The 121898-nt window shown below is 39.5% G+C and overlaps 3 protein-coding genes and 1 long non-coding RNA gene across 13 annotated transcripts; all 4 read left to right on the top strand.

Annotated features, from left to right (window-relative positions):
• The first annotated feature begins 14339 nt into the window (after positions 1 to 14339).
• ZBTB41 (zinc finger and BTB domain containing 41) lies at positions 14340 to 34976 on the top strand. Of its 2 annotated transcripts, none has more exons than XM_056355853.1 (11): positions 14340 to 14503; positions 15001 to 16233; positions 18228 to 18435; positions 19148 to 19217; positions 21627 to 21774; positions 22474 to 22603; positions 24391 to 24486; positions 25010 to 25116; positions 26565 to 26670; positions 27688 to 27776; positions 28971 to 34976. In XM_056355853.1, exons 2-11 carry the CDS (start codon positions 15114 to 15116, stop codon positions 29612 to 29614), a joined length of 2718 nt encoding a protein of 905 aa, XP_056211828.1. In that variant the 5' UTR covers positions 14340 to 14503; positions 15001 to 15113; the 3' UTR covers positions 29615 to 34976. The 2 variants fall into 2 exon arrangements, with proteins under 2 accessions (XP_056211828.1, XP_056211829.1); XM_056355854.1 differs by lacking the exon at positions 14340 to 14503 and adding an exon at positions 14650 to 14857.
• A 496-nt stretch (positions 34977 to 35472) lies between these two features.
• ASPM (assembly factor for spindle microtubules) lies at positions 35473 to 65934 on the top strand. 7 transcript variants are annotated; one of them, XM_056355296.1, is made up of 29 exons: positions 35473 to 35844; positions 37276 to 37419; positions 37796 to 39104; positions 41019 to 41120; positions 41836 to 41982; positions 42841 to 43086; positions 43244 to 43311; positions 43852 to 43993; positions 44072 to 44202; positions 44886 to 45061; positions 45162 to 45307; positions 45388 to 45473; positions 46692 to 46907; positions 47788 to 48004; positions 48091 to 48236; positions 48347 to 48475; positions 49851 to 50045; positions 50827 to 55452; positions 56883 to 57032; positions 57358 to 57524; positions 58448 to 58607; positions 59129 to 59338; positions 59866 to 60015; positions 61871 to 62062; positions 62500 to 62692; positions 63155 to 63309; positions 64202 to 64378; positions 65352 to 65524; positions 65604 to 65934. In XM_056355296.1, exons 1-29 carry the CDS (start codon positions 35548 to 35550, stop codon positions 65707 to 65709), a joined length of 10356 nt encoding a protein of 3451 aa, XP_056211271.1. In that variant the 5' UTR covers positions 35473 to 35547; the 3' UTR covers positions 65710 to 65934. The 7 variants fall into 7 exon arrangements, with proteins under 7 accessions (XP_056211271.1, XP_056211276.1, XP_056211274.1 ...); XM_056355301.1 differs by having other exon boundaries at positions 37796 to 39107; positions 59129 to 59176; XM_056355299.1 differs by having other exon boundaries at positions 37796 to 39107; positions 59129 to 59212.
• A 135-nt stretch (positions 65935 to 66069) lies between these two features.
• Positions 66070 to 84425, top strand: F13B (coagulation factor XIII B chain). 3 transcript variants are annotated; one of them, XM_056355305.1, is made up of 12 exons: positions 66070 to 67108; positions 68830 to 69030; positions 69545 to 69730; positions 70159 to 70335; positions 70469 to 70645; positions 72325 to 72504; positions 72837 to 72935; positions 74661 to 74843; positions 76681 to 76884; positions 77399 to 77581; positions 78291 to 78532; positions 84219 to 84425. In XM_056355305.1, the coding sequence occupies exons 1-11, from the start codon at positions 67027 to 67029 to the stop codon at positions 78500 to 78502; spliced, it is 1884 nt and encodes a 627-aa protein (XP_056211280.1). In that variant the 5' UTR covers positions 66070 to 67026; the 3' UTR covers positions 78503 to 78532; positions 84219 to 84425. The 3 variants fall into 3 exon arrangements, with proteins under 3 accessions (XP_056211280.1, XP_056211279.1, XP_056211278.1); XM_056355304.1 differs by lacking the exon at positions 84219 to 84425 and adding an exon at positions 79022 to 79504; XM_056355303.1 differs by lacking the exon at positions 84219 to 84425 and having other exon boundaries at positions 78291 to 79504.
• Positions 84426 to 87510: 3085 nt separating this feature from the next.
• LOC130157075 (uncharacterized) lies at positions 87511 to 100985 on the top strand. Its single transcript, XR_008824689.1, has 3 exons — positions 87511 to 87733; positions 97257 to 97349; positions 100811 to 100985. It is a non-coding gene; the product is annotated as an uncharacterized LOC130157075 (long non-coding RNA).
• Positions 100986 to 121898: the final 20913 nt, after the last annotated feature.

The following is a 121898-nucleotide window of genomic DNA, read 5'->3' as shown; positions in this document are numbered from 1 at the left end:
AATTGTTTTTGTAGAAATAGTCTCCATTAACAGGATCTTGATATGTCATCATATGGTGATTATAACTGCTGATTAAATTAACTTCACCTTTATTAGGGAAACACACTGCACTGATCTAGAAGTTTAAGGAAGGCGGCATACTTCCATCAATTGTTAGAACATATTTGGTCTGAAGACCTACAGGTTCAATACACCAGCCAATTTAAAAAAAGAAATCCTTCAACTATTCAGAAATTAAGAGCCAAAATTCTTGATAAGAGAAGATGAAGTTTTCAGTTCTGAGGAATATATGGTAAGTACTGCATGGAAGCAGTTACATCTATTAAATCGGAATATTTTTCTGACAGTTACACAAGCATGTGTAAAATCTGTTCCCTCAACAAAATTACCAGTCCTCAGACATGAAGATATGCCACCACTCTGAGAATATACTGTAGGTAAACATGTGTTGATATTTAAATTGATCTGCCAAGTAACTCTGTAGTTATTACAAGCCAATATAGCAAGTATATTGAAAAATCCTAGGCTTTTGGAAAGTTACTAAAATGTAATTGCTTTCAGGATAGCCAAAAGAGCTGCTTTTTCACTCTGTTTGAAACTGTTCTCTGTATTTCGCAATACCTATTTCAAATGCTTCTTCTTCCTCATGAGCTATTCATATCCCAGAATTAATGGGGAACAAACTAACTTAACACTGCCCCAATTCCTTGAAGTTGCCTACAGGAAAGGGTTCGATTTCTGCAGCACTGGCGCTTCCTGAACATCATTTGTACTCAGTGAAGCGTAACATCTAATGTAATTTTCATATTTCTCAGCACAGCTTAGCTTTGATGAGGTTCTTCAGTCATATATCTCAGAAGCTATGCCATTTTCTCAGGGAGAAAGGGTTCGTGTTGCCATTTTCTTTCACTTAAGTGCTTCCCTTTTCCATTCTGATTGCTTCTTTGCAATAATTACAGTGTGGTATCATATCAGACTATACTCGTCAGTGTCAAGTCCTCTAAAATATTTTACTGCAACTCTGGCCAGAAAACTCCATCATCTAACATCTCCTGTTGCCTAATATAAGCACTGTTTTCAACTTTCAGATGACAGCAGTACTGTGTATCTTCTGCTTCTCACTGCTAGGCCTGTTGTTTTCTGATTGTTCAATGTTGCTCCAATTTAAAGTGCAATTTTTATTGACAGCATCCTGTGCCTTCTAGGTCAAATATGTTTATAGGTGATTTCCTTAACTGGTACTTCTTTTCCAGTATGTAAAATCTTATGGTAGTTTTAATCTGAACTACAAAATGAACAGAAATTAGAGCAGTTAAATAATTCCTATAAAGTGTCAAATTCCCTTGCAAGTATAAGATGGTGGGTTTACAAAATGCTCGTGGCTGACTAACCTAAAGCTTTTATTAAAACCTTTTTGTTCACTGGCAATTAAACCACTGACAATTAGTCAGGAGCAGGTGGGTGATTTCATGGCAGTGGAAGAGTGACTGAGCTAAGGATAATATCGCCTAGAGGTTTTGGATATGCAGAACTCAGCCTGACAAGGTCCTGGGCAACCCGCTCAAACTAGACTTGCTCTGAGCAGGTGCTTTGACTAGAGACCCACATACGATCCTGTGATTCTTTGAATATAGCATTATATTTTCTGCACAAGTGTCAGCCTATATTGGCTCAGTCCCCAGTTTTGTATACCTAATGCAGAAAGCTTCTGCTTTATAAACCAGTGCTTGTATTTTCCTAGGGCCTTTGGCTTTCCTTGCTGGCATTCAGCAGTGCTCCTTGCTTACACCTTCTGTTAAGTTCTTGCTGGATTTCATCACCAGATATGTGCCACTGCTCACTGTTGGGAGAATTTCATTTTACAAAAAACTATGAAGCGTGACAGCATGAAGTCACTGTGGTCTGACATCATGGTTTGGACGCTCAAAATACATTCTGAAATATTTATTGAAAACTCAGGACAATGGAGTTTGCTAGAACAATGGACCTGACTAGATCATCTTCCTGTTTATGGTACTTGTACCCTCTTTATGAAGCAGCTCATAGAGTGTGTATTTTTTTTAGCTTTTTGCTCTTTGAATGGACAAACCAACAGACAATGGACAAACCAATGTGAATAAGGGCTGACTAAAAGGTTTTGTGGATAGAGAGTTGTATTGTAACAGGAAGTTGTTTACCTCGTTAACAAAACTGCTATAGATCTATTTGCATTTTAATTAGGCAACTTGCGACAAGAACAACTATGTGCATTGATTTCCCACACTTGCAAAGCTAACTGCCTACAAGAGACAATTGGAAACTCCCTTGGCCCATGCTTTGCCACAGATAAATATTTTACGACTATATTTAATGCCTTGTATTAGTCTACAAGTATTACTTCTTTTGAGCTTCTTTTTCATTGATTTTAGGATGTACAAATCTTTTTTTTTTAAAAATGAACTCTTGCTTGGCTATTTTTATTCCTTCCTCAGCCTGAGTAGAACTTCAAAGCAGAACATTCTCTTCCAGATGACCCAGCAGAGCATGAGCTTCCAGTTCTGCCAATTTACAAATTATAAATGTTTTTATGAAACTGAGGGGCTTTATCTGAAAACGTAGTTATTTTGCAAGAGTTGACAAGTCTGTTACTCCCTTAAATGTAATTAAATTTTTGAAATTATGATTACTTTTTTGCTTCTCCATGTAGCCATTTTCCTGCTGACTAATGAGGGATTTCTACCCTCATTTCTTTAACCAAAGGTTACAGAAGTGTCAATTGGATTCACTCAGATATATCTGGTTTTGGACATGATAGAAATAGAGGGAGTGATAACCCAGCGTCCACTTCCAACTGTATTTTCAAATACATGAATTTCAAGCAGTGTTTGCTAGCACCTTGCACTTGTTCATGGTCAGGTACTAGTTAAGGTGCATGCTGTTCAAATTATTGCATTTCTGGCAAGGAGTTTAAGCTGTTTGGTTTTTCATATGAAGTCTCTCCTGAGTATTATACACTTAAGTAGGCAAAACAAAGTGACTCTGTAAGGTACAACAAGATTCCCCTGGGACCTGCAGAACTCAATAGCGTGTGATTCACTTACCCTCATCTTTGATGAATTTTTGCAAAATAACATGGTTTTATTGTATTGTGTGTGGCTGATATCACCAGGGAAGCAATTCCACTGTCAGATGAATGCTAGGTCAGGCCTTGTCAATGCAGATGAAAATTTGCAATTAGTATTCTGTACCTTGCTGCTAATGAACCGTCTAATCAGGAAGTTTCTGTCTGTACGAATAATCTTCCTGTTGAGTGTCAAGGTTACAGGAGTGCTTGACAAAATGAGGCAGTGTTTTTACAAAAGCACTGATATATTAAATGCTAAATGGGTTGTAAATGTACTTTTTACTTCTACGTTTTTCACTTCAGCAGAGTAGACGTTAACAGACTTACAAATACTCTTCTAATTCTCTTTTTTTTTCTTTCCTTCAGAGTGAGATAACTCATACAACAAAGCAGAAAGTCCTAAAACTGTAAGTATTGGAATTAATTTGAAAAACTAATCTGTTTCAGAGAAGGTAGTTGTATAGGCAAGCAACAGTTTCAACAGCATTTGGGAAAGATTGAAGTTAGTATGTAGCATCATTTCACCTGATCAATACTAAGTGGTTTCAGAAGGAATTCAGACCCAAAAACTCCAGCAGACAACAGAGCAGAGGAGGAGAAAGAGGAAGAACCAGGAAGGGAGGATTAGTAACCGAGGTTGGTTGAGTTTAACACACACTATATATGTAAACATTTTACTTCTGGTGAATACTGTAATCATCCTAGGGACAGGGAAGAATTATAATTACAGACATACGGACAGACTGGGAAGGAGGAGGTGATTCTGAAACTGTTGTTCAACTTTTGGGCTTCACAAACAGAGAAAGCTGACAACCTGCTTGGTTTCACAGGCCAAGCACAGGGCTGGGGGCCAGGAGACTAATTCTTTCCCCAGTTTTGCCTCACTGTGCTCACAGGTGAGGCGCGACAATTGTTTTCAGTGATAAATCATTCTGAGGTGCTGCAATTTGCAACGGAAATGCAAAACACAGCACTCATTAATAGTATTTGTAACGGCCAAACAGAAAAGCTTCTTAATTTTTCCTGCTCTCTAATATCCCTTATAATTTTTTTCCTTTCCTTTATTCAGTCATTGTATTGATTTTTTGTGACAAGGTTTTGAAAAGCATCTGACGATTTGGAGCATTTTGATTTGCAGGTTTCCAGTTGAAGGTCATGACTTTCACAAAGAGCAAAGCAAAATTTCCCTGCAGGCACCTCTGAAGTGTCTCAGCGTGGGTCCTGGCAAGTACTAAATTCCTCTTGGAAATCTTGGCCTCTGTGTTAAAGTATTAGACAGTATTGTGGGAACAATAGGTAACAGTAAGTGCCCCAAAGAGATATCAAGTTCCTGCTAAGTATTGGTTAAGACAGCATTCATCTTAATGCCAATGCATTCCTCAAAGGCTGCGGTTTTGTACCAAACTAAATCCTGAAAGTTTGTCAGTTTGAATTATATCCTCCACAAGGTACAATGAAATAGTCTGGCTTCCAAATTTGTGTTGATTCAGAATATTTCACACCTATTTCAATCACAGGCACCAATACTGACCTCAGTGAAGATGACATACATGATGTCACTGTGTTCCCATGCCAGTGAAAGGAAAATGTCCCCTGGATGGAGAACGGCACAGCTTGATCTCTAAGCATCATGTTGGATGTGTGAGGGGGAAAGAGTGAAAGTTACTACTGTAATTGGGGGCCCCTTAAATCACCAGGTGGTTTGCTGCTGAATTCAGTTGCTGAACTGCATCTTAAATCTTGTCTGTGGGCATGCTGAGATCTTTGCATACGCTGAATTTCACACAGTGCTTTGTTTTTCTGGGTATCAGAACTTTGTCATTTTTTATTAAAATACAGCATTTTCATAGTAACTTCCTCCAATACAGTGAAAGCCTGGGTGAATATGATTGTTGTGCATAGGCAGCTGATGAAAGGACTTGCCTTAGCACCCACATTTGTACTTTGGCACCAGCATTCACCAAACGTAGTCTTGTGGGACTCAGACTTCTAAATCTGAGACCCTGAGTTTCCGGGGTACAAGAATTTCTAAGCCAGCACTTCTAAGGTAGTTGCCACTACCGGAGAAATACCATTTTGCTACCAGAAACTTCATCTTCAGTACCTTGGCTATAAACAAGCTGTTTTGTCCCATACAGAAGCACCTATGGGAAAAAAACGTGTTTGCAGTAGGAAACACAACATCCTTGCAGCAGCCACCATCTGAAGGCCCTGGTGTGTTGCAGGAGCCCCTCATGCTGGCAGGGTAAGATTTCCTCCCATCTTTCAGCTGCACTCAGAACTGAGGACGTTAACCACTGGTGTGAGAGAGTGAGGAGGAACTCCATTTCCTCACGAGACTTTCAAAAGACCTTTGCTTCAGGTCCTCAGCTGACCTACAGGAACAACTCCACGTGCCTGAAGAACAGCAAAGGCTGAGCCCTTTCAGAAGTGTAGCCCTGAATGTTGCTAAATGGCAGAAATGAACTGATGCCTAAAGACACAGCTCATACTGCTCACTCTTTTCTTAACTAAGATCAATCCAAGTGAATTGAATGGCAGTGTCCGACTGCTGGCGAACAGATAAAACACAAACCACGTTAACATTGACCCCACTCCTGCAGCAGCAAAGTCAGACTTCAGTATTAATTCAATGAAGTAGACAAATTTAACATGTACTTATATAACACTGTTTTTAAGTAAGGTGGGAAACTGGTAACCCAAATCTAAATAAATACACCAAATTTCATTATGATGTGGCAATTGCAATTGGCTAATTAGTCAAGAAATGGTACTAACTTTCTGAAGGCTGGCCACGCAGAACCTACTGTATTTGCTGTTCATTGCATTAGAAGCTATGGAAATAACTAGCCTAGTGGACCACACCATTTGTCGTCACTTAACGTGACTCTAATAATTTGGCATTTCTTCAGGACCATATCCTGCTACATGTCAGAAGTCCCACTGATTCTGAAAATAGGTGTTGCACTTGTAATACAAGACAGGAAGAAAATTTTTGTATCTGGCCAAACTTGATGCAAATCTAACATAGTCTGTAACAAAGATAAGAGACAAATTTATCTATTTATCTACTCACATTTATCATAGGCAAAAACTGTTTTGGACTGTATGCCATTGTAAATGTGAGAACTGTTTTCCAAAAACTGGGCAGGAATATGAAGTTAGATGGTGATTTGTTTTAATCCCCCAATCTCTGAACTGGATCTGGTAAGAAATTTTTGGAGCCTTTTAGATGGAAGAGGGTGGGGTTTTGTGGATGGATTTGAGGTTTTTTGGTGTTTTGTTGTGGTTTTTTTTCTTTTCCTTTTTTTTTTTTTTTTTCCTTTTAACTATCTTGTATTTAAAAATTGCTTGGAAAAAATTGTTTTGACAATTTTAGAAGGTGACCTTCTTGCTATTATTTTTTTCTTTTGGACAAGTGAAATAATTTTAAAGTGTTTTCAAAAGTTTGAAACATAAATTTATTCCTCCAACCAAACCTTTCAACTAATCCAAGGCACTTCTTATATAAAATACATTCAAGGTAAGAAACAAATATTAAAGATTCCAGACTGTGGTTTAGTTTGGCAAAAGGAATATATTTTCCATGAGGAGGAAATCTTTCTCACTCCCAGATTTACTTTGAAGTCTCCTCTCCCTATCTTGAGTCAAATAAAGTACACTAGTGCAAGCAGAATTTAAAAAACACTCCTAAGAGGAAAAGCAATAGTGAATCTGTGGCGTGTAAATGCACCCACGCATCTGTCAGCCCTTTCATCACCAAACCCAACAGCTCTTGGAGCACCCCTGGGCATTGTGGCCAAGACTGGCAAAGATGCTCCAATGTAAGCAAACGGCTGTGTGGCACAAAAATCAACTATAGGAAAGGATATGAGTAAGCGTAACTCCTCCAGAAGTAAAGCCGCTAGCCTTTTGTTTAGAAGTGTTACAGTGCCCTATCAACTTTGCCATATTAAAGGAAAATTAATTTAAGAACTGGTTCTCCTCTTCAGCTATTTTTACTGGAAAAGCATGCTTCTTTCTGAAATGAAATAACGTTAATCTTGGGATAACAAGTAACCTCACCAAGAGAGACATGTACAACTGATCATAATGTTGTACTGAAGTTTACTGAAATGGATTTGGCTTCAGTGATACCCCAGGTAGTAAGTTGGTTTTGTCAATTTGTTTTCATTGGGGAAGGTCATTGTTACAATGTGATTGTTGCAGGATTACTCTGTAGTGTTATATTTTGCAATCACTACAAGAAGACCTTATCCTGCTGTTGCATTTATAGAACATTTTACTAACTCAGTTGTCATTTAATTGTCACTAATTTTGTTTATTTTCTTTAGTAAGATTTTTTTAAATAACTTTCCTGTAAAGATTTCTTGTACAAGACTCTTTGCTGGCTGTTTATGCATATTGAATCACTAACAAATCAGAATTAATTCTGTATTTCCAGGTTTTTTTAGTTAAACATTTTTCTTCTGTGCTGTGTGCCTGCATGGTTCATATTCTAACTACTGCTTTTTTGACTGGAAGCCAGTTTGTCTTGCTCCATGTTTTTAATAGTGGCATCAAAGCATAATTAATTTACTTGTAATCTGCTTCTTGACATCAAAATCTAATTATATTTTCTTGGGAAAATGTTGTAATTACTATTAAAATATAATTAAGAAATCAGATAATAAAATGTCACCTAAAATAAACAGGGTCCTGAAATTCTCACTTACACTGTAGAGATGGTTCAGAAACAGATATAATGCTTTCATTATGTACCTTTTTTTTTTCTTTCTTATAGTGAGCGAAGTAATACACACCATAAGTTTGTAACTGCAGCCTTTCATCCTAAGTAAACTGGCAACGCACCACAGAATATGTAAATTGGGCTCAGACAAACGAACAATGAAAGTTAAAGTGCTCATATAACCCGAAAATATCCTTCAGTTTTCACAGTTCAGTCTCTTTGAGGAAAAATGTATTGTAGATTATACATACCTTTAACTTTATAATTCAAAACTAATAACATGTACAAATTATATGGAGAGTGATTAAGGAGAGTAAAGAATAGCATTTTAATCTCCTCCTACACCTTGCAGCACCCTGCCTTTCTAGCAGAGAGATGAATCTTGATTGCCTGACAACTGTAACCATGTGGAGGTTCATCACAAAGGGAAGGAGGAGAGCTCTGGAAAGCCTCGGTAAACACCGCGCTGGCAGCCCTAGCTGACTGCTTCTAGCTGTCCTTACAACTACATAGCGGGTATTAGCCAAGGACACACAGGCTTAAAAGGTGCTGTTAATTTGTCAGCTTCATGCGCTAACTTTCCAACAAAATACCATCGTTGGCTTTCCACTTTTTTACCCCATTCAGAATCTTTTACGCATTATACTTTATTTCTGAAAATGTCTTCAATAGCAAGTGTTGCTTTCCCTTAAATAAAAATTACTAAGCATGTTGTACACACGTTTCTACATGCATATACAGTTGTATTGTAACCGGTGTGCCAAATTCTGCTTTCTACTGGGCAATGTAAGTGTTCTTGCAGGTGCATGACTATATGGCTCAGACGCGACAGCGTTTGTCTCCTCCAGCCCAAGCAGCTGTCAGTTGGCTCTGGCAGCATGAAGAGAGGTGCTGTAAGTATAGCAGGGGTCTCTTCTGCCTTGGCAAGGGAATTGAGCGTCAATGGGATGGACCAGTGTGCAACCAAGCTGCGTTGTGGAAAGACGCAGGAGATGGCTCTCCCTGGCGATGTAGTTCTGTTTCATGCGTGATTCAAGAAAATGTTTAGGTCCAGGCATAAACAAACCGGTTGCATTGTGCCATAACCTAAACAAGCTAGGCTGGATAACAGATGCACAGCATTTAGCTCATATGGAACTTAATGTAGCTGGACTGCTATAACATCAAAGAAGCTTTTAAACTTGGTAATGTAAGTGAGCTAGCTAGTTCAGTACCTCTTCCTTGTGTCATTGCAAGCAACGCATTCCTTAAGACCTTGGAGGGCCATGACCAAGTGTTAACCTGAACAAGAACAGACCTTGGCATGCTCAGTGTCTCGTTTCTTCAGCTCCAACCAATCCACACAGTAAACCAGGCAGCCCCTCAGTACATCAGTCTAACACTATGTCAAACGTGCCTCAAGTTTCAAAGTAGTATGAGTTGAAAACTTTCTACATCCTTGCAAGGGTGCTAGATAAAAGACCTGGAATCTTAAGTATAAATCAGTGCAAACCCTTCACCTGAGGTATTTCATGGTAGAACTCCTAATTTCATGTTCTCCATAAATCTGAAGACACAGAACGACCTTTGGGTTCCTACTATGACAGAGAATATATATTAAAAGATCAGTATTTTCTATGTAAAACACAACGACTTTTCTCAGGGGTAAAACCCCATGAATGCCTACAGAGAGAGAGAGCAGAATGGCTGTTACTTGTATCCTGTGGCCCAACAAACAGCACCAAGTCTGACTGTAATAAAGCCCCAATTACCTAACTCTAGGGGAGGGTAGCTGGCATTTTCCTATGTCCAATGATTTAATTGGGCCTGCCAGCCAGGGCTAATTGGTTTCTGGTTGACTGAAAAAAGTGACAGTGACATCAGCTCTCTGCTACCCTTCATTATTGAAATTCTTGTTGTCTTTTAACAGGGCCGCAGCACACGGCGCTCCAGCAGCTTTTACAGGTCTCTTGTCATGCAGTGCAATGGAAATGCAGCAACGTAAGACACAGAGAAACCCTTTCAAGCTGTTTATTCCATATGTTTTCGTGATACATTTTTGAGAACCAATATTATTTCTGTGCAGCAAAGTCTGGTTTTGCCTGTTCTATTGGAAATTTGGTAACACTGTTGCAGTCATGATGGTCTGAGTCTATAAACAAGGCAAGGTTTATTGGCAGAGGCAATACCTTTTAGTAATCCAGCTGATATGGCCGGAAAAATAAAGATGATTTTGGGCACATGAAGTATTCTTGCAGTCACGTGCCCAAAGCTGGTCTGGTTTTAGTTCAGGTGGTCATGTGAACCACCTGACCTAACAAAAGATATGACATTTCTACTCAATTCTTGCCTTGCTTATAGGAAAATACCTCTTCGATGCTAGTGGTATTGCAACAGGTTTAATTTGTTCTGTTGAACGCATGGCCCAAAACAACAGAAAAATTATGTAAGTCCTTGTTTCTTCTTTACGCAGCTTCAGGCAGGGAGTACAGCTCTAAATTGCAGTGATTTTGTAACGCTGCTTGAGTCTGAGATCAGAAGAGGGGCAGACCGGGTACCTCCTCCAGTGTTACTTTCATTCAGGTTTCCTCTCGCTCTCCCTCCCTTCTCCTGGGCTGCCGAGCACTGGGGGATCCAGTGGAGTAGGCACGGATGACAGCGCCGCAAGCACTGGGGCAATTTCTCTCTACCCAAGGACTTATCCAGCTGCTCTGTTTTTCAAAGCACAAAGGCAATGCAGTGCACCTACGTATCTACCTGTAGAGCAAGCCTAGGACTGAGTTCCGACGTAACAGACTTAACAAAACTTCTGCATTATTGTGACAGCAGTGAATGTCTTGTTCCTAGCCCCTGCTAATTTCATCATGGGGCTGCGCTGGAATAGCATTCCAGGAGGAAATCTTCTCTGTGGAGTCCTTAGCCTTACAGCTCTCCGCAACTTCCACGCTGCATTAATCCCCCAGGAACAGACGGCAACGGCCATGGTCATTGTTATTCAGCCCATACCCAGAGACAGAAGAGTGGAGAGAACAGCCCCAGCGGAGGTACGGCGCCCACCCTCCCCTGTGTTAAGCTTCTCAGAAGGAGAGAGGCAGGCTGGCACCCGAGCTGACCTGACCTTTCGTACACATTTCGCTTGCTGCACTTTAGAGAGGAGACAAGAGGGAAAGCCTGATCAACAGGATTCACATGTCAAACGTTCATAATAGTATAAGCCTCCAGTTGTTTAGTGCCCCAGAGAGACATGAATTGAGAGACTGGGGTAGTCTTTTCATGGCCTATTTGAAAGAATTTCTTGGCAATGGTTCTAGCAATGGACTTTATTCAGCACTGTTGGCTAGAAAACTTGTTCAAGTCTCCAGACAATCTTATAACCCTTTCACTTCACAGCCTAATCTAAAACACTTGTGCCTATGTGGTGACTGGCAATAAAATACAGAAAAATCCCAGAAGAGAGGAAGCATAGGCTTTGTGGGTTCCTCCCTAGGTCCCACCCATCACTGACACATCTGGGATACAAAAAGGATGAATGGCAGCATGGGTCATTTCAGCAGCATCACGCGCTGTGAACCCATGGCAAATTACCTCTAAAATTCAGAGAGAGAGAGAGAGAGAGAGAGAGAGATTTACTTTAGATAAATGTCACAGCCAAAGTGAAGGCAGCTGTTTAGAAGGGGATGTGAATGTGTACGCTACTAGATTTATAACTGGGTACTCACAGTGAACAGCTGTTAAAGAATACATTGGGAATAAACTGAAATTACTCAGCCAGGTCCTAAAACTTGCATGCTATTTTCATGTAATTTTATTTCTCTTTGGTTGGCAGCTAAGTGTTTAACATCAGAGTCAATCCCCTGTCCACTTATTGTTTACATTGTATTTGATTCAAATATGTCATTTCTAGTTTCACCGTATCTCAGAAGTGAAGATCTTGAGCTGGAGAACAAGTATTTCAAGATGAAACCACCTCCTCCAACACCAAACCCTCTTGCACAAACCTACTTCTGAATTTCCAACAATTCAAGAATATTCATCTGATAAATATACTATTTTCTTGGGCAAACCAAAACTGTTGCATTTGCTAATTATATACAGTCTCACATTGGTGAGCAAGTGATTATTCTTTGATTGATGCTGTCTTTCTTTAATTAAACATAGAAGTCAGCTTTTTTAATCTACGTGAGATATTCTATTAACTGGCAAGAAAATTTAGCATGAATAAACACTGGAACAAAAAGGATTAATATAGCTAAATTTTGCCTGTACCACTTCAACTATAAAAGAATTAATGCTGAAAGAATCATAACAAGCTGAGAGTTCAAGGACATTCTGTTTCCAGAGCATAATTATTGTAGCGATGCCAGTCATGGTAATGGATCACTTAGCATTGCATAATTCTTTGAACTAAATCCTTCATGTAATATAAAACACCAAAAGAGAAAAAGTGTTCCCTAGGCTTGTGCTAAGTCAAAGTGCCTGCTGAGCTTGTAGACTTTGGCAATTAAGACAGATGTAGCTGCTTTGTAGATTGCCAAGAAACCATATAGTACCCAACACAGAGAAAAAAATATCAGGGGGGAAAAAAACTGGGTAGTTATCTAGAGAGAAAAAACCAAAGCAACAACCCCAGAACCCAACAACACAGAAGAAATGAACCACATGGTTGAAGGCATTGAATTTACCTTTTAATGAGCAGTGGGAAGAAAATTATGACCGGGCCAAAGTCCATGCTATAATGCAGAGATGCAACTTCTACTTTTTTTGTGGGAAGACTAGATGCTGATGGAAGTAGTTATGCCCAGAATATTTTTGTTTGGGTATAATTCATCACTTATTTGTATCTAAGGACAGGCACCAAGTTTGTTTTCAAATGGGAATAAATGCCTTCTACTAGCAATTCAACTTTCTGCATTTGAAGCGTCTCCGAAGTAGATGCAGAAATACAAAATCTCAAGAAAAAAATTGAATCTGCGTTAATTTTTCTACGCCAGGGAACAGGTATGGAAATGCTGGTCCATGGCAATCTAGCAGTTACAGACTGAGAAGCACCTGAATCCCACTACAGTGCAGCGACAAGTGACAACAAAGCAAGTCTCAAGCCTGTTCCACAGAACAGTTTCCTAGTTTGGATACACTTGCTGGCAAAATAGTTCTCATCAAGGTTGTGTTTTTCTTGCATATTTCATTCATGAAAACTCATGAAGCACGTAGATTTATACTTCTGAACTGATGATATTTGCTATGGAAACAGTAATACCCAAGAAGCCAGTTACCGGCTAGATGTTTTATGTATGTATTATTCAGATGAGAGTGAAATGTAAGGGTCAGCTTAAAACTTAAGAGTTCCTTGCTCTCAAAACCTCATTTTTTCATGCAAAATCAAAAGAGAAACTTATTTTTACAGTTTACATACAGCTTAACTATCACTGTATGGAAAAGTAAGTCAAGCAGGCACAAACAGCATCCTAAAAGAGCAGATGCCCTGAAGGTAAGCAGATCTTGCCTTCAGTGCAAGAAAAACATAGCAATACGGATTGCTATTGCTGCTGATTGGTGCCATCATTTCGCCTCGGAAGTAAGAAAAGAATGGAGAAACTGACACTAATTAAGGTATTATTTGAAATAGTGGGATATTAAAATATAATTTGATTTTAATGTACTGTTACAGTGAAAAAAATTAAGCCAGTTGTAGGCTTCAATTAAAAAGTGTAAGAGCGCTGCAAGCACAGCCAGTGCAGTCACAACCCTGCAAAAAGGAGGTGACAAATGCTTTGAGACTTTTCAGTATTTTTGTGGGAAAACGCAATGCCTGGAGGTGGGTTGTGCCAAGTGGCTGCCCACGCACAGCTCCCGCTCAGGGACACCGAGCAGCTGCCGCCGCTGCCGCCGGGCGACGCGCAGCCCTGCGCCGGGTGACGGCTCCTCGAGGTGTCCGACACCGGCCCCGGCAGCCGGTACCTTGGGGCGGCCGGTACCTTGGGGCGGCCGGTACCTTGGGGCGGCCGGTACCTTGGGGCGGCCGGTACCTTGGGGCGGCCGCACCCGGCGGAGCGAGGGCGAGCGACTCCCGGCGCGGCCGGGCCACGCGTGGGCCTGCTGCCCTTTCCTCGCCGGGCAGGACGGCAGCTGGGCACTTCCCAAGCTCGTATGTGAAGTGCTTCCAAATACTCAAGCAGAACTCAAACGCGAGGCAGCGCTGCTGAGGAGCACGGCGGGCAGCTTGGCAATTCGGAGCCACGCCTGCCGGGCCGCTGCTCCCGCACAGCGCTCCCGCTGCCACACCGCGCCTCCCCGCGCCGGGAGCGCCCAGCCCGCCCCGGGCAGCCCGGCCCCGCCGCCCGCCTCTCCCGCGCGCAGGCGCCGCCCGCTCGGAAACGCCCCCGCCCCCGGCGGCTGCCGCTGACGGCCACTTGCCGGCGCCACCCCGCAGGCGGCCGCCGCGCCCCCTTCCCCGCCCGCCCGCAGCTGAGGGCCGGAGGGGCACGGGAGGGGCTCTGGGGGCTCTGGGGGCCGGTGGCGGGCGCCCCACCCGCCGCGCCTGCTCAGAAGTGACGCCATCTCCCCTCACGCCGGCGCACGGAGCGCGGCTGCGCGCGGCGCCGGGACCCGGAAGCGGCGGAAGCGGGCGCGGTGCGGGGTGCAGCGGCGATTAGCGGCCGAGCGGGCCCCGGGGAGCGCCCAGCGCCGTGCAGGTGCGTGAGGCCGCCCCGCCGGGGCGGGGAGCGGGGGGGGGGGGGGGGGCGCGGCCATTTTATGTCCCGGGCGGCAGGGGCGGGGGGGCCTCGCGGCCGCCCCCAGCAGGCGGAGGGTCCGCGTCCCGGGCGCCCTCTTTGCCCCCGAGCTCGGTGCCGCGGGGCGCTCTCAGGCCGGCCCTCGGGCCCATCGGCGCCGGGGACAGCGGCGCGGCCGGGCGGGCCGGGGACAAGGCGAGCGCTCTCCGGCGGGGTCGTAGCCGCCGCGTCCGGGCGTCCCGGGTGTTTGACGGGCTGTACGCGGCCGGGGGACGGCACCGCGGCCTGGGCCGCCTCGGGCCTGGGAACGGGCAGGTCGGTTCACACGCCCCCAGCAGCGCCGCGGCCTGCAGCGGGCAGGGGCGAGCTGTTAGTGACCTAATAAAAGCTATAGGTTAATAACAAAGGAAATCACAGTTAAGTGTTAAAGAGTAATTTTTATCATCGTTCTTTTGCAGATTATGAAATTACCGTTGTGCGTTTTCTCATGGTCTGGAGCAGAACCAAGTCTTCGCAAGAATTTTTGGCCAATCACCTATGAAGCTCCTGGTTTTGAAGTTGCACTTCTGCAATGAAGAAAAGGAGACGGCTCGCTGCAAATCTAAACGAAAAGGTTCGTCTTGGCCATGAGAAAGATACTTCAGAACAGATTCTTGTAGTAGACTGTGCGCAAGAGATTGTCTCAAAGTCTGCGGAAATAGCTTCTGCAGATCAGCTTGAAGCTTCCCAAGAACTTTCACCGTCTTCGGAACAAAGAAAGCTTCTAAGCTCATTACAGTATAACAGAAATCTACTTAAATACTTAAATGATGATAGACAGAAACATCCTTCATTTTGTGATTTACTCATAATTGTAGAAGGAAAAGAATTTAGTGCTCACAAGGTTGTAGTGGCTGTTGGGAGTAGTTATTTTCATGCCTGTTTGAGCAAAAATCCAAGCACTGATGTTGTCACGTTAGATCATGTAACTCATTCTGTTTTTCAGCATTTGCTTGAGTTTCTATACACCTCTGAGTTTTTTGTATATAAAAATGAAATTCCGCTGGTGCTGGAAGCGGCAAAATTTTTAGATATCATAGATGCAGTGAAGTTACTAAATAACGAAAGTGTTTCTAACATACAGACCGATGTAACTGATGCACCTACACCGGTAGAAACACTAAATGAACTGACAGGTAAACTATTAAATAGTCATCAGTGCACTTTTTGTGGTCGAAGTTTCTGTTACAAGAAGTCCTTAGAAAATCATTTGGCTAAAGCCCACAGATCCCTTTCACTGGAAAGAAAACATGGGTTAAAAATGGTTGAGAAGGCCAGCTTTTCCACTAGACGTTCTACGAGAAACCGTAAATGTCCAGCTAAATTTGAAAACAGTGACAATGAAAGTGGTGATGCCTCTGACAGCAATTTGGAAAAAGTCAGTTCTGACAAGGAAACATCTGACAGAAGTGAATTTGAGGATAGTGAAAGTGAATGCAACGCTGATGAAGAGGGACAGGAAGAGGAAATGTCAGCTGAAGATTCAGAGTCTGAAGAACAAAGTGAAAAAGAACAGAATGATACTGAAGAGGGTTCTGAGGCAGTTGATTCAGTGGGAAATATTCCTGAAGGCTTAGCTCCAGTCATCATTCAAAGCAGTAGCAAAAAACTACTACAGTGTCCCAAGTGTGACAAAAAATTTGATCGAATAGGTAAGAGCAGTTAGGTTGATCTCTTCCCTTTTTACCATACGGTGGTGCTATTTGTATGGGAAATAAACAGCATTTTCTCTGTCCCAGAGAGTGAAGATCAGGATTTCTGGATTGTCTCATTGATCCAGTGTGCTGCTAATTTTTCTAAGTGTGTGAAGTTATGTCTGTGGTGCTAAACAGTTTCAGTAAATGAACGGAGTATGTTATTTGAAAAATCTGCAAATGCTAAATTTATTTATTTCACTGCTTTGAATTCTGGTTGTTAGAATGGTATGCAAAAGCAGCCTTGAAAAAGGAGGGAAATATATCAAGATACTAAGCCTGTGGAAATATCTTGGATGAAGTCTAAGACCTCTACTGTATTTTCTGCCAAATTAATTTTAAATACAAAGCTGTCACTGCTGTAGTAAAACAGCACCATTGTCAAACAGCCTAAAATTACTCTACTTGATGTGTAGATGCCTAGGACCTAGTCCCTACTGACTGCTAGCTTGATTTTTCTGGTCTGTGAGCAGCACCAAGTAATGCTTTGTCAGCTTAATCTGTTCTGTCAGGATCATTTATGTTACAGCCAAATCTAGGTATCTGGTTACTTGAGGTATCAGAAGAGTAAACATTCCAGTACTGACCCATCCAGTGCCTTCCTGTCCGCCTTTCCCACATTAGAAGTAAATTTCTACTGTACTCCAGAATTTTTGCGTTCTTTCAGCTGGGATAAATATTGAATTATGGTCACTTAAGGTATTCACTGCCTTTCGATCATGGGAGTTAGGAAAGAAACGGTTCCTCATAGTGTTAGGCATTTTTTTTGATGTTCTTACAGGAGATGTGTTGGCTCTGTCTTATTTTGAAATTTTAGGAGTTCATGAAAATGGACTGGGGCTGCTGTGCGTGTTAATTCCTACTCGCACACAGTGTATTTAGCTTGCTGACATGAAATGAGTTTTATGGGGTCACAAGTTGTATCACAGAAGCTAGTTAACATTAAAAATGTGAACTTAACTGTACTTGTAATGCCATGTCTTAAAATTAACGAAGGAAATACTCTGAATTAGGGAGCTTGTTACTAATATTGAAAGGCTACTGTGCAGAAATAAATGGCTTGTGAGTATTTAGGGTTGTAATGGTACATTTTAGTTTTATACACATTAGAAATTTTTCTCTGCACTTTCAGAAAATTCTAGGTTTGTGCTCAAAAAATAAATGAGAAATTGCATTAAAACAAGCGATACATAAGTTATTTCCTTAGAAGCTTCTATTACAGTAGATAATCGATGTGTATTTTAGATTCATCAACTATAGTACTTTTTTTTTTTTTTCTTTATCTGACTCCCAGAAGTATGATGCATATTCTACAGAGAAAAAAAAATTACCTAGTACAAAGCAGAGAGCCTGCTATTGTTGACTTGAGGTAGGTAGGAATTCTGTCCTTGGAAAAAAACTGGCAAACAGGAGAGCGAATACAAGCGGTGTGAAAGAAATGAGACAGTAGTATTTTCGTTTATGGTAATATCTTGGGTCCCAAATGTAGAAAATTTTCAAGGGTCTGTATCATTCATTTAGTGTTTTGTTATTGCAAAGTACCTTGAAAATACCAGTTTGTTGCAAGGCTATTGCCTGTTTTGAAAACATGCTTCACAATCAGTGTAATGAAAAAGTAGTAATGTAAGTTTCAGTACTTAAGAACAGAGTATACTATGGGGTTGAACAAGAGGGATTCGTAACCCTCACACATATTTAATAGTACTACAAAGCCCTTTTACTTTTGCTCTTTATCTTAAAAATAGTTATAATGGAATTGCGTGGAGGACCCGTGGATCGAACGCATGTGATCACTGTACAGTTTTCAGTGGTGTAAACCAGTAGAAATCTTCAAATAAGTGTCGAAGGTACTTAGGTCCTGACCACGTTTGAAAGAGATTGTAGAACAAACCCCAGATATGTATATTGTAGGTGATACCTGTTACAGGGGTTTTTTTGCTGCTGTTTTACAGGCAAATATGAGAGCCATACACGTGTACACACGGGTGAGAAGCCTTTTGAGTGCGATATATGTCACCAGCGCTATTCAACAAAGTCCAACCTGACAGTGCACAGAAAGAAACACTCTAGTGACACTGACTTTCATAAAAAGGAACACAAATGTCCCTACTGCAGTAAGCTGCATGCAAGCAAAAAGACTTTAGCAAAGCATGTGAAGAGGCAAGTATGACAAATTTGTCTCACGTTTCTAAAGAATCATTTTTTATGTTCAAAGCAAAGATAAATGTTTGTATGCACACAGTGTATTCTGCATTTTTTATAGAACTGTTTTTTTCAAATAAGTATCTTTTCAAAGGGCATGGGGATTAGCGGTGTCTACTAACCTGCCATACGGAGTGCATAGGGACTGACTAAATAGCAGTAGTGGTTCTGTAGGAATTCTGCCATACATTTTTACTGTAAATTTTAGAATGTTCAGATCAGCTATCACAGTCGGAACACAACAGTCTTAATAATTATCTGTGTTGCTTTTAATTTGGAGGAAGAATAAAATATCTTCTTTGGTTTTAGATGTTGTTGCTATACTGTTAATAATAGGTGGATAAACCATTTCCATGCAGATTCTTTTAGGTGAATAATTTGTTTATGACAGGTCCAATTATAAGGTATTTTTATTTACACACCACTTTTATTTCTTTGTAAATATCCATAAATCATTATAATTGAAACTGTCCCCTGTCTTACCAATATGTCGTATGAAATTCTACAGCAGTCTGTAGTCAACACTGGTTTCCAGTTACTTTTGCCTTTAGAGTATTCTGGTTTGGTGATCAACTTTCATGATGCATAAAGTTAGGAATGGCTGTTTAGCGTTTGGGTGATCTTCATCTTAGAAAGTTTTAACTGCTTTCAGCTTCTGTCTGTCTTCTAGGTTTCATCCAGAGAACGTACAAGAATTTCTTTCTATCAAGAAGACAAAGAGTGAAGGTTGGAAATGTGATGTAAGTAATACCTCAGTACTTTCCTTTTTTTCATATAGGTACTATGCTTTGTGACTTGAGCACTTAAGTGAAAATATAGTATGCGTTTCTGTGAAATCTCAGTAAGCTTCATAAGCGATGCTATAAATTTCCTCTTTATGTGCTGATTTAAAGACTGACTTTTTTCTGTATGTACAGCTTGTGACCAGGTGGATAATACCAAATTGAATTCTAAAATAGATGAAGGCAGTATTTTTTTAATGTGGTCAGTTATTACTGTTGTTAAAATACATTAATTTACCGATTATTAGACTGGAGTGGTGCAGATACTTTAAAAACAGAGTATTTGCTCTTCCATTGATTATGCACATCAAACACTTGACCATGAAGTATACTACTTTGGCTCTGTCAATAGTGAGGCAAATGTATGTTAAATATGAAACACTTTCTCATTTAAGCTGCATACACTTACCAACAAAGTTGTAAATTTGTATTGAATTTATATCTAGCTGAAAAATCATAGAATTCTTTCCTTGATTTTCCCCAGAAGCGGTATAAAGAGCTGTAAAAAGGAGTTTGTAGAACTTCCATTCTCTATCTATCTGCTGCCAAATAATGCTTTAAAGTTTCAGATGTGGGGTTTTGTTGTTTTTTCTGAAGGGAATCTATTTACTTTTTTTTTCCAGGGCAGCTCTTTATGCAAACTGCTGTATGCTTCTGTATGTCCTAATATTAGGTGCGGTAACATAATTACTAACCTTGCTCTGTTTGTGAACTTTCAATTTTTAACATACAGTAGGAGGTTGGGAGATGCCAGCTGTAGGGATTTGTACTGTTCATTCTGCTGGCGATAGTACCATGGCTGGAGGCATTACATGGTTGACCAAAGGGTCTTATCTTCCAGATAAAGATATATTCTGTGAAGATGTTACAGATTCTGTTTGTTACGAGATAAACATTTCAATAGTGGGGAAACAATCATGCAACATTGTTCATGTTCATTTCTCAGAAAGTACTCTTAACAGATGAATGATTTGGTAAACACCACTTTGTGGTTTGGGTTTTGGTTTGGGTTTTTTTTCTTGAAAATTTTGAATTTATGTTAAGTAGAAATTTTTAAACAGTGAGCTGCTGCTTTTGTACTGCTCGTGATTTTTTTTTAATGACACGAATTGAAAGCAGGGGTAGAATCTTAGCTTTTAATAGCAGCTGGAAAATGAACAGACCCTTAGGAACTGTGACTTTGTTTTCAGGTTGTTTAGTATGTTCTGAGGGCTGAGGTGCCACAGATGTAAGCTGCAGGATTTCTTCAGGTTGTTGGTTTATGCTGTAGTCCGTGTGTGAACACCAGGATTTGGTGACCATACTTTAACCCTTGAGGAATGTGAGCAAATTCACAGAAACAGTAGAGTATAAATAGTAAAGAAAAGCAAGAAGGCTATTATACTTTTTACAGGTATGGGATTTTCTTACACTTATATTTAAAGTTAATGAGTTTTTAAACAAATAAAGCTGTTCAGTCTGATTTCCTGAGGCTAAGAGTGTTATTCATGTGTGCTCTGAGAGAGTGATTGCACGATTTAATGTCTGGGAGTTAGGTAGAACTAGGTTCAGCTAATGTACACAATGGCAACAGTCACGTGAAATCAGTGAGTACTGCATTGATTTAGGTTAAAGTATAGGACCCTGATGTTAAATTGTAATACTTAGTTTAAATGCCTAAATTTGAACTGTGACTTCAATTCTGTAATTGAACTGCATGCTTGCTTTAATGACTACTACTAATTCTTGTACATTTAGGTTTTGATTAATCTGAAAATAATACTAAAAAAACTGCCATAATTTTATTGCAAAAGTTCTGTATCTCTGAAATGTATTTTGAGTTACGTTTATTTGTTGGTATTGGCATTTTCTCTTTAATACATGCTGTCAAGAGAATTTCACAGAGGAAATAAAAGAACAGGTATGACTCTAGTTCTACAGTAGCTTATACAACAACAGCTTTTACCGCAGTCCAACTGAGCTGTTTCAGCATCCCAAACCAAGCCAAAGCTATTTGCTTTTTTTCCATTGGGTTGTTTTCTGCCTGGTTACTATGTTGAAACACCCTAGGAAAAGAGTCTGGTAAGTACTGGAGTCAGTGGAAAGAAGTGGGGTGGAGCACGTAACTGCAGGAGTTGCCAGTAGCTTGATTTAGGCTGCCATGGATCAGCATCCTAATTTACAGAGTGCGATCCACTAGGGGTTCTGTAGAACACAGGGGTTTTGATGTTGACTGCAAGGCTTTCCAAGTTGGGATAGAATATGCTTTGGAAGAATACATGTTTAATCTGCAGAGGGCAGATGAATTAAACTGTCAGAGTGTATGAATAGGAAAAAAAAATCTGGTCATAACTATTGTATCTTTGACTAAGTGTGTTATCTTTTTAGATTTGTAAGAAATCTTTCACTCGAAGACCTCACTTAGAAGAGCATATGATCCTCCACTCTCAGGATAAACCGTTTAAGTGTACATACTGTGAAGAGCATTTTAAATCCCGATTTGCAAGACTGAAACATCAAGAAAAATTCCATCTTGGTATAGAAACCTTCTTCTGGCATGTAAACAATAGATTTAAAGTAAAACCTTCCTCCACCATTGTATGTCCTGATCAGTCTGGTTTCTTTTTGCAGTTGTCTCTTTCCTGTTTAGGGCGGGCAAGTTGATTTTTGGGTTTTTTTGTTGGCTGTTTTTTTAATTTTTTGCTCAGCTGTCTTTTGGAGGCATTGTATTGTACCTAAATAAATGCAAAATTTGGTGAGGGGAGGAAGAGTTAATGTTAGTTTTGGTTTAAAGCTCTTTTGCATTAAATTGATTCTCAACTAAGTCAGATTCATCCTGAAGTTTTCCAAATGCCTTTTTTCTTTCCCTCTGAAGTATTCCAAGGAGTTTTTTATTACTACTGGTTATTTATGCCAGGTAGGAATTAGATTGGTGATAGTAATGGGAATTTTGTTTTTCAGTTTTAACTGGGCTTAATTACTTTTGATGATCAATTCTAAATTTTTGCTTTACAATCATGAAACTTGCCAAAATACAAGGTACTAGAAATAATTTACCTGAGCAGAAAGTGCACAAAGTCTAATTACAGTATGCTGACTGTAGTAAACGTGAATCATTTGTTATACAAAGCTTTTGCTTTGTAAATTGGTGAGGGGTTTCACAAATAACCAGTCTGTGCATCTTGTTTGGTTTAACTGACAGTTAATATTACTGTGTGTGTCTGTCTCCTTGTAGGGCCTTTTCCTTGTGATATTTGTGGCCGCCAGTTTAATGATACAGGAAATCTGAAACGCCATATAGAATGTACTCATGGAGGAAAGAGAAAATGGACATGTTTCATCTGTGGAAAATCTGTGAGGGAACGGTAAGGAGTTGCGTGACTACTTGAACTTCAGCAGAACAGAGGAGTATATACCGTGCTTTGTTCGATTCTGAGTATGTTTTGGCTTTGAGTTTTCAACATAAGTTGAGACCATTTTAGAGGGCTACTGTATTAAGAGGTAGCATCGGAGCCACAGGTAGCATGTGATTTTTTGATGACCTCTAAAATTAAGGTTGACAGCTGTAGGTAATTAGTTGTGAGGTGGAACTGTATTTAGAAAAGTCTTACCTCTAATTCACTTCATTTGGAGTTCCTGTGTTGTGCAAGAACATCTTGCATTTGTTTGGGAAAGCGTTTTCTGCCATAGATGTTTTCTTAGATGAGGACAGGAAGATCAGGAACACTTGCCAACACAGAATGACTAGGAAGAAATTGACTTCTAAAAAGACAGTTTCATGGAAGACTGAATAACACTGTACAACCTTTGCTGCTGCTTCTCTAAACGGAGGAAAAAATGTTATTTTGCTGTTTTGAAAAATGGAAACTATAAAAGTTGGCTCATAAATTCTAGTATATAGAAAAAGAGCATAACAAGGCCGAAGGAATAAGGTATCTGGCCCCCCCCCCCCCCCCCCCATTTCTGTTCATTTCTGTTTACACAGGGGAAAAAATGTGAATTTAAAAAACCTGTCAACATAGCATCAGTGCAGGTGTCTTACTTACACTGCTCTGTAAAGGAGACCTTTTTAAGTTTTCCAAATAGTGATTTATGTTTAGGTTCTGAAAAAATAAGCCTTGTATTTTCTTTTTTTATTTTGACAGAATACAGCTTCATCGCAGTAACTGTAACTAAGATTCTAGTTATGTTCTAATTGGCGAATATGAAAAGATCCGATTTTGTGTACTGCAGTATTCTTGATTTTTAGGTTTTTTTCAATTACTATTAAAAAAACCCCAGAAATATTGTAAGGGGAAGATTTGTCCCTAGTGGGTTTTGGTGGTGGTGTGTATTTTCTAGTAGTTTGGTCAATAGGTATGCATGTGTTAAAAGAAATTGTATTAATGTGGTAGTGAAGTAGTAAACAAGCTATAAAGCACAGATAGTCTTCCAATTCTATAAAGCTCACTTTGAACTGCAAGAGTAATTTCTATTTTAAAAAATGCAATATGTTTACACACTTGAAAAATAATATTTATAATCTGTACTGGGAGGAGATCAAAGGACTTCCTCTTTTTAGTTCACACACTTAACCAGCTCTGTGTACAGTAAATTTTATTGTCTAATTCCTTTGCTTAAGAGGAATTTTCATCTGCATGTAATATTTTTTTTTTTTACACTGGAAAGGCAGTAGTAAATGTAGACACATATGTGTATGTATATGTGTGTGTGTATAAATATATATATTTAAATAAGTTCTGTGTAGAGTTAAGTTAAATTACCTTTTCTAGATTGGTTTCCTTCAAGTCTGATCTAAATTTACTTCACGTCTAACTTTAAAGCTGTAACTTAGATATACATATAGTAACAAGGAAATTATTACATAGAAAATAGTGTTGAAATTGATACTTTCTTTAATGTACATTGTCCAAATATATGTTGGGACAGTATTTTGTTTGCTTTAGATTTGTCGTAGATGCAGCTGGTTGGGTAGGTAGTAGATTGCTGTACTGCCTTTTGATGTATGTGTGTGTGTATCTGAATGAATTGATGCAGTTATCTGGATATATTATGATCCATCAGAGTTAAAGAAATTGAGAAAGTGGTCTGTTTCACTTTAAAGTGGCAGTGACATTGCTTAAAATTAAATTTTACTGACTTGGTTAAACAGAACGACTTTGAAAGAACATCTGAGAATTCACAGTGGAGAGAAGCCTCACCTTTGCAGTATTTGTGGGCAGAGTTTTCGTCATGGAAGCTCTTACAGGTACAGATTTTTATTAAATAAGCTGCTAAACTATCTCACTTATTTGATAATATATGTGCCTTGGTGTTATCAACATAATTCTTCATAATGTATAAGTTTTTATTTATTCCAACTCAGAGCATTAGTAAATGCTTTATACGTGCTTAAATATTGCAAATATATTAATGATCTGTGAGAAGTCATTTATTTAATACATTGGTGGTTTAAACACAGACAGAATCCCATACAAATCTTGTCTCAAAGCTGACTTTCTTGCACATCTAAAACTTCTGCATCTTTGTTATTCAGAGACAAAAGAAGTGGAGGACTAAAATACCCTACTAAATTAGTGTCACATACGAGTTTAGCTCTGTTCTCTTGCTTTCTAAGAGCAGTTTAACCATACCTCAGCTGCAAGTTACTTCCTGGTATTTGTGTGAAGCATTAAAGACTGTGTTTTCTGGTATTTTGCATTGAATTAGCGGTACAGATTATGTTAACAAAATTGCATTTTATGGTTATATTTATGACTATAAATATGCAGACTTCATCTAAGAGTCCACCATGATGACAAGAGGTATGAATGTGAAGAATGCGGAAAAACATTTATTCGGCATGACCATCTGACAAAACATAAAAAAATACACTCAGGTAGGCATTTTCTTTGAAAACTGGCTTTGACGTTACTATTTTGAAATATGATCAAATAAAAAATTAATTATGGAATTTTTTTCCCCCCAGTATTTGCAATATTTTAGGCCTGATAAAAGTTCCTGTCACTGTTTTTAAGGTCCACTAAAGTAGGGTTAATCTTACATGTTGTCAAGGTTTAAAAGCCAAGTGTTTCCACCACGTTAACGTAGAAAGCCAAGGGACAGTCAAAAACATGTAACAATGAATTGCTTTAAAAAGAATTAAAAAAGCAAAAGTGAAAAAGGAGGATTTTTTTTTTGAGTTCAGATTTCTTTTTTTAATAGCAATTGTGTAAAACATTATTACGACAACACAGAAGAAGCTGTCGCAGTCTCTCAGAGTTTTTACACTGATCACTTTAATGTAAGAACCTGAAGTCTCTGTTACGGGGCAGAGGGAAGGAAGGAAGTTGGTGGGAGTCGACCCTGAGAACAGCCAGATGGAGACAATCAGGAGGAAGGAAAAAAAGATCAATTGCACTGAGAGCAGAAAGGTTACCAAATGTATAGGAAGACTGAAGATTCACTAGGGACTTTTCCTTTTTCAGAGCAGGATCCAAAGAGAATGTGGACTTCTAGGAGGCAAAATACTTTCTAGGCAGCATGAAAATATGAAAGTGATCAGTCTCTAAACTTCCTGAGCCTTTATTCTGAAGGACAGCTTCTTTTTTTGGTGTTTGAAATCATGTCTGCTATAAAATAAAGAAATCTTTGAAAACTCAAGTACAAAAAGGAAAAAAAAATCCTCTTTTCTACTCTATTTGCTTTTCCTCCTCTAGAAAGTTACATTCTTTGACTGTCCACACTCCTACTTACATGAGAAGAAATATTCTGCCATTTTGTGGAAGATACCAAGATGACTAAAAAGAATCAAGATACTTTTAAACAGCAGCATAAAAGAAAAAGGTAACTATGTGAATCAGGGTAATGAAAAAGATAAATACTGTGATGTAATTTTAAGTTGTAAATATTGGTAGCTGAAAATAATTGGTATGTTTAAATAAGCTTCTCTTTTAAAGTCCCAGATTATTGAAGATACCACATTTTGGGTCATAATGAAGAGAGCAGATTCTTAGTTATTCCCTTGTACCTCTCATGCAGTGGATGTTTGGGAAGTATCTCAACTCATGAATGTGGATTTCTTTGTAGAAATGACAAATGATCAGTAATAGTCATATATAACAAGTGGTAAAAATCTTTACTCTGATAGAACCAAATGCCTATTATACAATCCTGAATTTTGTTCTTGGATACCAGAGAATCCTTCTCTGACTAAGGTATGGAAGAGCTTGATTGGCTGAACTTTGTGAACATGGGTCTGTACTGTATGTTTTACAATTATAGCTCTTAGACATTTCATAAGTTCCAGAAGATTTAACCAAGATTTATTAAATTTTGCCCTTGTAGGTGAAAAAGCACATCAGTGTGAGGAATGTGGAAAATGTTTTGGCCGCAGAGATCACCTTACTGTTCATTATAAAAGTGTTCATCTGGGAGAAAAAGTGTGGCAGAAGTAAGTGTGGTTTTTTTACAACTGCGTAAATAGTTGTGTACTGTAACTGATTTTGTTGGGACTTGCATGTTTGTGCAGAATTCTAGTAATCTGTGTGTTTGTCATGCCCATTGCCTTAGTTCTTGATAGAAACATTTTTATGAAGTGGATGTCAGAAAATTGCCTTCATAATTTAAGCAAGACGTTTGCTTTGTAGCATAATTGAGTAAATAAAAAAATATGTAAAAAAGGATCAAATTTTGATCTGTCAGCTGTCTTAATGTTGTTCTAAATTGATGGTTTGTTGTGACATTGTCATTGCAGACCAGTTAAAACTGCATTATTAGACATCATGTAAGCACTGTCAGAACTATCCCACACTTGGATATTTTAGAAGCTGGTAGCAGATTAGTGACTCTGAAAGTAGGTAAAAGCTTTGAGATCTGAGTTATGTCTATAAATTGAAAATGCAATAGAATTTTTAAATTCTTGAGTTCAAAAAATAAGCCTTTCAGAGATTTCGAATAAACTGAGACCTAGTTGTTTTTCAAATGATGTGTTCTAACTGCTTGTACTCACTAGCGTTGCGTAGAAGTAGTTATAGACATCTGTGTTGAAACTATAGTATATTGTCTGCTTATTCTGTCAGTTTTTCTCTTGGTAGCCAGTAGCCTAAACCATTCCTAGTACTTTATTTAACGTAACTCTGCCAGAGTGAAAGCCTTTTGTGGATGCCGGGCAAAAACTATTATTTGAGGCTATTTTTGTTGTCAGAAAAGAAGCTGTAGTGGCATTTGCTCTTTAAATACTAAGTGCCGATCCCAGCAGAGAATAAAATTGAATATCAAAAAGAATCGGATGGACCTTATTGGTATGCATATGCCAGGAGAGATGAACAGAAATGAGGAAATTTGGAAGCTTTGATATTCAGCTATTTTGCAGTTGAAGATTTTAGAAAGGACTGTGCACATACTTTTTTTTTCTTAAACCAACTAACAATAAAACTATCTAACATGAAATGTCTTTTCTTCTTTAAAGATATAAAGCAACATTTCACCAGTGTGAAGTCTGTAAGAAAGTTTTTAAAGGGAAATCAAGTTTGGAAATGCATTTTAGGACACATTCAGGTAAAAATAAAATAAACCCCAAAACGTGTAGGAATGCGTTTTTATGTATCAGCATTGATGGAATTATTTAATGCATTAAGGTTGTACAGCATTCAGGGCAAGAGTAGCAGGAAGCAGCAAGACTTTTTATTCTTATATATTGGTCATTCCCAAATGCTACCCTCTGAATGTATCAGTTGAAATATTCATAATCCTCAGCATAGGTTTGTGATAATCTTTTCACCTCTTCCTCTAGGTTACTGGTGTATGTTCTTGCCAAATTTTCCCAGACCTTCTAATCGTTTTTGTGGTGCAGAGAATACTGCATTTCAAGTGGGAATCTAAACAAGGATTTGAAATGTCTTTGGAAAGGGTTATGCCCTTCTCTCCTTGACTTCGTTTTTCCTGCTTTATGTTTAGGAAAATCATTATCCTTTCAAAATACATAGAAGTAAAATTTGAGCTCATTTATTATCAGTATCATAACAGTTTAAAGAATGTTCTTTTTCGAAGAGGGTCCCCTGTGGAGAGTCGGCCAAGTCACAACAGTCACACCAATATGGCTACATGCTGTGCTCACTTTATTAAACAAACAGGTCATATTTATAACTTAAACCAGCCGCTCCCCCGACTTTACACACAGGTGATTGGATAAAGGTCTCTGGTCACGCGGGCATCCATGTCGCTGATCAGTGAGCATGCTGCAGGCGCCGGATCAGAGTGTGCCAATGAGAGTGTGCTGATTTCGTGGTTCCCAGGACTTGCTCCGCACCTGGCTTCTTGTTCCTGCATAGCTTGTTTTCTTTCTCACCCTGCTTGTTCCCAGGACAATTTAAAGCTGCTCTGCAGTTGCAACTAACAGGCCTGGGTTGTCCAACCCTGACAATGGCAACATATGTCCTCGGTCCTTTAAAAATTACACTTTTTTACTTGGTTTATATTCTTATTATCTCTGTGTGTACCTGACAGAGAGCCCAAGTACTGAGAGAATTGTCTGTAAGAAGAGTATGCTAAGATAACTTCTGGAAACATTCAGTGGCTCTCTTGATTCTAAAACTGATGCTGAACATATGCTTTTTCTTTTTAGTAAAATTGTTTTATACATTATATGTTTATATATATATATATATGCCATAATCCATGTACATATTTGCATATTTATGTGTGACATGGTGTTACTCAGAATGTCTAATTCTCACTCCTCTGTCTTTACAGGTGAGAAACCCTACAAATGTCAAATCTGTAATCAGTCTTTTAGAATTAAGAAGACATTAACAAAACACATGGTTATTCATTCAGATGCTCGACCTTTTAATTGCCAACACTGCAATGCAACATTTAAACGAAAAGACAAGCTGAAATACCATATTGATCATGTCCATGGATCAAAGGCTGCAGAAGAGACATTGACATCTTCTTCAGAGGAAAAGCTAGTCTCCTTACCAGTGCAGTACACCTCTGATGACAAAGTTTACCAGACTGAGGCTAAACAATATGTGGAACAGTCCAAAGCGTATCAATCAGAAGCCAAAAGTTTGCTACCGAATGTGTCTACGGAGGTGTGTGTGCCTGTGACTCTGGTGCCCGTTCAGATGTCTGATCCGCAGGCTGAGCTGGTGCAGCATACTGCTCCGTCACATGGCATTCTCCCGCCGCAGCCCGAGCAGGCAGATTATCAGCGAGCCACGGATCTGTCGTTTCTAGAGAAATACACTCTCACTCCACAACCTGCAAATATTGTTCATCCTGTAAGGCCTGAGCAAATGTTGGATCCCAGAGACCAGTCCTATCTTGGAACTTTACTGGGGCTAGATACAGCTCCTACTGTACAGAATATTTCAAACAATGAACATTCATGATCAGACCATAACATTCCACCTAATTTACTAAGCCATTAGCCAACAGAAGGCTGATATGGCAATTGAGATTTATATTTTATATTTTATTTGGACTCATGAGTCTTCTGCATAGTTTTGGAAAACCAGGTTTGTTTACATAATATTTGAACATTTAGGCACATTTTGATGCATACTGAAAGTGTGTTTCTTGTGATTTTAAGAGTTTTTAAAAATCTTATAGATGGTCTTTTAAAAAATTATGCTCTGAAATATCTTTTAAGGATAGTGGCTGAAAAATGTAATTACATATCTGGTTATTAATTTAAAAAAATATTTTGCCTTTCTGCATCTCACTTTGAGTTAATGTTGTAAGTGTAATAGGAAGCATTCTGGAAGAATAAGGACTATATCAAATTCATTAAAAGTTGTAAGAGCAGGCAGGGATATAAAACTCAAACTTCTAATTGTGTTTCGCACAAATTAAAATATAATTTTACTTGAGCCCTCAGGCATTTTTGGAGGGTTTTAAAGTCTGGCAGGCTCTGGAGCCTAGCCAATGGACGCAGGAACTAAATTATTCTGAAAAGTGATTCATATAGTCTATGAAGACACTAAACAGGGTGTTTGGTGATCCCCCTGAGTATAATTAGGCTGCCTAAATTTGGCCTTTTAATTCTTCCTTGATCTCTAATAATGAATAATGTGGGACAATTTAGACAATGGTGTTGTCTAATTTTCTACAGTTAGTCCTATATAATTTTAATATGCTTTTTTCCTTGCTCTTTCAATCTTGTCTTCTAAAGTGTGCCCCACACTCTAACTTTGAAAGAAATGGGAGTATTTGTGACGTCATTTTAATCTATGAATAGTCATAAAGGATTGGCACGGTTTATCCGTGTTAGAGCATAAGTTATACCAGGGCCCCACATAGTATCCCCATTTTCAGGTTACCTGTGATAGAGGAGAAATTTTAAGGCTATTATTTCCAGAACAGTACCCAACTTCTATTTAAAAAAAAAAAAAACAAAAAAATCAGTAATTATAAATCTTTTGTGAGTTGCTAATGGAATTGTTTTGTTTCTCACTTTCTTGTACTATGTTTATAAAACAAAGTCAACCTCTTGAGAGTATTTTATGTCTTTAATTATTTTAGCTTTTTTCTTTATTAGGCTTAAGAGTTTTTTTCCCAAAAGAACCGTTTTGAGCTACAAGTCTAGTGTAACTCACCATGAAATCTAGTGTAACTTAACCTCATCAAGCTTTCTATTTTAAGGCTATTTTAAAAATGACTATTTTGTGTTTGGTGGATATTATGCCAAAGAAAGTACCTGAAGTAATTTTACAATCCAAATGATTCCTCATAAGAGTTACGTATTAAGGCAAAATTGTCCCCAGTTCTCCCTATTCTTAAATTATTATCTTAAAGAAACTTTAAAATGGGAAACTGGATGTATGTGTATTATTGTAACTGTTAAATTTATCCAATGACCTGAGCACAAACGATCTGTGGTGAAAAGCTCTTTTATCATCACAGTTCTGTAAACTCCTATGTGGCACGGATCTTTTTAAATCCTATTCAAATACTTTGGTGTTAGATTCTGTTAATCCCCATGCTACTTCAGCATTGAGCAGTTTGCAGGAGAGGTGCCAGAGCTGCCTGAATGTTCATATTTTGAAGTTTGTACCCTAATGGATTCTTAACATAAACACACCAAAGATTTCTGTTAGCTGTTAAATAGTGGCAGAGTTATAGAATTTTAAGTGTTATCGATATTTAAATAGGACTTAGCCAAAGAAGCACAATAGAAGTCCTAAACTTTAAAAGTTCAGTTTCTAAAACAGGACTGCATATGTTTAACTGTTCTATGTTTGTACTCTAAAGTGAAATTTAGAGCTGTGCTCTGGGAATGTTCAGACTGACATGGTGTAAATAGATCTGGTAAGAAGCTGAATACTAGCAAATCCGCAGCAATAACGAGGCCGTTGAATGCCACCTTCTGAAAGGACACTATCAAGTACTACCCTTCCTGCTTTCTGACTCCACCTTCATCTCCTTTCAAAATAAAACTCTTTGTCATCTTTACACTCCGTGGCTTGAAAACAGCTGGTTTATGTGTAACTTTCAAATCGGCATGCATGTATCATATTCGTATTACCACGTGTGGACGTGAATCATGATTTCCAGCATTTGTAATTGTACTGTCAAAAATACCTGACATTGGTGGTGTCAGTGCAGTTCTCAGACTAAAAAGCCTATTTTTTTTATTTCTTGTCTTTTCTGTCCTACAGTAGAAGAAAGTGTTGTAGGATTTTTACAAAGAAGTGGCTTAAAAATAGTTGGTAACTAAATTTTTCTTTTAAAATCCAGTCTTTTCAGAAGGCACTCTAGGAAAAGAACTAAAATGGAATTTGGAGCATATTTACTTGATAATGTCCTTTTTAAGATTCTTTCATGATTGTGCCTTTTATATATATATTCTGAATAATGGCTTGTTCTATAGTTCAGTTGGTTATTCAAAAAACATTAAGGTCAATTATCATCCAAAGGGCTTCATGGTTTTGGGTGCCCAATAAGAAACAGACTGTAAAAGGACTTGTTTTTCTGAAAAACAAGCGCTATCTTGGCTGTTTGGGTGACCAGAATTGCTAGTCATTCCTGGAAAAAATGACCTACTAGTTCTTTGGCGTTCTTTTGTTTGCAGATAACCCTACTAGTTAGTATTTTTACCTGCTGGTCAGGCTGGATCATTGCCAGTTGACAGTGAAAGAAAATAGGAAAGCTTAAGTGCTAGATACATAGTTTTTATTTTTTTAATATCATAAGCTATAATTCTTACGGCTTTACATCTATTTAAGATTCATATATGAGCAAAGTGAATTTTTGTGGACTGGTACTTCATGTGGTGGTGTTACCGAAATCTCGGAATGAAAAACTCATCAACACCAATGCGATGTAGGTAAGCAGACACTTCTTTATTGACGGCCGGGTGCGAGAGTGAGGCTCCTCACGATCAATGCACACCAGGCTTCAAAATCATACACCTCATATAGAACGTATTCATGCATATTCATTAAGTGTTCATGCATAAACATAGTATTTCCCCAAAATCATTAACATACTCTCGCTTCGTATGTTAATTAGCTTAGCAGTCCTTCGCGCTTCCACAAATTCTTACAAGAATTGTGGGCAGGGGTCTCCGGGACATGGGCAGTGGTCTTTGGGAGGAAGGCCGTAGGTCTTCCTCATGGTGTACTTCTCACCCTTTGCCTGGAATGTGATGGTCTTGCAAGTTTGCAGTGTTCTTATCGGTCTGAACTAATTTATGTCCTTGTCGACCATCTGGTCCTTCTGCTTGTTTCTTTTAGTCGCTCCCTCTAGATAACTTATAAACAGGCCCCTTGTTAGAGAAAGTTGGAGAAACAGACTCCTCCTTTCATTAGTTATTTCATTAATTATTTCTTTCAAACTATGGTTACATGCCCTAATTACTATACCTACATTTTTTGAGTAAATATATTTACACTTAACTTATTGTCCCTATTCCATACAATTTCTTTATATCAATTATTAAAGTTCACAATTTCTTGGCAGGTAACTACGAGTTGTTTCATTCGGTTGCTCTCAGTTCTTGGCCTTGGTACAGGGCTGTACAGAGGATTTCATAGCAGCTTTTGTTGTGCAAATACTAGTTTCATTAAAAATATATTTCTTATTCTTCTATATTTCTATTAAAATGATTTTATAAAATCAAATAAAGTTAATTAATTCTAACCATTAGCAAATCTGTAACAGTGGGGTGGAAGCAGGTGATCTCTGCGTGACGGAGGGCAGCTCCTCCTGAGAGGGCTGGAGTTGGAGGGCAGAGATCTGCACTCACAGCTGCGTGCGTCGAAACTCCTTGGGTGTCTCATGCCTCCATTTTAGTATGTGTACGTGCTCATCCCCAAGTGCACGTCCTGCTGGTCTGGAGGGCGCTTTTACAGTAAAGGCTATGTTTTATCTGGCAGTCGTAGACTTGGGTGACCGTTTCTTGCTAAAGAAGGCAGAAGCAGGTGTCTCGTGAAAATATCTCTAAGGAACAATCAGTGGCGCACTGCAAAAAATTGGTCTTTTCCACATGCTGACCTTTAGGGAGACGAGTGGAGTCCGTGTTGGTACTCTAAACTGCTACGTGGGTCTGAGAACTTACTGCACTCGTTCTGTGTAAACATGGAATTCTGTGGGTTTTGCTAAACAAATTTCTGGTTGCTGACTGGGTTACTGCCCGTAATTCTTTTAAGTGGATTTTATGTTCAGTTTATTTATTTATATTGGTATTTCCTCTTTGAGCACTGACACTTTCCCTACAGAGTATGGCTCTCATGGGTTCTTTTGATGCTGAACATCAGTAATTGTAATGGTGATGATGTATTTCTGTAAGGCTGTGGTTTCCTTAAAAATCTACTGCTATTTTAGTTATTTGATGGGTCATGCCAGAACACAGTGACAAAAGATTTATTTGTTATCATCAAAGAGCCAAGTTTGTTTCCCTAGTAACAAATGTGAACGAGCATCCAGAACTCTGAAGAATACTTCAAAGGAATTGCCTTGTAAGGTGTTTGGTTGAACCTGAAATGTGTTACGTAGTGCTAAGGAATAAATGACCCTCAAGTTTTTAAATTTAAAATAGTTTCTGTGTAGAAGTTCATGAATGTAGAATTATGAATGGATTCTGCGAAGGCAGTTGTGGATGAATAGTTTTTATGCCCCCTGAAAACAGTAAATAGATGTGAGAGTGTTCTGTATTGAGCATCCACGCATAACTGACCCGGATTGCATGTTCTCTGTGTGATGGAAGCGTGAGGGAAATAGAGTGCGTCTACCTGCAAGGCCGTGGGACCGCTGGCACGTGTGGGCGTCTTCTACCGCGTCATCTCACGGTGGTTTCGGTTGTTTCATCGTATGCATTGAAGAGTGACACTGGCAGGATGTAATGCAGGGCAGTCACTTTGCTTAAGCCCAGAAGGATCTTTTTCAGGGTTTGTAAGAAATGTTTTGTTTTACAGGATTTGATGGATTAAGGGTGACAATGGCAAGATTCTTTGAATCCCCCCATATTCTTTTAATCCCATACCCATTTTGATAATGTTTAAATGTTGGTCTTTTATATAAAAGAATAAGGTGAGATAAACTCAGTATTTTGTCACTGGTATATGAGATAATGTGTTTTAAGTGTGATCTGTATAGGTTGGTATTTTAGATGGAGGTCTTTAAGTAAAGTTGTCTTTTTAGTGGAAATCCTTCACTGTAAGGAGAAGTTAGGAAGTATACTGTAAATGTAGAAGTACTCAGTCCTATGTGTAATTTTGTTTGTTATGGAAAAGTAAAGTTCTTTTGTCTTAACATAGCTTGCTTCACAGGATTTTTTGCAGGGATGCTTGCGCCATGATTTGATTTCTGCCCTCCGTTTTTTTGTTTAAACAGCATGGAAACACGGTATGCTGTATGTCTTTCAGTTTTAAAGCTCATGAAAGATAAGCAGAGGCGGCAAATTTTTTCATGAAATCTGTTCATGTCTCATTCTGCTTCTTACTTTAAAATATTTTGTAAATTAAAATTTATTTAGAAAAATATTGGGCTTTGCTCCATTTATTTATTTATAACATGGGAAGAGCTTTATAGCGTGGAGGTTTGCTAAATCCCCCCCCCCCCCTTTTTTTTTCTTTAATTATTCGTGGTTTGTTTTTTTATAATTTCGAAGCGCGACTCGAGCTTGCCGCACTGCGAGCGCCGCTCCCTCCGCCCGTGCCGGGCGCGGCCGGGCCGTTTAAATAAAGCGCCCGGCGCTCATTGGCGGGGCGGCGCGGGGCGGGGCGGGGCCGGGCGCGTTTGAGCGGCCGGGCGGAGGCGCGGCAGTTGGGCGCTGAGCGCAGCGGGGCCGGTCCCGGTCCCCGTCCCCGGTGCTGCCCCGACCATGGCCGATGCCTTCTCCGGCGCGGCGGTGCGGGAGCTGGGCTCCAGCCCCAGCGGGAGGCGGTGCTGGGCCGCGCCGGGGGGCGCCGAGGCCGCGGACGAGGCCCACGCCGTGCTGGTGCTGAGCCACTTCTGCCGGCCGCCCTTCCTCAGCTTCGGCCGCCTGCGAGTGGGCGCCGCCCGCGCGCGTCTCCTGGCCGTCGAGAACCCCAACGCGGAGGACGTCGAGGTGGTCGTCGACCGCTTCCCGCCGTCCGCCAGGGGCTTCGGCATCGAGCGTCGCCGCTTTTTCGTGCCGGTACGGCGGGGAGCGGGGCTGGGCGGGGGCTGCCTGCGAGCGACGGGACCCCGAGCCGTGCGCTGCCGGCGGGGGGGGGGGCGGCGGGGGCCGGGCCGCTGCCCGCCTCGGCTGGGAAAGCCCCGCCGCCGGCCTGGGGGGTGTCGCAGCGGAGCCGGGGGTGGCGGGGTGAGCCTCCCGGCGGCGGGGGCTGCCGAGGCGGGGGGTCCTGGCGCTGCGCGGCGTCCCGAAGGAGGGCGCACAGCACCCACCCAGCCAAGCCGCAGCGCCGTGGGGCTCCAGAGGCAGGGGGGTGGGGGTGGGGGTGGGGTTCGAACAGCGACCTCCGGGCGTGTGTCGGGAAGGGGCCGAGGGAGCTCGTCGTGAGAAGGATGCTAATTCCACTGTTCCGTACGTTAATTAATAACTCAATAGAGAGCAAAGCAGGCTAAATCAAGGGGTAAATGTTTACAGTTCCCAAGGAAATGTAAACTGTGGTTAATCCCAGCAATTCCAATTTTTAAAAGGCCCACTTAGACCAACATATATGTGGTCATGTAGAGTCTCCGGTCGTTGTGAGAGAGGAAGAAACTGGAGATCTCTTGAAACGGTGTGCTTATAAAAATAAGCTGGAGTCTTGCTGTGAAATATTTGAATAACAACTTCCTGCATTAAAGAATACTATTGCCAACGAGCTGTACTGTGTAAGCACCTACTGAATTAGTTAGTGCGTTTCCACTAAATGCACCTGCCCTGGGTGATGGAACTCCTTGCTCAAGTGCTCCAGAGACACTGGTTGTTTTCACACTCTCTGTTTTGATCTTGTCTGAGGTATAGCCGTTTTTTGTTCTGTTAGTATTGGTACCAGCAGAGCACCAAAATGATTTGGTTGAGCATCACTGTGCACAAAAAATCTTCATGTAGGTTGTGCAAAGCTCCTGACTTTCTTACTCATTTGCAGTGTCTTTACTTTCATTCAATGAACTTGCATGTCAAATTTCATCTTTGAAGGTCAATTGACTAAAAAAATGGACACATGTATTTAGATTCAGCTAAAGTCCTAAAAATTAACCTCTGACAACTGTAATTCTCTCAAAATTACTTTAGAGGGCATATCTGGTTAATATGCAAAAATGTGTGTAGTTTCTTCTACTTACCTTTACTCAACTCTTGTCCTTTCTGCTGTTCTGTGTGTTCTTGCTTGTTTTATGTTATTGTTTCATTAAGAGGTATATGCCCTTTTAGTAAGACATTTTTGATAGAGGCTGTTTAAATTCACATCAGAGGGGAAAAAAATGACATTTAAATGTTTAACAGTTGTTTATCATTTAGTGTTGTGGGAATATGTGTTACTTCTGTATACTGCTTCTCATTTGATTTGATTGCTTTATCTGCAATGTTACATAAGCATACCTAAGTGCTAGGTATTAAACGTTTCCTTTTCTCCAATAGTCAGGACAAAGAATCTTTGTTTCTGTAACATGGACACCATTAGAAGAAGGAAAAGTCAGAGAACTGGTAACTTTTGTTATTAATGGCATTGTAAAGCATCAGGCTGTGCTTCTGGGTGTTGCTGAGCAGCCTCTGAAGAAAAAGGTGAGTGTGTGTTTGTTATGTGTCTTAATTCTATTACTTTGGTGTAGCTGACATGTTTTCCTTTATTAGTAGAAGATTCAGTGAAGGCGAACTGAACACTGAGAAATGATACTGTCTATGGGATCACCCAATGTCTTCAAATTTTTTCAGCTGGGTTGGAAAGTAGATACTGGTACATTACAGCTTAGAGAATAAAACTAAAACGTGACCAAAAAAGCTGTTTTCAAGCCTAGAAATAACTTAATGGTGGATTTTGGACTACGTGTTATTTTTACGGTGTTTTTAGACTTTGAATGAATACACTGGTAACGTTCACTTTTGCAGACAACTACTTGGAAAGTCAGCATACTAATTTCTATTTATGGCTCTTTTTCAGAAGAGTCTTTGGGATGCTATAAAAAAGAAAAGGTCTTCAGAAACATCTGCTTCAATAAAAGTTAAAAGAAGTACTTCAGAAGTTAAAAATGTTAATAAAACCTTTCAGGTTTTCCAGAAGGTGGATAGACATAGAAGCCCACTTCAGCCATGTGAAAATCAGAACACAGTGCAAAATAATATATCCCCAGGAAATGACTCTTTTCTTGGCTCAGAAAATAAATTGCCTATATCTCCTATTGCACCAGTGCTAGAAGAACATTGTAGTACTGTTCGCACGCCACTTGAAATGAGAAGATCTACTGCGTTCTCGGATATTGCTACTGCTGTAAATGAGAAGTTACTGCCTGAAATAGACAACTGTAACGAGCACAATGAATTAAAATCTGAAAGTGCCTACAATTCTGCTGGATTAGCACAACTTAACTGTATATCCTCACTGTTTTGCAGTCCAGAACACTCACCATCTGTGCCTGTTGTAAGTACAAGGAGAATTTTAAGTCCAGATTCTTTTTTAAATGGCAGTTTTCAAGCGGATATAGATACAATAGAGCAGCCTGTTCCAATTCTGTCACCTGATCAGTTTGTGAAAGACAGCTTGTCAGATAAGCAGTCAAAGACTCCTGAGATCGAGGGAGCTTTAATATCGTCTACTGCAGAGACTTACATTGTAAAGGAATTCCTGCCCTCAAGATGGAAAGAAGATGGAGATGTAGAGACAAAACCATATGTTCATATAGAACACAACTTAAATGAAGTCTTTGAAGTGCATAATGTAGAATCACAGGTACTTAATTATGAAAAACCCAAAGAAAATCACTTCAATTTTCCTTCTACAGAGGAACTTCAGACTCACAGTTCTCGGAAAGAACAACCAAAAAAGCGTCCAGTTCTTTCTGCCACTGTGATAAAAAAGACTTCTGATGCCGCTGAAGAAAAAAGCATGAAAACTCTCCAGCCAAAATCTAAAAAATGCCTTAGTAAAGTGATAACAGAATGTGCTAATGTGGTGCCTGTACATACAAAAGCAGAAATATCTAAATGCCTTCCAGTTATAGGTCCCGTTTCAGCTGAAAAGAAGTGTCACAATGACAAAGTAAATTCATCTCCTACTGGATCAACTTCTTTGTGTCGTAAGAGGAAGAGTGATTTTTATGCAGAAAATAGTAGACTTACAGCTCCAGTGCACGTGGAAGAAGTGGAAAGAAAAAGAACTCATACATCTAGTGCAGACAATAAAATGCATGTTACTATGAGACCATCAGCGTTCAAACCCACAAACCGAGAGCGAGTAGGGCAGAGGAAGAAAGGTGGTGAGCACCGTTTCCTTCATTTACCACTTACTGAAAGATGCCTTCTGAGATTTGTGTAACAAACTGAACTATCTAGCAGTAGTCAGGTATACTCCATATCTGAAATGTGGGCCTTTGCAGTTTGTTAGACGTTATTTGCATTTTAAAAATTTGTAAACTAGGTCAGAGTTTTGGTTATGTAATTGACTTTAAATTTACTTTATTCTTTTGTGAACCTTGTTAATGACAGTAACATGAAAAGTATCTGACAGTTCTCGAGCAGAGCCCTTGTTATGTAATTTGAATTTATTAGAAACTGCATGAGATTTGTCATATGTATGCTTACCACTGTGAATATTTGACTCCATTGCTGTGGTCACATGTTTTCAAATAGGCAGTTCCCAAACCTGCCTGCTTTTTGCTATCTGTGGGTATCTTGTTGGCAGGTCATGTGTAGATCTTTCTGCCTTTGTAGTTTGCCAGTACTTTGTTGCTTGAAGATCAGAAGCTGACTTCTTCTATTTCAGCGTATTTTGGTTTTTTAAAATGTTCCATTCCCACATATGCTCTGGAATACAAAAAGGATGAGGGTCTGTGCATTTAATTTGCAGAATCTTCATGCAGTCCCTGCAATTTAACAGGAAAAAATCTTCATGGCTTTTAGATGAGAATAACATATGCTGCTTTCTTCAGTTCAGATTCTCTCTTCTGTTACCTAGATTTGATCTGGGGCTTTCAGTAACATGCTTTGGTTTCAGGCTTTTTAAGACAGTCTATGTACAAGCATAACATGCTAACAGTGTTAGTGTGCAGCAGGAAAAGCTGAGTTATCCACCAGGTTATTTCTATTCATCCATTAGGGTAAGGGTATATGGGCCGGACAAGGGAGTGTTCTGTGAGCCCAAAATTACTTAGGTGACTTTTAATCCTAGTTGTGAAATGATGCCAGCTTTGAGTTATGTTCTTGACAATTTTTCTCAAGAAATACAACTTGTTATTGTTTTAATTGCACAGGCATTGTCTCTAGGCTTCACAGAGAAAAATCATATTTCACTACTAGAGGTTAACTTTGAAATGCCAATCATTAATTTAATCCATTTGAGGTCTTTACTGAAATCTTTATTATTAGGATGTATCTAAAATCTATTAGAAGTGCTTGAGAGATTGGAGTGACTTCTTCACTTCTCTAGAAGTGAAAATTCCATGAAAAGCACTGCTTTGGCTAAGCAGGAGGGTGCAGGCTGTAATTTACGATCTTACCTTTTTTCTTTCTGAAGTATCATCTTGTCAGGGGGTATCAGGCAGCCACCGTAGTCCGTCTGCAACAGCACACTATTTTAGTCCTTCATTTGGTGTCAACATAAAAAGTTACTGTGCTAAAAGTGTAAACTTTTACATGTCGAGAGTTCAGACAGCCTGGATCTGCACTTTTTCCTTGTGTTTTAAGTCCTTCTACCAGCATGTAGTGGATAAAACTTAATTAGCTAGTGCCTCGATGCCTAAACTAACGCAAGTCAGGCTGCCCAGAAATGAATATTCATGCAATATGCTATCAAACTGTGGGAGGAGGTGGGTCAAGCCCTAAAATTCATACCTCTTACCCCAGATGTTTATAGAATACACTTTCACATGTTCTAATAAATGTTTTTACCAATTAGCTTAGTGTTTCTAGCCATAGGATAATGAGTTGCAAACAGTACATTTCCATAGTATGGAAGAACTGTGAAATACAGTAGCATTTATTTACTTAACTGGTTTTCACTTTTAATTGTAGTTAGACTGGTTTGCTTAACTTCTTCCATCAAGAGGAGATTGTTGGTATTTTGTGTGGGTTCATGGGGAATTACTCTAGTTCCATGCTTTGTAGGCGAGAGAACCTGAATACACTTACTTTCACTGACACCGTTGATATGTGTGTGTTAATGCTTGTAGGTTCTTCACTTCAGAAAGCATCTAAAACTACCAAAAGAATTAGTAAACCCATCCCTGGATTGGCCCAATCTCACCTGACATTTGTGAAACCACTGAAAACAGGTAGGCAGGCTTCTGGGGGTCAGTAAAACAGCATACACTGAGCTGAAGGTTGCAGTTGTACTACTGGTAGCTGGTAAGACCCAACTGGTTAGAGTTGAGATTTGTACCTACAATGAATCAGTATCTAGTAGAAGAACATATGTAACCTTTTATGTTCCGTTTTGACTGCTCGTAATAAAATTGGTTGCTACGCGTGACCAGCTGAAGGTAAATACCACTTTCCTCCATTTTTACCTGTTAAGCGTAAAAGCTACAGTACAGATGTGTTCCCAGCTGACTGATGGTTATCAGTGAAATGCCTCTTCCATATCTGATACACAGAATATCTAAGAAGAGAAAACTTCTTACCAAAAAGATACTAGTTTTGCAGAGCTAATAATACTAAGTTGATCTGATCAGAAAAATGCATCTATAAAAAGGTTTTTCCTGGATATAATCCAGCTCAACTTGGTTTTACCCTGAGATGTGCAATGCAAATGGCCTGGGTTCTAGAAATCTTGTCTTTGTTCTAGTGCTTTAAAAACTCAATCTATGTTTTGTTGCTGAAATTTATTTAATGGTGGCTGATCTGCAAATCACTGAAGATGCTAATAATCTGCTTTTTTTCTGCTGTAGTGCTATATGGAGTGCCAAATGTTAATCCTTTCCACAATGAAATGTATATTGGTTATCAAACATTTCAAGAACTACAGAGACTTTTTTTTTTTTTTTTCAGCTATTCCTAGGCACCCAATGCCTTTTGCTGCTAAAAACATGTTTTATGATGAACGTTGGAAGGAGAAGCAGCAACGAGGTTTCACCTGGTGGTTAAATTTTGTACTCACTCCTGATGACTTCAGTGTAAAAACAAACACCTCACAAGGTAAGAGTACAAGAATTTTCACTTTGTCTCTTAATGTTCTTAAACATTATATAATGTACTTTATAATATTAGTGAATAGTAGTACTAGCTTAAGACTAGTCCCAGCTTGTTACTTTAGTTTGTGTAACATCAAGCTCTTAGGGAAGACTAGATTTTTAGTGTTTAATTCTTACGTATCACCTGTGTTTCCCTTTTTAGTATTTGACTTAATACTATGGTAATCACAAAACAAATGTTTGGTAATGCTTCAGTAGCAGTTATGCTAGAAAATATGGAATATGGTAAACCAAAAGCTGTTCTTCCATTGGAGAAGGGCAGTCCATCCCAGTAGAGTTTTATAACCCTTTTCAGAGCCCTATATTCCCCTTGTGATAAGTGTGGATGGTGCACTGTTCACGCCAAGCACAGCATCCCACACACCTGAATGGGGAGTGTGCTCTGCAGCAAGAAAATACGCATTGGAGCATGTGGCTGTGGCAATTCTCAGTGGGTGTTGAGTGGGGAATCCCTACTTACTGAGAAACCCTATAGCTGTCACTTTACTAAAATAATGGTAATGTACTTTTTCCTCTGTCTTTTAGTTTCAGTCTAAAAATCTGAAGATGGTACAACTGATCTTAAAACCGAATTCCTTGCACTGCTCACTTATGAAATAAGCATTGTTATATTAAATATTTGACTAATATGTATGTACTTGACAATACATGTTTAGTGCAACAGGTGATAAGCTTCCTGAGGGATAAAATCATTAGTCAGAAGAAAAGAACAAAATGTGAACTTAGAGAGGAAAAAAAATGAGTTGGACAAAGTGACCTTTATTTGGGATGTAAATGTATACTTTTGTGTGTGTTTAAACAGTAAACGCAGCTTCTCTTGTCTTGGGACAAGAGAAACTCCATAAAACCAGTATTCCTAAAGCACCGACAAAGGATGAAGCATCTCTAAGAGCTTATACGGCTCAGCGTAAGCTGAATCAATTGCGACGTGCTGCTTGCCGTTTGTTTACATCTGAAACAATGGCTAAAGCAATCAAGAAACTGGAAATTGAGATTGAAAGTAGACGTTTGCTAGTTCGTAGAGACAGACACCTCTGGAAAGATGTAGGTAAGAATACTAGAACTTTGCATCCTCTCTTTTCTTGTAAGTAGAAAAAGGATTATTCACATGCTAAGTTGATATAATCTAAAGTTGGTTGATAGAAATCTTTGCTATAAATACAAAGTGTTTGCTGAATATAATATTATAAGCTGCTCTCTTGCAGGAGAGAGACAGAAAATCCTTAACTGGCTTTTATCTTACAACCCTTTGTGGCTGCGCATAGGTCTGGAGGTAAGTGCAGAATTTATGGTCTATAATCAAAGTTTAAAGGACATTAGCATATTTTTTTAGTAGGGGATGTTTTATATTTTCTGTGTTACTAATTCAGGTAGGTTCAATTTAGTTGTAGCATGTTTACGTCACTTTTAAATTATTACAAAAGACTTGCTTTACCTTATTAAATAGGAAAATACTTACTAAAGGAAAATGGAAGTTAACTCCCTGAGCAAAAACACAACAGCAGTTTCCTAGTAGTTTCACTTTTCTTTACTAAGCTGGAGAAAAATGCAATTGTTTGAAAGTTCTGCATCTGAAGATGCCATCAATCAGGATGATCATACAGGTTTTGAAATGAGACTTCAGAAATTTGCTTTGGTTTTATCCTTCAATGACTGGTTTGAAAAATGGATGGGTTCTTAGTGATCAGTTACCATTTACTACTTCAGAATTTCAGTAATGTATGGTATTCAAAAAAAACCTCTTAGTATTTAAGGTAATTTTTTAACTGTTCTGCTTTTTTTTTTTTTTTTTTTTTCCCTCCTTTCACATCAGACTGTTTATGGAGAACTGATAGCTTTGGAGAGTAATAGTGATGTTAGGGGTTTAGCAATTTTTATCCTTAATCGCTTGCTTTGGAATCCTGACATTGCAGCTGAATACAGACACCCCACTGTGCCTCACCTTTACCGAGAAGGTAACTACTACTTCCAAAAATAGGTTATTTTTGGCACTTTATTTTTGAACACACTCTTAATGGGTTCTGTTGTTTTAGGTCATGAAGAAGCTCTGTCAGAGTTCACACTGAAAAAATTACTGCTGTTAGTTTGCTTTCTGGATTATGCCAAACGGTCCAGAGTGATTGATCATGACCCTTGCCTGTTCTGTAAGGATGCAGAGTTCAAGGTAAGAGAGCTGTGATTTGATGTCTCCCTCCAATATTGTCCTAAGACTCAAAGTAGAATTTTTATTGTATTTTTTTTATCTGACCATGTACTTTTCTTAAACAAATCTTGGCTGTTCAGCCTTTTACATGAACATTCTCAACACATCTCGCAGTCATGCAAAGGAATTCCCAAGGAAATGCTGAGGTGTTGATCCTGTAGGAAGGACTCCGTTATCTTGTGTTATCTGGCTTCCTTCTCTAAAGCTAAGCTTCTGCGTTATTTTTAAATATTGCTCTAGCGTACTGCAGCTGATCTTAACTGTAAGTTTGGTGTTTTCTGTTATTTTGCTGTGATAAGAAAGATTATGGAATGTTCGTCATACAAAGGCTTCTACGGAGAAATATGCTATGTTCAAATAAAATCATTTTTCTTTGGTTTGTAGTGTGTAGACAGACTGAGAAAAAAGCATTCCTGAATTTGACGGTGATTTCAGTGACACGGTAGTCGGGTATGATGAAAATTAAAGCTGTGTGAACTGGCTAAAAATAAATAAAATTTATCATTTTAAATATTAGGCAAGGAAATGTGGAACGTAGTTTGGAGGACAAGATGAGAATTATATTCTGCTTGACAAATATTGTTAAGATTTATCTCTTTTTTTTTTCTTTTTTTTTCTTTTTTTTTTTTTTTTTCCCCCTTTAGGCTAGCAAAGACCTTCTGCTTGCATTTTCTCGGGACTTCCTGAGTGGCGAAGGTGACCTTTCCCGCCATCTTGGTTTCTTAGGACTACCTGTCAGTCATGTTCAAACTCCACTGGATGAATTTGATTTTGCTGTAACAAATCTGGCTGTGGACTTACAGTGTGGCATTCGTCTTGTGTGCGTTGATACAGAATTACTTTGAACTATTTATTCTCTTTTATATAATACTTCATATGGGCTCAGCCAAGGCATTAACCTGTGAAATTCCCTTTGATAGGAGAACAATGGAACTTCTCACCAAAAACTGGAATCTTTCAAAACAACTGAGAGTTCCTGCAATAAGTCGTCTACAGAAGATGCATAATGTTGACATTGTTCTTAATGTCCTTAAAGAGCGAGGAATTCACTTGAAAGATGAAAGTGGTAAGGCCTAGAAGTCCAGGGTTATTCTAAGTGTGTTGGAGGTCTAGTGCACACTTTAAATTCCTTGTTTTATTTGATAGGTGCTTCAATTGACTCCAGGGATATTGTAGATAGACATAGAGAACGAACATTAGCACTCCTGTGGAAAATTGCCTTTGCCTTCCAGGTACTATTCAATTACTTTGTTTGTTACTAGTTACAAATGAGCGATAATGAAGACACCAGTCTTTCAGGAATGTTTGTTGTCTGTGAAAGCCTCTACTAATCAAATTTTAGACTGAGAGGTGCTCAGCTTTATATGTTCAAAGTGCCATGCAAACTTCACCTGTATGTGCTAACTGTTCTCTAACGATACCGTTTAGATAACGTGCTTTTTCTTATGTAATTTCATAGAAGATTCTGGAAAAAACGTAACTTCTGAGTTTATGCTGTATGCCAACAGAACTGATAATTCAAAGTGAAATAATGTTGGTCTCAGACTGCTGGTGTAAGCCCTTACTAACTGAAAAGACGTTTTGAGGTTGCGCTGACAGACAGTTACAGAGTAAGCTCTGAAGCTATAGCTCTTCTACTTTTTTCCATCTGTCTGAAACAGTCAGTTTGAAGAAACATTCTTGAAATAAGAATGAAGACTTCTTAAGCATTTATGCAATGGCATTTCAAAGCTACTGGAAAAAATTAGTAGAGGAGGCAAAAACAGTTTTCTTAAGACTGTTTTAAGAGTTAACTGAGTCAGGTAGTCTTTTGAAAATAAGTATCCACAGAACTATCAGAGAGCCATAAGAACATAGTAAAAATCAAATGAATTGTTTTCTTTCTTAACTACTGTCACAGTATTGAGTAGTTGCCTTCCTCTGGTTAGTTCTCCTGATGCATGTGTGGGTCACAGTTGCATTATTTTGATTAAAGAAATAATTTCAGTGAGCTTTATCCAAGCCCTGTGGATATGCTAATTGTTCTCCAGATCTTCTTAGACCATCACAGCTCGAGTCCCCTTGAGTCCCTTAAATGAGGAGTGGTGCATGGACTCAGTCAAAATGCAGGCGAGACTCTGAAATTGTTTCTTCTGAAAGTATGGTGAACTTACACAGGCTGTTACAGAGATTTTCTCTGTTTTCCCCAACTATTAACTAATGAACTGTTCTACACAGAACAGCAGGAGTGTTCTTTTATCTGAAGCAGTTGGTAGCAGACACTGCTATCTATGCTGGAAGATCCAGATTATCCACTACTGATTCAATGTGGCCGGTCCTGCTGAGTATTGATAGTAGTTTCTCTTTAAAATGCCATATCTAAAGCCTCAGTGTCCAGCTGCTGTAATGCATGACATGTCAGACTGTTGGTGACATAAATAAAATCTTTTTTTTTTCTTTCTTCCTAATAGGTGGACGTTTTTCTTAATGTGGAACAGTTAAAAGAAGAAATTGAGTTTTTAAAGAATGTACACAAGAAGAAAACAAAACTGGGTGCTCTCAAGACTTTTCCAAATTGCTGTAGAGTACCAGATAATAGTAGTAACTTCTCACCTCAAAGATATAGTGAAAATGTGAAGCTGCTGATGGCATGGGTTAATGCTGTTTGTGGATTTTACAATATCAAGGTAACTAGTTTTGTGTACACTTCAGTAAATGCATCCTTTACTGTCTAAAGAATACTTACTCGTTATAGAGCAGAATTCTTCAAGCTATCAAATATCTAGTAGCAGCCAACGGTAATTTGTTTTAAATATCCTTCTGGACTTTGTTTAATCTGATTTGAAATAACCGTCTTTTTGTGGGTTTAGCTGCAGCTCTCTTTTTAAACAAATTTTAGCGAAAGGATCTCCCCTTGCAGTTAGTCTTACACATAAAAATGCCTTTTTAAAGTGGAACATTTTTTGTGGAATATGAGGTTGTTTGAGTGTTGGGTTTTTTTTAACAAACATTTCTCCTAAAAGTATTTGTACATAAAATTTTCACCATTTATATGATCTGTGAGAGTTAAACTACTATTTCGGATAAGGGGAATTCTTGTCCTCAAGAGAGGTGTTTGGGACATGTTTGTTCCTTCCAAAAAGAGAAGCCCTGTTCAGAGACTTGTCTCTGGTCAGAATACAGTCACACCTGCTAGTTTTTCTGAAGGGTAAAATAAAGCACTTAATTTCTGAACTTGCATCAGTCTTATTATGCACTATCTTCCTACTGTAAAGGTATCTAAAGAAGTTTCTTCTGTAGAAAGATTGCTTTCTTTTTGGTTTCTTAAATGTTTCCCTTGGAGATTCAGTCTTAGTGATTCACACTAATTTCTGGTGATTTCTGGTTTCTCACAGCTATATGTCACTATATAGTGAATGTTCACTAGCTGCATAAATTTTTAATTAAAAAAATTTGCACTTGGTCACTTTCAAAGGTACAAGATAACAAATTCTGTATCCGCTTTCTAGCAATTGACTGGTAACAAAAATTCAAGGAACTTGTATCTTATTGTATTTTATTGAACAGGTGGAAAATTTCACAGTGTCTTTCTCGGATGGTAGAGTATTATGTCATTTGATTCATCATTATCATCCATGTTACGTGCCTTTGGAAGCTGTGTGCCAACGTACAACTCAAACAGTAGAATGCTCCAGAACTGTTACGGTGGGATTAAACTCTTCCTCCTCATCCTCTTCAGAGTCAGATACTTCTGTAAATGTTATGGAAGAAATGTTTGACCAAGGTGAGTTATTTGATGCACAGAAGTTCATGATAAATCTATTTATTTTGGGCACAATCTGATTTGACAAACACTTTCTCTGTACAAAGCTACAACTGCTGCAGTCCTATACAAGGAACTCTTGGACAATGAAAGGAAAAACTTCCAGCTGATCAATGCTGCAGTTTCTGACCTAGGTGGAATACCAGCAATGATTCATCACTCAGACATGTCAAATACAATTCCTGATGAGAAGGTAAGATTTTTTTTCAAGTTGGATGTAAACATCCAACTGTTCTGCTCGCTTGTCAGTGTGGGCTGCTCTTCTGTATAGCCCTTAACTTGTTGTGTTCTGTGTTTATATAGGTTGTTATTACCTACCTATCATTTCTGTGTTCGCGGCTTCTAGATCTTCAGCAAGAAGCTAGAGCTGCACAATTAATTCAGTCTGCTTGGAGGAATTACAGGCTGAAAAGGGAACTGAGACTTTCTCAGGTACTCTTTGTCTGCGCAATGTTTATAGATTCTGGTTTGAGAAATACTAAATAAAGAATATAAATGTATTGTTTGGAGTATACAGGTTTATTAGAATAATATTGGCATTTAAATTAGTAAGTTCCATTTTTAGTACCAAGGACGTATATTTTGATAGTGTAATCTACTAAAACCCACTTTCATTTAAGACTTTTCTGAAGTAACTACATTTGTTTAAAGGCTGCTATTCTTTCTTCTGTGTTCTTAAGGCCTTTTACTAGTATATCAAACATAAAATAGTTGCACTGCTTCCTTAAAAAGGGAGCAGTTAATTTTTAATTCCTATTAATGTCTACAAGATGAAGAGTAATTAAGCTTCTGCATGAATTTACTCTTTTTGTTCAGGAACTAAACTGCACCAGTGTTTTGAGTTGAATCTCTTGAGTTCTGGTGTTTTGTTTCTTGCTTTTCTAGTTACACCAGATCTTGTGATGATTTTAAAACTATGGCACCATTAAGGTTTATAAATGCTACCACTGTGTCTGAGACACATATTATTCTATGTTGGAGCAGTGTTCAAGTGAAATATCTAAGAATCTGTGGTGTAGAAGGGGGCAGAGGTTATATTTATGTAGTTTTTTTCATCTCCAGTTTCTTTACCGTATAAAAACTATACAGCTGTCATAATGATGACAAAACATTCCCTTCATAAATGTTTTTAAATATTTGTAAAGGTGCTGGTAGGTGGAGGGGGAATCAAAGCCTAAGCATTGCACCATTGTTTTTTATTTAATCTTTCAATGTGCGTATGTGTACTTTGCCCTATGGTAGGATAGACAGTAGGGTTCTGATAAGATGATCTAAATATTGACTGTTTACATTTGTTTGCTGCTCTTTCTTTTTACTTTGATGTACATAATTTTGTTATTATACTCTCTGGGTTACTACAAAAACGCTGGATGGTATGTGCGAACAAAACTCTAGGCTAGATGGACATGAGCTTGTATGGCTCTCTTTATACTCTTGTATTATTTAAATATAGCTGGAAAGCATTCTAGAATGCTCTATTAGTAAGGGTATTTAAAAATCTTATGAGAATTCTTAAAATTGAGGCTTAATAATGGGTTTCTTAGGAGTGCGGAAGAATCGAGTATCAAAGAGAAAGAACTGTGAAGGTGGGAGGATGCAGATTTAAGTGATACAACCCTTTTACAAAGAACTCGGTGCTGAAATAAGTGTTCTGTCTCTGAAAAGTTATTTTACTAGAATAAAGAAAAGCTGTGTTATCAACAAGCCTAATTTTTATGAGATTGTTTTAGGTTTTTATTTTAGTACAGCAAAAAACTTGAGTGACGATTCTAATCCTGATAGTTCAGTGGAAATTCACTCTTTGTAGGAAAGAGACAGAGCTGCTCAGATAATTCAAAAATCTGCATTAAATTTCCTGTCTCGTCAACGCACACTGAGGAAAGTGAATGCAGCAGTTTCCATTCAGAAGCACTGGAGAAGATACTTAGCCAGGATGATTTTTTTAAATCTGAAAAAGAAAAAACTGGAGGAAGCCAGAAATAAATCTGCCACAGTCATTCAGGTAACATGATCTAAATTGAGATTACACTGTAAGGAAACTCTGAAACCTACAAGAAAAAGGCTTATGTGGGGTCATGTGTTCTGCTTACAGCAATTGGTGTCTTCATGAAAATGTAATACAATTCCTCCCGTCTGCCCCCACCCCCCAGCCCGTTGAGATATTTTGGTAACTTTCTCTCTTCAGAGAGAATTGGTAATGCACTACTAAATTACCAGTTGTTCCTTCTTAGTGAATATTTTGGTATACCATAAACATTAAAACATTGGACCTTAAACCAGTCAATGTAAGGACTGATCAGATTGTGTTGGCTTGTCTTTTTGCAGCTACTGAACACTACTTAAGCTTTAAAAAAACCCATAAATTACCCTCCTAGTGTTAATGACACGTGCAGTAGCCATGTTCAGAATGGCAGACATTAGTTACTGGTTGGTAGTTGGGCATTTAATTGTTTCTCAAGATACTTTTCCCCCTATTAACCAAAGCTAAATGTTATATTCTTAAGAGTTTTTGGAATGGAGAGTAAAGAATCATTGGATTATCAAACAGGTTAAAAGGGAATCTTTTGTTGCCAGGGCAAATTTAACTTTGTCCCAGAATTTAAAAAAGCAATGATTCAAGCATTTGGCTTCTGGGTTTTTTTTAACATAGATACTGGGCTCTTCTTCCTGGGGATTAAGTAGGAATAAAGAAATCTTAAAAAGTCTGAAGCTGGTAGTCCTAAATTTAGGCTTAACTTGAGATACCATGAAGGAAATAGTAAATTTTCTGTTTTTTCCTGAAGGCTTACTGGAGGAGATACTCTGCTAGGAGAAGATACTTACAGCTAAGATACTACGTTATTTTTGTACAAGCAAGGATAAGGATGGTGAAGTCTGTTGCTGCATACAAACAAATTGTTTGGGCTACTGTAACAATTCAGTCTCGTCTCCGTGCATCCAAGTTGGCAAAAAAGGATCAGCAAAGATATGAAATCTTAAAGTCTTCAGCACTTACTATTCAGTATGCATTCAGAAGATGGAGAAAATACAAAATGCAACAGAAAATTAAAGCAGCTTTAGTCCTTCAGACTTATTTCCGAAAATGGCAATCTACAAAACTGGCTAAAAGAAAGAGGGCTGCCCTTGTCATACAGTCTTGGTATAGGATGCACAGAGATCGGAAGCAGTATCTATGTATTAAGCAAAGTGTTATCAAGATTCAGGCTTGGTACAGATGTCATCTGGCTAGATGTATTTACCAGGAACACAGGGCAAAAATAATGACAATTCAGCGGTATTACAGAGCTTATAAACTAGGAAAAATTGAAAGAGAGTGCTATTTGCAAAAGCGCGCAGCAGTGATAGTTCTCCAAGCTGCCTTTAGAAGCATGAAGGCACATAAACTATACAGACAAACAAAAGCAGTTTGTGTTGTTCAATCACTGTGGAGAATGAAAAAAGAGAGACTAAGATTTCTACAACTTAAAAAATCTGTTATTACATTGCAGTCACATGTGAGAAAATGCCAACAAGTAAGAAGATACAAGGAGGTTAAAAAGGCTGCTTCTGTAATTCAAACTTGGTATAGGGCATGTGTCGCTTCTAAAACAGCAGCTGCTGCTTTGCAGAGGATGCATCTGGCTGCTGTTGTCCTACAGTCTGCCTACAGAGGAATGGAAGCTAGGAAAAAGGCTCGCATATTGAGATCCGTGATAAAAATTCAGTCAAGTTATCGTGCTTATATTATCCGGAAGATATTTAAAAACTTGAAAGAAGCAACAGTGAAGATTCAAGCTTTTGTAAAGATGAGGCAGGCACGTAAGCGTTATTGTGCGTTAAGGGAGGCAACGCTTTATGTCCAGCGAAGGTATCGGTCTCACAGATACACTCTTCAACTTAAAGAAGATTATAGGAAATTGAAGGGAGCTTGCATAAGAATTCAAGCTGTAGTTCGAGGCCACCTTGTCAGGAAACAAGTGCAAAGATGGAAAGAGGCTGCAGTATTTCTCCAGGCATGCTACAGAATGAGAAGGGACAGGCAACGTTATTTAAGCATCTGTAGTGCTGCTGTTGTCATTCAAAAATATTATCGTGCATATGAAAAGCAACTGCGTCAGAGGCAGGAGTTCTTGCAAGTTAAAAAAGCAGCTGTGTGCTTGCAGGCAGCCTACAGGGGCTATAAAGCACGTAAAAAACTTAAACTTGAATATAGAGCTGCTATTAAAATTCAGACTACTTTTAGAGCTCATGCTGCCAGAGTGAAATACAAGGCAATGGTTCAGGCCTCCATTGTGATTCAGAGGTGGTACAGAACTTGTAAGATTGGTAACAGGCAAAGACTGAACTTCTTAATGACAAGAGTGGCAGTGCTTTCTTTGCAAGCAGCTTTTCGTGGCTGGAAGGTACGAAAGCATATTCGAAGACAATGTGTTGCTGCTACTAAGATACAGTCTGTCTTCAGAAGATTCATGGCTCTGCAAAAATTCAGACTTATGAACCGTGCTGCACTAACTCTCCAAAAGCATTACAGAGCCAGTGTTATAGGCCAGAAGCAACGGCAAGAATATGTTCAGCTGCGTAACTCTGTAGTGCGTCTTCAGGCAATATGGAGGGGGAAAACTGTGAGAAAAACAATTCAGAAGAAACATCATTTTGCAACAATTATTCAGTCCTATTACAGAATGCATGTAAATCAACAAAAATATAAGAAACTAAAACAAGCCACTCTAGTGATTCAGAAATACTTCAGAGCTTACTGTATGAAAAAAACCCAGCGTGCAGTTTATCTAAGAACAAAGGCAGCTGTGTTAGTCTTGCAGTCTGCTTACCGTGGGATGATTGTGAGGAAACAGTTGAATGAACTAAACAAAGCTGCTACAACTGTACAAGCTGCCTTCAAATCTTACCTGGTCAAAAAGGACTATGAAAGGCTTAGATCTGCAGCTATAGTAGTTCAAAGGCATTATCGTGCAATTATTCATGGTAAATATCAAAAGCAGAAATACTTGTTTTTAAAAAAAGCCACAGTCCAAATGCAGGCGATTTATAGAGGTGTAAGAGTTAGACGACGAGTTCACTGTATGCATCAAGCAGCTATTTGTATCCAAGCCACATTTAAGATGCATCGTATGAACATAAAATATCAGGCAATGAGAATGGCAGCAATTATAATTCAAAGACAATACAGAGCATTTTTTTTAGGCAGAATACAACGTAAAAAGTACTTGGAACTAAAGATGTCTGTCATCATCCTTCAGGCTGCCTGTAGAGGCATGAAGGTCCGACAAGATTTAAAAACTATGGATCAGTCAGCAGCAATAATACAGTCTTATTATCGAATGTACAAACAACAGAGGGATTTCAGAAAATTGTTGCTGGCCACTAGGCGAATTCAGCAGTGGCTCCGTGCTTGTAAGGAGCGAAATACTCAATTTCACAACTATATGATTATGAAGAGAGCTGCACTTTGTATTCAGGCTGCGTTCCGTGGTATGAAAACAAGAAGACTTATAAGAACTATGAGCGAATCAGCTGAGCTTATTCAAAGAAGATTTAGAACTTTTCTCAAAAGAAAACATTTTCTTTCCATTAAGACAGCTGCTATTGTAATTCAGAGAAAATACAGAGCAACAAAATTAGCAATAATTCAACGTCAAAAATACCTCTCTTTCCTTAATGCTGCTGTTATCATACAATCTGCTTATAGAGGCTTCATAGTAAGAAAGAAAATAAAACAGATGCATCAAGCTGCTACAGTTATTCAAGCAATGTTAAGAATGCGTAAAATTTACATTTCTTATCAAGCTGTCAGGCTTGCTTCAGTAATCATACAGCGACATTATCGTGCTTACAGGGAAGCGAGGCATGTGAGGGAAATGTACTTAAAACTGTACAAGTCTGTGCTAGTTCTTCAGGCTGCCTATAGAGGAATGAAAACAAGATGCTTCTTGAGGAAAAGAAATGAGGCAGCACTTACAATACAGAAAAACTACCGAATGTATAGGCAGTACCACCATTACAAAAAAGTTCAGTGGGCAGCTCAGCTAATACAGACGAGATACAGAGCCAATAACCTAATGGAAATTGCAGTACAGCGTTACTCTTCATTAAAGAAAGCAACAACTTGTGTTCAGAAGGCTTTTCGACATCTGAGAGCAAAAAAACAGCAGCAAGAAATGCACTGTGCTGCTATTGTTGTTCAGAAAAATTTTAAAGCTTTTAGAGAACGTCAAAGGTATCTCTCTCTCAAAGCAGCTACTCTTGTCTTTCAGAGAAGATACAGAGCCTTGATTCTGTCAAGACAGCAAACTTGGGAGTATCTTTCTCTTCGCCGAGCAACTATTCATATGCAGGCTGTGTACAGAGGTACCAGGGTGCGGAAGAGTATTGAGCATATGCACTTAGCTGCTAGTACAATACAATCAGCCTACAAAATGCACAGAAATAGAAGGTCCTATCAAAATTTGAGAATTGCAGCTATTGTTATACAGAGCTACTATCGATCCTATATTAAAGGCAAGAATCAACGAAAGAAATATCTGACAATGAAGAATTCTGCTATTGTTATTCAAGCATCATACAGAGGCATGAAGGAACGACAGAAACTGAAAGCCATGCATGCCGCAACAATTGTAATACAGTCCACTTATCGCATGCATATACAACATAGATACTACAAACAGTTGTGCTGGGCTGTCAGAGTTACACAGCACAGGTTCAGAGCCAAAAGGGCAAAAGACGCTGACATGGAAAACTATGCAAAAATAAAAAAGGCTGTCATTTGCCTTCAGTCCTCTTTTCATGCTAAAAAAGCTAGGCAGTTGTATAAAACCAATGTTGCTGCATGTTACATACAATCTTTCTTCAAAATGCACGTAGAGAGGAGGCGTTTTCTTGAAAAGAAAGCAGCAGCAATAATGATCCAGTCTGTGTTCCGATGCCAAAGAACAAGGAGTCGCTATAAATTGATTCAGAGTTCAGCAGTTGCTATTCAGAGATGGTACAGAGCATGTTGCAAGGCTCGTTTACAGAAAGCAGAGTATTGTGCTCAAAGACAAGCAATAGTAATTATTCAGTCTGCCTTCCGTGGTATGAAAGCAAGAAAAAAAGCAAGACAGATAAGAGCTGCAAGAAAGATTCAGTCTTTTCTTCAGATGGCTGTGCAGCGTAAAAGATTTATTCAACTTAAAACAGCAGCTATTACATTACAAGCCTATTACTTAATGCATAAAGCTAAATCACAGTATACAAGCTATAAAAAAGCAGCAGTTGTTTTACAACGATGCTACCGGTCCCACTTGACTGTGAAATACCGAAGAACAACTTACTTGCAAACCCAGAGGAACATTATCATTGTGCAGGCTAGAGTCAGAGGATTCATTGAAAAGAAGAGGTTTTGCAAGATTAAAGAAAGCACAATAAAAATTCAGGTACTTTTGATTGTATAGTCGTGCGTTTTGGGTGTTGGGTTTTTGTGCTTAAGATTACTGCCTTTGCAAGGAACAGTTTAAAGGTATATGTTAAAGCAGAATCAATTTCTGAAGTATCCTGTATGGGAGATGTGTAACACTACCACAGTGTACTGAAGTGAGTCTCAGTTCAGCTCTGTTTTGTGTGACTGTTGAGGTACTCATCTTAAAAATTAACATTCCCTTTTCCTTGTTTTTCCCCTAGAATTTTACTACTACAAATGAGTTCTGATACTTGTGTGTGTGTTTCTGTGGTTCTCTTAGGACTATTTTTGTTCTAACTGGCTTTCACCTATATGAATAGTAGCTTAATGAATGTTTTCTTTGATTCAAACGTGAATGAAAGCTGTCTTGACATGGTGAAGTGAGTGGGCACTGGTGCTGGGTATGACATAACTGGCAAAAAAGGCATGACTGCTACATTCTTCAGGACACATTTAGGAAGGTGCGAGTAGATCAGTCATGTTAGTTCTCTTAGATTTATTAAATGGCTGTAGACTAATTTGAGTACCTAGCTTACATTTTGAAGAGAAATGTAAAGAGAGAAATTACGTTCTTATTGTATGTTTCAGTTGGTACCTTGAGTGGCCCCACATGAAACTTAGTGTGAAACTGTATCTGTGTTTTCTCAGGGGCACTTTTTAAAAGTGGGAAGTATTTAGTTTGTTGTTTCTTTCTTCCATCACTGATGCAATAAAAACATGGTGAGCAAGAAGTAATGAAAATTGTTCTTCATGTCGCAAGCTAAATATCCATCCAATGTGAGTCTCAGAGAAGCTTAGAAGAGTTACTTTGAATTGCTTTTTCAATTTTTATTTTTTTTTTTTTTTTGTGAGGATGAGGGAGGAAAGTGTATTTCCTTTATATTAATTTGATTTGGAAGTAGTGGAAGTACATTTTTTGGTTTTTTTTTTTTGTTTGTTTGTTTTTGTTTTTGGTGTTTTTTTTTCTTTCTGGGAAAAGCTCTAAGTGATTTTCTGTGGTGGGCTTAGTTTACCCTAAGGGAAGGAGTTTCTCTTCAGTGTAGTATTGGGATGAAAGGATTTTTGGAAATAAATGATCTCTCATAATAATTTCTTAGATTGCTATTACTATCTTGTTGGAGAGCACATGGTCTACTTAACAGATAAGAAAACAAGTGTGCCTTCCTCACCTCCATGTTCTGGGGGGAACTGGCAGCTTCTTAGTTATTTCTGATGGATGTAAATATGATTGCTTAAAAGGTAGGGAAAAAAAATTAATTGGGAAGTTTGAAATATATTTACTTAGACCGTTGTTATTCTAACAAGCCAGTGACTACAGCTGTACTTAAAAATACAGAAGCATCTTCCCAGTCAATACTGCCAGTGCAAGTGGGAAAATATTCTAAGATTATGTCTTTTTCTTTTAAGGCTTTTTTCCGTGGATTTATTCAGAGACAGAAGTACCTTCAGTGCAAGTTTTCTGCTGTGTTAATACAGCAGCGCTACAGAGCCCACCAGATGCGGAATACTGAACAACAAAGATACCATCAAATGAAAAGAGCTGCCATTAGAATTCAGGTACTCCCAGAAGGTGTTTTTTGTTGGGTTTTGTTGTTTGGTTTTTGTTTTTTTTTTTATCTCCTGTATTTGTTTCTTGATGACATAATTATTTTTACAGGCAATAAAGAGAGTGGCATTTGTGGTGTTTCCCTTAATGCATTTCACTTGCTTTAGAAAACATCTTCTAGATGTGAGAAGTTACATATTTGTGATAACTGTAGAGATAGGAATCCTAAAAGCCTTTCATGCTAATTTTAACTTTTCTTCCTTTTAATTTTGCTTGTTCCATTAAACAAACAAAAAAAATCAAATTCTGATTTTTTTATTTTTATATATTTAATAGGCATCATATAGAGGATATAAAGCCAGGCAGTGGGTTAACAGAACAAAAGCAGCACGAATAATTCAAGCCTGGTTTCGAGGCTGCAGAGCACAAAAAGAATATGCGTCTGTGGTGAAAGCTGTATGTGTTATTCAGAGTCACTTCAAAACAAAACAGCAGCGGACCTGGTAATACTGAATTTGGTATAAATTTGTCTAATTTTCAAAGCTTTTATTACATAATTATTTAGTGCTCCTTTGCACTCAGGCAGATGCTTATAGATTCTCAGGTTCTGACCCTGTAGCATGCATGTAATGTGCGTGAACATAGTCCTGTTAATGCAGGTGGGATTATTCTGTTGCAGAAGATATTTCATGTTTAAATATTTTTCTGGAGTGGAAGCTACCTTACGGACTTAAATTTTGTGTATTGGGGATCTAGAAAGAGTAGGCCTTGATCTTTTCTTCACCTACATTTTTTTACAGGAAAGATGTTCTGGATATTGTTAAAATTCCAGCATGAAATTAACAGGATGAAAAGCTACTTTGTTATAATGCATAATGGAATAGTAAAACTACTTTGTGTTTGTTTTGCTGTGAGTTGGTTTTACAATAAATGCTGCTCTAGATCAGCCTGATATCTCATTCAGAACTGTGTCCTCTGCCAGTAGCAGTAGGAGGTGCTGTATGTTAGCGAGTGTGTTAACCTGACCGCTTTCTAAGGTCCTCCCTCAGGATCCATGCTTGTTAGATTATGGATGTTAGAACTTGCATCCTTGCTGATTCCCTTTTATTATCCTTTTATGGACCTGTTGTATGTCAATCCATTTAGTGTCTTTTAAACTGCTGTTTTCCTCCCCAGCCTTCTATGGCCACAAGTTCTTTAAGTACCTGCTGTGGGAAAACAGAAAGTATCTTCTATTTTAAACCAATCTTTCTGCCAGCACTGCTGACTATTCCCTTGTTTTAGTGTTCCAAGATTTGGTTGATAACAGCTCTGCTCTTACAATATTTACCTTAAGAATTTTGTAAACTGTCACTGTTTCCTTAGATTAAAAATGCAAGTGTCTCAAGTTTCAAAAAAAAAAAACTAGAATGCATTTTCCTCTTAGGTTTTTGAAAATGAAGTTCAGTGCACTTACCATTCAAAGAAGATGGAGAGCAACCCTTACTGCACAAAGGATTCGACATCAGTTTCTGGCAACCAAGAACGCTGCAGTTAAGATTCAGTTGGCATATAGACGGTACAGGGCTAGGAGACTTTTGAGAAAGGTATGTTTTCACTGGTGCTCTGCTATAACATGGTTTTTAAAGTTTTCAATGTGAGTGTTTTTTGTCATCAATGTGCAGAAGCATAGAAAAGAAAGAAGAGCTAGAACAAAGGTTGTTCAAATCAAAACTGTTCAATCTTCAAAGTATTAACTTTCTATTTGCTTTGAGCAACAAGGTTGATTCTTGTTTTCAAACAGTTCCAATTGTTGAGTTACCCCTGTCTGTACTGATAACAGATAAAACGTAAAATTTTCTGCTGGCTTTTATTGCTTACAAAGGATTAAGTTAAATTGCCCATATTTTAGACCCCATTTAGGTAAGTGAAAAGACTTTCCAAGTTGTGAAAGTGCATTTTATATAAGCTAGTATTGCACGAGTTTGCATGTGTTTCCTATTTTATTTTTGTTTGTTCTTATGATGGGGGGGAGGGAATCTAGAACTCAGATACAAATGTATATTGATCCGTGACACAAATGAACAAAAGTTTAGTTATCAATGCATTCTTTAAACATCTTTTTCAGAAGCTTCAAGCTGCGTGTTTGATCCAAAAAGCATACAGAAGTTTCAAGGCAAGAAAGGAATTTGTTCAACAAAAAGCTGCAGCTGTAATTATCCAAAAACATCCGAGGGCCTGGCAGGCAGGCAGGCTTCAATTTATGAAATACAATAAAACTAGAAAAGTTGTCATTAAACTGCAGGTATTTATATGGGGTTATTTAGTCAGGAAAAAGGTTGGTATACCTGAAATTAAAACTATTTGTGTACTGTCTCTAGAGCTGTTTTAACATAAATTCTGGCTGGCAAGAAAAGGAAAACCTAATCATTTGTTGTTGAACTCAAATTCTTGTTGAGTGCTTTGAGAATTGGGTGGGTCAGAATAGATGAAAATAGAGTTTGACCCTTTTTTCACAATCCTTTAGTACTAAAATAAGTTTTCATTGTTGAGTGGTTTTTTTTAGCTTTTGAGATCTTTGTGGCTTACCTGTAACTGATACTTCTGCACATACACATACTTAAAATGAAACAATTCTCTGCTATATATTAATGTTGTTGCTTACAATCACTTCTGTGTTATTGTTTAGATTAGAGAGCTAATACTGAGGAAAGGTATCTTGCTTTGGTTCTGAGGTAATGATTTCTGAGGCGATACGTCAGAATCTAATAGTGTGTTGCTATGAGCTATGGTCTTTGGATACACAATCAGCTACCTCTGAGCATCAGAATTAATGATGCTCCTTGTTTGGTTTTCCTTATACAGATTTCAGAACAGAAACAAAAGAAGAGACTGCTTTATTTTGCAGCAGCTGCATATCATCATATCTCTGCAATTAAAATTCAAAGGGCATATAGGATTCACCTCATCTTAAAACTCGCACAAAACCAGATCTCGTCTGTTCATGTAATACAGGTTAGTCTACCCAAGGACAAATGACTTCAGACTATGTTACACAATTTCTTTTCTGTCAGCTAAGCTGTCAACTAAGTGTCAACTAAGACACTGTAGTTCCTTCACATATGAAAATAAAGCTAGGTTACAGAGACTGTAATTTATTAAATAATACTGCTTATACCCTGCTAAGCATAAGAGTGGATCTCAGTAGGCTCTGGAGGCTTAAGCACTGTAAAGACAAGGATGGTTGGGAAAGTTTGTTTCCTTCAGATTCTCAAGCTTGCTAAAGGAATCTTGAGGTGCTGTCTTAGCCTGTATCTTTACATCCTAGTGGAAGCAGGAAAGGTTAGACATGAAACCCTGTAAGGCTTATGAAATGAAGAGCATTTATTTACACGAGCATGGGATACAGTGATTTATTTCGTTCTATGTTTCTAACCTGCCAGTGGTACCAGAGCCTGTTAAGGTGCAGCATTTTTAAAGTAATCCTGTTTTACTTCTCTAAAAGAGAGATTGAAAATCAGGTCTGTATTGCAGCACTGCTTATGAGAAAAAATCATCTGCAGGTCTCTAAACTGACCGCTAGCTTAGTGCCGATAATGGAAGGTCAGCATTAGAGAAACGTAGAGACCGAAATGGAGGGAACCCTGAAACAGCTGTTTTCTAGTCAAGGATTTATGGCAAAATTTGCTCTGCTAAGTCTCCATATATACAAATCTGTTATTTGTCCCCATAGGTTATGCTTTCCCCTTAAGGCAAGAGCGAATGGGTAGAAGAGATTTTTTGCTTGGATTTGTCTCCCTGTCTCCCTTTTCTGTATATAAATGGGAAGAAACAGAGCTGGGAAATGAGAAAAGTGGAGTGATGATTCTCCTTAAAAGCCAGACAAGAGAAAGAAAGCTCGGGCAGAGCAATGGCAGACCCAATATAAATTGGGAGGGGAGGGCTGGGAGCAGCCCTGCAGGGGGGCTCTGGGGGTGCTGGCTGGCAGGAGCCAGCAGTGTGCCCTGGCAACCAAGGGGGCAAACCCCATGGGGGGGCATCAGACACGGCGTGACCTGCCGGTCAGAGGCGGTGATTGTCCTGCTGTGCGCAGTGTTGGAGCGGCCTCAGCTCGAGTACTCTGTGCAGTGCTGGGCCTCCTGTTGAAGGGTGTGAAGGTCCTTGAATGCCTCCAGAGGAGGGAACTAAGCTGGTGCAGGGGCTGGAAGGCATGTCCCGTGAGGAGCGGCTGCAGCCGCTGTGTTTGTGTAGGCTGGAGAGAAGGAGGCTGAGGGGCGACCTCCTGGCTCCCTGCAGCTCCCTGAGGAGGGGGCGCGGAGACGGAGGTGCTGAGCTCTTCTCCCTGGGGTCCAGCGACAGGACACATGGGAGTGGCTCAAAGCGGCGCCAGCTGAGGTTCAGACCGGCCGTTAGGAAACATTTCTTTACTGAGAGGGTGGTCAGGCCCTGAACCGGCCTCCCAGGGAGGTGGTCAGTAGCCCCAGCCTGTCAGTGTTTAAGAGACAGTTGGACAGTGCCCTTAACAATTTGCTTTAACTTTTGGTCAGCCCTGAAGTGGTCAGGAGGTTGGACTGCACGATCATTGCAGGTCAGTTCTCACTGAAAATATTCTGTTCTACACAGAACGCTTCCTAACTGCTCCTGCCTAAGATTTCATTTTGCAGTCTGGCATTTCAGCTACCCCAAGGCCAATCAGGGCTGTGTCGTGGTGGTTTATGTGAGCACTAGTGATGTTTATAGTGCCTACTGCATCTGTCAAACTTCTTGTTAAAATAGTTCTTCAGTTTTTACCGATGCTCATTTATGATGGGGAAGAGGGACTTTAGGGAAAAGTCCTATATAAATAAACAGGTACTTTAATTTTAAACAGAGGTGGTTCCGAGCCAAAATGCAACGAAAGAGATACCTAAGAGATTATGAAAGAATTATTCAATTACAATGTGTGATTCGCGGCTGGCTGAACCACAGAAATAATGCAGCAACCATAATCCAGAGATATGTACGAAGATTCCTTGCCTGCAGACGTAGGAGAAAATTTGCAGTTGGAATAATTAAATTTCAGGTAAATACCTCTTATAAGAAAACTACAGTATTTTTTTTCTAATTTTGTTTTTAATTCTTGATTTTTCTGATGTTTTTTGGGGGAGAAGAAAGATGTTTGTTTTGGTTGGTAAATTCATCAATTGAATTGCAAGCCAGGTCATCTTAAGTGTAGACATCAAAGCTAAATGCAAGCAGATCAGGAAGCAGTATTAAGCAGATACTGGCTGGGGTGACTGGGAGCGTGTGTGGAGTATGTATGCATGTTTGGTTTGGTCTTTTGTCTTGAAAGTCCAGTATTTGGAAGACGAAACACTGAATGGTAATTACTTTAAAATTAATCACCAAGGTAATTAAATACTTTGTCAGACTTGTGTAAAATTGTTTTGGAACGGTAATGGAAGTTCTATTTTCTGTTGTTCACAACTTTTTTCTCTTTGTGAAATTCCTTTTCTGTAGGCATTGTGGAGAGGATATTCTTGGAGAAAGAGTAACGACACAGCAAAAACTAAAGCTTTAAGATCTCGTTTAGTAAAGGCTAATGAAAAGAGCAGAGAAGAAAACAAACTGAGCAACAGAACTGCAGTTGCTATTAAATACCTTCTAAAATTCAAACATCTCTCTTACATTCTGGCAGCATTAAAACATCTTGGTGAGTATTTTGTTTTATTATAACTGATAGATTTCCAGGATGACAGAAAATGGAATTTTTCAGCCAAGAATACTCTATAATAATATTTGGGCTTTCTGTATGATTGTGAAATGGAAACATGTTGGAGAGTACGATGGAGGGTTTCTTTCCAGACTAAAGTTAGCATATTGATTTAAGAACACTATTAAAATGGTTATGTAGAGAAAGGAGATGCTATATGATTGCTCTATTTTCCTGGAAGTTCTGGTAATACTATGGCTTACATAAGTCACTTATGTTTGCCTATCAGTACACGTTCTCTGTGGATTGTTTTGACTGCTTAATTTTTTTTAGTAATACAACTTCAAATCAGTAATTCTGGGTTTTTTCTTTGCAGTCCTACTTTAAAAATAAGATTAAACCCTGGTTTGCAATGTTTGAGCTTCACAGGTTGTGGGTTTTTTTCCCTTTTAATTATCATAGAGGTGGCTACCAGGCTGTCCCCACTCTGTTGTGAAAACATGGCCCAGAGCAGAGCGATCTTCAGTATTTTTGTTCTGATTCAAAGTTGCAACCGGAGTGTTCCATGCATGGAAGTGATCAGATATTCAATTCAGGTTCTACTTAATGTTTCAAAGGTAACTTTAATATTTTCTTTTGCACATTTATAAGCTGGATACTACTTTATTGTAGTATTTATTTATTCACAAAATTTCTGAATCAATTTGTAACAACAAAAGTAATATTTTTGAATAAAAAAAAACAGTTTCTGAATTTTAACTGTTATTTTGGAACCAATTATCTACTTTGCAATAATTATGATTTAGTTTTGTTTTGGCAAAAGAAAATGATTTCATGGGCTTAAAGTAATAATTTTACTTTTAACTGATTACATTGCAAGGTGTCCCAAGTATTGCATGAAACTGTAGAAATGCAAAACACTAATAGTTATGGTAAGCTGTGAAGTTTTTTTAAGGTAGAAATGTATGTGTTTGAGAAGACAGTCTACTTTTCCAAATTCATGTCATAGAATAGACTGTATTTACACTTTCAATTTCTTAGAGAACTCATGTTCACAAATACTTAAAGCTACTTCAGTACTGTAGTTATTAACTACGGATCCATTGCTCTACAGATTTTTACTTTGAAATTTCAAAAATGCTTGCTAAACACAGTTTTGGATTTTAGCCATCCTACAGGCATTTACATTCAAATTCCTTTTATTTCAGGACAAAATATTAACACTCAGGCTAAACTTATTTTTAATTTCTCTAAACTTATTCTAATTTGTTCTTTTATTTTAAATGTAAAATCCAATTCTGTGGGTTTCTAAGCAAGGGGGGAAGCACAAATGGTAGCTTTTCGTAACCTGTTACAATGATGTAATGTACAGAAGTGATTTTTATTGCTTGGATTCCAGATCAGCTACAAATTTAATCTAGGGTAGAATATTTTGCTTTTTCCTCTAACCTGAAAGATATTTTAAAGATCTGTCTATATAACCTCTCCTGTCTCATTCTTGTATAACAGTATGAAAGAACTACTCAGGCAGTTTATGAAGTAGAAAATTCTATAGATACATTACTAGACCTACTGCAAACGTACAGAGGGAAGGCTGGGGACAAAATTTCAGAGAAAGGAGAAAGCATTTTCACAAAGACCTGTTGCTTGCTGGCCATCCTTTCAAAGGACTCAAAAAGAGCTTTGGTAAGATTTAATTTTTTGGGGTTTAATAATATGATTTAATATGCTTTTCTTGCATGTTTTGGTGGTGTTTGTAAATTATTTTTTTCTCCCTTTGTACCATACCTATTAGGGCTGTAATGTTAATTAGGACTAAACTCTGATTAAAAAAATGCATTTACAAGATGGTGAAAACACTGATTATTCTGTGCTTTGTGTGTCCTGGTCACCCAGATCTATTGAATAATATCTGATCCTGCGATCCTTGCAAGATTATGATATTGCAATCCCTACTTTCCACTGGGTTTTGATTACTTTCTATTAATTGCTTAGCATTAGACATAGTTTAGTTGCCACTTAATTTTTATTCTATTTCTGAAAGTTTATCGTTGTTTTTCAAATGAAGTTGAGATCTTTATTGTCAGTAAAAACTGGCCATACAATTGTCCGTGACTTGCTGTTTGTGTACTCTATTCTAACAGAGACATTGCCTGTTTCTGAAAGAAATTTCCTTTGTTCATATCTATTGCTAGAATCCCTCATGAGATTATTAGGGTAGTCTGGGTTCTATGCTATAAATTTACTAACCGTGTATCCATCAGATGTCAGTATTTAAGTTATCAAGTCACCTCTGACCACTGCATTGTTCTTTCATTGGTATGAAGACAGGTACAAACACTAATTTATGTCTCTGTCCAATCATTGGAGGCATATGCCAATGACATGTGAAATTTTGTTTTAATGAGAAATTATTAAAATCTGACTTGTAAGAACTTGGATTTTCTGAGATACGAAGTTGCATATCAATTAAGTATTTTGAAAGCATTAGGCCACTGACTTGTAGGTGTGCTTTAAGATGGTTTCACTGTACTTGTGGATAAAAGTTCAGCTTAAATTATAAACATTCAGATTTTATTGACTAAAACAGTTTTCTTGATTTGTTAAGTTGCTTTCCACCTTCTAGTATTGACTCTGTACTGTTTTCAACTTCTCTCAGGAAATCCGAAGCATGCCAAGAGTTGTTCCTTGCATTCAAAGCCTGTACAAACTGACAGCCCGTAAACACAAAATGGATGCAGAGAGAACACTTGTGAGGCAGAAAATAAACACACACTTAAGTGGAACCAACTTTGTTCCAGTAACTCCTCTAAGAATAAAAACAGTTTCAAGGTAAGAGCTTAAAAATGACTCTGCTGTTTTTGCTGTGGCGATGTTGTATTTTACTAACAAGCCACTAATATTTTCACAGAATTAAACCGGACTGGGTTTTGAGGAAAGATAACATGCAAGAAATTGTGGATCCTCTGCAAGCAATTCTGATGGTGATGGATACACTTGGTATTGTCTGCTACTGAAATGTAAATGATGTATATGAAAATGTATTGTACAGCATGTATGTAGTAGACAGATAAACGATTTTGAAAGAAAGCAAGTTAGTGTCAAACTACCCTTTGAAATTTTTTTCTGGATTGCATTTTATATTTTGTAACCTTTTTTGTATTGCATAGAGCTTTTAAAATCCTATTTCATACTGTTACCAAAAGCACTCTTACAATAAATTATAAGCCTTGGAAATTTCACTTGTGCAGTAATGTATTGGTATTACACAACTGTGGATCTTACAAAGAGCATGGTATTCCTCACTGATTAAATACTGTACAATTCTATTAAAAACAGTTGTTTGTGTGGGACAGTCATGTTGATCTGTGATCTGGAGAGGGATAGTCTGGTTTTCAAAACTGGCTACTTTTGGGGGGAGCTCGAGTTTACTTTCTTAGGTTTTGAGGGATTGTGTGTGACTGCAGGAAAAAAATTGTTATAATTCCTACTTCTTTTAAACACCACAAAATTACAGCAGGGTGTTGTAAGGGTGAATTTGGTGATTTGTGAGTGCTTTCTTCCTATCAAGTGAGCAGGGCATACAAGCGTGCATCTCATCTGGCTGAATAGATGGTGCTCATCACAGCAGCTCCCTTAAATTCTGTTCTCTTGTGCCTTGGAATTGTGTTTTCTTGGAGCAAGGCCAAGAAAATACCCCCAGATTTAAAGACTATGCTTTCCAAGGGTGGAATACGATGCTAAATCAACTGGTAGCCATTAGCCAGTTAGGTGGTAATGCATTGTCAAGAGGTTCTTCTTTGTTTGGTTTTGTTTAAAAAAAGACACAAAATGGGCTAGCTGTAGACAACAAAATGCAACAGGCAGATAATAGTAGTGGCTGTGTTCTTCATGGAAGAGCCCCCAGAATGAATAACATACAGAATGCAACTGATAGGGGTAGGCTGGAGGAGGGAAGAGTTTTCAGTTTCCTCTTATTTTGGCCAAGGTAAATAATCTGATAACAGAATGCCCTTTAAACTTGCAACTGAGGAGGTTCTGAGGGGAACAGTATTCAGTTAATTTAAATTGTTCCATAAGCTTGTTGCCTGGTTTCACTGTAAAAAGATATGTTGTCCTCTTTACTGATGTAAAATATACCGAATGGAAGTTGAATTCTGCAAGTCTGGTGTTAGGGTATTTGGAAAACTAAAATGAATGGAAGTGTTTTCAGTGAAATAAGTTGTTAGAAAATACTGCGGACACTAAGGCATTTGTGAATTCCTTTAAAAATCCAGTTAATTATTTACAAAAGTAATACTTCGGGGAGTTTTCACAAGTGGTGGAAACTGTTCATGGAGACGGTAATGAAGATGAGATTTAAAAGCTGTTTTTTCTTCCTAGTTATGATGTATTCAGGCAAACTCTTTGCAGAAGGTAAATACACCAGATTCTATTGTTAATCAATGTACATTGGATCTAGAACTTGTGGTCTAAGTAACTGAAGTGCAATGTCTTTCATATCTTTACCAAGGGTAAACACTGCTTTTGAAATACATTTTTATTGTGAGATGGCTGATGATCATGGTTCAATTGTCGCTGTAGCTCAGGGCTACAGATTCATGTCTAAACTTCAAAGTAGTATTGAAAGGTTCAGACTTTTGTTCAGAAGAAAATTATTTTAGGATGTATTTAAGTGGTATTGAGGCACTTATACAAATTGCATTTTGTACTATGAAAACATTTTATGTATTGAAGTGTCTTGGTGGTTGAAGTGTTTTGGCTTTACCACGAAGCAAGGGAGTGGAAGTTAAATGGAACCTGCAGAAGCTAATCTAGGGTGGGTTTGCATTTCCTATCCCTTTTTTCATCGGCACTTAATTATTGGGTTTATATAGTTCCACCACTTGAACTGCAAGTTCACAAAGCTGTGGACTGTATATGAAGGTACATCCATTAATTGAAAAGGTGTCCCTTTTTTTGCATTTCATTTTGTATCTACTAATGTATATTCAACTCCAGCATATTTGTTGCAACTACTTCTGTCTTCACTAGAGTTTTGTCCTTATGCAAAGCAGTTGAAATTACACTGATACCCTTTGGAAAGTCAAATGAAAGGTATGTAGGTAGCAACCATTTCTGTCTTAATTACCTAAAAATCTTCAGTACCCCCAGGTTTGTTTGCTTTATTTAGATGTGATACAGCAGCTGTGTGAGGAAGGGAATTATTTAAAAAAAAAAAATTATCTTGGCATTTTTTATTTATTAAAAACACTAAATTTGCAGAGAATTCTAGTAAATGCAGTAAATTCTAGTCACATTATTGCGTGAAGGAGCAATAGTTTGTTATTTCGGTTCTAAAATGTGTAGGGTGAATGCAGCAGTGCCAACTTGTGGGATAATTCTGCCCAATTATAATGAGATTCATAGATGGTGATTAAGTTCGTAAAACTTGATTCTTCAGTATTCTCGTAATGCTATGAAGACAATTTTTGAGACCCAAAGGATAATTTTATAAGAAATCTGAACATAAGTATTGTTTCTTTGTGGTGGGTTTTGGTTTTGGGGTTTTTTGACTTAATACCATATTCAGCACAACTCCCCTTAAAGGTTTTCTCCTATTATTGGTTTGTGTTTTTTTTTTAATTACAGTTCTATTTGTTCTTTCCTTAACCTCCATTTCTTCTTTTCTGGTGACTGTTCTTAAATTCTCTTTCTTCAGTGTGTTTAACTGTTGTATTGCCTCCTGGCAGCTTGTCTCGCTGCTCTGGTAACGTTTGCTGAACTGAGGCGCGATGGCATAGCTAATCTTGACACTGTTGCCATTGGATCTCTGAGCAGGCATCGGTATGCTTACGCAGCAAAGGGGTGCTTATGCTTACACCTTCTGGGCTAAATGCTCAAATACATCAGTTTTGCCAGTTCACGTTAGGAAGTTTTGTTCTGCAGCTGATACTCCTGTGAATCTGAAGAACAAATGCTGATATAATTGTAACATGTCTTAACTTCAGTGAGTCTTACAAGACCCTCCATGCTTGTAAGTAGTCATTCAGCTGTTTGAAAGCCTGGTCAATCCAACTGATAGTAAATAAATTAATGCAAAAAAGTTCATATCTGGTCTGAGATTTTTAGTGAGAAATATATTTGTCTTTTTGCAGAAAAACCTTGTGATTTGCCACACATAGAAAATGGAAAGATTGCCCAGTACTATTATAATTTCAAAAGTTACTATTTCCCTATGCATAAGGAAAAAAAACTTTCCTATTCTTGTATGGTTGGTTATACAACAGAAACTGGGACCCAAGATGGAAGAATAACTTGTACAGCAAAGGGATGGTCTCCAGTGCCACAGTGCTACAGTGAGTTAGCTTTATTAATCTCGTCATTACTTCTAGCAGGAAACTTTTCTGGCTGGATTTCCTGGAACATACGGGAACAGAAATTGCCTAATAGGAGGGATTAAACGTGCAAGTTAGGACAACAAAGTGAAATTAATCCTTTAGGTATATAAACTACATATGTTTATATGTGGAATAATTTTTATAGTAAAACACATTTTAAAGGGTTTACCATATATATTTTTGTAAGAACCCCAAGAAAGCTGCCCAGTTTCCTTATTTTGGGGAAAACTAATGAATAGTTTCCTCTCAGATGTGTATCCTCTAGAGCCTCCCTAGCTCTAGGTTCCTTGGTTGTCATGCTCAGTGTTATTACTATTGGTTTGGTATATTTGATGATTGTAGTAGATTCCTTCAAAAGGTCCAAGAAACAAATTAGATCAGAACAGCTAAAAAACCCCTTCTTTTGCTTGTTAGAGAACAAAAATATTCCATTAATTCATTCTTTCTAACCAAACTGTCTCCTTTCATTTAGAAAAATGTAACAAGCCTCTTTTGGAAAATGGTTTTTTTTATGGTACAGAAATGTACTTCAAAATACACGATGAACTGCGATACAAATGCTATCCAGGCTACCACACTCCAGGTGGTGGTACTGAAGCTACTGTACAATGTCGACCAGAGGGATGGTCCTCCCAGCCAAGCTGTGCTAAAACGTTTGGTAGGGTTCTGCATTTTTCTCCTTCGTAAAGTCTTACATGTATCGAATTCTACTGTTTTTGCTGTACCTGTAGGGCCAGACTGCCTGTCTGAGGAGTACTAATGTGGGTTCTCAGCTGTAACTCCTGGGAAGAAGTTGCCAAATTCCACATGCTGCTAGTTTTGTGAAATTGTATACATAAAATTATACGTAGAAGGAATCGCTATAGATGAAATCATGTTGTTTCAAATAAAACCATTGCCATTCAAACTTTCTTCCCAAATGATGGCTTGTGTAACTTGTGTAAACTACTGCATTTGTAATTATATCTTATTTGCAAAGATTTTGCCTTGGATATGATCACTGTTAAGGTATATATAAAGAAAATTTTACAGTAATTGATCCTTTTGTTTGAAGTTATTAATATGCATATGCTTTACTTATTTAAGAGTCATGTCAAGTTCCCAATTTGCAGCACGGCAGCTACTTCACAGCCCAACAAGAGCTTCGACTGAATGAGAGGCTGCTATATAAATGTGATGAGGGGTATCACACTGCAGGAGGAAACACTACAGAAGAAGCAGTGTGTCTAACATATGGGTGGTCCCTTACTCCAAACTGCACTAGTACGTAATGGGCTGGAAAATAATTCTCCTTAAAATGTGATTTATTCCACAAATGAACAAAAATTTTGCAAAAAGGCTTGTTTTAAAGCTGGAGGGGGGGAAGCCTTTTCACCGCTGTGTGTGTTCTTCCTAGGAATAACTTGCTCCTCTTTGAGTGCAATAGCACATGGAGGTTTCTATCCTGTGAAGAAAATCTATGAAGAGGGAGACGTAGTTCACTTTTTCTGTGAGGAAAATTATTCTGTCAGTGAATTTGACTTAATTCAATGTTATTATTTTGGATGGTATCCAGAGCCTCCGGTGTGTGAAGGTACCTTATTTTTATAGTTTTATCATGTCAAATTCTTAGTGAAAGATGAGCAACTTCTTTCATGAAATGCTTTATCAATACAACATAAAAATATGTTTTTTGTACTAGTTTACCACCTAAATAGAAATCAAGTGTTAGCTGACAGGTATGGAGCAGAGGAGGAAGCAATGAGAATAGGAATTAATTTTCATCTAACAATAGAGCAGATACTGTCTGTTGCTGTTGTTCCTCTGGACATTGTCTTCTGGAGAAGCAAGAATCAACAATTATGCAGAAGTTGTTCAGCCCCTGGAGCTCGAGTTTAACCATGTTCAGGTTACATGAAGGTTTAATGAAGCATGTTTAATCCTGCCTTGTGAGCTGGGAACCTGCCTCTTGAAAGGCATTAAAAATAAAATTTGTAACAAGTTTCTCTTGAATTCTTGGGGATTGTGGTACTTTTCAGAGTACAGCCTCACCAAACTATGTATGTTTTCAACAGAATTAACTAGAAAGGTCATTCTGAGGACTGAACCACACCTTTAGCAATCACTGTCGCTTCCCCAGTCATTGAGGGATAACGGACATTCTCAGAAAAGAGACTTTCAAAAGAATGAAAGGTCTACTGAGCCAGGTGAAATACAGTATACAGCAGAAATCAGTATAAATCAATAATTAGGCTAATAGAGAACTTACAATATTGTTCAACATACCTTGATTGTTGTAGGTCATTATTTTATCTTAATGTTGTTCCCTTCATCTGAGCTTTAGGAGATCTCACTGCCTCATGGTAACAAAATCTCTGCTTTATGTGTAAGGTATGCCAGCTGATGATGACGGAGGGTGGGACAATCAATCATTTTTATTGGTTTAAGCTAAATCTAAGATAATCTCTTCTCCAATATATTTTTCTCAGGATTTTTTCCCATGAAGTATGTTTTCTAAACAAAATTTAATAATCATTGTGTGTGGGATGCTTGAGATTAAAAAAGTTATATTTAGCCTTTAAAATTTATAGGTGTGTTAAGCACAGTTTTCAGTAAAATCAGTGTTTTATAATTCCTTTATAGCTAATCTTGTAGAAGAATACGTGATTGAGTACAAAGGTGAAATTCATCTTCCCTTCCTAGCAGGCACAGTAGTATTTAAAATGCACCGGAATCTCTCAGTTAAATGGCACGTGTTGGGACCCCAGCCCTGTATTTATTCTGATGACACAGCAGGATTTTTTCCTGAGTGAGTGCAGAGAAGGTGGGGTGCTCAGGAGTATGAAAACAAGGCCTAAATCTTGTTTTAAGAATACAGTAATCACAAACTTAATTTCAGGATAGGAAATGGGTTATTTTTATTGCTGCTTTTGTAGCATTAGAATTAATACATAAGCTGCTTTAAATATTATATCAATGGAGGGTATGGGAAATCTCTATTTCCTGAAGTCCTTTAAAGAACACTTTATTAAGTCTCTGTGGAGAAATGACAGATTTTTTTATAGCAGTGCAGTAGCGTAATACTTCTATATTTCTTGAATGCAAAAATCACTTTTTTGTTCTGGTTTCCTATTATTTTAAAGAAAATGAGAGCATTTCTTCTGGATCAACAAAAAATGTTTTTTGAGTGACAGGCTTGCATGCTATATAGTAAAATGAACTGTGTACATGGTTTTGATTAGTGAGAAAAAAATATGCTGCTTTTATTTTCAGATGTAAAAAATAAATGTCCTCCACCACCACTTCCTCCTCATGCCCGTACCATTGCAGTTAGAAGAACATATCGTAATGGAGACAAAGTTACTATACAGTGTCAAAGGACCTTTAAAATAAGAGGATCTGAGGAAATCCAGTGTGAAAAAGGAAAATGGACATCACCCCCTATTTGTATTGGTTAGTACCTTTGTGAAGACTGACAACTGAACTGAAAAGATTCTTCAAACAATGCTTTAATTTTCTGGAGAGCCTCAGTATCCATATCTGCAAAACTGTGTATGCTCTCCTCTGTTCAAATGCTTGAGAGGTAAAGTGTTGCATAATTTGCAGACAATCTGTGTTCACAGTTTAAAGAGAAAGTATGAGCTAGGTGAATTCAGCTGACACCAGTATTGTCTATTTTTCCCCTGGAATACTGATTTTATTACATCTTACAACGCATCAGTGTCTGTTTTGGTATTTGAAAATGAGTTATTTCTGAGAAAACTGGTTCTAAGTTTCTGCTATAGTTATAGGAATGATGGATAAGTGGGCATCTGAGGCACCACCATCAATTGAGGCAGATGCAGAAATGAGAGCAAACAAAACATATCGCAATGAAGATACAGGTAGGAGAACATTGCCTTTCTGTTTAAAAGGGACTTCACTACTCTCCAATGCTATTATAGGTTTTTTATGACTACTCTTACTACTTTTTTGCTATAGTATGTTTCCTTATTCTTGAAAATGTTTGCATGTGCTACAGATGTCAGTGTAGCAGTCTGAATGAATGAAAGGCAGTGGCCTTGTTGCTTGTTCCTGGTGATTGTAAACTACACCTATAAGCTTATTCTGTATTTGTAATTTTATTTCATACCTTAGCATTTACCTTCAGTCATTTTGTACCCTTTCTGTTAATGTTGTTTGAACATGCAAATTCATGAGTATATTGATCTCCTGACCTCCTGCATCAAGATGACCTGACTAGCAGAAGGAGGAAAGGCTGTGGATGTTGTCTACCTGGACCTTTGGCACCGTTTCCCACAGCACCTCCTGGGGAAACTGGCTGCTCGTGGCTTGGACGGGTGTGCTCTGTGCTGGGTTAGAAGCTGCTGGAGGGCTGAGCCCAGAGAGCGGTGGTGAAAGGAGTTAAATCCCACTGGCAGCCATTCAAGAGCGGTGTGCCCCAGGGCTCCGTACTGGGGACAGTCCTGTTCAATATCTTTATTGACAATCTGGAGGAGGGGACCGAGTGCACCCTCAGTGAGTTTGCAGAGGACACCAAGCTGGGGGGGAGTGCTGATCTGCTGGAGGTCAGGCTGGCTCTGCAGGGGGGTCTGGGCAGGCTGGCTCTGCAGGGGGGTTGGACTGATGGGCTGAGGCCAGCTGTATGAGGTTCAACAAGGAACATTGCTGGGTCCTGCACTTGGGGCACAACAGCCCCACACAACGCTACAGGCGGGGGGAGGGGCGGCTGGAAAGCTGCCTGGCCAAAAAGGACCTGAGCTTGTTGATCAACAGCCACCTGAACAGGAGCCAGCAGTGTGCCCAGGTGGCCAAGCAGCCCGACAGCACCCTGGCTTGTACCAGACACAGTGTGGCCAGCAGGGCTGGGGAAGCGATAGTCCCCCAGTACGCAGCACTGGTGAGGCCGCACCTGGAATCCTGTGGCTGGTTCTGGGCCCCTCACTGCAGGAGGGACACTGAGGGGCTGGAGCGTGTCCAGAGATGGGCAACGAGGCTGGGGAAGGGGCTGGAGCACAAGGTCTGTGAGGAGCAGCTGAGGGAACTGGGGGTGTTTAGACTGGAGAAGAGAGGATCTTGCTGCTCTCCGCAGCTCCCTGGCAGGAGGCTGTAGGCAGGTGGGGGTTGGTCTTTCCCAGATAACAAGCAACAAGACAAGAGGAAACAGCCTCCGGTTGTGCCAGGGGAGGTTTAGATCGGATATTAGGAAAAATGTCTTCACAGACAGGGAGGTGATGCATTGGAACAGGCTGCCCAGGGAGGCGGTGGAATCACCATCCCTGGAGGTGTTTAAAAAACCTCATGGATGTGGTGCTTAAGGACATGGTTTAGTGATGGGCTTGGCAGGCCTGGGTTAACGGTTGGACCTGATGATCTCAAATGGCTTTTCTGACCTAACCGGTCCTATGATTCTATGAAATAGAATGCCTGTTTGCAATTCAGTAAGGCAAGTGTAGTGTTTCTGAAAATGAAATTTGAAAAAGAAACAATATTGGTTTACGTTTTCTTTGTACGTAACTTTTTTGCTCCATCTATTATAAGTCTGATACATTTGCCAGTGTTAACGTTGTTTTAAAGATCTAATTACCTATCTCCTTACCTCGTGTCAGAAATGCAGCAAGACTGTACCTCTCCACCTGGGATTAAAAATGGTGGTGTACTCGGTCCGTTACTGACAAGTTACAAAAATGGTTCCTCAGTAGAATATGTTTGTCAGCATTTGCATTTTTTGGATGGACCTAGTACTGTTTACTGTGAGCAAGGAAACTGGACGGAACCACCAGCTTGCTTGGGTATGTCTTGTAAGAAAAAGAAAGTGTCATATGTAATCTAGAAAGGTAAAACTGGAAAGGACTTCTAGATAATCCTTTCATAACTGCCTTTTCTCTTTCAGTTGAGTTAATAAAGATTCCAGAAACATGAAGATGAACCAAAATCAAACACGCCTAGGCCACTCCTGCTGGGTGTCCTCTGGCCTGTTCTTACAAACACCCAGTTAAACAGATTCCTCTGTTTTCCTGAGCGAGCTATTTAGAACATAAAGAATCCTCCTAGGTAACAGGGATAGCTAATTTCTGCTCCCATGTTCTTTCAGTGAATTCCTTCCTACCCTTCATAGATGTTTAGAAGGAATGACTGTAGCCATTGCCAAAATGGCTTTTAGATACAAGTAACAAGGAACACAATGATTTCTTGGACTTACATTTTTAAACCTTCAACCTTTGTTTTTATTATGTGTCTTTATATCTATCATTTCATTCTGGACTTTCTAATTTCTCCATGTTGCTCTTAAGTATGCTGTTCAAAACGATGTATAAAACTTCCATTAGGAATTTATCAATACTAGCAGGAATACAATTTCTGATGCTCTACAAGAGTTGTTTGTTTGCCTTTCTTTCCTTCCTGTAATGAAATAATTCTGGTTTACTAGCCTCCTTTGTTAAATTGACTCACTTTAAGTTTGTAATCTTCTCTGAAAATGCAGATAAACAACCAGTTCAGTTTTAATTACTTATTTTAAAATGAATAAAACGTGCCTTGTCTGGATTGAAACATCCAGATCAACATTCTTGGATCTGAATACTCAAATTCAACAAATCCTGTGAAATAATGAGAACTCATTTCCTATGAGTGTTATTTGTCTCCTAAGCATCCAAATAACCACAATATCCTTTCCATGCTTTCATAGATTTCTTTTGAACCCTTAGCTAATCAGACCAGAGCAAGCACATACTGTAGTTAATTTCAGGAAAATATCCATACCAATTTGTTTTCATGGTGCTGTCATCAGGATGGATAATTTGATGACAGCTGACCCTCAGCAGAGCATTAATAAGGCCTCGATCAGGCAGTGATTCTTGTGAACTTGTAGAAATGCATTTTTATAACTGTCCCCCTGTCAGGCTTTACTGAAGTTGAACAATGGTTTCAAAAGTTAATGAGGTTAACTGTCTAATGGAAAGCTAGGCTACCTGATGTGATCCTGGCACTAAATTTTAAGAAAAGTCTCAGAAAACAATGAAACCAATATTGAATAACCTGAAAAAGCCCAGAGAAGTATACAAAACTTCCAGAAGGTTTTTGGAAGGTCGGTGAATTCTTTTAACAATGGCAAAACAAAGCAAAAAAGCAAAGAAAATGAAATTGTCAAAACACTTCCTTAGGTAGTAGTTTAAATTTTACTGTATGTTAACTACTACTGCCTTCAAAGGGCTTACCAAATCTGTCAGCCAGATCTGATGGGTCAATTTTGATGGATGACTACTTTAATTATAAAAAATCCTTTCAAGTTACAGTAAGGAAGTTATTTTCTTCTTGAATGGTAAACCTAGGCTGCCATATGTTTACAAATACTTGTAGAAACCAGGTTTGTTCAGAAGTGTGTGTGTTCTGGGGTTTACTCTTCCCAGTTTAGGCTTTTTTTTTTTTTTTAACATGTTATCATGTTATTTTTGTTACTTTGGGTCATTTTTTTTACATTTGCATTCTTTTTTATGCATCTATAGTTCTTGCAATATTTGAAAATATTTTAGAATTATTGATACAGGCTCCTCTTTCTTGACCCCTACAAAAGGGAGCTAAGAAATCATGTAAGGTTGCGTTTTATTGAAGTACACTTTTATTTCCTAGAACCGTGCAGTCTTAACGTAACTGATATGAACAGCAGCAATATAGAATTGAAATGGAGACAGGAAGAATTAATTTTCCTACATGGCGATCTCATAGAGTTTGAATGTAAACAGGGATACAGTTTTCTCCAGACTACCATTCCCTCTCCTGGACGGACACAGTGTAACCATGGCAGACTAAAATACCCAAAATGCATTATGCAAGGTAAAACAATACTTTTTTTTTTTATATTCCTTTTTAAATTGATCCATCTCAAACATATCTAGAAACAACTTCCTTTGGCAGTGTGGGCCTAGAATCTGTTGTGAATAATAGATGTTTAGGAATCAACAACACAGCTACCCTTGCACAAGACAGCTGTATTATTAAATATATCCAAGCATGGAAAACCAGTACACCTTCCTTTGACGGTGAAGGCTGTAGGAAGGAGGCAGGAGCTCTTCTTCAAGCCCAGGGAACTCAAAGCTCTGCAGAAAGACAGCTATAAACAATTCAATGTGCCCAAGGATGTCTTATGGTTACACTTAAGCAGGAGATTGCATTCTGCATTTCTTATGGCTGGCATAAAGCTGGAGATTGCATCCTGATCTGAAACATAATAAAGTAGTAAGAAAGTACACAGAGCTGCTAAATATCTAGTGTTGACAGGCATTTCAAACTGCTGATTTGTTAGTTGCTTGAGCTGAATATTTCTCAGATGTTTTTAATGTTATTCCAGCTCCTACAGAAAAATGTGACTCTCCCCCTTCTATTGTGAACGGAGCTCTTACTCGCCCACCTCTGACCCAGTACGACAATGGTTCTTCAGTTCAGTATAGTTGCTCTGACTATCACTTTTTGGAAGGATCTGAGAGAATCTACTGTTCTGAAGGACAGTGGACTTCACCACCAGTTTGTATAGGTAGGTGTGATAAGATAAATAAGTGTTTATTTCTCTCTGTAATTCATAGAATCATAGAATAGTTTGGAAGTGACCTTTAAAGGTCATCTAGTCCAACCCCCTGCAATAAACAGGGACATCTTCAACTGCGTCAGGTTCCTCAGAGCCCTGTCCAAACTGACCTCAAATATTTCCAGAGATGGGGCATCTACCACCTCTCTGGGCAACCTGTGCCAGTGCTTCACCACCCTCATTGTAAAAAAATTGTTCCTTATATTAATTCTAAATTCACCCTCTTTTAGTTTAAAACCATTACTCCTTGTCCTATCGCTACAGGCCCTAGCAAAACATCTGCCCCCATCTTTCTTACAAGCCCCTATTAAGTATTGAAAGGCTGCCGTAAGGTCTCCCCTGAGCCTTCTCTTCTCCAGGCTGAACAACCCCAACTCACTATATTCACATAGTTACAATTTATAAATCGAGTATTGTCAACTAGGACTTGATCTCACCTTCATTTTTTTCAGGTAGAGATGAAAGTTTTAATAGAAGCAAGTGTAAGTTTGGCTATTTTCTTAAATATGGCATACCTACAGCATGCAAAAATACAGCGATATAATTTATGCTATATTAAGAGAATGGCAAATAATTTAGTCTTACTGTAGACTACTCAAAATTATGCTATTTCAAAAATAATCGATTTATTAACACTGATCAAATCTCTCTTCTTTAGAGCCATGTACGTTGTCAAAAAATGAAATGGAGAAAAATAATGTGCTGCTGCAAGAGTTCTATAAGAATCAAGTTTATTTTTATCATGGAGATTATGTTGGATTTTACTGTAAGCAGAACCATTTTGGAGCAGAATCTGGTACAACTTTATTTCAAGTGCAGTGTAAGAGAGGACAGCTGACATATCCGAGGTGTATTGAAAGAGCAAAATAAGTATGGACTTTAGGAAAGCCTATAGGAAAGGTATGTACACGTTCTCAATCTAGTATTAACAGCTGAATTAAGACAGCCTTGTATTTTCAAGACCACTACAGTCAGCTTTGAGAAATGAGTGTTCAGTGGCATTGTTGGGTCTGAGCTGAAGGGGGAGGGAAGTGAAAGTTCTTTGTGGTATGAGGACTGGGAATGCAGCAGAAGGATGTGATATTGGCATACGGGTGGAAAAATTAGGATGAAATAACTTTGTAAGGTTTACAGTGATAAACTTGAGATGCATCACAATCTGGAGGACTTGAACAAAGCACCACAAGGAGAAGCTGCTGAGCAAGTAATGACCTTTGTGAGGATATTTGTGATTTTGATACTATGAGTGCTTTAGTGACTACAGAATATAGCTAAATTGCGATTTAATTTCATGCCCTTCAAATGGATGTTAAACTCCTAATTTTACAGTGGGAAAGGAGAGGCCTATTATTTTGTACATCTTAACAGCACTCGTGTCTCCTTTTGCAGATAAGAAGCCTCTATAGGACAAGGCTTTGAAAGAAAAAAAGCATGTAAAAAAAAAAAGTTTAAGGGATTGGTGAAAACATTTAAAATTGAAAAATATGCAAAATCTACTGAGTAGGTTTTTATTATTAGAAGAAAAATATTCAAGAAAACATCTTTTGCTAATTGAGAACACTGAAATTATTAAAATATCTAGTCCAGCTACTGTGGATGATTTCCTATGACACTTAAACATTGGTACTTTTGGAGCTCTGTCTGTGAACGTGTGTGACTGAAGATATGAAGATAATCCAGGAAAATGGACAGTTTGCCTTGCACCCATGTTAGTATATTTTAATAAAAAAATCACTATAAGGATTTCTTCTGTATTTTATGTCTAAATCACATCTTTCTGTGATATTGTTGCATGTACTGTGTTCTGTATGGTTTTCCAAGGCTTTGGTGAGTGCTACATGAATAAATAAAAAAAGAAATTAAAGCATTAAAGGAATACAAAACTTCTGCTTATTTAATCAAAACCCAGTCAACCATTTGGTGGGGGAAAAAAGAGGTTGATAAAAATAGCATTTTACATGCTATTTACAATAGCCCTCCAAAATGCTTTCAAAAGATTAAAAAGTCATTGCTTTGTAAAGTGGTATTTAAAAATGAAGACAAATAACAATGAGATTTAGTAATTTAACATAACGAACTTTCAGTGTGTGACTTGTAGATCTGAACTAGATGTTCACTACCGCTTTTATTTCTAGGTTATGTTATGAGAAGCACTTGTAATGTGAGTTGGTGAGTCTTTCTCAGTTAAGAAATAATGTAAGAAAGCAGTTAAACAAAATGATTGGTGAAAAGTTTTTAACCAGTAAGTTTTGGTGTATTGAGTGTTGTTACCTTAATAGCTGCCATTTAGGCTTGCTGTGCATCCAGAAACTATTTGTTCTGAGCCAAATACATAGGAATTCATCTCAGTCTCTTGAGTTTTTACATCTTAATCATTTCTGTGTCTGTGAAAGATAGAAACCCCCCTCTATTTCCTTTGAACGTGAAGGGTGTGGTAAGGTATGCACGTGATATAATTGAAGCTCTCCAGGTATACTAGTCAAGGAGCTCTGTGCTTGATCACCTTTGGTTAGATCAGGCTGAGACCCTAAATCTGTAGCCTTGACCATACCACAGAGATCAAACCGGTTTCCATGATCTGGAAGCCCTGTTCAGAGCAGGGATGGGGGCGTGCTCTTTAGCCAGCACTGTGTTGGTGCCCTTCCAGACCTGATGGTGTCAGCATCTTCTCAGTTGTTTCGTAACACTACCCTGTGCTAGTGTATTTAATTATTTTGTTCTTGGTTTTTTTGCAGCATGTTCAGAACAGCATCCAGGTATCTTCTCTGGTAAAAAGAACGTGGGTTTCTTTCATTTTCCCCTTCTCAATTTTCTTGCATGAATTATTTGAAAACAAACTTTGTTGCTTGCAGTTTGAAATCTCAGGCTATGTTATTTCTGTTAATTAGCACAACAGAATTAAGTGGGGAAAAAATGAGAGTTATAGCTTGGGTTTCAAAATCTGAAAAATCTCAAATATCTGTATGAAAGATCAAAAAAAAGATTTACAATGTGAACATTGCAAAACCAACTGAACACGGAATTCTTAAAGAAGTTAATGAAAACACAGTAAACAATGAAGTTGCTTTTTGGAAGGTAGGGAAGCTTTGTTAATTTCTTTTCTACTTCTTTTCTACTACCTTAATTTTTGCAGAATAAGTTCACGCCAAAGGCCGTGTGGGAAGGTACAGATCAGCTACACGCGCTGCTGTGCTAGCGGGGAAGCTGCTGCAGGCTCACAGCTCGGGCCTGCTGTTGTCCTGGGGGGGCTAGGATGCTGAAAGCGCATCTGCCAAAACTCTGTGCTCCCCGCGTCTGGAATGTACAGTGTGAGTGAGGGCCAGTGATGTACAAGCCCAGGAACGTTTCTGACCTCCAAAGTGTATTTGGAAGCAGAGACAGAACTTTTATCTTTGACAGTATTTTCTTATACTTACCAAACAGTGGTGCTAGAATAACTTTCAGAATAACCATCAACATACCAAAGATCTTAATTTCAACCTTTAACAGTCTTGAACTTTGGCTGGCTTTCTGCCTAGGTAGTAATGGAACTGCAGAATAAGAATCAGGTTGCTCAGGACTCTGCCTGAGTTTTTAATATCTTCAGGGAGATGTTTTCTAACCTATTCAAATGACTGTCTACCCTAGTGGTGAATCTTTTTTTCTAATATCTAACTGATATTAGATAATAGATATTAATATCTAACTGGAACTTCTTTTGCTGTGCATTTGTCTCTGTTGTCTTTCATCCTGTTACTATGCATCTCTGGGAAGAGTATGGCTCCATCTTCTCTGTATTCTCCCATTAGGAAACCAAAACCAGAAACAAGGTCTCCTCTCAGCCTTCTCTTTTTAAGAAATATTCAGAAAAGAACGTGGGGTTTTTTTGGTCATATGAGGCATAATAAAAATCATTATTTTATGCTTCTGTTGGTGCCTCTCCTTGTGTAGCAGAGCCTTCCAGTACCCTCAGAATGGCAATAGATCTCAACTCTGACGTTTCACAGTGACAGCGGTGGCTTGGGGGTAGGTAGATGTTATAACATTTCTGCAGCAAGATTGGATTGTGCACATTTCTTCAAGATCAGCCCTTTATGTGTTATCGCAGAATACTTTGGGGACCTTTAAAGATCATCTAGTTCCAACCCTGCTGCCATGGGCAGGGACACCTTCCACCAGACCAGGCTGCTCAGAGCCCCATCCAGCCTGGCCTGGAACACTGCCAGGGATGGAGCATCCACAGCTGCTCTGGGCAGCCTGTGCCAGTGTCTCACCACCCTCACTGTAAAAAAATTTCTTCCTTATATTCAGTCTAAATCCACTCTCAGTTAAAACCATTCTTCCGTCACAACAGAGAGGCCTTTCCTCTTGCCTTACAACCTCGCATTCTTGTGTTTTTTGCAAACATCAGCTGAAAAGGCATTTGGATTTATTTTTGCAGACTGTAATTTCTGTTTTCCAGTTAAGTTCTCACCTCTGTAGTACATAATACTATGTAGTACATTGTATATAGGCTTTGAACTGGATGTGAAGTTGCAGTTGGGGCGCTTCCTGCAGCAGCCTGTTTTCGGTGCTCTGCACACTGGTTCGGACTGGCACGATTTAACCAAGCTGAACCTGTTGCCCAGTAAAGTTTCAACAACTTATATTGGCTTTAAAATGTTTGATGTACTGAAGCTGGTGGGCTTGTGGCCCACACCTGTTGCCTTTGGGGAGCTCTGAATGAAGCATGAGAATATTTGGTAAATGTAAGAAGACCCTTCTCTCTAAAGGGCACGACTGGGGAATATGGATGGAAAGGAGTTAAAAGTCAGTCTCCAGAACATTTGGGAGTAGAATTCACAGCAATTTCCTGTGTTTTAATAAGTGGTACTTTACTTTCTGGAGTCCTGTTAGGAAGTTTCTGGGTTATAAAGTCACACAGGTATCAATAGCCTCTGACACAATATCTGCTATCAGAGGGGGAAGATAGTTGTCTTGGGGGATTTTGGGTAGAGTGGATACAAAAGCAGTGCTACATGACTCAGTGGTGTATAATTTAATAATTTTCCCCCCTTTTTTGTTGTTCTTAGTGCTATGCTAAAAGTGAACATTCCTAAGTGAGGGACCAGTCTTCCTGAAATCACAGGATTAGAAAGTGGGGAAGAAGTGAGACAAAGATTGGACTCAGAGTGAAATCCAAAAAGCTTTGTTATATACTCTTTGTGGGGTTTGTTTTATATTGCAAAACTGCCAGGATTCCATAAACAATAGTGCTTAAGGTCATGTTGGACTAGTATGTAAGAATCTAAAATACAAATAAATGCTATATGCCTCTAGAAATACTACTTGCATGCTTATATTCCTGGTTTTCTCTAAGGAATGTGCTTAGTTCCTTTAAAAAATTGTTAATATAGGTTGTTAATATTGCATACTTGTCACTGAGACCTTTGTGGACTTATATTTACAAAAAAGCCAGTCTGCAAGGTGCTTTGAAGTTCTGCTAGTTGTATGATGTGGCATATCAGTGATGATGAAATTCATTTGGTGTATGTAGTCATAGCAATGTCTGTTGGTCCTCAGATGGATGTTATCATTCAGTAAACAAAACAATGCCATGTCTGTTTTTGAAGGTAGGAAAAACAAAGTCAATTGCTATGTTAGTTAATATTGTATTTCACGTTAGTTCCTAGCAGCAAGTGCATGGGGGCGGGGTGGAGGGGGTGGGGTGTGGGGTGGGTGGGGGAGAGAAAAAAGAGAATGTCTTGAGAAAGAAGCTTGTGTAAGAAACTCCACAGAAAATCATCTTGAGAATGATCTTTGTCGTGTGAGGGTGGAACTCAATTCAGTCACAGTTGTCCCACTGGTGCAACCCAGTAAATATAATTTTTTGCCATGGCTAATGAAAAACACAGGCTCTGCATTGACTTGACGGCATGGGATCTCTGAGCTTGCCTGTGTTTGTCTTAGGCTCATTTTAGCTTGTTCAGCTGTGATAGCAATCACCCCCTTAGCTGTCTAAGCATGTTTTAGTTTATCTTTAATTTGTAGGATCGTAGAATAGTTTGAGTTGGAAGGGACCCTTAAAGATCACCTAGTCTAACGCCCTGCCCCAGGCAGGGGCACTTTCCACTAGCTCGGGTTGCTCAAAGCCCCGTCCAGTCCAGCTGTGGTTCACTGTGGTGTTCCCCTCCTGCCTTGCTGGCCTCCTTGAGAAAGACTGGTGCTGTCAACCAGAGGAGCAGTGGAAGGATGCGTGTAACGTACTAGTACAGTTTTTCTGTAAAACACTTAAAAATTTGCATTGCTGAGGCTTTCTTGCATTAACTTGGACTATGAATTTTAGCATTATTGGAATAGGACTAACATAACTTGTATTTTTATTAGGCTGTTAAAATCTTAAGCAAACTGATAATAAATTACGGGTTTCACATGCAAGGTGGTTTTGACCATAATAAAATCTGAAGTCATAACACTTGGAAAGCGAAGTGCATTATACTGTACATTATAAACACACCGTGAGGTTTTGGTCATGGGTTTCGTAATGCTTCTGTGTCAGTTCAGTCTGAAATGTTTTGTGAAAGTATTGAAGTCTTTTTGCAACAACTGCATAATTTTATCTGTACAGATTGGATACTGTCTTGCAAGAAAATTGGGAGGAGATTGCACGGACAGTCTCAGGAATCATGGAAGTTAATACAAGTGCATGCAATTTGGAGTGCAGAAAATACCAAGTCTGTTGCAGGGGTCATCTTTAACTTCTAAAGCTTGCAAATGGCACTGCTGAGCCACACCACAGTGCTTCTGCTGTGGATGGGTTGTACTACACGTACAGGTAAGTTATTAAATGGAAGTCTATGCTTTCAACTGATGTAGCTGGTGACAATAAAGCAAAATGAACTGCAAAAAAAATATTAAACTATACCATTTTCTACTTATAGATTTCCTTTCAGAAGTTTGGAATGAGAGTTTCAATTCAGAACTATGTATTTGAGAATATTTGCTTTGTATTTTCTTGTATGAGCTTGCTTCTTTGGCTTGTGCCTGAATTTAATGGCTCTCAGAGATTTACTACAAGCCCTAACTCACTCAAAATACATTAAACCATAATTCCTTTGTATTTCAATTATGCTACTATTATTCTGAATACATACTATTAAAAATGCATGTCCTGGTTTTGGCTGGGACAGGGTTAATTTTCTGCCTAGCAGCTGGCTTGGCGCTGTGCTGGGATTTGGTGTGAGAGCCCTGCTGATAGCACACCGGTGTGTTTGGTTGTTGCCGGGTCGTGTTTATACCGAGTCAAGGACTTTTCAGTTCCTCTGGCCCTGCCAGCGAGGGGGCTGGGGGGGCACGAGGAGCTGGGAGGGGGCACAGCCAGGACAGCTGACCCGAGCTAGCCAGAGGGTGCTCCATACCATGGGACGTCATGCTGAGTGTGTGAGCTGGGGAAGAAGAAAGACGGGGGGACATCAGGCATTACGGTGTTTGTCTGCCCAAGCAACCGTTACCTGTGCTGGAGCGCTGCTTCCCTGGGGATGGCCGAACACCTGCCTGCCATGGGAAGCGGCGAATGAATCCCTTGTTTTCTTTGCCTGTGTGTGGCTTTTGCTTTACCTATTAAACTGTCTTTGCCTCAGCCCAGGAGTTTTCTCACATTTACTCCTCTGATGCTCTCCCCCATCCCACTGTGGGGGGAGTGAGGGAGTAGCTGCATGGTGGTTAGCCACCAGCTGGGGTAAACCCCGACATAAATGAAAGGAGTTATTAAAGGAAAAGACTTGTTCAAGGAAAGGAGCTATTAAAGGAAACGACTTATTCAAGGATAAGGAAGGAAAGGAACTGTTCAAGGAAAGGAACTTGGCCTGTGCAGGATCCTGTCAGGATCGATAGTACACAGGCAGGCCCTGGTGGGGCTGAGCTGTGTACAGACAAACCTGCACGCAGAACCAGCCCTGCTGAGCTGCCCAGATGTGTTGGATGGAGCCCCGGAGCCCCTGGGAAGGCACGTGGGTGGAGACCCCCGGTGGGGATGGTCAAGGCCATGGAGACTCATCAGTGCCCCCACAGCAGCCCCCCTTCCTAGCAAGATGAGCCTGCACACTTCACCGAGCTCGTTGTTCAGAGGGTCTTGCTGTAGAGCGATTTAGTCGCTCTGGGGTGTGAACAGGCTATTTCGGGGGATACAGGGCCAGGGTAGGGACAGGGAACTGGGGAAGGGGGATGCCGTGAGAGGCCTGGGGCTGGAGAGCAGCTGGGAGGTGTTTTGGGTTGCCTGTGAAGGCCAGGCGGGCTTGGGGGAAGTGGGAAGAATTCAGGCTGCCCCTCGGGGTCCTGGCCTGGTTGAGGGGATGAGAGGGAAGGTCCAAGCCCCCAGGGTGGGTGTGAGGTGGTGGGCCTGGGCCAGCTCTGAGGGTCTGGGCTGGCTCGGGAGTCTGTGTGTGTCAGGGGGATCAGGCCCATTGCCCAGAGCAAGGTGTAGGCACAGGGCTACCTGGGCCTGGCTCCACTGAGCTCGCGGCTCAAGGCGGTTCAAGCTCTGCCAGGCGCGGGGAGGGCTGGCTGCTCCAGGCGGGCCGGGGCGCGGAGCGTGGCCATGCCGCGCAGCCAGGCCTCTGCCCTGCGCCTGAGCAAACCAGGCTGGGCGGCTGGGGCAGCAAAGGGGTCGGCCACAAGCCGGGGCCAGGCAAGGGTGTGGGCATGGTGGCAACACCGCTGGCGACAGGTTTCCGGGCACTGAGGCTGGTCTGCTCAGCGGTAGGGTCAACGAGCTGTTTAGACAAACCCTTTGTTTTGAAAGGGCAAGATATTCCATTTCCTCTATTTCCATCTTTCCTTAAGAAAAAAAACAGGAAAACTTGAGCTCAAAGATAAACAGGTAGGAATCTTATAGTACTGATTGGTATCTATCGTTCCTAATTCCATTCTTATACTTCTGTGTTAAGCCACTGAATTAAAATGTATTGCTGTAATTGTGGGTTGATAAATGAGTTATCTCCGTTAATATTCTTCATTATTTATAAGATATAGGCAATATTCAGATCTTTGTGTAAAATATCTCAAACTAATGCAATCTAAATAGCAATATGTAATTAGTGGAACAGTTTGTTAATATAATCGTTGCCATAGGCTGTAATTAACATAAATGTTAATTTCATAACCTTGTAGAAGAGATTATAATTGTACGAACCATCATTGCTCCAAGAATGTTTTCCTCTTGAATGTTGTTCCTTGAAGATGATTGCCATAACCCTTTTGAAATTATAATTATTGTTATTGTACTCATCAGCATTGTTTAGGTGAATATTGATAAAATATTCTGAGAATTACAAGAAGTATTTGAATGACAGCAAAGACACTGTATACTCCCTTGCTACATGATTTACATGGCAAATATAAACACTACTTTGGAAAAGCTAGAATTGACTATCGGTTCTGGAAAATAAAATTATAGTCACTTATTTTCTAAATTTTTTAAAATGTATCATTTTTGTACTCCAGGGTGAATAACTTACTTGGGCTTGACTAATGCAAAATATTTTGAAGTTATGATAGGCTGTGAAAATTCTTTATCTTTTTTAGATTATAAAAGCATTTAATCTATAGGTTCTATTCATTTGTGAAAGTGAGTGACTCATAATAAAAAGAATATTATATGCATTTCTCTGCTTCTTGCTGCATCTTGGCTGTGGGATAGACTCATTCCACTGCATCTTGGAAGTGAAGTGTAGGGAATACCCAAAACAGTGCTAAAATTAAACTGAGTCCTGGAAGTAGGAAGCAGTTCTAAGGGTTGTGTATCATACAGTGGTGCCTTTGGTTTTACCATTGGAATCAGCAAAAAAACAACGACCCAAATAAAAATTGCTTCCCAACACAAAACGTTTACTGGTAAACCTATATGCAGTGAATGAAAAGAAACCTGTACCTCTAGTATTTTTGCTGTCTTAACACTTTAGTCATGGATGTTTAACTATTGCACCAGGTACTGGCAGCGAGCCCAGATGGCTTAACAGAGCACGTGTGAGCATGGGTTCGCAGGAGCGTAAGACTGTGCAGATCTGCAAGTGGGAATGATTTAAAGGCAGACAATGTGATTTCCATATTCTGGTCTACACCATTTTTCTCAAAGCCTGAGAAGTAGTAAGTAAACTGTATTGTTTTTTAAACACTTTCAAAAAACCCTTAAGAATGTCAGAGAAGTTAAAATACTCTTTCAAATGTGTGGGCAAATAGAACTAAAACTACAGAAAGGGGCCAGGGCTTATGTCAGTGTTTCCTGGCCTCTCAGAGACTTGTATTCAGAATTGAGATTTCCCCTATAGATGGGGAAAAAAGCAGATCTATGGGTCTGGCTGGAGGCCACAAATAGCCTAGAGGAAATCTATGTTCAGATCCTGGCAGCTCTGCTAACTTTTAACAAGATTAATAACAAGGTTTTAAAAATATTAAGTAAGATTTGTTAACTTTTAGCAAGTAATTAGACCTTTAACTGACACATGCCACAAGTATTAGGATATTCAGTTGCTTGAAGCAGGAGGGCTTCTGTTCTCTACTGTGAGTTGTTGTCGTTTAACCCCAGCCAGTAACTAAGTACCACGCAGCTGCTCACTTCCTACCCCACTGCCAGCGGGTTGGATGGGGAGGAGAATCGGAGAAAGGTAAAGCCTGTGGGGTTGAGATAAGAACAGTTTAATAACTGAAATAAAGTAACAATAACAACAACAATAATTGCAATGAAGAGGGGAGGGCGAGAGCAGAATAAAACCTGAGGGAAACCGCCCCCCCCCCCCCCCCCCCCCGAACTCTAAGTGATGCACAATACAATTGCTCGCCATTTGCTTACTGATGCCCAGCCAGTCCCCAGGCAGTGATTGGCAGCCCCTGGCCACCTCACCCCAGTTTATACACTGAGCATGATGTCCTATGGCAGGGGTCCTCAAACTTTTTACACAGGGGGCCGGCGTGGATGAAGTGGCAGGCAGTCATCTGCGGCTGCTTGGTTTCCCCCCCCGACCCCCGGTGGGGGTGGGGCAGGGGGGTTCTGTAAATACCGGGGGTCAGATTGAGGACCCTGGGGGGCCGTATCCAGCCCGTGGGCTGTAGTTTGAGGACCCCTAGTCTGTGGTATGGACCATCCCTTTGGCTAGCTCAGTCAGCCGTCCTGCCTCGGCTCCCTCCCAGCCCCTTGTGCACCTGCTCACTAGCAGAGCATGGGGAACATGAAAAGTCCTTGGTTTAGAGTAAGCACGACTTAACACGCTGATGTTTTAGTTGTTGCTATCAGCATTGTTCCTATACTAAATCCAAAACACAGCACTGCACCGGCTGCTAAGGAGAAAATGAACTTTATCCCAGCCAAAAGCAGGACAAGGTCCTTACTCAGCCAATGTCATCTCCTGCCTTCCTTGTCTGATTTCTTACAAATAGGAATTGAGAGTTACTGTGGTCTAAGAAATATGCCTTTAAATAACTGCCAGCTCTGTTCAGCTCCTTTATACCGCAGGGCAGTTTCTCAGGGGGTCACATCCACCAATACCTTAGACAACTGAAAGTTTGCTCTCCTAAAATTTAGGATCTTAATCATAGTCAAACTCTAAGTGCTACTGCGTGTAGGAGTCAGTATGTAGACAAACATTTTCAAAAGGTAGTTTGAATGAACAAAAGGAGAAAAAAAAAAAAAAAGTTGTTCTCATCCCAAGGATCAAAAGCAAATACTTGGAATTCATAGCTGACACTCACAAGTGCTACAGCAATAATGAATCTCACGGCACAGAAAACTACAGTTGTCATTGCAATCCTTGCACTCCTCTGAAAAGGCAGGTGCTGCCAGACTGGTGTTGTACTTGCCTACATATGGATTTCAGTACATATGTTATGGATTCCCATGCTATTCATTTTCAGCTGTAGACTAAATCTAGTGCCGTCAGGAGATGGTTCTTTGTGGCACTGCACCAGCAATGGTGGAAATTATTTCATTCCTGAGAATTCAAGATAATGTAACTGTGGCGAATGAAGAGACAGGACGCTGCTTGATGCAAGCAAGATGTCAATTTACTGTACACAATCACGAGTTTATATACGTTTTCAGAAGCTGCGCGCTTTAAACAGATTGGTTCTTTAAGCTAAGCGTTACATACTAGGCCATCCCTGATTGGTTAACTACAAACAAAGGACACTTTAAGTAAGTTTTTACAGTCATCCGTTAACAGCGAGGTGTTGCTTCTCCTTGGTGTCATCTGTTCCTCACTCCCTTATCTTTCCTCAGCCTGACCCACCCTGTTGATTGTTATCTATTCACCCTCCTTGTCCTCCCAGGGTTTGTGGCCTACAAGCCCGAGCACATTCCCCTCAGCTAACTGATTGGTACTTATGGCCCTGATTTCCAGGCCCCCTCCTGCATGTAACTTATGGAAAGAGTAAGTCAATTGTAGTCAAAATTAGGTTATGTTCTTAATTATTTCTTAGAAATTTGGGGGGACTTTGGACGAGCCAGTTTATAGTTGCTCTGTTTACCCAGCTGTAAAATTGAATTGGTTTTAAATATTCCTAACAAGAGCGCTACAAGATTTAAATAATTCTTGTGTACTTTACCTCTACAAATGAATGGCGCTTTCCATTTTAAGTGGAAGATAAATTTACAGCTTTTCATTGCAGGACATGAAATATAATTACCGGATAAATACACCTGTGTTTGCCAGAGTTGACTACTAGATGTCACTCTTGTTTCACTTATCTAGCCACTCTCACCTAATGCCTTCTCACCAGTTTGAATTTATACGTGAGTAATCATTTGCTGTCAAAACATAATGTAAATCATCTTATTGAGGGAGAAGTCTGGAGAAGGAACAGGAAACTACAGCCCAATTAAAATACCCTCGTAAGTTATTCCACAGCAATTACTTACATATTGGAAACTATAATAGATGTAGCAGCTTCTTCATCCACAGCAGAGGAATGTCCTGGGGCTTCGGTTTAAGGACTCAAAGCATGATTTCATAAAGGTCAAAAGCCAAGAAGCAGAAGCAGTGGAGCGAGGTTTCCTTCCCAGAGCTGCTCTGTGCTGCTTGCCTGGTGCAAAGGGGACACAAGAGAAGGCAAAAGCTCTCTGTGGACCAGTCCCACCTCAGAAGCTGCATTAGGGAATTAAAGAGTAAAAATGATAAGCAGGCTCCCTAGTTTCTTTTCTTTATCATATATGTTTTTGACTACTCAAAGGGCTGTGGTATTGAAATGAATCATCCTTTGCTAGAGACTTTTCTAAGCTTTACTCTCCTCTTAATTATTCTTCTGCATCCTGGGAAAGATGTTCATCCCACTTGCTTGCTGTTTATCTTCTGTTATGCCTCAGCCAATAAAAAAAGCTTTACTGAACTCCTGTTTCAGAGAAGAGAGAGAAATCACAACACAAAATGTTGTTCAGATGCTGTAAGAAAATGGTGACACCTAATGAAAAGGCTTACAAAATGCTTCTGAAGGGAATTGTTCAGGAATATTTTCATAAATGCAAGCTTATTTCTAGTGAGACTGGATATGTCCACCCTCATGTTCCCGTTTACTACAGAAGGCGTTTATTTCAACATGATTTTGAGATTCAATATATCCTTTTTATTACTTATATATCTGATGGAGAAAAAAGCTAGGGTCTTTATATTTTTCCTCAAAAATCATAAATGGATAAGCTAAGAAATATACATTGGTGAACTAAAAGGTATGACAAGTCCTCATCATTATTGAAGAGATATATTCCAGCTTAAAAGGTGACGGCATCTCTCTGTTAAGCCAGTTTTGCTGACATTAAAGCTAGCAATTCAGACACCTTCTTATTGAAACCCTGTGTCTTGAGGTATGGGATAAACACTTCTGAGGTCATGTTGACATGCTCAGAATAAATTCCTTTATTAAATTCCCATGCTTTCTCCCCTTATATAGTTTGGACCTGATTTATTTCTTCCAGGAGTGATATTTGACATTGGAACAGTCAGCTTTTGTAGGTTCATGAGGCTGTAGGATGTGACTCTGAAGATAATAACTAAAGAGGAGAAGGAAAGTCGTTCAGTCTTGTTTGCAATATGCCTGTTAGTAACAGATTCACTAGTCATTATCTGTTCCTCACAGAAATGCTGAAGGGACAAGGGAAATAAACAGATGAAAAAAGATAGCTAGATGCTTTTTGCAAAAGGAGGCACAAGTGTTTGCTCCAATGTACATCTTTTTATCTAAGAGGAGTATTTCCCTAACTTTTCCTAAATTCCTTTTGATACAAGAATTATTTACTGTAGGAAAGAAAGAGAGAAAGAAAAGAAATATGTATGTATCTACAGTGAAAAACATGCAAGAATTTGTAAAACAGGGGATGTTAGTGTTTACAAACAGGTAACAAAACACGGCCTTAGGAGGAGGCACAGACACCATAAATATGCGGAGATGGGGCACAACAAGATAAGCTCAAGGAGAACCAAATCGTTAATGAGACTAAACAGAAAATTACTGCAACTATGTGTGAACTATCCTAACTAGCACACTGAAAGTCCCACCCTCGAGCAAAGAAAGTGGCCTCCTAACAAAACCCCAGCCCCACAGATCATGCTGGTGGAAAGAAAGGATGCTGTACGTTTAAATGGGGATGATGCTCATGAGAACCAATGACAATTAACTGTGACTAAAGGTAATTATGAACAAGTTCAAAGTGCATAAAATGTTTTGCCATGTGGTACAAGGTGTGCCAGTGTTGTGGATTTCCCACCTAGCACCCAGTGCTGCACAGACATGCAAGGAACAAGTATCTCGACTCCGTGTGTGCTGGCTCTTGCATACCTGGTGAAGAACCCAGATTAGGGACAACCCTTTGACTAAAAGTTGGCATAAAGGTATATTTGCAAGCAGAATTTACAGCATAACTCAATTACAGGATAACATTTACAGCATAACTCAAATAAATCCACAATGTTAATGCTGTCCCGTTCACATTCAGCAAACTGTCGGCAAAAGGACAAAGTCAACTTGCAAGCAAAACAAAACCCATGCTTAATGGTACAGAACTGTTGTGAAAGAATATTCTCAACATGCTCAAAGATCTAGGAAAGGCAGAGAAAAGACAGGGCTGGGAAAGCTCTCAGTGAGCAAGACAGGCAGCCCCCAGGAAAGATGCAATGTGATGGTGTCCCCTACTGCTCATTATTTATTCTTTTCAGAAGAAGCCTCTAAATAAAGATTACAATTAAGGCATATTAAAGCTTATGAAAAATTGGGACTTTCTGGTTTAGGTGTTTTTGGAACAGAGTTTGAAGGTGAAGAAGAATGGAACTCCACAACTACACAGATATTTAGGAACTCAAAGGTATTAGCTGTTAGAAAGCAAATTGCACGAGCAAGATAGGTATTTCTGAAGGTTAAATCTTCTTACAAATCTTAAGAACACGACATTAAATAACAAGTCCTAAAATGGCAAAATATTTTTCAGCACATATTTGTAAAAGAACCTGAAAAGATATATTTGAAGCTAGAAAAAAGCAACACCTGAATGTTTGCTTATCTGAAAGATTTGTGCTCCTTTGAGACTCACAAGAGTTGGATAGAATTCTCATAAGATTAGCATTCTTCTGGGATTTCCAGTTCTTACTGCTTTCGATCCTAATCTTATGTAAAGAAAGAAAGAAAATCCCATGTGGTTGTGCAATTCACAACCCTAACAAAACTGGTGAGAAAGTTAGCTTTAAAATAAGCATCTTCTGTTTCTGAAATTTCTGAAACTAATCAGCCATCTGTAATCATCATTCCCCCAAACCATTACACTACACTACACTGTAAACTACAGCCTATAATTTGAAGATACCTGTGAATTTTAAGTTTTTACAGTCCTTATTTAACATTTGGTTCTTAATAACCTATATACACAATAAGAACCTCAACAAATGCATTCATTGTCAAAAATTGAGATCATAAGTCACTTATTTAATATTCAAAGCAGATCATGTCCTTGGGACTTCACATTTCTTCTACATTACTGTTCACATGTTCAAAATATGAATCTGGAAGCCTTTCTTTAGTCAGCAGGTAAAACTGAGTGCAACTGGAATTCCAGGTAGCATACTCATTAAATACAGGAGAGACGGACAATACACATTTAACCGGTTATGTGGTCAGGCAGTTTATGTAAACTGTGGAGTCCTAACATTGCTACGTAGCCATACCACAGTCCTATATCCTCACCCATTGTGGATTCAGAGTTCTGCACCATTTGGCCTCATATCTGTTGGAGGTAGGATGCCCATGGGTCTGCATGGAGGTATGTTTGTCTCTTCCCAAGGAAAGAAATACAGAAACATACCGTGGCTGCTTTCAGTTGGAAATAGTTCAGACTGAGTATTTCTTCCATTGCCTTTATCTGGTATCTATGACATTAGGCAGATACAATAAAAACAATTTTAATTAATTTTAAAATGGCAAGTCAATGTAGTACTGCTTCTAGCTGTATTTATTGTTATGCATCCAGAAGAAACTGGTATTTCTTGCTTACATGTAAAAGAGCAACAGAGCATTTCAGCCGTGGCCCAGTATAAGTAAACTGAGTTATAACTGAAGAATTTCTCACCTTCTTTTAAAGACAAGAAATGAGGTATAATCCAAAGATTTCCTCTGGGTAATGTTACATCTGAATGCTAAGGTGCTGAAATGATTCTAGGTGACTCCATGTATATGTTACCAAAATGGCTTGACATTTAGGCATATTCCTGCAAGATCTTACAGGTTAAAGGGGAAAACGGGGATAATTTATTTCTGGTTGTCAAGCACAACAAATCATTGCTGCTATAGCTGACAAAGGAAGAAAAAATCTGTTCCTTAATAGTTTAATACTTAGAAGCAATAATATATCCTTCAACAGAGAAGTAAGCATTTCAAACTAAATGAAAACGGGATCACTGAGGCAAATAGCAGACTGCTATCATGCTTTTGCATGATAGTGTGCACTATAATGAGACTGGAATTAGCTTGGAAACATATCCTATCAATAACAATGTGATTAGGATTACTTGATCTTTATGAAATGCCCCAGGACGTGCTACAGGCATTACAAATGAATAAGAATAGGTGGTCCCTAGTCTGAATAATACACCTAAACAGGAGGGTAATCAAGAAGAGTGAGAGGAAGTGGGGAAAGGGAAATAAAGAATTGGACTAAATGGAGCTCAGGGGTTTCTCATGTACAAGATGACATCTGTCACTACATCAGTTGTGCCTGGAGTTAGAAAATGCCTAGGACGGAGACTGAGACTACAGATTCATCAGACAACCAAGAGGTCAGGAAAGGATAAAAGCAATACTGAGTTCATCCCTAATGCTCAGGTGCTTCAAGCTACAGCACAGAGCAAATTTCCTCACAGTCTTGGAACACTAACAGGTCTTTCAGAAACCTCAAGATCCAAGAGACTTGTTTGCTTCTTGTATCAAGCCAAAAATCATCTCATGTTGTACATTAAACTCGGTGCACCAAGCGAATGCAGAATGAAGACACCGCTGTTTCTCAGTAGGCTACTTGTTGGTTTGTTTTCTTAATACTGAGAGCTTGCCTTGGTCTTACTATCAGGAAACAATGAATGCTCCTGAAATCAATGCTCTGTCTGAGTGTGTGCTTTATCCACAGCTGCCGAATCCCATCCTTATACACAGCTGTCCAGATTTTGGCTCGGACAGAGATAATTTTCTTAGTAGCTGGTACTATGCTATGTTTTGGATTTAGTGTGAGAATAATGTTGGTAACACACTGCTGTTTTAGTTGTTGCAAAGTAGCACTTACTCTAAACCAAGGACTTTTCACGTTTCCCATGCTCTGCCAGTGAGCAGGCGCACAAGAATCTAGGAGGGAGCAGGGCCAGGACAGCTGACCAGAACTAGCCAAAGGATGTTCCATACCATAGAACATTATTCTTGGTAGACAAACTGGGGGGAGTCAGCTGGTGGCCGCTGATTGCTGCTTGGGCACTGGCTGGGCATCAGTCTGTGGGTAGTGAGTAATTGTTTTGTTCATCACCTGGTTTTGTTTTTTTCCTTTGGGTTTTATTCCTCTCTCTCCTTTCATGACAATTGATATTATTATTACTGTTATTTTATTTTATTGCAATTATTAAATTGTTCTTATCTCAACCTGTGAGTTTTACCCTTTTCCCAATTCTCCTTCCCATCTTACTGGGGGGCAGAGTGGGAGGAGGTGAGTGGCTGCGTGGCACTTAGTTACTGGCTGGGGGTAAAGCACAAAACCAGCTCTTTTTAAACAACCAGACAATCAAGTACACTTAAGTTTAGAAAATATTCTTTAGCTTTGCAGTATACTACAGAAAACCGGCAGAGTGTGCTCAATATAGCTCTAATACTAGAGAAGACTAGCAATTATATAGCTGAAACATGAGAAATTTCCCCCCCCAGGAAGACTATATTGCCATGGTAACTGAGGAAGGAAGTCGGTTTAACATCACAGCTCACATTTTCCTCATTTTCTGTATCAGCATTTGCTCATGGCACTTACATTATTTAGAGCCAAAGAACTCTGATTAAAGATGCAAACTTTCTGGAAGCAATGGGCATTTGCTTACATTTTGGCAAAACAGAATTTCTCCATTCTAATAAGTACACTTTAATATAATCATAGAGTCATAGAATGGTTTGGCTTGATCTTTAAAGATCCCCTAGACCAACTCTCCTGCCATGGGCAGGGACAAGTTTCACTAGATGTGGTAAGAATGTAATATATATTATTAGTCTTGAATGTGAAAAATTCAGAGTAAATTAAAGCAGAAATGCTTTAAATTCATTTTCAAAACTAATCCAGATTTATTTTCCTATTTACATCGGCCATGAAATGCCATCCATGAAAACAGCTTAAAGATATGGGTCTATAAGATTCAGAACACCCAAAAAACCCCCAGTTTGATGGAGAAGTAGATTTCATAAAAGGCATCTGAGAACCAAGGAAAATAAGAGAAAAAAATATATACTGTCAAGGAAATCAGAGTAGCTGGGACAAGATAAAAAGACACGGAGACACAAAGTATTTGGCGATCTGTTTCAAGGTACTCCGCAGCAGGTTAGCTTTTCAGTTCTTACGTGCCGCTGTAAGAGGGATCTTACACATGCTTTAGCTACAGGAGAAAATGCACTGCACTGCACAAAATGGGATGTCTTACACAGAGAGCACATCGTCTACGTTTGGCAGAAGAGTGAGAAACAGAGAGCACATAAACTGAACGTAATGGGCCAAAGCAGCCAGTTACAGAATAGGAAAATGGGTATACCTATCTAAAACTAAACAATACGTTGTTTGAGGCAAAATAGAAAGAAGCGTAGAGCAGGGACAGTCACACACACCTTTCTCTGGGAAGGGATTGCTTATCCTTACCTTGTACCCACTTAAAAATGTATAATACTGAAAGGCATAGCTGTCAGTATTGATCACAGTATTGCCCAAAGCTGCATTTGTTGCTTATAAACAACAAAGCATGGCTCAGCTAAAACAGAAGATTTAGAAACTTGCAGCTATCAGATCAGACAGAAAATAGGTATTTTATGAGGAAATTCACGAAGCTGTAATAAGGAACACTATATAAAAATCACAGCACTGAAAGGGTGGGGAAGAGATACTGATGTTCTCAGTTCTTTTGATTACTTCCAGCTGTGAGATGCGTGTGAAAATGATGATCCCATCCTCGGACTGAACCTGCAGCAGCACAGAAGGCCAGAATCAAAACTGTGTGTAATAAAAAAGGTACTTACTTGCTTTACCCTTAGGGAGCAACAAGGAATGTTGCAGGAGTAGGTGATCAGGCTAAAAATAACCTGTGATTATAGGGTCCCTGATGACGTGATGACTGCAGATTAGGGCAAAGAGGTTGTACAAGACCAGCCTTCAAGCCTTACGGGTACTGGTGGGGAAGGTGCTGATTACCCCTTGGGGAAGGGTGATAGTGCGTTTGGGGAGGGCACTATTGTGCCATATACAGTGACCTGTTGCGTTCAGGCAAAAGGTTTGGTCTCTTGACAGCAAATAGAAAAACCTACAAACTTCACAGTGGAAGACAGAGATGACTGGTGACTTCTTCTGTGGACAAAACAGGAAATAATTTCCTGATTGGACTTGAAATCATGGAAGTGGGCTGCCTTGGGGGAAGACAAATCAGTGGACAATGATTGTCAATGGGAGTTATCCAGTCTACATTGCTCATCTAATTTACTGATACCACCACCACAACTTGGGATTATTTTAAGCAGAAGTGAGCAGAAGTTGCTTGGTAGCAGAGCTTGGTAGGCATGGGCCAGGCCCCAGCACATTGTAGTAATTTCTGCCTTTCTGGAATTTCCAGGGTGACAGCATATTTTTTCCAAATATTTTACTAGTTTTTCTGGATTCTGCATTTGTTCAGAGGTGAAGTTTCAAAACACTGGAGGTGCCCACTGTTCTAGGTACTTGCCCATACTATCCCATACATACTGCCGCTCATAACTATCCAACTTCGGGACAGAACTCTGGGTGGTATTCTTAAATAGTTGTTTAACCTTAAACAAGACCAGGAACACATTCAGCATTCTTAGCAATAATAGCATGCTGGTTTCAACATCCCAAGGATATTAAAAATTTTCAGAGTTCTCAAACGCTACTGTAATTAACCTGGTGGGGAAGGGCAAGATGTGGAAGGATCTCTCTTCCACAGATTGGCTCACTGAGGAGAAAAGGCAAAAGGTGTAACTATTAATAGTGCCCATTAGATGACTCCCGAAGTACGGAGGTGATGGCAATGCTGAGTACACAGGCAAGATTAATTTCATAACCAGCGAGTCTATCATATCAGAAGCCAGCACTATAAAGTACAACACAATGATAACTTCAGCCCAGACCCCAAGGACAATAATAGCACCACAGGGAACACATATTGCAAGTAAAGTAAATAATGTAACCCTGAGATCACAGGCAGCAACTCTGAGAGCAAAGAAATCAGCATTGTAGAAAGTGATTATCAAACCAATAAAATGAATACTTACAACAAATTTGTTTTAACATGTTCTAGTCAGATCTGTTGTTATGTCAAGCCTTCGTGCCCCATGCTGGGTGCAAAAAAAGGACTGTCATGGTTTAACCCCAGCCAGCAACTAAGTACCAGGCAGCCACTTGCTCACATCCCACTCTGCCTCAGTGGGATGGGGAGGAGAACTAGGAAAAAGGTAAAACTTGTGGGTTGAGAGAAGAACAATTTAATAATTGCAATACAATAAAATATAATAAAACCAACCATAACAATTGTCATGAAGAGGAGAGAGAGGGGTAGAAGAATAAAATCCAAAAGAAAAAACCCAAGTGATGCACAACACAGCCGCTCACCACAAGCTGGCAGATGCCCAGCCAGCCCCCCAGCAGCTATCAGCAGCTCCTGGCCACCCCCCCTCAGTTTATACACTCTGCATGACGTTCTGTGCTATGGAATATCCCCTTGGCTAGTTTGGGCCAGTGGTCCTGGCAGTGTTCCTTCCCAGTCTCTTGTGCCCCTCCAGCCCTCTTGCTGGCAGAGCCTGAAAAACTGAAAAGTCCTGGACAGCACAAACAATACCCAGCAACAACTAAAACCATCAGTGTATTATCAACGTTATTCTTGTACTAAATCCAAAACACACCATTGTACCAGCTACTGAAAAAAAAACCCCAAACAACTCTATCTCAGCTGAAACCAGGGCATCATTTAGCCAATTCTTTATCCATCGAAGAGGCCATCTATCAAATCTATCTCTCTCTGATTTAGCAACAAGGATGGTGTCTAGAATAGCGTGAAAGGCCTTAAAGATGTCCAGCTAAGCGATGTCCATAGCTCTTCCCTTGCCCGCTGGTGCAGTCATTGCATTGTAGAAGGCCATCATTAGTCAGACAATACAGATTAGTTAGGCATGATGCTTTGGTCCAGTATGACCAGTCTAACATTCACATGTATTTTCTTTATAAGGGGTCCTTCATGCTTTAGAACTAAGTTCACAAACTATAGAGATAAAGCCATATTAGGAGAAAAAAAAGCATATTCTCTTCCCCAATGTGCTTGTAGGCATTACTAAGTGATTGCAAAACCTGCTTAGATCTGACAGAAAAGGGTTTCAACTTGCTACAGGGCTTTATCCTAATATCCTGTATCTGATCCACTGAGTCCTAAAGTATAGTATTGCAGTAAGATTTTATTATAAAACTATAGGAGAGGCTTGAATTGAAGGTTCACAAGAATCTGCACAATGGCAAAATTCTAAACACTTAAAATACTACTCTCCATTTAATTTTGCATGAAGTTTCCTATCAAGGTAACACCAAGGGAAGAATTCACCATCAGGCAACCCCTCTAAGCTTTTTTAAGATTTGAAATCTGCTGCCGAGAGAAGGCAGACACATGTGAAACACCTGATGCCAAGTAACTGACGATAATTTTTTTCTATTCTTATTTGTTAACAGTATTCATAGAACCTGTGGGCTACTTTTAGCTCCTCTTCAGGGTAGTCTTCCCTGGAAAAGGGTGGGAGGAAAGGAACACCTTATGCATTTTTTATCATGGCTTTTCATCCTACCAAAATCACAAAACCAGATACCAGCATCAGTTTCAGGCTGAAATAGCAAAAGGCAAAGAGGGAATGCAGAAATCCAGTGAGGACTTCTACCCTTATTAAAAACTAATCTCTAAACGTGCAAAATGTTCTTGCACATATCCTTCAGCCTTTCCAGCCTTTTATCCTGAGTCTCGTCTGGCAAAATCAAGTTTTCATCTATGTGTCTTAAAGTTCTGGAAGAAAATTTCTCCAGTGTCACAAGGTTGCTTGTAGCTAGACTATACTGATCAGGGATGTTGACAGATATATTAAATAAGAAGAGGATTACTTTTTTTTTTTTTTTTTTTAAGAATAAATATAGAGAAATAGGATACAGAAAATATTTCAGAATAGGAAAAGCTGCTGGTTTAGTTCCTGCCTGGAACACTGGAAATGCCTCTGACATACCTCACAATTAAAATGGTGTGGGAGTTGAGAATGTATTCCCAGTTGTGCTCAGAACAGCATCACAATCTGTGAAGCACTGTCTTATCAAAGATCATGAGGTTTTGTTTTCGTTATTTATTTAGAGGGAAAAGATGCCTTTGTAACTCTGTCCTCAGTAGCAGTAGTACATGGTTCCGATGCTACTAACCATGTTTATTCTATCTTTTACAGTTCCATATCTAAGTCCATGAGCAAACCTTATGTGGATGTAATTTGAAAGATGCCCATCTCCTGTGGCTGTCAGGGAAGAGGTCGTAGGAGTGCTGAATTCAGTCGGAATTTTACAGACGTTTGAGGGCCCAGTCTGTTCTAGAGCACTCGGTGTGACAAGAAGGCATCTTAAATTTTAAACCAGAAACTCATAAATTTTAATAAAAGAGAAAGGAAGTCATGATATAAATTAAATTAGGAATACTATTTGGAATTGCAAGTTCAGTTTAATATTTTGATATTTTAATTTTATGGGAAAACTTGCACTGTTTGCTATAAAACATTTTAACAGCTCCTGGGAAGAAATGGGTGACAAAACATGCAGTTCCTTTCCTGGTTCTGTGTTGCTCCAGCAGACACTTTAAAGGTGCCTTTGAGGCATGGATTCTTGTTTTGACCTGCTCTTGGCCCATAGAGGTTTGAGATCACTGATAAAAAGAGGGCAGGGGATGGAACAAGCCCTTCACTCATTCTCCGCAGCAGCAAAGGGAAAATATCTGTTGGGCCAATTCTCTTGCTTGCCTCCAACTAGAAAACAGGACAATCTGCGCGAAGGTTAAAGATGCATGTTCACTGTCCAGCTGTACTGAGTGAATTACCTTGTGTTTTATTTCATGTTGCTTTTTCCTCACGTGCTTGAACCCTTTCCTTGCTCCAAAACTTTGATATATTTATTTTTAGCAATTATGTTCTATGATTTCGTAAAATTATAGTCTTGGGTCTTGGCAAGTCCCAAGAGATATTGATGGCACTTTATGGGCTTAGTGTTGCAGAAACAACATTTCTATCATATCATATACTACGTGTATTCTTACAGAAAACTTCCAACACAGAACTGACTCATCAATGAACAGACATAAAAATCATGAAATATCATCTTAAAGCTATTCTGCATGGATGAACAAACAAGTACACAATCACAGGTAGTGGTAAGATGGAACCCTTCTTCCAGAAAATTACAGTTTGAAGTACAGTTGTTCTCCCTTTCATCTCTAGCATCTTGAAGCTTGGCATCACACAAACTAGAGACAGAATGAGCTTCTACCTTCACCTGCATCAACACATGTAATTTGCTACTTTCTATATTTTCAACACTTGTCTTACAGGTTTTTGAACAAAACAAATAAGGAATCACATAGAGCTGCTCTAGAGAAACTTACTCAGAACAGACCAATGAAGAGCAAAGGTTCAACACATGCACATAATTTCTACATTTGTAACATAAACCGTGGCCAAGATCCCTGCCAATGATACTGGAAACTTTCTCACAGACTTTAGGAGAGCCAGCATGTTATGAAATTCCTGCAGTACTAAGTATTACCTATACAGTTCCAAAGATTTGCAGTTTAAATTTCATAAGTACCAGTGGCAGAAAAATGAAGAATATTATTTGGGATCTCAGATCAGTCTGACACATAGAAGAACAGAAAAGCAAACTTCTGAAGCTTCTAATTTAGTGAATAATCTTGTGCCACACATTCTATGGGAATAAAAATTACTAATAACATAAATTAGAAACAGGAAACCATCCCATTTAAAATACTCCAAAACAAAAATATCCCTTCTACCTTAAAACAGATTACATTTTCATGGGTTATTGGCTCAGGATAATAACAAAATATGTTTGCTTGCAATACGTTATTATTATTGTTTGCCCCCTCCCTGGGTGTGTTCAAGTCCAGGTTGGATGGGGCTTGGGTTGGAACAAGATGATATCTAAAGTCCCTTCCGACTCCAAACATTCTATGATTCTATGATCTTTGACTTATCATAAAATAGTGCTTCATTTTACTTTTACCACTTTTGTTTTAATCTTACATCCCTACTGTTAAATCTCTATAATGGTATCATGCTGCCTAATAAATTCCTGTGGTACCACAAAAAACCTCACATAGGTGGTTTATGTAATTCTTAAACATAGCTTTATCAACAATATAGAAGAGGATATAATAAACACTAGAATAACTGTAACCAGAGATATTGGACACAAAACCAGAGCTACCAGAAGCATTTCTAATATCACAAAACAGTTATGGAAGATCCTACATGCCATATACTTGCTTCCAGAAATCCTTACTGAAGATTCATTTCCTAGATTAATTTTCAAGTCTTTAGTAAATTAAATTCTCACTGACAAAATCTGTTCACCATGCAAAAGCAGCAACATCTACATAGGCATCTTCCTCAGTGCGACTCTAAGATATCAGTATTGCACCCACAGGGAGAAGAAAGGGGGAAAAACAGAAAAAAAGGTTTTTGAGTTCTTGTTTTTATGACAGAAGGCAATCCCAAACACATTCTAAATCTCTCTTCTTCATAGGCAAAAATTACTGAAGAGTTGGCATATATTATTAAATCAATAAAATTGTAGTGCAAATTTAATACTTCGTTAGGTTCCTGAATGCTGTAATGAAAAAGCCTCCTACAGAGAAACAGTATTTAAAAAGGGTAAGAAAATATAGAATATTGGCAAATGAACAGTGATGTTTAATGTCAAGATGAATTCAAAAGTGAGAATTTAGTGAGTCTTTTACAGAAGTCAAAATCTATAAGCAAAGTGTAGCTCATGACTTACACTAAGAAACCATGAAACTCGTCCACAACTTGGAAAAAGCCGCTTAATTTAAAACTATTTCATGCCAGTTAGGACAAGTTATGAGAAATTCAAAACACTGGGAAAGATTTAATCTGTAGAAAAGAAATCTAAAACTTTTGGCATATTTTACCAATTTATTAGAATGAAATTCTACTTCTCTAGAAATATAGAATCCATCCTTATCCTTTCAAGCTTGTATACACGTATACACTACGTATACGTGTATGATACAGACATCACCAATGGCCTCAGCCTACTCCCTTCTCGGGCTGGGCAGGGTAGAAGCCCACTGGTGAGACTGTTTGTGCACATGTGGACAAAGTGGATCCCTCCCACAGCCGGGCTCAGGCGCTCAGCCTGCGCAGGAGCCAGCCCCTGGATCCCAGCCTCCCCAGCCGTTGGTTCCTGGACACAGGAGCTCCTGAGCCATGGCCCTGCTCCGGCTGCTGGTACAGACCATCACCCCCCCAAGCTAGATGGGACTCCCTCGGTCCCACAGCCACCTCCCGATGCTCCCGCCCCTAGTGACACCCGGGGACTCTCCCACGGGGGCTGGCTGTCAGAGACCCACTCACCCCCTGGCTCCCAGGACACATCATCAGCTGGTGCAGCTTGATTTTTGCTGGTGCCCACGCTCACCAGCACACCCGCCCGCGCCAGTCGCTGCCCCAGGGCCGCGGGGGTCCTCCGCCCCATGCTCTGACCCCACACCTGCACCCACAGCCCCGCACAGGGACAGAGGACAGACCGCGCTGGTCAGGCGCAAGGCACGGCCAGGCCAGCACACTGACCCGCCAGCTGCCGACACGCCACCGGCCCTTCCCAGCCCCTGGCCTCGCTTTTCCCTGCCCCTGCGCCCCCCCAAACCACCTGCACCTCTCTCTTGTCCTGCCTTTGCTTCCTCCCCTAAACATCCCAAAGGATCCCGTGCCACCCTGGACTGCTTTCCCATGCAGCCGCGACTGTATCCCGCTCCTTGGCAGCAGTGCCCCAGGTCTGAGAGGAGTCCAGGGAGCTGCTCCCCATGGCTCCTGGTGGTGGGCACCACCTGGACACTGGGGCTGACGGCTTTGCTGGGACAGCCCTGGGAGGTGCTTGGACAAGGTGCTCGGTCTCTGGGAGTCCTTGATTTAGCTCCCCACCTCCACTGTGCATCCCTGCACTCCTCTGGGTTGGGTATTCGATGGGCTGCTGGCCCGTGTGATGGGTCTGGGGGTAGCCTGGCAGGCTGTGATTTGGATTTCTCCTCATGCCACTGTCTCCCAGAGCTCCTCGGTGGGTGCTGTTGTGGTTTAACCCCCAGCTGGTAACTCAGCACCACGCAGCCGCTCGCTCACTGCCTCCTCACCCAGAGGGATGGACAGGAGAATCCGAAAGGAATGTAAAACTTGAGGGTTGAAATAAGAACAATTTAATAGGCAAAGCAAAAGCTGTGCACACAGAGGCAAAGCAAAACAAGGGATTCATTCCCCACTTCCCGTGGCAGGCAGGTGTTCGGCCATCCCCAGGGAAGCAGCGCTCCAGCACAGGTAACGGTTGCTTGGGCAGACAAACACCGTAATGCCTGATGTCCCCCCGTCTTTCTTCTTCCCCAGCTCACACACTCAGCATGACGTCCCATGGTATGGAGCACCCTCTGGCTAGCTCGGGTCAGCTGTCCTGGCTGTGCCCCCTCCCAGCTCCTCGTGCCCCCCCAGCCCCCTCGCTGGCAGGGCCAGAGGAACTGAAAAGTCCTTGACTCGGTATAAACACGACCCGGCAACAACCAAACACACCGGTGTGCTATCAGCAGGGCTCTCACACCAAATCCCAGCACAGCGCCCAGCACCGTGCAAGCTGCTAGGGAGAAAATTAACCCTGTCCTAGCTGAAACCAGGACAAGTGTGCAGAGGAGCTTTATCACATGACCCCAATTAGGACACCAAGTATTTTTATTCAGTAGTAAAACTTCATTAAACCTTTATCTGCAAGAAGCTTAACACCTGTCAAACTACTGAAAGAGTACAAACCCAAAGACAACAGGTGACATTTTGTGATATTTCTTTTTTTCTTTTTCCCCATTTTTTTTCTTTTTTTCCCCTTTTTTTAATTTGCTGCTCACACCTGGTACCTACCACAATGTCTCAGACTTCACTCGGACCAAACTAAGCGTGTGCATTATTACTTTGGCAGAACGGACTGCTAAAGCTAGGATTCCTAACAGTAGTTACACAAACATTCTTGGAACCTTTTCCAGTGTATGAACACTCTCATTTGTGAACTTTTTCTTGCCTTATGTGAAAACAGAATTTCCTTATTGTTGGGTATGCCCAAAACAAGACACATGCTTATATTGTGTCTTCCATTTCACTTACTGACAACTTGCATTCAGTGTTAGGAGAATATCTGATTTGATCAAAGCTATTCTCCATCCTTTTTGTACTTTTTTTTTTTTTTTTAATTATTTTTGCTTCACTGTTCACTCAATGTCTGTTGAATCATTTAATCTTAAACAGAATAACCTTCCATATAGCAGCATGGCACTGATCAATAAATACACAAAAAGGAATAGATTGCTTATTTGCTAGACTCTTCCTAGAAGCTGAGAAACCTGTTAATTAATGCTGACCACAGCAAATTAAAGAAATATCCTTTATGATGTCAGTGCAATAAAATATTACATTTTTATGATTGCAGCAACCCCAAGTTGAGTACAGGGAATCTTAAAAGACAATTTATTATAACTGCTGGCCACACTTATTGAGAAAATAATGTAGTTACAGAAGCGCAGGTCTCACTGCAGCTAAATCATGGCTTCCACAGTATGCTGGCTTAAAAAAAAAATAGTCTTTGAAAGAAAACCAAAAGTGGTCTTTGCATGTGACATTAAGTTTCATTAATTTTTTTTGCAAACTTCTGAATTCCATTTACTTCAAAGCCAAATTTTTTTCTCAACTCGAGATGTAATTTATGGTTTTCCCATATCTAATTAGCTTAGAATTTGATTGCTGCTATTTAAAAAGAAGGAAACAAGCTATTAATTACAGGCTGAAACCCAGGGTGTTTGGAACATCAATACTTTGACCACGTTTTTCTTAATAAAACCAAAACTATAAGGCCTTATCCATGCATTTCAGAAGATGAACAAGTTTTATATCCATTAACATAGCAACAACATATTGACTGTCTGCTATGACATTATTAAAATGAACTCAAGTGTCTAGACTTGGGAAAAGGCTTGCTTAAAGTCAATTTCTTTGTAGGTCCATCAATACTTTTAAAGAGTTTAGAAATAAACTAACAATTTCTGTAGATGACATTTTTCCTTTTTTTTTGAGTTTTAAAAGAAAAGATCAAAACAGAATCTAGAGATTAATAAACAATCTTCTTTAATATCAGGAGATACAGGGGTATCAGGGGTGATAATAAAGACTGATCCTGAGGGGCCAAGCTCTTGCGTCAACAGGACATTGAAACTGTTAATGTTAGTGCAAATACTAATGCTTGCTGCTAAAGAGAAATTTTTCATATTTTGAGACGGAAAAGGCAGCAAGGAAGTTCATATCAATGTGTGTAAGTTTTAAAAATATTTGTGCTAACTTTGTATTACCCCACCATCCTTCCCCCAAATGCATTCATAGATTTTCATTTTCAGTTCTCTACACTGAATTGCATAAGGGACACCCCCACTCCCACCCCCCAAATTCTCTTCCCATGATTGGTAATCCAGCATCTCAATTATTTGATAAAAATAACTTAGCCAGAAGACAAGTCATATCATGTGACCAGTGACAACACACCACCACAACACAGCCTGGAATGGGCCAGAGATTGCACTGTTCCAGAGCAGCAGGTCTGCACCCCCACACTGCGGCACAGCACCCAGTTCTCACCTCTGTAGCTATCACTGGTGTTGAGACGATAGATGGAAGACTTCCAGAATTAGCTGATAATTTTTTTTTTTAAGAGTAATTTCCAGTATATCTGGGATAGTGGATCACTTTCTGCATAAAAATAGTTGAAATGTTTATGAATGCAACAGAAACGAAAGCAAGGTTTTCCTGCCAAGCTCAGGGCAAGCTTTACAGTGCAAACAAATGCCATTCGCTCTTTGCAGCAGCATTCCGCAGGGCCTAAGAGGAAAGGGGGTTATGGTTTGAAGTCTGTAGTAATAACCTCTTACTCCTGAGCATTTCACATTTGCAGCTTATATTGTGTTCAAGCTCCCTTTGCTCAAAGGCTGCTTGGTGGTGAGCTGAAGGGACTGTTGTTGAAGCTGACGGTGCAGAGATCTTTGATCTGGGATCACTGATACAGCGGATCCTGACCTATATCCAGATAACAATATCGCTGTACAGTATTCATACTAGTTGATGTGTAAGTGCTGAATAGTACATTTCAGTATGACGCAGTCACTACGACGCTCTCCACTGATTGGAGCTCAGATACGTGATGCTCTGCAGCTTCTTCCAGCCTCTCACCATGGAATTGCATGTCTGTCTTTTAACAGCGCTGCAGCTCTACCACAGACCCTGCTTCTTCCTGTGGGAGTGTAATGCTGGTAAAATAAAGGTATTTTTAAAAAAATCAAGAAATAGTGCCTATACAGTGAGGACACACAGCTTAGCCAAGCCATCTTGGTGACCGTCTTGTTTTGATCAGCTGGTAGAGTAGCTGACCCCTTGCAAAAGAGGTTGGTTCCTGAAAGTGTTATTGGAAGACAGCCTTCCTTTGACTGCCTTCTTCTGATATACTTCACATTATGTGGCAGCATAAAATTAAAGAATGGCCTTATAATTACAAGCTTTAATATGTCTCCTCCCTAATTCATATTCTTCCAAGGAATGTTCTACATCTGAAGAATTTTGAAAATATATGTAATTGTGGTAGAGGGCTTCACTTTGAGACAGATACGTTACAAACAAAAAAATGTCTCTATGCCTTTCAAAAGCGAAATTTCTGATGTGTCCAGACAGAATACTGACCACCTATGCAATTAATTTACAGTAAGCAATTACTTTGTACAAGTTGCAAACAGAAGTAAAGAAATGCAATCATAATTGAAAAATTACAGACTCAAAGGTGACAGTGACACACTGGAAGGACTCAGTGGTCAAAAGGCCTCTAATTCATATTTCTACGGGAATTTGTGAATTAGTGTCATAACACAGCAGAATACAGCCTCATTACAGATTCCTTTCAGACAGCACTTGGACTTTAATGTAATGGGCTTCAGTGACATGCTCCCACTTTCAAATAATCACAATGGCTCTGGGGTAAGTTGATTTCCTTTAGCTTCGACTGCAACTTCACTGTGATACTAACCATTGCAACTGATACGTGTGTTATACACCAGGTAGGGTATTACATAGCTGTGATCATGTGCTTAGAGGGCTCAAAAATTAAACTGGTTTTAAACTTTATAGCATAATGGTTAGTTCTTGCACCATTTCTATCATTTTCACTACATATACAAAACTGTTAGCCTGAAAACATCACAGCCCAAATTAGCTGTGAGTGTACGGTATCACAAAGCTGGTGTAATGAAGTTAGTGCTGACGGCTCTTATCCTTCATGGTTCTTAGTTGCAGAGATCAAGATAATGAGTCACTTACATGTGAGAAGTAAGAAATGAAGCCAGCTGTTTTCTATCTCTCTTTTTCCTTTTATCCTACTCATCGCCTCCTGAAAGGCAGAACTAGTTTGCAGGGCTGATTCTCATAGGGTTCTATTGGTTTTGCTAGGAACCCTTTCTGCGTATTTGTCAGGATGTTCTGTCTTTTTGTAGTCCCTTGTACTTATCCTATTCTTTGTCTTGGATGTGTCCTACATTCAGTGACACATCTTTGTTTGCCATTTTAGTTGTTAGGAATGTTCAAATACTTATGTAAATGCTTATACAGTTCATCTTTTTATGCCATTAGAATGATATAAAATACCTGTATACAGCTGTTAAATACCCTGTTTTAATATACTTGTATTTGGGTACAAGGCAACCTAGTATTGATTAAATCCTGAATTGTGCTCTTTTAATTTCTAGATGCTACGTGCTTCTGGGGTTACAGTAAAACATGATTGTCTAACAGCGACCACTTGATTTATTTTGAAAATGTAAGACCCTGTGTTTTCACCAAGTTGTTTGGGGGGCTGACTAATTAATGTTGAAAAATAATGGCACAGATGATGGAGTGTGCTATTAAAGGGGGAAAAAAAACCTTCTAAAGCATTGCTGTGGGTATCAGAATGAACAGATAAGTAAACCATAAACTTTTCTAATTAAAGTAATAATTGTCACTGGTAAGTACTGTGGAAAACTTGATAAAAGAACGGGTAATACTCTTATTTGATTAGGAACATCCTGCTGTCCCTCCAGGGGAAAATGGATTGGACCCTCACAAAAACCTGAATGGAGACACATATTTAGCTCAGACAGTCAGTGAACTCTGGATTTGGACAAGCTGTATCCATCCTGAGGCAGCCAGTAGTCCTTAGGAATGATCATTGACTGGTCAAAAGCTGTTTGAATAGAATAGAAATCAGGCTTTGGGTAAGTATTTTTCCTGGATTATCCAACATCTCCATCTGTTAGGGCACATTTGTATTAAGGAGGCTGTTCAAAATGCAAAGGCTGTTTTGGCCCTGAGGGTGATATAGTGAATCACTTACTGCAATACCAGACAATAAACAGAAAAGATGTATTTGGGCAGCATGTTCTTGCAATGAAATGGAGAGGAATGGTGTACACACCAGACGTGTGCTGCCAGTCAAAGAGACTTCAGCAAGCCAAGTAAGTGGACAGACATGACCTGATAAAGTTCAACAGCAGGAAATGCGGAGTCCTGCCGGTGGGGAAGAGTAACTGCCTGTACCAGTACACACTGGGGGCTAACTGAATGGGAAGCAGCTCTGCAGAGAAGGACCTGGGTGTCCTGTTGGGTGGGAAGTTGAACCCGAGCCGGCAATGAGCCCTTAGAGCAAAGGTGGCCAAGGGCATCCTGGGCTGCGCTCGGCAGAGCGCGGCCAGCGGGCCCAGGGAGGTGACCCTCCCCCTCTGCTCAGCCTGGCTGAGGCCACGTCTGTAGCTCCGTGTCCATTCTGTGCTCACCAGCACAATGGGGGCATGGGCAAAGTCTGGTGAAGGACCACAAACGTGATGAAGATACTGGAATGTCCAGTCTTTTCTTTGAGGAAAGGCTGAGAGAACTGGGACTGTTCAGACTGGAAAAGAGAAAGTTCAGGGAATATCTCATCCATGTAGATCAATAAGTGATGGAGGACAGTGAAGACGGAGCCAGACCCTTCTCAGTGGTACCCAGTGGCAGGACAAGAGGTTATCAGCACAAACTAAAATAAATTAATTTCATTGAAACATGAGAAAAGCCTTTTTAGGGTGACGGGGATCAGACACTGGAACATGTCATCAACAGAGATTGTGGGGTCTTCATCCTTCAAGATACTCACAGCCTGTTCTAGCTGACCCTGCTTTAAGGGGTCAGGCTAGGTGATGTCCAGAGGTCACTTCAGCCTCAACTATTCCATGACTCCGTGAAACATCAATAACTATAAATTCAGCTTGTAAAAAAATTTATAAACAAATAATGCTCCTGTTTTTTATATCACATTGATCACATTATATTTGTCCTCCAATACTAGCAATTCATTTTAAAGCTCACCAACAATTTGAAACTGAAAAAAATTCCTCATTCAAACCCATTCTTTTAATTATAGCAGGACAATGACTGATGTAATGACTAATAGTTTGAGATTGGCTCCTTGAGTATACTGAGACAATCCCAGCTAGTGGAGCACTGTCTTTGGACTAGCACGGTCTTCAATTCAAATACTATTACTTTTCCCAGGAGTTTAAGAGCATGCAGTGTCGGGATATCCCTGAGTACTTGGGACACTAGGAACATAATGAGCAGCAGAAAGGAAATAAAAGAATTTCAGAAGAGAATGGCTGATACTAAATGCCATCATCCTACTAGAATCTAGTACTTTCATAAATCTTTCTTGTTTGGAAAGGTCTTAACAGGTAAGATATCAACAGAGACATGAATAATATTCAGTGACTCTGTCCATTAAAAGTCCTTAGTCTTTAACAAAAGAGGCCAGTCACAGTAGGAACGGCTATTTGTCCAAAAGAGAGAGCCTAAACAATGGCAAAAATAGTAAATGAAGAAAATCAGAAGGGCATCTAGAAAAAAACCCCTTAAACATCAAACAGAAATACCTCTTCCTCCAAAAGCCAGTCAGTAAATCAGAAATATATTTAAAATACCCTATTGCCTTCAGTTAATTTCAAGTTACACTGAAGCTTGGTTGTAGAAGCGACCAACCTCAACAATTTTATTTTTTTTTATACCAGAACATACCAGAACAAACCAAATATGCAGTTGAAAGCTTATAATGCCCAGAGCACAGTAGTAGCGAAGATAATCTGAGGCAGCAGCAGGGGGAAAATCTTGTCATCAAACATGCATTCTAGAATTATGCACTGCCTTTGTTGGGGAGGGGACACTCAGGCAGCAGGTGTCTCTGATACAAAACCATGTTAGCATCAGCCTGAAACATCTCCTGCTCACTTGCCTCCATGGACTGTACACTGAGCCATTCTCTTTCTTCTATCTGTAATTGATGTTAACATCAAAACCCAGCGTAAGGTAGCAGTCATTTATGGCCAAAGTACAAGAAAGTCCTCCACATGCTGCTTGTAGTCACGACCAGGTCACACGGACACAATGACGGAGGCATTGAGTTCCTCTCTGAAAGAAATGAGAAGGGTTCTCTGGGCATTTCTGACTCTGCCCCCTTTCTTATCACAATTTATGTTTACCTGCAAAGACATTGTTTGTTTTCAGCAGGATTATTTCTCCAATAAAGGACACCACCACGTAAAATTAGTGTCAGTGGGCCTGCAGGAAAGTGGCTTGCAGGCTGAAGGTCACACAAAGATGTGAATTTAAATTAGTAATATTCAAGTGAGGTTGTGAAGTGATGTTAAACATAAAATAAGTAGAAACCTGAAGCAATGGAAGATAAATATTAGGATGTGTGGAACTGAGAGAAGATTATTAGAAGGAGCAGGAGAGGTAATTTAATTTCAAATAAAGTATCATAAATCTTTATGGCAATTATTATTCCTATTTGATAAGTGTACCTTCAAAGGGTCACAGAACAAACTGCTGCCAAATGAAGAAATCACGTGTTAGGAACATAGAGACTGATTTCAGTCCATGTATGTCTTAATACATGTGATATGTTTTAATTCAGCTGAAAATGTTTCTTCTTATGGTTGTTTAACAAAGTTTTTGCCCGATTCCTAGCAATTCCCAGCTTTCTCCAACAGACCTACTGACATTCCCCAAAGTACCTGGCTGACTGTTAGGGTTCTGGTGTACTGGGGTACTGAAAGCCAGCATCAGTACTCACTACCTTATTTTGTGCAACCATTAATATTAATTCATATCTAAACCTCTTCCAGACTACCTGGAAAGCAAAATGCAGCCACTGTTCTACCACACAGCTCACTGCCCTCTGTGTGTGTGACACCCCTGATGACAATGGCACCTAACTGATTTCCAGTCCCTATTAAGGTAGAGATGTGTGATGCGTTTGATAAGAAAAATTAATATGTAATTTTAAAAAGGGGGTTGAGTGGGCTGCTGGTGATTAAAAGCTGTGCATGCAAGCCCACGATAACCTTTCCCTGTTCTGCCATTAGTTACTGTTACTAATACCCAGCTGGTTATTCCCCAGTTCCACCCTGGTAAATTCTGCACACCATTAAACTCATAACACAATAGGTCTAAACTGAGCAGAGCTATAACCCCTTCATATGGTAACAAGATATTATCATTTTCTCTTAGCCAATTAAAGGCATCAAATTTACATATAAATAAAACATTGAGTGGCTTTTTTCATATTAAAACCCTGTAGTAGATGGCTCAAAAGTTTTCTGTATTGCCTAGGTTTACTGAATTATTTTTCTGACTTCTCAGAATGGTTTGGGAAGGGGGTTGCTTTAATTTACTAGCATTTTGTAAAGATCAATGGAGAGCATCAGAAATAAACACTGATACATAAAAATGGGTCTATGACTTTCCTAAGAAGGCCTGCCTTTATTAAAAATCTGAAGTGAAAGAAGCATCATATTCAATGTCCCTTATCTATATGCTGAGACAGAGAAAGCAGCAGAGTCCTCATCGGATGCCACCTGGGGTAATGCACACTCAGAGCTGCAGCTCCTCCCAGAGCCAGCCTAGGTAACGCTAATTACTTGAAAATTCACATCTTCATTTAAACATTAGCACAACAGGAAAAAAAACCCAACAAAGCCCCCCTTCAGCAGTATGAATTAGGTGTTCACTGCTCCTTACGTGAGTACAACAGAGACTTCCTGGCAACATCTCCTCTCTTCTTTTCTTTTGCTACGGTATTACACAGAGCAAAGAGAAGTCCAGAGCTGCAGCCGACTGCGTTGTGGGTTGCTACCCCGTTACTCCCCGGTGTAAGCCCGGCCGGTCCCTGAGCGCCCCCTCCCGGTCGGGGAACGCACTGCTGAGGGCGGGGGTAGGAGCGGAGTGACCGGGAGGTACGGCAGCGAGGGAGCAGTGACCGCGGGGAGAGCTGCACTGAGAGGGGTGGGGGAGGGGCACGACACCCAGAGGGAGGGAGGAAAGAAGCCAAGCCAGGCCGGCGGTTTATACGCGCAGAGCGGGGCGGGACGGATTTATTTTGGCCTTTAGTCACGATTATTTTACATCACACAGAAAGCCATATAGGAGTGTTTTGGTTAGGTGGAGCAAAATTCTATTTTGTGCTCCAGTATCTAAGTACAACGTGAACAATCGAAAACATCCTTAATGTGTCCCCTCATGCCTGGGAATTAACAACAGGCAGTAAATTTCTGACTTAACTATGAAATTCCTTCACTGTTGCTCTTTTGAAACAGATCATTAACTTTTTAATGTATTTTCACCCAGTGACTTAATATAATGGATCCACCAAGGAGTCCAGGAATGCCAAACATAAATTCTTCTATTCTGAGAGCATGATGAGCAGGCACGGATATGAATGCGAGGAGTGAGGGATACATCTGATACCAGCAGGAATAGTAACTATTAGTATTATCTATTTCTGACACACTAAATACACTTTCACCATATTATCACATCGTGGGCATGTTCTTACAACGGTACTTCAGGTGGGAGTCTGAAAGGACAAGTAGAAAACTGACAACTCGTCATCCTTAATTAGTCATTTTCTGCTGCCTCACAAATGCCAACTACTTTACGAGTTATTTATAAATGAATATATTTAATGACATTAGAGAAGAAAAAGAAACATTTTTATTTCAAATCATAATCTAAGTTGATATGCAGTACCTTTAAATCCACAATAGTTATTTTAATCATGTGTTGAACTGTACTCTTGATTTCTCACATTAACAAATAATATCTCAATTAAATATTTGCTAATGTGCAAAACATATTGTACAGGTGTAAAATATAGATGTCACTTCATAATTGTTCTATCACCAATAGAATGAATGGAGCATTATTCAATTTGTTCATTTCTATTAATATACAACACAGGAAAAAAAGCCCAAAGCTCCAAACATTGCCAACAAGTAAAGAACAAATCCTAGAAACAGATTATGCAACAAAAGACTCAGATTATAAGGGTAAAAACAAGGGAAAAAAAGCAACATGTTCCCCAAAAGGAAAATCTTTTTATGTTTGGGACCTGATGTTACAAAAGAAACATTTTATTTCTGGAGAAGACGAAGCATAACTTAGTAATATAGTATACGACCAAACGTTTATTGTCAAGTGTAGAAGAATGGCTGCAGAAGTGTGGCCTTAGGGTCTCTGAAGATCTGCACAAGCCAGGCCTGGTATTAGAAGAGGCCTGTAATCAGAATTGTACTGAAGCTGCTGTGCTGAAGTTAACAAGAAAGGTAGCCCTGAGCTATTCTTGAATCCTGAGACCAAGTAATGATGTTGTGCCAACAGGCCGTGGCTGTAACAAGCTACAGCTGCTGGGAAAGCAGGTGCAGGGCCAAGAAAGATAGGGACCGGTATGGGAAAATAGGGAGTAACAAACTACAAGGCTGAAGCACAGCAACACAATTAGCTACATGGATAGAATGCTTATTTTAGTCATGATAATTAGGGGTGTGAGAACCACGCGTGTTTAGAGACTACTAAACAATTATATTTCTGCTTTACGAATATGCATGTGTATCGGTTCTATATAAGTAGTGTTAGAAACTAATAAAGTTGAGCAAGATGTGTAACTCATATTGAGTGTCTTCTTGACTCCGGTCAAGGACCAAGGTGCTATTAGAATTGTGAAATAAACAGCTTATCTCTAAACTAAGAGGTTGTTAGAAGATAACCCCTTACCGTAAACACAGACAGGTCTTTCGAATTCCTGCCTGTCTGGTAAAACCACGGAGTGATGAGCAGGGACACCTTCAGCCAGGGCAGGGTGCTCGGAGCCCTGCCTAGCCCGAACTTGTATGTTCCCAGGGGTGGGGCACGTACCACCTCTCTGGGAAACCTGTTTCAGAGTTTCACCACCCTCCACATAAAAAAAAAAAGTCTTATGTCTAGCCTGAATTTACTTTAATTTAAAAACCATTATTCCTTGTCCTATTGCTACAGGCCCTACTAAAAAGTCTTTTCCCATCTTTCTTATGAGCCCACTTTGAGTACTGAAGGGTCACAATAAGGTCTCCCCGGAGCCTTCTCTCCTCCAGGCTGAGCAGCCCAACTCTCTCAGCCTGCCCTCACAGGAGAGGGGCTCCAGCCCTCTGATCATCTTTGTGGCTTTCCTCCGGATTCGTTCCAACAGGTCCATGTCTTTCCTGTGCTGAGGACCCCGGAGCTGGATGCAGTACTGCAGGAGGGTCTCACTAGAGTGGAGTAGGGGGGCAGAACCACCTGCCTTGACCTGCTGGCCATGCTTCTTTTGATGCTGCCCAGGACACATTTGGCTTTTCAGGCGGCAAGTGCATGTTGCCAGCTCATGTCCAATTTCTCACCCACCAGTAACCCCAGGTCCTTCTCCGGAGGGCTGCTCTCAATGCCTGGCATCACAAAGGTTGCACGTTGCCAACTATACACAAAGAAGGATATATACTATGCATGAAATTATCTGTACGGAGTAGCTTATTAGTGGAATTGATTGCAAGTAGTGTCTGGGGTTCCATTTCTCTTTAGGAGACAGTAGAGCATTAAAGAACTTGGATGAATCATATAAAATGTGATACTCCATCACTGACATCAGAAAGGTCCTTCATTCTTTTTTTTCTCTTTTCTGCCTGAAAAGGACATAGACTTTGACTTTTATGTATCTATAGAGTACACAATACAGCATACCAAAAAAGATGTGGTGGCTGATCTAAATAGTAAAGCAATTTCACGAAGTAATTTGCCTGAATGTGATCTATACCCTCTACTAAATTCATTTGCTTCACTGCATTTTTGTTCTACACACTGCTTCGAAGAGCTGACCATCTCATAGTTGCATGCGGATTATCCTGTCATCCAGGAAAAGTATGGATGCTGTACATACACATGTGATGATAAGCATGGTTTGCCCCCTTGGCTGCCGGGGCACACTGCTGGCTCCTGCCAGCCCGCTGCCGGCCAGCACCCCCAGAGCCCCCCTGCAGGGCTGCTCCCAGCCCTCCCCTCCCGATCTATATTTGTGTCCAACGTTATTCCATCCCAGCTGCAGAATCGCACACTTGGTCTTGTTAAATGTCATGCCACTGATAATTGCCCAGTGTGCTGGTATTTCTAGATCCTTCTGCAATGCATCTTGTCTTTCAAGAGAACTCTCAGTTCAGTACCATCAGCAAACTCGCTAATGGTGTGTTCGACTCCTGCATCCAGGTCATTGACAAAACCATCGAACAGGGCTGGCCCTGACTGAGCCGGGAGGAACACTGCTGTCACCGGTCACCAGTGAGATGTAGCCCTGTGCATGACAACACTTTGAGCCCTGCTCTTCACGTAGTCACTCTTCTTGCTAGAATTTATGCTTAAAGCTATATACAAAATCTTTTTAGGATTACTAATAGAGCATTGTGTGATCTATCTGGTGTAGTCACACTCCTTTCCTTCAGCAAACTAACTCATTAGGAATAATGGATTGGAACCTGCCATTTGAAAGAATCTTTAAACAATTGCTCTGACATGCAAATTCATAACCATAACATAAAAGCTAATTTAACAAACTCAGGTTGTGTACCTGTCAAAGCCAATATATTCAGATAAGCTAAAGAAGAGCTGATAATAGAAAATTAAAGTTGATAGGAGGTACTAATGGATTATAGTATGGCAGAAGGGGAGAAAATTGTGCAAGACTTGTGTGTCCCCTTGTGTATGAGAAAAGTGTGATCTTGTGATTAATTAATTCTTATGCAAATGCACAAAATAACATGTTGAATTTGCAGAAGCATTAATTCTGACATTTCCAAACTCTGAGTGCTTGACTTTGCAATCCTAATGATCTCTTGAACACCTTTTTCAAATATAACTTTCCAGAGCTTTAAAATAACTTTAAACATTAAAAAAACCAATGACTACAGTGAACTATTCTGAAGCCCTTGGGATAATAAGGAAGGGGGCTTATCTGAATAAAATAATCTCTATTTCATTAGATTAAGTATCTAGTAAGGGCTGTTGTCTATGATATTTTTTTCTGCAGAAGGGGACTCACATTTCTGTTTCTACCTGTAGGTCTCAGGGCTATTTGCTGACAAATAAATAAGGTCATAGATAATACCAGATTTGTAAGGAGAAGTAATATTTCTTTTTAGATGAACTTGTAACATATAAACCAACTTTAGGTCTTGAATTAGCAAGCTAGCACTGCAGATGAGTTTCTTGTCAGAAAGAGAAACAGTTACTCAGTGACTGGTTTTTTTTGTTAAAAGGCTACAAGCATTTCCTTTAGTGGAAACTAAAATACCAGACACAATTGTATTCAAGCAGAGAACAGGAAATACTGATGTGCAGCAAACAAGTATTGAAAAGTTCAGCCAAACAGATTTAGATCTTGGAAATATGTAACTGAGCCTATATACAAATTCTGTGTTTGGTTTAGTTTTGTTTGTTTTTTCATGATGTGTTGCAGAATTTGAACTTTAAGCTTGCCCATCACATCCAAGCAAATGAAGTATTAAATAAATATAAAAATCAAAATGATTGCAAGTAAATATATATTCACAATCAAAGACTTAGTTTTTCCTATTGAAAGCAAAGAACTGAGGAACTGCAAACATAATTTTTTCCTAACACAAAATAGGTAAAATTAATGTTTTGACTACAGTAAACTATAACACTATGTTATTTTAAAATTAATTATATCCCTTGAAAGGCAAAAAAAGGAAAGAAAAGAAAAAGAAAGCTAGATATGTTATGTAAGGCTTTGTGTGAGATATTTTTTAGTGCAATCAGTAATCTAAAAAAACGCATTATAATTAAATAGATCTAGAGATGAATTTTCGTAAAAAAGGAGTAGAACACAATCCCCTGACACCTCTTTTACAGTGTATTCTTGGGCTGAATGTTTGTGAAACACCGACTCTTATTCTTGCCATACAAGATTACACAATAAGAATATGCTTAATGATACGCCAAGTGAAAAACAAAGCCAGAGACCATTTAATGGATAATCATTTAATCTGTTATTGTTAAGGGAATTTATAATGGAGCAATGATTGACCATCGTGTGCAAGTTAAGTATGTTAATAGGTCACTCAAGCTAAATTTAATAACATTTCTCAGAAAAGACTGTTTTGTGGTGCCACGTCTGTAATTTCGGATGTAAGGATCTGCAGCATCCTTTCCTTGTAAGCTTCATCCTCTACTGTTTTGCAGTGAAGGTGAAGAGACAAAAGTTCTTTCAGATCTATGAGATTCAGACTGTTTTACAGCAATTATGTAGTAGCCTAGGAAAAATTCTCCAAGACACAGACTAGCAATATAGGATGCAGATATAACATGCTTCCATCATAAGGGTTTTTTGAAAAACTGGCATTCTGTGACGGCTAAAGATGCTTGCTGATACTGTAACTACAGCGCTATCCCAGGACATGGAAACTTCTTTTTAATTTCTGCTTATCTGTCTGATCCTTGATGAAAAGAACAGGATGTTTAGCAGTAGACCTCTTCTGTCTTTGGGGTGCAACTAATATGATTCCCCACCTTGGGAGTGCGCGTTTGAATGTGTGTGGGTCTTTCACACCAGTGTGTGGACCAAGTGATACTCACAAGCCTGGAGCAGCCACATATACACATAGAAGGGGTGAGTAAGGAGGAGAATTTGCAATTCCAGGTGCATTATGTATATGCCTGTGTGCATGTAGTGAATGTGTGTGATTGGAACTTCTGAAGACTACAGAAGGGTTTTTAGAAACTTGAAGGTGTTTATCGGCATTTTTCAAATGTATAGTACTTGGTTTCACTGCTCTATTGCTGATATTGATCCTGAATATATAGTTTACTGAATGCCAGTTAATTACATGTCAGTAATGGATCCCATCTGTTTCAATCCTGATTTTGTTTGAGCTATGTGAACTGGTCACATTGGCTTGTGACAATGACACACTGTAGTACAGTCCTGTCCTCTGCTTCAGGGAATGTCTGTCCTATAAGCCATCAGCCAAGCTGCCATTCTGGGAAGTTAATCAAGTTATGCATCCTACTGAAGCTATGCCACTGTACAAAAAAAGAATAAAAAATTCAGACCCTCAGGAAGAATGAAAGAAGAAATCTGTTTGTTTTTATTTTGTGTGAAGTGACTGATTCTGCTGGTTCCCATATCACCGTCTGTTTCTGAGCTCATTCTGACATGTCTAATTCACCCTCTTACCTCCTGGAAAGAGCAAATCCCTAACTTACAGTAATTGCCATAATTAACTTGATACTAACTAACAAGTAGTAAAAAATACGTGTGATCGATGCTGAGTGTACAAATGCTGGGATATATATAATTTTATTTTTCTATTGCTAAGTAACATAAATTTCCAGGGACCCTGAAAAACCTGGGAATTCTATATCAAAAATGTATACCAAGCATGCTTAAGTGTGCTGGTGCTCTCAAGAAAGACATCTGAAACACCCTGAGGGGCCATCTGAATAATATCAAATGAACTATCACAGCATGATAGCAGTGGCTTGAAAGCACCAGCACAAAAAGAAACCGGAGTACCTCAGGCTGTAAACACAGATGACCGTTTATTGATTTGCATCCTTTAGAATTTGAATGCACCCTGTAGACCCTATAGTTTGGAATATACAAAAAAACCTGATATGACTTGGTTGTGCTGATGGAGCCTGTAGTGATACAACCAGAAAAACAGCCTGAAAAATAGTGAGGAACAGCAAGAGGAACCTCCTGCCGGAGGAAGCCATGCATCTTGAATTTTAAGGAAAAGTGGGATCTCTCTGTTAAGTTCTTTCCCAAGGCATAGTGAGGGGTGGCCACTCTCTAGAGGACAGGGAGCTGGGCACGGTGACAGGGCTGGCAGGGCAGACCCTCAACAGCCAGGGAGTGAGGCAGCACCCCAAAGACCTTCCTCCAAAGCATGCTGGGCAGAGGGGCAGCAGGGAGGGCTGCATCACCCCCATGCCACAGTGCCACCAGCCTGCAATGAAGCAGTCACAGTGCCTGTCCCAGGGTTTGACCACCCTCTCAGTAAGAAAATGCTTCCTATGCCAAGGCTGAACCTCTCCTGGTGCAGCTCTGAGCCCTTCCCGCGTGATCCCTGTGGATCCCAGGCAGGATCTCAGATCTCCAGATCTCCACTTCCCATCCTCAGGAGGCTACAGAGAGCAATGAGGGCACCCCTCGTCCTCCTTTTCTTCAAACCAGAAAAACCCAAAGTCCTCACAGCTTCAGGAAGAGCAGCATGCCCCACCCTTGGCATGGGTAACATGGCATATCTCCTCTGTAGTAAATGATGTTGCACTGAATTTCTTCAGCTGAAAGCAGCAAACTTTGACTTTAAACAAAGGTGCCAAACAGTGCCTTCCCTGTGAGATTTTTTTGTTGGTACTAGGTCCTGGGTTTTTTTGTTTGTTTGGATTTTTTTTCCCCATGGAATCAGGTCATTCGTTTCATTAGAATTTTACTTGGGTCTGGTCTCCAGCCTCTTTCTGAAGAGTCTGCAAGCAACCATTGGGTCACTGCAGGTTTTCATCATCTTTCAGTGGGCTAGAGAAATGACCTAGCAGAAGAAGGCTCACCTATTTTGTTGTTTCTGCCTCTCCATGGATCAGCCTTCTAGAAAGTTGTCATTGCTAAACTGATTTGTCCTTCTGGATCTCCCTGTAGTTAGAAAATATTGCTATGAAACTTCCAGGTTTATAGCTTTATAAACACAAAGTCCCCAAAGAACTCAAGGCCCATTATGGTTAATAAAATGTTGTTCCTGAAACTCAAGCCAAATGC

Source organism: Falco biarmicus, chromosome 11, assembly GCF_023638135.1.
Source record: "Falco biarmicus isolate bFalBia1 chromosome 11, bFalBia1.pri, whole genome shotgun sequence".
Classification (NCBI taxonomy): domain Eukaryota; kingdom Metazoa; phylum Chordata; class Aves; order Falconiformes; family Falconidae; genus Falco; species Falco biarmicus.
Note: the sequence above shows the minus strand (reverse complement) of the source record. Positions and strands in the feature narration are given on the sequence as shown.

Coding starts and splice junctions, on each gene's coding strand:
- ZBTB41 (XM_056355853.1), top strand. CDS start 15,114: ATGAAGAAAAGGAGACGGCTCGCTGCAAATCTAAACGAAAAGGTTCGT. Junction 18,436..19,147: donor TTAGCAAAGCATGTGAAGAG/GCAAGTATGACA, acceptor TCTGTCTTCTAG/GTTTCATCCAGAGAACGTAC. Junction 24,487..25,009: donor CGTCATGGAAGCTCTTACAG/GTACAGATTTTT, acceptor ATAAATATGCAG/ACTTCATCTAAGAGTCCACC.
- ASPM (XM_056355295.1), top strand. CDS start 35,548: ATGGCCGATGCCTTCTCCGGCGCGGCGGTGCGGGAGCTGGGCTCCAGC. Junction 37,420..37,795: donor AGCAGCCTCTGAAGAAAAAG/GTGAGTGTGTGT, acceptor GCTCTTTTTCAG/AAGAGTCTTTGGGATGCTAT. Junction 60,016..61,870: donor CGTCTGTTCATGTAATACAG/GTTAGTCTACCC, acceptor AATTTTAAACAG/AGGTGGTTCCGAGCCAAAAT.
- F13B (XM_056355305.1), top strand. CDS start 67,027: ATGGAGACGGTAATGAAGATGAGATTTAAAAGCTGTTTTTTCTTCCTA. Junction 69,731..70,158: donor AAGCTGTGCTAAAACGTTTG/GTAGGGTTCTGC, acceptor TACTTATTTAAG/AGTCATGTCAAGTTCCCAAT. Junction 70,336..70,468: donor CCTTACTCCAAACTGCACTA/GTACGTAATGGG, acceptor TGTTCTTCCTAG/GAATAACTTGCTCCTCTTTG.